Source organism: Bos indicus x Bos taurus, chromosome 7 (genome assembly GCF_003369695.1).
Source record: "Bos indicus x Bos taurus breed Angus x Brahman F1 hybrid chromosome 7, Bos_hybrid_MaternalHap_v2.0, whole genome shotgun sequence".
NCBI lineage: Eukaryota > Metazoa > Chordata > Mammalia > Artiodactyla > Bovidae > Bos > Bos indicus x Bos taurus.
In genome coordinates, this window is record NC_040082.1 from 72,513,937 (window position 1) to 72,656,120 (window position 142,184).

At 47.4% G+C, this 142,184-nt stretch overlaps 4 protein-coding genes and 2 long non-coding RNA genes across 19 annotated transcripts in view; 3 read left to right on the top strand and 3 right to left on the bottom strand.

Moving 5' to 3' along the window:
• The first annotated feature begins 3,460 nt into the window (after positions 1–3,460).
• On the top strand, positions 3,461–15,372 carry GPRIN1 (G protein regulated inducer of neurite outgrowth 1). Of its 2 annotated transcripts, none has more exons than XM_027546909.1 (2): positions 3,461–3,564; positions 11,536–15,372. In XM_027546909.1, exon 2 carries the CDS (start codon positions 11,702–11,704, stop codon positions 14,468–14,470), a length of 2,769 nt encoding a protein of 922 aa, XP_027402710.1. In that variant the 5' UTR covers positions 3,461–3,564; positions 11,536–11,701; the 3' UTR covers positions 14,471–15,372. The 2 variants fall into 2 exon arrangements, with proteins under 2 accessions (XP_027402710.1, XP_027402709.1); XM_027546908.1 differs by lacking the exon at positions 3,461–3,564 and adding an exon at positions 3,745–4,313.
• Positions 15,373–15,404: 32 nt separating this feature from the next.
• On the bottom strand, positions 15,405–60,184 carry CDHR2 (cadherin related family member 2). Its single transcript, XM_027546907.1, has 32 exons — positions 60,109–60,184; positions 45,087–45,153; positions 44,744–44,815; positions 40,448–40,587; positions 40,284–40,337; positions 38,956–39,045; positions 36,700–36,789; positions 36,164–36,289; positions 35,941–36,087; positions 35,783–35,858; positions 35,564–35,682; positions 35,173–35,406; positions 34,156–34,311; positions 33,913–34,074; positions 33,572–33,633; positions 33,061–33,304; positions 30,675–30,914; positions 28,899–28,968; positions 28,163–28,768; positions 26,951–27,022; positions 26,475–26,524; positions 24,767–24,918; positions 24,509–24,617; positions 24,331–24,419; positions 23,800–23,868; positions 23,621–23,698; positions 23,466–23,526; positions 23,251–23,375; positions 19,084–19,197; positions 18,923–19,003; positions 18,672–18,729; positions 15,405–15,673 (listed from the first exon to the last, which is right to left on the bottom strand). The coding sequence occupies exons 2-32, from the start codon at positions 45,139–45,141 to the stop codon at positions 15,539–15,541; spliced, it is 3,936 nt and encodes a 1,311-aa protein (XP_027402708.1). The 5' UTR covers positions 45,142–45,153; positions 60,109–60,184; the 3' UTR covers positions 15,405–15,538.
• A 109-nt stretch (positions 60,185–60,293) lies between these two features.
• Positions 60,294–61,386, top strand: LOC113896613. The gene is made up of 2 exons (XR_003512059.1): positions 60,294–60,402; positions 60,961–61,386. It is a non-coding gene; the product is annotated as an uncharacterized LOC113896613 (long non-coding RNA).
• A 6,508-nt stretch (positions 61,387–67,894) lies between these two features.
• On the top strand, positions 67,895–84,995 carry RNF44 (ring finger protein 44). Of its 11 annotated transcripts, none has more exons than XM_027546912.1 (11): positions 67,895–68,130; positions 79,431–79,582; positions 79,789–79,978; positions 80,372–80,539; positions 80,942–81,118; positions 81,232–81,393; positions 81,476–81,600; positions 81,894–81,981; positions 82,070–82,191; positions 82,337–82,436; positions 82,628–84,995. In XM_027546912.1, the coding sequence occupies exons 2-11, from the start codon at positions 79,476–79,478 to the stop codon at positions 82,688–82,690; spliced, it is 1,302 nt and encodes a 433-aa protein (XP_027402713.1). In that variant the 5' UTR covers positions 67,895–68,130; positions 79,431–79,475; the 3' UTR covers positions 82,691–84,995. The 11 variants fall into 11 exon arrangements, with proteins under 11 accessions (XP_027402713.1, XP_027402717.1, XP_027402723.1 ...); XM_027546916.1 differs by having other exon boundaries at positions 67,896–68,130; positions 79,853–79,978; XM_027546922.1 differs by having other exon boundaries at positions 67,897–68,130; positions 79,850–79,978; positions 80,945–81,118.
• A 1,344-nt stretch (positions 84,996–86,339) lies between these two features.
• On the bottom strand, positions 86,340–90,586 carry LOC113895563. The gene is made up of 2 exons (XR_003511873.1): positions 89,578–90,586; positions 86,340–86,610 (listed from the first exon to the last, which is right to left on the bottom strand). It is a non-coding gene; the product is annotated as an uncharacterized LOC113895563 (long non-coding RNA).
• Positions 90,587–96,706: 6,120 nt separating this feature from the next.
• Positions 96,707–142,184, bottom strand: part of FAF2 (Fas associated factor family member 2) — a 71,429-nt gene continuing 25,951 nt past the window's right edge. For all 3 annotated transcript variants that reach the window (XM_027546923.1, XM_027546924.1, XM_027546925.1), the window contains 10 exons: positions 127,632–127,700; positions 115,877–116,011; positions 114,166–114,242; positions 111,683–111,821; positions 109,973–110,058; positions 109,783–109,874; positions 107,717–107,894; positions 106,587–106,758; positions 105,844–105,987; positions 96,707–99,915 (listed from right to left, as the gene is read on the bottom strand). In XM_027546923.1, coding sequence (XP_027402724.1) covers positions 99,733–99,915; positions 105,844–105,987; positions 106,587–106,758; positions 107,717–107,894; positions 109,783–109,874; positions 109,973–110,058; positions 111,683–111,821; positions 114,166–114,242; positions 115,877–116,011; positions 127,632–127,700 — 1,275 coding nt within the window. In that variant the 3' untranslated portion in view covers positions 96,707–99,732. The remainder of the gene's footprint in view (positions 99,916–105,843; positions 105,988–106,586; positions 106,759–107,716; positions 107,895–109,782; positions 109,875–109,972; positions 110,059–111,682; positions 111,822–114,165; positions 114,243–115,876; positions 116,012–127,631; positions 127,701–142,184) is intronic.

Sequence of the window (142,184 nt, forward strand, 5' to 3'; positions counted from 1 at the left end):
AAGAGTTGTTGGAGAGTGGAAAAGGGCACAGATGGAAAGAGGCCCAGACTGTGCCCATGTAGCAGACATGGCTGGAGCTCTGTCCACATCTCCTCTGGTGATTTTACTATCTCTGTGCCCACCAGGCAGACTATAACAGCCAGGTTATTGTTCAGTCACTAAATTGTGTCTGACTCTTTGCAACCCCATGGACTTCAGCTTGCTAGGCTTCCCTGACCCTCACTATCTCCCAGAGTTTGCTCAAATTCATGTGCACTGAATTGCTGATGCTATCTAACCATCTCATCCTCTGCTGCCCCCTTCTTTTGCCTTCTGATGCTTTCCCAGCATCAGAATCTTTTCCAGTGAGTTGGTTCTTTGCATCAGGTGGCCAAAGTATTGTAGCTTCAGCTTCTGCATCAGTCCTTCCAATGAATATTCAGGGTTGATTTCCTTTAGGATTGACTGGTTTGATCTCCTTGCAGTCCAAGGGACTCTCAAGAGTCTTCCCCAGCACCACAATTCAAAAGCATCAATTCTTTGGCACTCAGCCTTCTTTATGGTCCAACTGTCACATCCATACATAACTACTGGAAAAATCATAGCTTTGACTATATGGACCTTTGTCAGCAAAGTTATGTCTCTGTTTTTTTAATACACTATCTAGGTTTGTCATAGTTTTCCTTCCAAGAAGCAATCTTGTTTTAATTTTGTGGCTGCAGTCAATTTCTGCAGTGATTTTGGAACCCCAAAAAATAAAATCTGCCACTGTTTCCATTGTTTCCCCATCTATTTGCCATGAAGTGATGGGACCAGATACCATGATCGTAGTTTTTTGAATGTTGAGTTTTAAACCAGCTTTCCACTCTCCTCTTTCACCCTCCTCAAGAGGCTCTTTAGTTCCTTTTCACTTTCTGCCATTAGAATGGTATCTGAGATTATTGATATTTCTCCCAGCACTCTTGATTCCAGTGATTCATCCAGCCCAGCCATTCACGTGATGTACTCCTCATATAAGTTAAATAAGCAGGGTGACAATATACAGCCTTGATGTACTCCTTTCCCAATTTGGAACCAGTCCATTGTTCCATGTCTGGTTCTAACATTTGCTTCTTGACCTGCATACAGGTTTCTCAGGAGGCAGGTAAGGTGGCCTGGTATTCCCATCTCTTTAAGAATTTTCCACAGTTTATTGTGATCCACACAGTCAAAGGCTTCAGAATAATCAACAAAGCAGAAGTAGATGTTTTTCTGCATCTTTGTCAAAGAACTGTATCAGGCTGTGTAAACCACTTTGTCTACCTGCACTGTGGGTTAGAAGTGCCTGGGAATTAACACACAGCCCATGGGCTGGCTCTTCCCCAAGGTCTGCCAGATACTGGGATATAAATACACAAGCTCCCTTGCTCATGACCAGGGGAATTCTAGATGTGCATTTACCCCATTTCTCAAGACTTCCTGCAGGATTATCAATCACTCACCATGGTAGCTGACTTGATAACCACCTCTCATTGGATGCCTTCTCTGCCTGGGTCACCTTCCCACTTGCCTGCTGGTGTCCCTGCACTTCCCAAATAAACCACATTTCCTCAAGCTTCATTTCAGGTTCTGTGAGCTGCCCCAGGGTGCTGGATCCCATCCTATCCTTCCACACTGAGCATCTGGACTCAGCCATTATGATCTCCTTTCTTGGCATCTCCCTTTCCCTCTTTACTGCCCCACTCCAATCAGGACTTAAATACCTCCAATGCCCTGGAGAGACTATCAAATCTCCTTTCTTGCTCTAAACCCAAACTTTAGAGAGTCATCTACTTGTCCTCTCCACTTCCTTGGTTCCATTAATTCATCAGTTCCTGCCCCACCTCCCCAGTCTGGCTTCCACCCCCACCACTCCACTGACTGTGCTTTCATCAAATTTCCATTGTCTTTTTTTCAAGTCCAGAGGATATCTCTCAGGCTGTATCTTGTCTTCCTGATGCAGTTGACCCTGACCTCCTTCTAGAATGTTCTCTCCCCTTGGCTTCTGAGACATCACACTCTCCTGGGTTTCTTCTGGGTTTTCTCATACTACTCTCTCATTCTTTGCAGCCTCCTTTCCCTTTAATATTGGTGTTCCTCAGGGTGGGCCTAGGGTACCTTGTCTCACCCTATTTGGTCTATACTCTCCCCTCGTGTCCCAACACACCTCTCATGACTTCCGTCACCAGCTCCCTGCCCTGTCTCCAGCCTTGGCTACTTCAGAGCTCAGTTTTGGACTCAGACGTCTCAGTGTAGCTGTTTCACAAGTCCCTTCTTTCCCCAGAGTTCATCAGATTCTCCATCCATTTGGCTCCCCAAGGTAAGCCCTCAGAGAGGCAGTAGAATCCTCTCACACTCGCATTCACCACATGACCAAGACCTGTTGACTTTACCCTTAAATAGTTATCAAATCTGGCCCCTAGTCTCCATTCCAATGGTTCAGCCATCATTACCTCTCACCTGCTATGGCCTCCTCACTCATGCCCTGATCCTGCTGTCATCCACGCTCGCCCTGCCCCCTCCCCCCGGGGGGTGGGAGTGCTTTTTAGATCACAGCCACGTTCCTGCTACGGCTTGTGTCTTGTGAACCTACCCAAAGCTTGGTGTCTTCACATATCATGGGGCCAACGATGTATACCTTGAAGGGCTGCAGGGAAAATAAAATGAAACCATGAGTGTAGAATAGAGTTTGAAAACTGTGAAGCGAAATGCTTTTGTGGTAAATGAGCAATTTTCAGGGCTAAAGACGCCGGTTCCTTGGTGCTGTCCGTGGTGCTGAAAGTTGGTTGAGCACTCCCCATTTTCTGTTTCCCTGGGATGCTAACTGAAGACGTCAGTCCGATAGGTTTTTGGGGGTTTTTTTGTATTGGTTTTTTTTTTTTTTTTTTTTTTTGTATGTGTGCCATCTAGATTAAAAAAAATTTTTTTTTTATTTTAACGATCACAGTGACTTGTGGCTCACCAGGTAAGTCAGAGGAATAGAAAGTAAAGGTGAAGCCTGAAGTTTCAGGAGTTAGCTTCATTACTAACAAACGAGTGACCTATCATCAGTATCTGTTTTCTTATCTGATAAACGGGATATAATACATTCACATGAACTTGCTTATAAGTGATTGGAAATGGAAATTAGATGAAACCTGAAAACAAGGTAAAGTTACTTGTTACTTTAACTTGAGGGCTTTACCATAAAAACACTGCCCCTAAATAAGCATATTAATGTTAGTTGCTACCACTTTTAGTAGGTGGTTTTACAGTACACGTGAAGAGGGTTTTATCACCTTTTGGCAATTACAGACTTATTTTTCCCCTTCTGGGAAATCAAAGGGGAGGAGACTATTTCTCTGCTAAGAAACGTCGAGGCGGGGTGGACAGCAAGTCCTCCTGTCCTTGGCAATTCAAATTCAGCTAAAAGCCTCTGAACACCTACTTCAGGCTCCTTCATCCTTCCAAGACTACTCACTGTAAGGTGATTCATGTTAGTCCCATCTTACAGATGGAGAAATTGAGACTCTGAAAGGTGAAATGATTTGCTGGAGGGTGGAGGAGAACCCGGCTTGCACAGACTAGGTGAGCAGGCACCCTGGCTAGGGAGGACGATAGCGGGGAAATCGAAGGCTCTCTCCCTCCTCCCGCAACCACGCAGGTCCCTCCACCCCCGGAGCGTGGGTGGCGGCGAGACAAAGGGGACGGGGGCGGGGCGAGGTGGGGGTGTGGGAGAAGGCCGGAAGTGCGGCCAAGGAGGAGGCGGGAAATTCCGCGCAGGGGGAGCTCGGACATGGCGCAGACCTGGGTCTCTATTCAGAGGCCAAGTATCCTTGGACAACTGGCCTCCCCTCTCTGGGCCCCAGTTTTCTCCTCGGTGAAACAAGCAGAGGGCGTTCGCGGGGCTGGATTGAGTGAGATCTGAGTGACAGCGTGCCCCGCCCTCAACAGGCGCGCAGCAAATAGGCAGCCTCTCCGCCCCTCGGTATCCAGTCTGTGAAACGCTAACCGGGTCGAGGAGGGCGGGGAACCCAGGAGCCTAGCGGTCGCAGTGAGGGGCTGCGGGCGAGGGGCGCCCCTCCCTCCTTTGGGCCCCTGCTTCCCTGTCGGCACCGCCCCCTCCCGGGTTCCGAGACCGCCAGTCAGCTAGCGCGCATGCCCGGGGCGGGGCGCGGGGTGGGAGCGCGGAGCTGGCGCGGGGGACGGCTGCGCCGAGTCCGCGGGTCCGCCCGCCAGCCCGGCCGGAGGCAGCCGAGGCAGCTCGGGCAGCGGCGGTGGCGGTGGCGGGAGCCAGAGCGCAGCGCGCCGAGGAGACTGAACGGCGACAGAGCCCGGTAAGCGCCACTCCTGCATCTGCTGCTCGCTCCATACGGGCGGTGTCGACCCCTTTCTGCCGCTCGCAGCAGCCCCAGAGCCGCTGTCCAGGGTCCTCGAACCGCCTGGGTGGCGGGGTTTGGGCACAGCGCGCGGCGTGTGTCTGGCGTGCGCCTGGGTGAAGGTACGCGCGCTACTGGGGCGGCGGGTGTCCATTTCCAGGTTCCTCTCTGGGGCGGGGCGGGGGCGGGTCCGCAGTCCTGGCCGAGCACCCGAGGGGCCCTGCCAGCCATCCCGCCCTGTGTGTAAGACCCCGGCCCCCGCGTCTGGCCTCGCCTCTGACTGCCGCTTTGTTTGGCACCGTGGTGCGGGAGGGGGCGCTTCCCGCCACCGCGGGGAAGGGGTCCGCCCGCGTTGATTCATTTTCCCCATGGAGCGAGCTCGGCGATCGAGTGGCTCTATTGGCACCATCAAGCACACTCGCTGTCGCACGCTCGATGTGGCACACACTCTGGGGGTCCACCACGTATACTGTCACACACTCACCACTCGAGGCCACAGGTTTACACACACTATGGTCCTTGATCATTCCATCAGACTCATACACATGGCCACCTGTGCACCCACCCAGTACATCTTTGCGTACACACCCAGGCATTGCTACGCACTCACATCAGCCATCGCCTATCATAGCACACACTCATCTCAGCAGTAGTCCCCATCACAACGCACTCGCAGCCACCCTGCTCTGGCCTGCTTGCGCCTGTTCACACCTGCACATCATGGTATCCCTCATGTACCCCCAGACCCTGGAGTAGGTGTGTCATACACTCCATCACACACTTTTAGCTTGCTCTCCACCCCTCAACTCCTGCATGTCCACTCTTGCCCTCCTGTGAGTGGATGGACAGCTGCCCTGAAGGGTGTTTCTGGAAGGAAGACTGGATATCACCCTTTGCTAGACTCCTTCTCCCATCCAGCCCCAGGCAGGACGCTTTACTGCTCTGACGGTTGTAGAAGACAAGGGGATGAGAGGGTGAGGTACAGCACACCTAGACTGTCATACACACACACACACACACACACACACCTGCTGAAGTACCACAAGCCTTTGTCAATCTTATCACCATGGGTAGAGGTGATTGCAGGTGCCTGGCAGTCCTGGCTCCAATTTGGGAAGAAATCCTAAAGGGGAAATAACAGGCTGGCCAGCCTCAGTGAGCATTCACAGGGGCTTCTCTGCCTGGGAGCAGGGCACAACAATGCTTGTGCACATACCGGCCAGCTCTCCCATGAATGAGGCTCTGAGGCCAGGTGGCCGTGAATGTGCATACCCACAGGGTCCAAATGGCCACCAGGAGACACAAACACTTAGGGCATTCCGCACATACAGACTGCACATGTGCACACCAAGTTCTTGAGCAAAACGCAGGAGCCAGACTCTGGCTCCCCAGGCTGGCGCAGATATCGACAAGCCATCTACGTGCTCCGCTGCACGCTGGGTGAGCCAGCCCACACAACTGGGGGGCATTTCAACCTTTTACCTCCATCGGGAGGCAGAAGTGTGCAGGATCATCTGCCCAAAGGGTGTGCCCACAAGTGGGTTCTCACACAGAAGACACTCTTGCTTCCTCTCCCAGACACCTCCTTGTGCTGTTGCCTGTTAGATCCAGGGGACTGGGAGGACCCTTGGCATGACCCTGAAGAGCATAAAGGGGTTTTAAGAGCCATGCATCAATGTCCAAGATCTTGGCTGTATGAGTAGGAAGAACCAGGGTTTGGATTCAGACAAAACAGGCTTTGAATCAGAGCCCCACCCTCTCCCAGCTGTGTGCTCTTGGTCAAGTCCTTAATGCCTCTGACCTCAGCATCCTCATCTGTGAAATGGGATGATAATGCCCCCCTCCTGAGACTGTTGTGGAGTCCAGATGCAAAAACAAGCCTGAGTATGGTGGGCCCAGGGCTGAGCACACTGGGAGAGTGATGGAGCTGGGTCCAGTGGAAGATGGGAGGCGAGAATGTGAGACCCCAGGCATGGGTTGCCTTTTGGAGAAGTGACTTGAGAATACCAAGGCTTTCTTGAGAGCTGGGTAAAGCCTAGCAGAACTGCAAGCCTGCTAGGAATGGTATCCTGACAGATCGTAAACCCAGGTCTCAGCCAGTTCTACTAGTATAACTACATCCTCTCCCTATTTGTGGCTTCCCAGGTGATGCTAGTGGTAAAGAACCCATGCAGGAGATGTAAGAGACGCGGGTTCAATTCCTGGGTCAGGAAGATCCCCTGGAGAAGGGCATGGCAACCCACTCCAGCATTCTTGCCTGGAGAATTCCACTGACAGAGGAGCCTGGCAGTCTACAATCCATAGAATTTCAAAGGGTCGGACACAACTGAAGCGACTTAACATGCATGCATCTCCCCGATTTGAAAGATTGGGAAACTGAGGTTCAGAGTGTGGAAAAACTCACCCAAAGTCATGTAACAAGTCAATGACTAGGCTGGGGCTTGACCCCCACATCTTTCTAACTACCTGGCCAGGCTGTTTGTCCCAACTTGGACCTTATTCCACATCAGAGAATTGTGGACTGAGAACTAAGAAGGTAGCCTCTTATGGAACTTTCGGAAGGGGCATGTTGCCAGCTTGGCCATGCCTGCCTCTTCGAACCTCAGTTTCCTTCTCTGGAAAATAAGACCAGAGCATCTGCCCAGAAGGTGTACAGGATTTGCACATAATAAGCTTTGTAAGAATGTCATGTGTGCAGGGCCACCTCCTGCCTTCTTGGCATCTAGGTCAAGAGTCAGAACTCAGGTGGCTACAGACCAGGTGGATAACACCCATGAGGGGCTGCTATAAGAAAAATGATGGTGCAAATCAGTGATCAATGGCAGCAGGCAGTCAACCTCAGTGCCCAGGACACCACTGGGAGGGGTAAAGATGGTGGCTGATTGGATCCATCTAAGGAGGCAGCCACTGCTCACTGATGCTATGAAGGAAGCACATGCAGACTGCCAAATCTTAGTTTTCCAAGAGAAGCTAGAAATCTGATTTTCACATGAACTCTTCTAATTTTTAAATGTTGATCAATAACTTAAAAAAAATTTTTTAAGCACTCCCAAGTTAATCAGGCATGTCCAAGGGCGAGGTTTTGCCAGTTTGTACCTGTGTTGCTGGCCCTCCCTCCCCTTCTCCCTCCTGGGAGCACAGCTGGGCTCTGACAGACTGAGTAGATAAAAACAGGCCTTGCATGTACACAGCCCAGCCCTAAAGTAGCAGGGACGTGCACACCCTTCATCTTCTTTAATTCTCCCTGCAGCCCTAGGGAAGCAGGGGGTAGGTTTGTTAGGGTCCCCAGTGATAAGAAGGCACTTGCCTAAGGTCATAGAGCTGGTAAAAAATCAGGAAGCTGGTAAGTTGGGGAGCTGTCCTGACTTCTGGCCCATGCCTCACCTGGGGGAGGGAGCCTGTTGGAGGGGCCGGTGTGAGAGGACCCCGAGGCTGGGCTACCAGGGGTGAAAAGGTTGGTGAGGACTCAGAGCATACCTCCTGTAGCCCTTGGCAACTCCTTCCAGTTCCAGCCCAAGCTCCCTATTTTGTTGTTGTTGTCTAGTCGCTAAGTCATTTTTGACTCTTTTGGAACCCCGTAGACCATAGCCCACCAGGCTCCTCTGACAATGGGATTTCTCAGGTAAGAATTCCGGAGGGGGTTGCCGTTTCCTTCTCCAGGGGATCTTCCCTGGGATCCAACCCAGGGATCGAACCACTTCTCCTGCATTGGAAGCCGGATTCTTTACCACTGAGCCACCTGGGAAGCCCCAAGCTCCCCATACACCTGCTGTTTTTATGCTGATGAAAACCAGATCTAAAGAATTCCAGCAGACCTCTCCTGTGTTTCAAACCTGTCTCCCAGAAGCCTCCTGGATATCTCCCCTATAAGACCCGCAGACCCCCCACTTAAACTTCCCCAAAACCCAGTCCCCTACCATCCTAAGACTGCTTCTCCTCCCATCCCCCATTTTGGTGAAATCCTCACCCCCTAAGTCCCATAAGCCCAAAGCTTGGGGGACCCAGTGGTGAACAATAGCAGCTGAATCCCCATCCAGGCACCTGAGGGCTAGGTGGGGATCCAGAGGTGTAAAGGGCTATAGGCAGAATGACAAGAGTCTGGTTAGGAGTAGAACAAGAGGCCAGGGGAACCCTGAGGCAAGTGGTAGGCAAAGAAGGTCATTGGAGGAGGTGGCGTTTAAACTGGGAACTGAAGGTTTAATAAAAGCCCAGCAGGAAAGTTGTAGAGGCCAAGATGGGAGAGAATGTGAACCCCTGGTTGAACCCAAAGCAGTTTTGAGTGTGTGTGTGTGTACACATGCTGTGGGGGATGGAGTGCATAATGAAAGATACAGCCCACCAAGTGAGTAAATACTCAGGGGCTCAGAAGCACATTAAAGAGTTGGACTTGACCCTAAAGATAACAAGAAGTCATTAAAAGTTTCTTTTTCCCTGTTTTTTTAAAAAATTTTTTCTGTGTGTTTTTTTTTAAATAATACGTGCATACATAATCAAAATTCAAGTATCGCAAAGCAGCATTAATAAAACAGTTTATTCTACCTCCAGATATCTCTGGTCTCTCTTCCCAAAGGCAATCACTGCTAAAAGTTTCATGGGTTTCCTTCCAGAAATTTTCTCTTTTTAAATAAACCTACAGATGTGTATCTATCCTTTTCCTTGCCTACACTCACAGGAACCCACTAGCCATGCTGTCCCCTGGTTTTTTCCCTTAACTTACCTTGAGCATCTTTCCTCATCACTCCACCCATTCTAACAGCTGTGGGGGGTGGAGGGTTTCCCATATGTTTGTCCCACATTTTACAAACCCACTTCCTGGTTTTCTTCTCATTACCAGCCATGTTCTCATGCACCATTAGTCTGATATTGATAAATGTCCTTCCAAAAAGATTGCAACCAATTTATTTCCCCTAAAAGAGCAAGGAGGGCTTTGAGCCAAGAGTGGCATGGTGGGACCAACGTCACAGAAAGGGCATTCAGTCATTTATTTAACAAACATGTATTGGAAACCACTTGCTTACTATGTGCCAGTCATTGTTCTCAACCCTGAGACTACATCAGTTAACATGGCAAAGTCCCCACACTCCTGGAGCGGACATTCTCATGGGAGAGACACATCATGGGCAATAAACAAGCATATGCAATTTGAGGATGAAGACAGGTACCAGAAAGAAAAACGGAGCAAGGCAAGGGGGAAGGAGAACATCAGCCAGTGTTGGAAAGGAGGCTACTTTATACTGGATGTGTCAGGGAAAGCTTCAGGGAGATGCAGATGTTGGGAGCGAAAGCATTTCAGGCAGAGAGGAGACAGCCAGTGCAAAGGCCCCAAGGTAGTGGGTTCAGGGACCAACAGGGCAGACAGGTCGCTGAAGCAGAGTAATCAGGGGAGAGCAGTAGGAGACAAGACCAAGAGCTGTGACAGAGCCAGAAAATGCAGGAACTTGTGGGCTATGGTGAGGAGTTTCCCTGGTGGCACAAATGGTAAAGAATCTGCTGTAATTTGGGGGATCCAGATTCAATCCCTGGGTTGGGAAGATCCCCTGGAGAAGGGAATGGCTACCCACTCCAGTATTCTTGTGTGGAGAATTCCATGGACGGAAGAGCCTGGCGGGCTACAGTCCATGAGGTTGCAAAGAATTGGACACAGCTGAGTGACTAACATTTTTACATTGCATGAAATGAGGACACTACATGGTTCTGGGCAAAGGAGGTCTGCCTTGAATTTTACTAAGATCCCTCTGGCTGCTGTGTTGAGAATAAACAAATAGAGTGAAGGATAAAGCAAAAATAATTCTGGTCAGAGATGGTGTGGGTTTGGCTCAGGATAGTTGCCAAATTCTGGATTTATTTGAAGGTAGATCCATTATGTTTTGCTCGGATGTTGGGCTGGAGGGTTTGAGAAGTCGAGGGATCTTGGCCTGAGCACTACAGTGTGGCTTTGGAGATGTCGGGAGGAAGAGGTCTTGGGGAATCAGAGCTCTGCTTGCCTTGGCTGCGGAGTGTATGAAAAAACTGAATTGCATGCTGATCCGGTGGCCTGCCAGATCCTCTCCCTGGGTGTACCCCAGGTACCACACACTCAGTTTGTCCAAAATGCAACTCTTCCTTTCCCCAGATGTCCTGCACAGCAACACCCCCACCCTAGCCAGAATCCTGCAGACCACCCCCATGATCACCTCTTACATCCAGTTGGTTCCTGTCAATTTCCCTCGGACCTCTCAAAGCTGCCAACTCTTCATCCCCACCACCTTTGCCGTACCGTCTCTCATCTAGACCATCACAGAGAAAGGGCTGGGTAAATGAATGAAGAGCAGGATGCATGAGAGGTTGAATAAATGATTGGCCAACCCCTCCTCTCCAGCCTCCACACTACCCCTAAGCAATCTTTGAAAACACACATTTCAGACTGTGCCCTTTCCTCAATCGTAAACCATTCCCATTTCCCCAGGGCCTACACAGATATAAACTGGTGATCCACAGACATACTTTGGCCCAAATACCAGATTTTTTAAATCTTGAATTAATTGGGATATTTTACATTAAAATTCTGTATTTCCCACTTCTGACTGATACTACCAGGATGCATTTCTCCAGGACAGTACTTGGCTAATGGAGTATGGTCCCCCCTTTAGACAGGGCACGTGCTCTCCAGTTTGCCTTAGTCCCGACCACTCCCTACTGTTTAGGACCCAGTCTGCTTCCCTCAATTAGATTACTTACCTGGCCCCTATGGCATCAGAATTTGTGACCAGGCATCCTGGTAGTATCAGTCAGAAGTGGGAAATACAGAAGTTTAATGTAAAATATCCCAATTAATTCAAGATTTTAAAAATCTGGTATATGGCCTAAAGAAGAACAGCATAACTTCTAGGTAGCATGTTGCATGGGGTGGGCTGAAAAGGGAGGGTGAAAAGTTAGATTGTGGCCAAGTTGTGAAGGGCCTTGAATGCCCTTTTAGGAAGCCTGGCTTTTATCCAGAGGGCCAATGGGAGCAATGAAGCAGGGAAATGGTATGGTTGGGTTCATTTACTAGCCCAGACCCTATGGACAGGAGGGGATCAGACAAAGGTGGAGAATGTGATAAGAAAGCCTGGCTGTTAGAAACAGTGAGAGGGAAGAGGCCTGGATAGAGGCTCCTCCCACTGGGTCTCCTCTGAGTCTGAGTCTGCTCTTTCTGTTTCAGAACCAGACAGAAGCCTGGGGCCCAAGCATGGTCATGAGGGCAATTGGGCAGTGCTGAAGACCCAGCCTGGCTCCAGCTGCTTCGAAAGGACTCCAGCCCCCCAGGACCCCAGCCCACAGCCTTCTGCTGCCCACAGGATGGGAGCCTGGGGGCTGGGAGCCAGGCCATGAGGGACTGCTGCCCCTCCCAGCAAAAGGCCATCCCTACACACCCAAGGCTCACCCCTGCCCAAAGCCCAAGCATGGACTCTAGACACAGCAGCCCCAGTGGGGCTGGGGAAGGGGCATCCTACTCTGAGGACCCTGGCAGGAGTGTGGCCTACCCCTCCATGACCCACATCCCTTCCCAAGAGGCAGCCACCAAGGAGACGTTAGGGACACAAGGAGCCTTGATCTCAGGAACACCAGAAACCACCTTCTCTGGGAGGCCAGAGCCTGTGTCCTCAATGAAAACTGATCCTTCACCCTCAGAGAACAGAAATCCGATGTTCTTAGAGAATATGGATTCCAAGTCTTCAAAACAGGTAGATTCTGTTTCCATAGGAAAGGAAGATGCTGGGTCCTTGAGGAAGGCAGATCCTATGTTGACAGGAAAGATAGAGCCTGCAATCGTAGGGAAAGGGGATTCTGTGGCTTCTGGAAGGAAGGATCCTGTGACCCCAGGAAAAGAGGATCCTGGATCCTTAGGAAAGGTGGATCCTCAGTGCTCCAACAAGATGGATACAGTGTCCCTAAGGAAGGAGGAGCCTGGATCCTTGGGCAAAGTGGATCCTGTATTCCCAAGAAAGGAGGAGCCCAGGTATTCAGGAAAAGACCTTCGAGTGTCCTCAGAAGAGGTGGGGCCTGCATTTGCAGAAAAGACAGATTTTGTAGCTTTGGGAAAGAGAGATCCCGAGCTCTCAGCAAACGCGGATCCTGTGTCCTTGGAAATGCTGACTCCAGGGTCACCAGACAAAATCATGCCTGGAACAGTGGCTCTGGGGCCATCAGGAAGGGTGGATCCTACTCACTTGGGGATGACAGATCCTGCATCTATGGTAAATGCAGAAATTATGTCCTCCACAAAAGAGGACCCTCAGTTCCTAGGAAAGATGGACCCCGCCTCCTCAGGAAAGCAAGGCTCCACGTCTGTGGGAATGACAAAAACCATGTCCACTGGACAGGTGGAGCCCACGTCTTTGAAAAATATGGACCCCGTGTCTTCAGCCGAAGTGGGTTCTGTTTCTCTGGAAAAAGTGGATCCTGTGTCCTCAGGAAAGCCAGAGCCCTTGTCTCCCGTGCAGGCAGAACTGATGTTAGTGGGAAAGACAGAAACTGCATCCTCAAGAAAGGAGGACCTAGTGTCCTCCAGAAAGGGGGTTCCCATTTCTGTGGGAAATACAAAAACATCACCTCCTGGAAAAGTAAATCCTGAATCATCAGGAAAGATAGACTCTGCGTCCTCTGGTCCCATGGGTCCTCCTTCCTCTGAAAAAGCTGAGGCAGTGACTAGGGGGAAAGCAGACCCATTGTCCTCGGAAAAGACAGGTCCCCTGGCCCCTGGAAAGGTGGGTCCCCCAGCCTTGGGGAAGGCTGATCCCCCCACCTCAGGGAAAATGGACCCTATGATCAAGGGGAAGCCAGAAGCTGTTCTCCCCGGAGACATAGACTCCGAGTCCACAGGAAAGGTGACCCCCACGAGCCTAGGAAAAACAGTCCGGGCATCCTCGGGAAAGGCAGAAGCTGTCCCAGAGGGAAAGGTGGATGCTCTGCCCCTCGAGAAGGGCAATCCTATGAACTCCACGAAGGTGGATCCCAGGGCCTCCGGGAAAGCAGAATCCAAGTCCGAGCGCAAAGCGGAAACCACACCCTCTGGGCAGGAGGGCACCTCCTCAGCAGGGAAAGTAGAGGCTAAATCTCCAAATGAGAAGCCACTGGCCCCAGAGAAGCCGGATCCTGGATCCTCAGAATCAGCAGGCTCTATTGCCTCTGGGAAGGTGGCGCCTGTAGCCCTGGACAAGACTGACTCTGTGCCTCCAAGAAAGGGGGAGCCCCCATCCCTGGGGAAGGGGGACAGCCTGACTCTGGAGAAGGCCTCCTCCAGGCAGGCAGATGGCAAACCCTGTGACTCCGCTCCTCCTCCCGCAGACGGCGGGGGCCTCGTGGAGCCAGCGTCACTGCCGAGCTCCGAAGCCTCCAGCCTCGTCCGGAAGGACCCGGCGGCTGCCAGGGCCGAGAGAAGCCCCGGCCCGGAGGAGGTGGCGTCGCCGCCGCCCGGGCCGCGGACTCGCGACAACTTCACCAAGGTGCCGTCGTGGGAGGCGAGCGCCCCGCCGCCACGCGAGGACGCGGGCACGCAGGCGGGCTCGCAGGCCTGCGTGTCGGTGGCCGTGAGCCCCATGTCTCCGCAGGACGGCGCGGGCGGCCCGGCCTTCAGCTTCCAGGGGGCGCCGCGCGCGCCCAGCCCCGCGCCCGGGCCGCCCTCTCGCCGGGACGCGGGCCTGCAAGTGTCTCTGGGCGCCGCCGAGACGCGCTCCGTGGCCACCGGGCCCATGACGCCGCAGGCCGCCGCGCCGCCCGCCTTCCCCGAAGTGCGGGTGCGGCCGGGCTCCGCGCTGGCGGCCGCCGCGGCGCCCCCCGAGGCGGTCGAGCCGGTGCGCGACGTGAGCTGGGACGAAAAGGGTATGACGTGGGAGGTGTACGGCGCCGCCATGGAGGTGGAGGTGCTGGGCATGGCCATCCAGAAGCATCTGGAGCGACAGATCGAGGAGCACGGTCGCCAGGGGGCGCCCGCGCCGCCACCCCCCGCTGCGCGCCCGGGCCCCGGCCGCGCGGGCTCTGTCCGCACCGCGCCCCCTGAGGGAGCCGCCAAGCGCCCGCCGGGCCTCTTCCGCGCACTGCTGCAGAGTGTGCGGCGCCCGCGATGCTGCTCGCGGGCCGGGCCCACGGCCGAGTGATCGGCTCCGCTTTTGTACGCCCGGGTTTCCAACCTTCTCAGGCTCCCTTCTCGATCCCAGGCCCCTAGAAGGGATCCCCTCAACGCGCGACAGGCCTCCAAGGAGCGGGCAGCATCTAGGGTCTTCTCATCCTGTCTTTCCAGCCCCCTTTCCCCTCCTAAACACACCAATGAATGCCCTCTACCCAGCTCCCTCGTGGTCAGGAGCCCACGAACCCAGCCCCGACACCCCACCGTCCCCTCATAGCCCTCAGCGCCACCCTCTCCCGGCCACACTAGGCGACCTCTGGGGACCTAGCCTTGAGAGCTAGGGCAGGCTCCTGAGATGTCTAGACAGGTGCGCTGTGGTCTCCAGAGGCAGCCAGGTCCCCAGAACGGGAGAAACTGTGTACAAAAGCCCCAAGTATGTGAGGATTGGCATGTGAGATCCCCGATGTGCAAGCCCGGGGTGTATGCGAGTGCGTGTCCACGCGGCGGGCTGGCCCCATGGCCTGGGCATCTCTTGCATGCTGGTAGTTGTCCCCAGTTCCTGTCTCCCCCTCACCTGGCCCTATCCCCACCCTCACTGGACACCACTCCACAACTCCCAGACAGGCCAAAGGCAGCTGCAAGGACTGCCCTGTGGGCGCAGCTGCAAGAGTCACAGAAACGCCAGAGGGTCATGGTCAGAGGCCCACAGCCTGGTGACAGCTGGCCTTGGGTGCTGGGGACACGACGGAGAGCTCACTCTACAACCACCGTAGTCCCTAAAAGACCACCCTCTCCGGTCCCTCATTCCCCAGAGCCGTGAGCCCCACAAGTCCCTTGTGACCACTCAGTACCCCTGTCCCCCAACCCTCCAGCCACGGTTTTTGGCTACAAACTGTCACAATACATTGGTAATAAAATACTCCCCCAACCCTCGTCAGTTGTGATTGGCTACAAGCAGACAGGGGTGGAGCAGCTTATCTTATTATGATCAGGGAAGGGTAGGTGTAATTTGGGGGTAACAAGGCCTCTTTGGAGGTGGATCAGAAGAGTGGGGGCCCGTGTGGAGCTCTGTGGCCAGGGTCTGGTGGCTGCGCCCCCATCACAGATCTGTGGTGTCCAGGCCAAGGTTAGTGAAGGCCAGCTCCTCCTTCTGCTCTGAGCCCACCTTCCTCCCGGACAGCTCATTCTTCCTGGGCTCTGGATGTGGCCCCATGGGACCATGCGGGGGTTCCTTCTGTGGAAAGAGGGAGGGGAGGGGTCAGGCCAGGGCAAAGATGGAGTGATCTCCCCAGTCCTTAGGAGAACGAATGGGCCTTCAAGCTCATAACCAGATGGTTCCTTGGCTGGGGTCTCAGTTTCCTGACTCTGTCCCAGAGGCGGCATGACTACTGGTGGTGCAGATGGGTTCAGGTGATGGGGCAGGCCTCAGGGATCTACTCCAGCCTCTGTCTTGCCCATGAACATGGTGGCATTTTGGTCTTCTGCCAGGTCCTGAATAATGTCAAGCCCTGTATCCTGTGCCAGAACCAGTCCAGCCACAGTCCTTGCCACCTGTACCTCATGGCATGCATGGTGGGTGCTGGGCACAGCCATCCATGACCTGAGGTACTCACAGGACCTCCTGAGGGAGGGATAACGTCCCCCAGTTTACAGATGAGGAAACTGAGGCTTGGAAGGCTCTCTGGCCCAGAAGGGGCAGAACAAGGTTTGGACAGCTGGTCTTCCTGACTCTAAAGCCTGTCCACAACTCCACGCTGCCCCTGATTGAATTTGGCAGGTCCTTCTGCCATCCCAGAGGGATACATCACACCCAGGTCCTGCCTGCCGGCCATCACGGCATACACTAACTCGTCTCCTGCCCTCCCTCTTCCCCCTCACCATGTGACATGTCACACTCACACCTTCACAAGAATCCCTCCTGTGGACCAGCCAGGCCCCCAGGCTCAGTTACTCCACCATGAAGACACTCATGGGAGAAAAGCCCCAACCACCACCACCACCTCCACCCTCCCTAGGGCTCACTAAGGGCTTTTTCCAGACTGGGGTTGTTCTGGTCCCTGGTAAGCAGTGGAACATCTGAGGGGGTCCCAGGAGGAGCTAAACAGTCTGCCATGCTCCCCAGAGCCTTCCACACAGACCCCCACTGGGAACAGTTGGCACATTGCAGCCCAGGAAACATGGCCTGGCCTGGGAGATAGGAGACCTGGGTTCTGGGATGCCCTGACCTTGCGAGCTTTCTAATCTTGGGCAGTTCAACACACCTCCCTGGCCTCGGTTGCTTGAAAAACTCAGACTGGATGAGCCCTCAGGTCTTTCAGACCTTCCATACAAACATTTATGGAAGGCTTAGGTGAGTCGGCACCAAGGGGACTGTGGAAAAAGGCCCCACCTGCATTCCGCACTTGGAGACCTCAAGGCCCACCTTCTGCTGCAGGATCTCGGAGACTGAACCCCATCCCCTGCCTTCGCAGGATTGGCTCTTTCCCGGCCTGAAGACTGAAGACGCCTGCGCTCTGACCCTCCTCCCTCTCCAGACTCCCTGGGAGTTCCCTGGCCCTCCCCAACTCACAGGTCCAGCCCCACTGCTGGGGTCTCTGACGCCTCTCCCCTCCCCACTCCACTCTCCTCCACTAGAGTCAACCTTAGCCTCCATTAGGGGCCACCTGCCCAGTCACCAGCTCCAGCCCACAAAACTGTTCCCCTCCACCTAAATTGGAGTTTTTGCTCCAAACCATCTTGAACCCAGAGATGAGCCATCCATCCAGAGGCCTCCAGCACTGCCTGGCAGCCTGAACCCCCATCCGTCATCTTCATCCTTGGGGGCCCATTTGGAGGCCTTCGAGTGACAGCCAGGTCCTTGGGCAGCATTCTGATATTTTAACACCTGTGAGAGGCTTTGTTTGACCAAATCTTTTCAAGTAAGGGATCCTCAAGGGAAAATAAGTCATGAAGCATGAGGCTTCCCTGGTGGTCCAGTGATTAAGAATCCACCTGCCAATTCAGGGAAATCAGGTTCGATCTCTGCTCCAGGAAAATCCCATATGTCTCGAGGCAGCTAAGCCCCTGGGCCACAACTACTGAGCCGGCGCTCTGGAACCCGCAAACTGCAACTATGGAGTCTGTGTGCTGCGACTACTGAAGCCCACTTGCCCTAGAGCCTGTGCTCTGCAACAAGAGAAGCCACGACAATGAGAAGCCCACGCACCACAACCAGAGAAAGCCCTCACACAGCAGCAAAGACCCAGCACAGCCCGGATTCTTTACCAACTGAGCTATCAGGGAAGCCGCAGCACAGCCAGTAACAAACAAATACATATTTTTTTTAAAGGTAAAAGTCTTGAAGCATGAAGGGTGGCTATGGATCCCCAGGAGGGCAGGGCTAGGCTGAGGGTAGGACCCAAAGTAGGATGGATAAGGTGAATGGTGGGAGGATACCATCCCTACACACACACACACACACACACACACAGCCATAGACTATCAAATGTCAGTGGGCCTTAGAGCTTCTACTCCAGTGGTGGTTTACAAAGTGGGAAGGAGAGGATAGTTGCTCCTGGTTCTGGCGCCCCATCCCCCACCCAGCCCTCTGATCTACTTTCCCAGTTGCGAGGTTCTCACTCACCTGCACATTAGAATCCCGGGAGCTTTCCTTCCCAGGCCCACCCCAGCTGATCAGAATCCCTGGGCTGTGACCTGATATACTCACATCTAAAGAGCTCCCCATGTCAGCAGCCCAGGCTATGCAAATGCTTGATCTAACCGAACCAACTAGCATCTGAACAAACAACAGCACTGTTGTTCACTCGAGCCCACCTTTGCTCTTCAGTTGGATTATGTTCATCTCCGGATCTCCTCTTCCCACCCCACCAGCTTTTATATAAAGGATATAAAGGGAAGGAACGAGATTTCTGAGCACTTGCTTTGTGCCAGATGGTTTTTATACCCACTCTTATTTCATCCTCACAACAGTTTTGAATAGTTGGTGTTCTGATCCCCATTTATAGATTAGAAAACTGAGAACCAGAGGGAAGAAGTCACCTACCCAGGGTCACAGTGAATGAGTAGAGGAATAAGGATTGGGTCCCATTCCAAAGCCATGGGATTTCCCAAGGCTGAGTGCAGAGACACACCCATGTCAGCAGCAGGTCCCTCGAGCTCTGTCCTGAACCCCACCTCTTCAGAGAAGCACCCTAAGTCAGAAACCCCAGGTACCAACTCATCCCCCATCTTGCCTTGATTTCCTGCGCGCTGTTTTCCAGATCCACAGAATTGTCATCCAGGGAGTTGACGCTGTAGGGGAGACAATGGAGCTCAGATGGTTGGCAGGCCCAATCCAACCTGTCTGTGGCCAACAACTTCCACTACCACCAAGACCATCACCACACCATCACCACACCATCACCACACCATCACTGTCACTTCACCCTTCCCCGCACCATGACTATTACCACCAACCAGCCTGGCTGCCAGGGGCACTGCTCACCTGATGTGGTCCAAGTCGCTGGAGGAAGAATGGGACTCAAAGCCCAGGTCCTTGGCGGGGAGGTTCAGCATGGGATTGGCCCTGGAGAGAAAGCCCAGTCCAGTAAACATGGGCTTAACCACCCCATGGGGCCTCTTACCCACCCTTTGGTCCCCACTTACCTCTCAGTGTTGTACATATTAGTCCCAGGGATGGCAGAGCCTGGGGGCATCACCCCCACCGCTGTCTTCCGGGCCTCCTTGGCAGCTTTCATAGCCCGAAGCTTCCGCTGGTAGCTATGGGGAACCCAGAATGGGAGGTCATCACTTTCCCTATTCACTACTGTGTGCCCAGCACAGACCCTGAGAGTGTGATTTCACAGCAACCTGGCTGGTGTAAGGTTAGCTCCATCTTACAGAGCTTAAGAATCACAGAAGGAAAATCATTGCTGAAGACCACACAGCTGATCAGTGGCAAAGCCTAGAACCACACCCAGATATGGCTACTCCCCCATATGCATTAGAAAGGGGGAAAGAAGCAGCATTTATTAAACGCATAGCATGTGCCAGTGCCCCTGTCCCCGAGTCAGGCCACTGCCAACTCACTGTCACCCTCAGGCATTGGCAGCAGCAATCTTAGGAGGGGTATGTTGGCATAAGTCCTTTTGCAGTTTGCTGCCTTAGAGCCTGCCTTAGAGCCTGTAGACTCCAGGACTGGGCCGCCTCAGGCCAAACAACTAACAGGAAGGGAGCACCCCACCCATCAGCAGAAAATTGGATTAAGGATTTACTGAGCATGGCCCTGCCCAACAGAGGAGACCCAATTTTTCCCACAGCCAGTCCCTCCCATCAGGAAGTTTGCACAACAAGCCTCTTACCTTCTTCCATCAGAGGGCAGACAGAAGAAGCAAGAACTACAGTCCCACAGCCTCCAGAATGAAAACTATAATCACAGAAAGCTAACCAAAGTGATCACATGGATCACAGCCTTGTGTAACTCAGTGAAACTATGAGCCATGCTGTGCAGAGCCACCCCAGGCGGACGGGTCACGGTGGAAAGTTCTGACAAAACATGGCTCACTGGAGAAGGGAATGGCAAACCACTCCAGTATTCTCGCCTTGAGAACTCCATGAACAGTATGAAAAGACAAAATATGAATAACACTGGAAGATGAGCCCCACCAGATTGGTAGGTGTCCAGAAAGCTACCTGGGAAGAGCGGAGAAATAGCTCCAGAAAGAATGAAGACGCTGGGCCAAAGCACAACTGGCACTCAGCTGTGGATGTGTCTGGTGGTGGAAGTAAAGTCCAATGCTGTAAAGAACAATATTGCATAGGAACCTGGAATGTTAGGTCCATGACCATGGATGTGGTCAAGAAGGAGATGGCAAGAGTGAACATCTGATTTTAGGAATCAGTGATTTTAGGAATCAGTGAACTAAAATGGATAGGAATGGGCATATTTAAGGGCAAGAATCCCTTAGAAGAAATGTAATAGTCCTCATAGTCAAAAATGCAGTACTTGCATGAAATCTAAAAAAAAAAAAAAGAATGATCTTGGTTTGTTTCCAAAGCAAACTATTCAACATCACAGTAATCCAAGTCTATACCACAACCACTAATGCCACAGAAGCTGAAGTTGATCAGTTCTATAAGGACCTACAAGACCTTCTAGAACTAACTAAAAAGGGTGTCCTTTTCATCATAGGGGACTGGATTGCAAAGGTATGAAGTCAAGAGATACCTGGAGAAACAAGCAAGTTTGGCCTTGGAATACAAAATGAATCAGGGCAAAGGCTAACAGAGTTTTGCCAAGAGAACACACTGGTCATAGCAAACACCCTTTTCCAACAACCCAAGAGTCATCCAAGAGATGACTCTACACGTGGACATCACCAGATGGTCAATACCAGAATCAGATTGATTATGTTTTTTCAGCCAAAGATGGAGAAGCTCTCTACAGTCAGCAAAAACAAGACCTGGAGCTGTGGCTCAGATCATAGGCTCCTTATTGCAAAATTCAGGCTTAAATTGAAGAAAGTAGGGAAAACCATTAGACCATTCAGGCATGACCTAAGTCAAATCACTTACGATGATACAGTGGAGGTGATGAGTAGATTCAAGGGATTAGATCTGGTAGACAGAGTGCCTGAAGAACTATGGATGGAGGTTTGTAACACTGTATAGGAGGCAGTGACCAAAACCATCCCCAAGAAAAAGAAATGCAAGAAGGCAAAGTTGTTGACTGAGGAGGCCTAACAAATAGCTGAGAAAAGAAGAGAAGCTAAAGGCAAAGGAGAAAAGGAAGGATATACCCATCTGAATGCAGAGTTCCAGAGAATAGCAAGGAGAGATGAGAAAGTCTTCCTAAGTGAACAACACAAAGAAATAGAGGAAAAAAGTAGAATGGGAAAGATTAGAGATCTCTTCAAGAAAATCAGAGATAGCAAGGGAACATTTCATGCAAAGATGGGCAAAATAAAGGATAGAAATGTCAAGGGCCTAAAAGAAACAGAAGAGTTTAAGAAGAGGTGGCAAGAATACACAGAACTCTACAAAATGGTCTCAGTGACCTGGATAAGCATGATGATGAGACCACTCACCTAGAGCCAGACATCCTGGAGTGTGATGTCAAGTGGGCCTTAGGAAGCATTACTATGAATAAAGCTAGTGGAGGTGATGGAATTCCAGCTGAGGTATTTCAAATCCTAAAAGATGATGCTGTTCAAGTACCGCACTCAATATGTTAGCAAATTTGGAAAACTCAGCCACAAGTGGCCACAATACTGGAAAAGGTCAGTTTTCATTCCAATCCCAAAGCAAGGCAATGGCAAAGAATGTTCAAACTACCGTACAATTGTGCTCATTTCACGCGCTAGCAAGGTAATGCTCAAAATCCTTCAAACTGGGCTTCAAAAGCATATAAACCAAGAACTTCCAAATGTACAACCTGGTTTTAGAAAAGGCAGAGGAACCAGATACCAAATTGCCAACATCCATTGGATCATAGAGAAAGCAAGGAAATTCCAGAAAAACATCTATTTCTCCCCATTAACTAGGCTAAAGCCTTTGACTATGGATCACAAAAAACTGTAGAAAATTCTTAAAGAGATGGGAATACCAGACCAGCTTACCTGCCTCCTGAGAAACCTATATGCAGGTCAAGAAACAACAGTTAGAACAACGGACTGGTTCAAAATTGGGAAAGGAGTACACAAAGGCTGTATATTGTCACCCTGCTTATTTAAATTATGCAAAGTACATCACGTGAAACGCCAGGCTGGATGACTCACAAGCTGGATTCAAGATTGTTGGGAGAAATATCAACAACTTCAGATATGCCCAATGGCAGAAAGCAAAGAGGAACTAAAGAGCCTCTTGATGAAGGTAAAAAGAGGAGAGTGAAAGAAAGATGGCTTAAAACTCAGTGTTCAAAGAATGAAGATCATGGCATCCAGTCCCATCACTTCATGGCAAATAGATGGGGAAAAAGTGGAAATAGTGACAGACTTTATTTTCTTGGGTTCCCAAATCACTGTGGACAGTGACTACAGCCATGAAATTAAAAGACGCTTGCTCCTTGGAAGAAAAGCTATGACCAATCTAGACAGCATATTAAAAAGCAGAGACATCACTTTGCCGACAAAAGTCTTGTAGTCAAAGCTATGGTTTTTCCAGTAGTCATGTATGGATGTGAGAGTTGGACCATAAAGAAGGCTGAGCACCAAAGAACTGATGCTTTTGAACTGTGATTCTGGGGAAGACTCTTGAGAGTCTTAGAATGCAAGGTCAAATCAGTCGATCCTAAAGAAAATCAACCCTGAATACTCATTGAAAGGACTGATGTTGGAGCTCCAATACTTTGGCCACCTGCTGCAAAGAGCTGACTCATTGGAAAAGACCCTGATGCTGGGAAAAATTGAAGGCAGGAGGAGGAGGCAACAGAGGATGAGATGGTTGGATGGCATCACCGACTCAATGGACATGAGTTTGAACAAACTCTGGGAGATAGTGAAGGACAAGAAAGCCTGGGGTGCCACAGTCCATGGGGTTGCAGACAGCCAGACAAGACTGAGTGACTGAACAACAACAACATATGCCAGATATCTGCTGGTACGAGATGCACATGGATCCCTGAAATGATTTGGGGAATCTAGCATCAAGCCTATTTTGCATATGAGGAAACTGAGGCTTGGGAAGGGGAGATGACCTACCCAAGAGATCCTAAGGAGTCACTGGGGATTTAATACAGATGTTCCTGACACCTAAGCTCCAGGTCTTTCTACCCCTAGATATCTTGGGTGGTAAGAGAGGGGAGGTTTGAGACACAGAGGATGATAGGAGCAGCACCTCTTCTGGGTACACATGATGATTGTGCTAAAGATCACAATGGCCAGCAGCAAAGCCACTCCCAGTCCTATGGTGACGTTGCGGAGTGTGTCCTGTGACTCTGACTCTTGGTTGTCCTGGGAGCCCTGGAGAAGAAGCAGTGTGATGGGAGGAGGCTGTGGGGTCAGTCTCCCGCCTCCCTGCTCTCCTATTACCTCTGTCCCACCAACACTCACCAGTACTACCAGCCCCAGCTGCAGCAGCTGCGTCAGGGAGTCCTGGTCATTCCGGATCATCCTGGCCACAAAGCCCCGCTCAGGCCCGAGGGACATTGGCATCCCCCAGGCTTCTTGCTTACCCTCCTGCCCACCCCAAGGGCAGCCCTACTCACATATTCAGCTGGTCAAGGGTCAAGGCTGACCCATTTGAGAAGACAAAATAGGCATCAAGATAGGAACGTCCTCGGGCCCTGGAATGGGGCAGAGGTGAAGCCCGCAGCCCAGGACCACCTGGCCACACCCCTACTGCTGATCCTGTCTTCCTCGCCCCATCCACCGAGTGGGCACTCACCGAACCTGGGAGTCTATGTCCTGAATGTTCACAATGTAGACAGTAGTCCTGGTTGCCTGAGCAAGAGCCCTGCAAAGAGGGCAGATGTCACAGAGGGTTGGGGTAGGGGCCTTAGCCCAGGCCTGTGGCCAGGGCTCTGCAGTGAAATTAGGGATTGTGTGAAGGTCACCTCCCCTGGACAGCTCCACTGGCTAAGCAAGTAGCACTCTTGTGCAAATTAGACAAGGAAGCCCCTTCCTCTGGGACCGGGTTTATAGCTTAGCAAGCAGAGTGCCCTTGTGCAGTGCACTGCCTTTGCAACTATATGTGGCAGCCCTATTTAGGCCTGTCTCTGCCCAGCCAACGATAGGCTTCTGGGCACATGCAGAAGGGAAGTGCCAGTACAGGTATAGGGTCAAAGACAAGGACCAGATCAAATGTGGGTCACGGACAGGGTTGAGAGATATTCCATTCAGATTTCTATCAGGGACTAGGCTCCCAAGCCCTGTTCTTCCCCACAAGCCACCCGCCCCCCTGGCTCCTGAGACCTACTCCTTAATCTTTTCCGAGTTGGCGCCCACCTCCTCCTTGTTCAGTGAGAACTGCAGCCTCACGCGGTAACTCTGGTCCACGGTAAAGAGCTATGGGAGGGGGACATGGGGAAGATGAGACGCAAGGGACCCTGGAGTGGCAGAGGGCACTGGGAACTGAGACAGAACCTAACACTCACGTTTAGGGTGATTCTGGCTTCCTGGGCAGGACCCTCAGAAGGGCTGTCTTGGGCCTTGACCGTCACTTGGTAGGTGCCTTGGAGAGTGGAATCAAGGCTGGTCACCAGGCTACGGAAGGTAGGAGGGCACCACTCAGTTCTGAAACCCAGGCTGTAGTCCTCTCAGAACCCCCTTGGACCCCTCCTAGGATGGGGAACTCACTGCCCTGAGGCCCCGCTTGGCTCCCCCACCCCTGTCCAGGGGCTGCCCGCAGTTACTCAATGTTGCCAGTGAACACGCTGGCCTCCGAGGAAGTGGAGACCCGGAAGAAGCCCTGAAAAGGGATCACGGCCCCATCCTTAGCAATGAAATCCACTTGAAAGATGGAGAACAGGATGGCTGCGTTGTTCCCTGAGTCGTCATCTCTGGCCTGGGAGCAAGACAGAGTGAACAAATTGTGGGGGCTGGGCCAGGCCAGGCACGCCTCCAGCCCCAGCAGGAATCTGAAGCTAGGGTAGCCTGGGAGCCTGGCCCTGCCATGACCTCTTTTGGCCTTCCCCAGGCCACTGACCAAGTGCTTTAAACAAACAGTGTTTGAATATGTCCCTGCTTCAACTCAACAGGTCACTGCCCAAGTCTCTCCCAGGTAGAAGGTCACCCTGGGAAGGTTCCCCCTCTCACTGCCACACACGCACAAGCCTAGGGACACTCAGTTGTCCTGAGCACCTACTGTGTACCAAGCACCTTCCCCCAGACCCCTCCTTTCAGCACTCGCTAACAGGAGTATGAATTCCCCCAGCGGACCATGAAATGAGGCATTTTTATTCATTCTAGTGCCTTTCGGAGAAGAATACGACCAACACACAGAGCCGTGAGGCCACTGATGTCACTGTTCAGGATGAGGCTAAAGCTGGTGTTGACGTTTCAAAAGGGAGTTGATTTAAAGAAAATTGTTCAAAGCCAGGGCCACACTCCTGACGTTGGAATGAACGTCTTCAGCCAGGGCTGAAGACTGGAAAACTGACCCTTTGAGCCTAGAAAGAACCTAGAGAGGAAGAATTGCATGAGTGCTAAGTGGCTTCAGTCGTGTCCAACTCTGCGACTCCATGGACCGTAGCCCACCAGGCTCCTCTGTCCATGGGATTCTCCAGGCAAGGGTACTGGAGTGGGTTGCCATGCCTGCCTCCAGGGGATCTTCCCAACCCAGGGATCAAACCCACATCTTTATGTCTCCTGCATTGGCAGGCGGGTTCTTTACCACTAGCGCCACCTGGGAAGGCCCAGAAAGAGAGAATTACTATTCCCCTTTTATGGGAGGACACTGGGGTTCTGACAGAGACCTGTCTTCCCCAGGGCACACTCGGCTGTAAGTGGGGAGGGCCAGACCCATCCATCTCCACACCCATGCCCTTTCCATAACTCAAGGAGGGCCACCCACATATAAAACTCCTGAACCCTAAGGAGTCACTGCCAAGAGCTGACAGCTTCTTGTCTGGAAGGGAAAGTGAGTTCTTAAAAGGCACAACAGCTCCCCAGCTCAGTTAAAAGGCCTGGCCAGACCCAGGCCCCAGGGCTGTGGGGGAGGCCTCAGCCCCACCCACTGCGGGGACAGCTACCACCCTCTAATATAAACACATCCACTGCTATAAAAATTGAAAGCATTTTTGCAGCTTGCTCTGGAAATTATTTAATACGAGGAACTTGTTTAATTTACAGTTATTGTGATTTCTCTGTAATAGTCCAGAATTCTGAAGAAAAGCACTGCAAGTGGTTTTTAGGGTCATGAATTGTTTATGAATACCACACTTAACAATTAATGGAGTTTAATGATATCAATTAAGCAGGTGCTTCATTTCCATCCCAGAGAGTTAATACATTTTCTTTCTAGTGTCTAAACACTTGGAGGATGGCTGAAAGACCCACAGGCCTAGGCCCTGTGTCTCCTGGGGCTGATGTGACTGACAACGGCTGGAGCCAGGGACTTACCCGGACGGACGCCACCTGCTGGTTGGGCATGACGAGTTCTGGGATGATCACTGCAAGTGTAGACAGGAAGAGGTCAGTGGCATCAGGGCCAGTGCCCCCTGGGCCAACTGCTGACCATAATAAGCCCAGCTCGGGGCGCATCCCTCCAAACCTGCCCTTAAGCTCTCTACTGCCAGACCCCCATTACAGCTACCCCTGAGCCGCTAGTTAGCAGGTCCTCCACCCCCCATTGTGCAGATGGGGAAACTGAGGCCAGAGAAGGAGGGCCGGGCCCAGGGTCAGATGTGAGTTGGGACAGAGATAGAGTGAAAACTCGGGTCTCTCCTCCTGTTGAATCCCTGAGAGAGAGACAGGGCTGGAGGCCTTCCTCCCTTTCCAGAGGCACACCTGGGGTCTGAGCAGCATCTGTGGGAGTTGCCCAAAGGTAGTTCTGGCAGAGTACAGTGTGGGTGGGGAGGGAGGGGCTTGCAGCTTACCAAAAGTCTTATCCTCAGGCAGAAAATAAGGCGCGTTGTCATTCACATCCTCGATGGTGATGGGGAGGCTTCCTAGAGGGAAAAGATTGGCTGGCTTTGGTCTCTAAGCAAGACTTGACCCACAAAGCCTGGTCCTCAGGCTTGTTCCCAGCAGCCTCCCTCCCATGCATCACCCACGGTCAGACCGCTCCCCTACTAACTCAGTCTCCTCTGGCCTGTGTAGGAGGGAGCATTCTCCCCAGACCTCAGAGAGGATAAGCAACTTGTCCAAAGTCACACAGTGAGACCACTGGGCCAGGACTGAGCCCAGCCCAGGTATGTCCCACCTGGCCACAACATTATTCTGGCCCTGGTTAGCTGTGTAAGCTACATTATTGAACTGCCCGTTCTGTACCTCAGTTTCCTCATCTATAAAATTGGCTAGGGATCACCTACCACATGGATTGTGTGGGAGTAAAATGGTGAAATGCTTGCAAGGTGCCTAGCATAGGCTGGGCTGTAGTAAGGATTCAATATATGCTGGCTGTTGATGTGACTGTTATTGCTACTTGGTGTCAGACATGGGATCTGAGCACACACGTGGCTCTGAAGTCTCTTTACACTGCCTCTCAGCATCACAGCATTAAGTGCTAAAGTCCCTTGGACAACACAGAGATCAAACCAGTCGATCTTAAAGGAAATCAACCCTGAATACTCGTTGGAAGGACTGATGCTGAAGCTGAAGCTCCAGTATTTTGTTCATCTGATGTGAACAGCCAACTCATTAGAAAAGACCCTGATGCTGGGAAAGATTGAAGGCAGGAGGAGAAGAGGGAGTCAGAGGATGAGATGGCTGGATGGCATTACCAACGCAATGGACATGAACTTGGGCAAATTTGGGGGAGATGGTTAGGGAGAGGGAGGCCTGGCATGCTGCAGTCCATGGGGTCGCAAAGAGTCAGACACGACTGGGCAACTGGACAACAACAGCATGCCAAGCACTGCACTCAATGCCTTCCATACATATTCTCATGTACTCTTCATAGGCAACCTACTACCCAACTCCACTTGACCGATGGGGCAACTAAAGTTCTGGGCAGTGTCGTGACTTTCCCAGGGGCACAGCTGGCCGGGGCTGGAGCCAGGATTTGAACCCCGACCTTACAAATTCCAGTCCTTCCCCACAGCCCCTGTGTTGCAGCCTGCTGAGCCCTGCAGGCCAGGCTGCCTCACCATTGTCACTGTAGGCCTGGAAGCGGGGGTCTGTTGTGAGGTCATAGGCCCGCACGACCAGCGTGACCAAGTCACAGGCCTCATAGTCGATGGCCTCGCTCTGGTTGATGATCACCGAGCCGTTGGCCAGCACAGAGAACCAGCCGTGGCACAGGCTGCCCACGTCAACTCCAGCCTTGGTGCAGATGACATTCACGAGCTGTACCTCCACCTGGGACATGGTATCCCTGTCCTGGGCCACCACGTTGACCAGAATGCCGTGCTGCGAGCCATTCTCGGCCACCCGGATGCCCTGGAGCGAGGCTGAGTCCAGGGTGGGTGGCACGTCATTCACGTCCTCCACAGTTACAAGGACTTCTGCTGTAGTCTCACGCCCCTGGGCGTCCGCGTTCTCGGCACTCACGATCAGACTGAAGGAGGCCTGTGTCTCGTAGTCCAGGCTCACATCCAAGGGCAACGAGAGGCGGCCCACTGCCTGCCCAGACCCCAGCACTGAGCCTCGGATCATGAAGTTGTTGGCGCCGCTCCCTGACAGGCTGAAGCTGATACGATTGTTGGCTTCCGTTTGGTCTGCATCCCAGGCCTCCACCATGCCCACCTGCACTCCTGTGGATGAGGGGCAGAGTGCAGAAGGACCCCCGGCCTGGCGGCCACCGGAGGCATCCTCCATCCTCACCCACCTTGGGGGCCTCAGGCCTGCCCTTGACTTACCCAGGGAGCCCCAGGGAGGACTTACCTGGGTCTCTCTCCCTCACTGAGAAGGAATATCTGGACTGGTTTAAGATGGGCAGATTATCATTGATGTCCTGCAGACAGAGGCAGTTCTGAGCCCAGGGAACTCAGGCCCCCAGATTGGGCCTCCCCAGACATAGCCTGAGAAGCTAATATTTCCCCTGACCTGCGGTCCATTCTCTCTGTCCCTCTCCTCAGACAGCGCTGCCCACTTCAGAAATGATGAAACAGACTTGAGGACAGAGCTAGCCCAGACCCCACCCCCTGGGGCTCCCAGGTCCACGGCAGGCCCTCTGAAGTTGGGTGCGCACTGTGTTTCCCTGCCCACCACTCACAGCTGTCTCAGACCCTGCTCTCCAGAGGATGGTTCTGCATCCCCACCTGTGTCCCTGCCTGGCCCAGCTTGACTCCCCATCTCTCGGATTTACTGTTTTGGTCCCAATACCACCATGATCCCACAAATACCCAAGTTTTTCCTGGTCCCCTCCTTCCTCCTGTCCCTCCTACCCTTGGTTGGCCCCACCACACTCGCTCTGAGCTCAGGTGGGGAGGCGCTGGGGGCATATGCCAGGGCTGGACCTGGTCCTGCCCTCGGATGCCCACTGCATTCTGTTCTCGCCTTCCCTTTCCAGTGGCCTCTCTGGTCACCCATGCAGAGTGCTGCTCCTGTGTCACAGCATCAGGCCAACTCCGCCTGCACCTCCTCCCCTGACGCTGGTATACTGAGTGCTCTTGGCTCTCCGGGTCCTTCCCCAGGGCGGCTCATGGACTTTTGCTTTGGGCTTTTTCTAAATAATGGTAGGACGGACATCTTTGAAAACCAGAGCCCTCTCCTTCTTAACCAGGTGGAATTTCTGATGGAGATTTCCCAGAGATGGCATCACTGCCCCATGCCCATGGCCAGCTGCCTTCTCAAGGTCGTCCTCACAGGAGGAGCTACGAGCACAGCTCCAAGTTCAACCCAGCTCCATCTCTTCCTCGTGTGTGACTCTGACCTCTCTGAGCCTCAGTGTCTTTATCTGCAGATTGGGGTCATCATCCCTACTCACAGGGCTCATGGGTGTGAAAGAACCCTGATGGCTCAAGAAAGGCAGTTTTGCTTTTTTTCCTTCTTTATGGCCTATTGCCCCTGACCCCCAAAGACAGCTGGTGAGACCTCACCTGGCTTCTGATATCTTCTGTTTCTGTTTTCCCTGATATCACATTCTGACCCTTGTAGGAAAGTGTCACATCCCAACCCAGTGGGAAACAAGACTGCTGTGTACAGTGGTGCAGGCTGTGCACTGCAAAACCCAAGGGGGTGCCAACTACATCGTGGACATAAGGTGCTTGTGGCCGGACAGCAGCCTTAGAACCAGACTGAATTCAAAGCCCCATTCTGTGACCCAGGCAAGCTACTGAACCTCTGTGCGCCTTAGTTTTTTGATCAATATTATGGAGTTAACCCCCGCTCCCTCACAGAGCCAGGTGTGCACTGAGTGTTTTCTCCAGGCTGGGCATTCTTTGCAACACTTTCCATTTATTAACTCATATTATTTTCATCCCCATTTTACAGATGAGGAAGTTGAGGACACAGGGAGGCTGACTGATTGCCTAAGGTTACACAACCAATGAGCCAGGACTCTAACCCATCAGCTTGGCTCCAGAACTCTTTTACCCACCATATTGCAAGGGCAGAAATGTGATTTGAGCTGGGAGGAGGCAGAACAGGCCGCCTTCTCGGGAGCCTCCCAATACGGGGTTCATCCCAAACCCCGTCCCCAGCTGAGCCGGGCCTTACCTCCACGGTGATGGTGACACTGACTGTGGTCCAGAGGGCAGGTTCGCCAGAGTCAGACACGTTCACGCTCAGCACGATGCGGCCCCCCAGAGCAGGGTCGATGGCCTCTCGGTCCAAGGGCCCCAGGTTTCTGAGAATGCCTTTGTCGGGGTCCACTGAGAAGTTGTGGCTGAAGGGGCTGGGCAGGAGGCTGAAGTGCAGCAGGCTGTTGTTGGTGTCTGGCTGGTCATTGTCGTGAGCCTGGGCAGGTGAGCAGGGTTGGGATGCCCGCCATCAGGTGCTTGCCCACCCATGGGCCTCCCCCTCCTAAAATCAGAGGGCTTCTCCCCAATTCCCAGCTCCTGTCTCCCAGCTAAGAGGACAGGACCAACAAGAGTTTGCAAGACCTTCTGAGGTCTTAAACACTGAGGTCATTCCTTCATCCCACACATGTTTACCTACCACATGCCCAGCCCTGTTCTAGGTACTGAGACTAGAGCTGTGATCAAGACAGTTCCCGTATGGAGCTGATATTCTAGCGAGGTGAGAGGTGTGGGGGCAATATACTAAAGACAGTCAAACGTAAAAATTAACCAACAGAAGTAAATGTAGGGGAATTCCGTGGTGGCCTGGTGGTTACGATTCTGGACTTTGCCTCCCGGAGCCCAGATTCAGTCCCTGGCTGTGGGGGTGGTAGAGGGACTGAGATCCTACAGGCCACGTGGTGCAGCCAAAAAAGTAAGTGTGAAGTCCAACAAGATTCTGATTCATCATGACTACTTCAGTGCTTTATTATTTTTTTTAAGTAGCTGAAATTCTTCACCCAATCTGTGTGTGTGTATTCCTGTCCTGCCAGGCTCCTGAGCACATGCTTGGTGTGCCTTTAGGGTGACTGGGCACAGAGAGCCCAAGAGGCTCTCCCCTGCCATCAGGGCTTTGCGCTCACACACAAATGCCTTCGACACCGTGTCTGCTTGACTCCAGGTCAGGTTGGTCCCTCCGCTGGGCTTCCCCCACCCCTGTGCCACCTTCCATACAGCACAAATGACACCCTTGCGTGATGGTCTGCCACCCTCTCTGGAAGCAGGAATTATAGTGAATTCATCTCGGAGGACCCAGGGCTCAGCAAAGGGCCTGCTGCATGTAAGTGCTCAGCAAATGTGGCTTTGAATCCAGAGCTGGGCTAGTCTGACTTGGACCCAATTCTTTCGTCTCCTCCCTGCATACTGACACCTTCAGCTCTTTTTGTTTTAGATCTGTCGGGTTCTTGTTTATGAAATGAAAAACTCTGGTTGTTCATCCCTCAGCACTCTGAACTCAGGCCGGCTGATTCGCCAAGCACTTCTCAGGGCTGAAACCGGGCACTGTGGTTCGAGCAGCATATCTGAGATGCTCCTGCCCCCAAAGAGCTCTCAGACCAGGGTGAGAAGCATTGAGATGCATGCAGAAAGACCCAGGTTTCAGCACTGCCACTCACTGGCTGTACAGCCACAGGAGAGTCACTTAACCTCTTTAAGCCTGTTTTCTCCTTCCGTGAAATGGGGACCATTAGAGCAGCTACTTCACAAGGTTATCAAGAGATCAGGAAACCACAAGCCCCAGAAACATGGGAGGGCCCCGTGGCCACATGATTGTCATTCTGAAGACTTTGTTTCCTGCTTCTCACAAGACGTCCTTATCGATGATTCGGTGCAGGAGCTTCTCCCCAGCGTTCCTCTGGAGCCAACAGTTGGTTCTTATCTCCTCGTCTCTGAGAACCTGGCCACTGGTCTCATTTCCATTTTTGCTCTGGCCATTATGAAGCTCACAACTGAGTTTTCAGCCCTCTCCTAGCAATTGTATGGCTTCGGGTTTAACCCAGCCTTTGTGCTTACACCACCTGGTAGCTCAGATGGTAAAGAATCTCCCTGTGATGCAGGAGGCCTGGGTTCAATCCCTGGGTCAGGAGATCCCATGGAGAAGGGAATGGCAACCCACTCCAATATTCTTTCCTGGACAATTCTATGGATGGAGGAGCCTGGTGGGCTACAGTCCATGGGGTCACATAGAGTTGGACGTGATTTGTGTTTATTTTCTCTTTTTCTTCATTTCTTTTATTATACTTTTAAATCTAAGCCACCCAAATCCTTTTTGGAGTGAGGCCGGGACCTGCATTTTAAAGAGCAGTGTGGTTTTTGAGGGCTTGCTCTGTGCTAGGCAGTACTTTATATCCTTTATGACCCTGGGAATAAGGTCTATGATTGACCTTATTTTCCAAAGAAGAAATGGAGGCCCAGAGAGACTGAGTGACTTTCTCAGGGCCACACAGCAGAGCCCAGATTCCAGCACAGGGCCAACATGACCACAGAGCCAGGCTTGGTGCCCTGGGCCTGTTCCCTCCGCCCACCAGTTTCAGGCTGGCTCGCACCTGGATGGTCACGGAGACATTTCCCTCCTCCTCCTGGACAAAGATGTTGTAGGAGCCGCTGACCACGGGACTGTTATCATTGACGTCTAGCACGTGGATCTGTAGCGTGGTCGAGGACGACAGGTTCCCGCCGTCCGTGGCCTGCAGCGTGAGGTAGTACACAGCCTGCTTCTCCCGGTCCAGCAGCTCGCTGTTTCTCACCGTCACCTTCCCCGAGTCTGGATCTACTGCAAAGATGTCCGCCCTGCAGCCAGATGGAGCGAAAAAAGATGCAGGATGCCCACTTCAATTTGAATTTCAGATAAACAATGAAAAGTATTTTAGGACGTCCCATGGAATATTTGCAACCTACTTACACAACAACAACAAAAAAAGGAATAATTTATTTATCTGAAATTGAAATGTAACTGGGTACCCTATATTTTATCTGGCTCCTCTAGCCCCACTGTGAGGCAGAGAGGCGGACCTAGGTCCCCCTTACCACCTGCCCCGCTCCCATCAGAGACATTACCCGTTCCCTGGAAGCAGGCTGTAGGTGACGCGGCCCCCCTCTCCTGTGTCGGGATCGGAGGCCTGCGAGGCAGAGAGACAGGAAATGGGACACTGAGCAGAAGCCATGCCCTCGCTGCTGACTGTGTAATTGATGAGGACAGGGCAGCTTGCTTCCTGAGCCAAAGGGAGAAGCCCCTGACTACTCAGACTGACACGCTCATCCTTGCACACTCACATGTACATGCACGCTTGCTGGGATCCGATGACCCCAGATGATGCAGAGACTCTGGCAGGGCCAGCCCCAGGCCTGCCCATCTCCACGCCTCTCCCAGCCCAGTCCAGCCCTGTCCCGTCACTCACGCGGATGCTGTCGGTGACAACATAGCCGACAGGACTGTGCTCAAAGACGCTGAGGTTGTACATGCTGCTGGGGAACGTGGGCCTGTGGTCATTGGTGTCTCGAAGGTGGATGGTCACCGAGGCGACAGAGGCATTCCCGCTGACAGAGTCAGTGGCTGTGACCTAAGGACAGAGGAAGAGCCAGCGGCGTGGGGGTGGGAGCGCCCCATGGCTGGCTCCCCTGGGCCGCCGAGCACCGCTCACCTGCACCAGCATCACAGACTGCCTCTCGTAGTCCACCAGCGATGGCTCCCTCACCAGCACCTGCACATCCACTGAGCCCGCTGCCCGCTGCGGGGAGACGCTGAAGGCTTCGGCATCCGGGCCCCCCAAGGTCAGCAGGAAGGTGCCGTTGCTGCCCTGTAGAGGTGGGCTGTAAGTAGGGACCCCCGTCCTGCAGTGTACCCTCCTGCATCTTTCCCCCAATCCCTAGCCACAGACCCTGGGAGGGTGGACTGGTCACTAGTCCCTGTAGATGTGGGCTCATCAGAAGAAGACTTCCCTGAGGCACTGTGGGCCCCAGCCTGGGCTGCAGAGCCTGGACACACACCACTCACTCCCTTTGAGTCTTCTGTACGAGCCACCCTCCACCACGCACTCCAACACCAAACACCATCAGTGCCCAACATTCTGCTCCATACCCTCTCCACTTAATGCCGACCATAAACTCCACACACCACCCAACCACCACCACCACCCAAAATCATCCTCCACTCAACACTTTGTATCAACTCATTGTCACTACCACTGTACTTATTCAGCATTCAGTACTACCCAAATCATCCACCACTCAATCCCAACCTCTCCCAAGAATGCCCTCCAATTTGACACCCATTTAGAAGCATCTGTGCTCAACACCTCCCACATCCCCCAATATCCAATACCAGCTCCCCTCAACTTCACCATCTACCCATCACTACCCTCTACACACCACCACCGAAAGTGACATTCCACTCAACATTACCCAGCATCCTGCCTTTCCATTCCCCACCACTGAGCTCCACCCTGAACACAAGACCTCCCACCAGCTCAGCATCACTCAGAAGTTCCAAATGTCATTCAAACTCTGATTGTCACCTCCACGCATGGTTGGCACTGCTGTCACCCACTGTGACACTGTGTACCATGGTCGGTGCTCTGCTGGTCACTCGCCACCTCCCCTCCCCAGTGATCCCCCATCATCACTTCCGCCCACCCTGCCTATGATCTGGGTGCACCTGCCTTGTCTGGGTCATAGACCACCATGGTGAGGTCCTCAATGGGGATGCGCGTGGAGGCGTGCTCATCCACGTAGCCAGTGAAGTTGACTTGAGTCTCGTTGGGAGTGAATGCGCAGTCTTGGAGGCTGCAGTTGTAAAACTCAGGTACGTGGTCATTGACGTCTGTCACTCTCAGCGTGACCCATATGCTCGCCTTGGCCTCCTGCCCATGGATGTTGGGGTGCGTCTCGGTAGCCTGAGAGCAGAGTTGAAGCCGGAAGGCAGAGGTCAGAGAACCAGCATTCTGAGAGAGCTGAGATCAAAGGTCAAAGTGGGGGTGCAGAGAGTGGGGGTGCAGAGAGTGGGGGTGCAGAGAGCGGGGGTGCAAAGAGGGCAGTGGCCCCCTCACTCACCGTGACCTGCACTTGCACTTCCTCATCCTCCTCTAGCAGTTGCTCTCTGTCCAGGGGACTGTTGACTGTGATCAGCCCATCTTGCTTGCCAATATCAAACCAGCCAGGCCTTGTGGAATCTGGGAAGAAGCAGCAGGAGCAGCTCCTTCCGGTGGCTCTGACGGAACTCCCCACCCCTTCCCTTGCCCCAGCCCCAGCCTGGGGACATCCCGTTCTCACTGGAGATGCTGTAGATCACAGGGTCATTGATGCCTCTGTCACCATCCATGGCCTCCACCTTCAGCACCGAGGTTCCCTGCAGGGAGGCACGGTCAGTAGCCAGACCCTTTCCCTACCACTCAGCTCCCCCCAGGCCCTCCCCCAGGTGCCCAGCATACCTGGGGTGTATCCTCAGCCACGGAGGCTGAGTAAAACTCCCTAACAAACTGGGGGTCCAGGTCTGGCTTGTCGATTACAGAGATGGACACGAAGACAGATGAGGAGCACTGGATGATGGTGTGATTGTTGTACAGGCCGCCCGAGTCCTGCCGGGAGACAGGTCTCCATGAATCTGGGCCTCGGGTCCCCATGCCCCCAGCTCCCACCAGCGCCCCTACTCACACAGGCCTTCAGCTCCAGCTGATAGAAGGAACTCTTGCTGTTGTAGTCGAGGCTGCCATTGAGGATGATGGAACCATTGGGTAGGACCCTGAAGAGGTACTCACTGCCTTCCGTGGCAGGAATGACCTGAGGCATAGCACAGTCAGGCCAGGCTGCCCCAGGATGGCTCTGCCCCTAGGACCTGCTCTCAGAGGCCTGGGGTCGAATCCTGGCTTTGCTCTTGACCTCACCAGGTCACATAACCTCTCTGATTCTCAGTTTCTGCCTCTGGGAAATGGGCAAGATACTGCCTCAGCACTCCAGGTGAAAGGGTGGGGAGAAGGGTTCAGTCTGCAGCAGATACCCTTCTTAGGCGACTGGACCGAATGGGGCCAGAGGGGGCCAGAGGGGGCCAGAGGATGGTGTGGGGACCAGGGCTGGGCCATGGCAGAGCTCCTGGGCTGGAAGGTCCCTGCAGGTTGTGTGGGAGATGCTGCCCCCTGGTGGCCACGAGGAGCGGCAGCGCCCACACTCCCACGTGGACCATACACTCTCACCTTTTCTATGGAGTATACCACCGCACCGGCCGAGCCTGTGTCTTTGTCCGTGGCCTGCACAGATAACACCAGGGAGCCCACCGGCAAGGTCTGTAACAAAAGAAAGTGAAAGTGAAGTCTCTCAGTCGTGTCCGACTCTTTGTGACCCCGTGGACTGAGGCTCCTCCATCCATGGGATTCTCAAGAATACTGGAGTGGGTTGCCATTTCCTTCTCCAGGGGATCTTCCCGACCCAGAAATTGAACCCAGGCCTCCTGCATTGCAGGCAGATGCTTTAACCTCTGAGCCACCAGGGAAGCCCCTCTAATACAAAAGGTTTCATCAACTCTGAGTTCCAATCCATTTTCTTCATGCCCAAGCACATGCCCCCCTGGAGTTCCAGGGCCCACAGCCCTACCACGGGGATAGTGACAGACCTTCCAGAACCTGAAGCCCAGTGTTCCACAGGTGGCCCCCTTTTCTTCGCCCGGGCTGGGCCTCTTGGGGCATCTGTACATCGGCAGGAAGCAGAGTTCCCACTTCTCCTCTCCCTGATGGAGCCCCCTCACCACATGAACTAGCTTCTGATTTGCTGAGCCCCTCAGGGCCAGTATAAATGATCATTCCAGAACTCAGGTTTTGCCACTCCCCTGCTTAAACTTCCCTGTGGGTTCTCTGTAGCCTCCAGCCCAGGTTGCAGACAGTACTCTTCAGAGCTGAAAGTTTCTTTCAGATGCCTTTGCCCCAGGACCTGGCCACACACTCACTAATTCCACAAGGTGGCCAGAGAGATCTCTGAAAATCCTGAACCAGACCACATCACTCTCAGGTCAGGTCCACCTCTCTGACCTCACCTGTTTCTCACACTCCATCTTCCATCCACAGCAGCTTTCTAGCTATGCCTACAACACTCCAGGCTGATTCACACCTCACAGCAGTTGCTATTCCCTGCCTGGAAAATCCTTTTCCTGGAGCAGCCCAGGGAGGCTCCTTGACATTTAGTTCTGCTCAGGTGTCACCCACCCAGAGAAGACTTTCCTGACTGGCTCAACCTAAAAGCAACCCCTTATGCTCTTCATTGAGCACAACACCTCTGAAATAATCCTATCTGCTTAATGTTTTGTTCATTAGTGTCTGTGATCTTCACTACAATGTGAGCTACTGAGGGTGGCAACCAAGTCTATCATCGCCAGATATCTTCAGCACCAAGGACAGTGCCAGACACATAGTAGGCATTCAGTAGAGCCTGTTGAAGGTCTGTCTGGATCTCACCAGCCTCTTGTCTGGCCTGGGGGGTAGGGCACACCTCTCAGGTCTTTGAATCCACGTAGCAATGAAGACTCAGGAGTATTGTGTTTCCTGCTTGTGGACGACTGGAGAACCTCCTCCCTGCCCATGCAGTTCAAGTCAGGCTGTCATCCTTGCTAAAGGGGAAGGCCTATGATGCAGACTTTGACAACTGGAGCATTCCACACCCCTCAACTGCATGCATGCTAGGTTGCTTCAGTCATGTCTGACTCTTTGTGACCCCATGGACTATAGCCCAACAGGCTCCTCTGTCCACAGGATTTTCCAGGCCAGAATACTAGAGTGGGTTGCCATTTCCTTCTCCAGGCGATCTTCCCGACCCAGAGATCAAACCTGTGTCTCTTACATCTCCTGCATTGCAGGTGGATTCTTTACCACTAGAGCCAGCTGGGAAGCCCAGTGAACAATGGTGGCACATGCACGTGACCCAAAATGGGTCAATGAGAATCAGCCCTGGGGTGTTGGTTGGGACCACTGAGAAAGAGACAATCTGTGTTGCAATTCAAAGCCAGTGGGATGTGAGCCTGGAGCTGCTGGGGCACTTTCATCATCACGAGAGAGAACTTCTCCCCCAAGCCCAGGATGAAGGCAGCAAGAGTCACAGAGGTGCAAGGCGGAGAGAAGTCTCTTCTTGATGGCTGGCTTGAGTGCCTAGATCCAGCCATGTTTGAAGCCAGATAGACCATTCAAATGTCCAGACACATGAGAAAATCAATTTCTTCCTCTCCACCTGGGATGATCATAACTTAAAGAACTCCAATCCAGTGTGATGGATTGAAAAATGTTGCTGTAACCATTGTACATGGGGTTACATGCAACCCCCTGAATTTGGTTCCTGCGGCTGCCCCTTCTAGGAGGCACTCTTCCCAATCCTGGATGACCTGCTGACTGTCTCTGGTCCTTCCCACTCTGAGCAGATTTATAGGATGCCTGCATTCTATACACCCACCCTGGTAAGGCAGATGTTACCTCGCTGACGTTGGCGGAGAAGCTTATGCTCTGGAAAACAGGCGCATTGTCATTTCTGTCCTCTACGATCACCTGCATTTCCCTCTGCACCTGCAAGTCAGAAGCCCAGGTGAGCCAGAAAACGTGGGAGTTTGGGAAAACAAATTCAGAAGTGCCTGGACAGGAATGCAAGTTGGCATAGCGTCTCAGGAGAACAATCAGGCAGTGTCTGGGATGACTCTCTATTTGATACCATTTCAAATGCCGGAAAAGTTGCAAGTACAGAACAAAGAACTCCTGATACTCTTCATGCAGATTTACCCCTTATTTAGTTTCTCTCTCTCTCTTTCCACATGTTTGCTGAACCACTGGAGAGTACTTTAGGTCATTTAAGAAATCTAAAACACAGCAGTCTTATTACAAGAATCTTCCTTTTAGCTTTGTTAGCCACAAAATAAAGCTGTGAACAACCTAAGTGTTGAGGAGACCAGCTAAGCACCATGGTATGTCCCACACTGGGCCATAGACATACAGGAAATGGGAGACTTGTGTGCAGATTCAGAAAGGCTCCAAAGCTGATTGTTGAGTGGACAAGTCAGTGCAAGACCATACAGGCAGTAGGATTCCATTCGGGTTTAAGAAAATACACCGAAAACTACAATCTTTCTTCCATGGATGCATATATGTATGCCAGTGCTTAGCGAGGGATAAGAAACAGTGACGGTGGATACTTTAGTTGGGAGTGGGTTGGGAAGTATTACAGAGAGAAAGTATCTCTCTTATAAAGTATTTATGAATATCCAAGTCATCTTTTAATGCGTAGGTTTTAAGGAACAGGTCATAAAGAGAAAACCCCCAACTTTCACAGACACAGACGTAGCTGTATAAGCGTGGTAATGAGAAACATGAACACTGAGACCAGCCCATTAGTCAAAGGAGTTGAAAATGATGATCTCAGAGGAGAGAAGGTAGGGAGTTATTTGGCATCTGTTTTCTTATTAATACACATATTAATATGAATTAATAATGCAATTCATGATAACAGTAGATATACAAATATACAAACAGTATATCTACAAACAGTAGATATGCAAAATAGATACACCATATATATATATAAACATATGCATATAATTAAAGCAAATTAATAGTAAATACTAAAATCTTGGTAATACTGTATGATGAAAAATGGACAAGTATAATGTTGATAAAAATAAACATTCAACTTGTTTTTTGTTAACTGAGGCTCACTCTGCTTGTCTGAGGTCGGGACACCACTAGCCATGGTCCCTCAGGCCCCTGTCCTCTGATCCTGGGACCCTCACCCTTCCCTCCCGCTGCTGACTCACTTGGTTGTTGTAACTGTCGCTCACGGAGATGGTGATGGTGAACCAGTAGAGCGTCTGCAGTGGGCAGAGAGACAGGCACCAAGGTGAGCCCTGCTTGGGTGTCCGCCAGGGCCCTGCCCACCACCCTACCCCTCACAAGGCCTTCCCAAGCTGTTTTCCTTTACCTCATAGTCCAGAGGGCTGGCCAGCTTCACTTCCCCAGTATTTGAGGTGACATTAAAGAAGTAGGCATTGGAGCCACTAATCCCATATTTCAGCTCGTCATTGTCTTGGTCCTGAGCTACCAACCAGAAAGCCTCGGCACCTGCAGAAGGGACAGGGAATGCCCAGGGTCCACGGCCACCTAGTTCAATGCTGGCCTGTCCAAGCTGCCCACGAGGCCCGCAGGTACATTTAACTTCTTTTAAAATTAGGAGGGCCAAGGCATCAGTGGATGTCTATCAATGGATGAATGGATAAAGAAGATGTGGTATATATATGTATGTGTGTGTGTGAATATTTTGTAAATTTTGTACAAAATGGAATATTTTCAGCCATAAAAAAAAGAATGAAATCTTGCCATTTTCAACAACATGGATGGACCTAGAGGGCATTCAGCTAAAAGAAATAGGTCAGAGAAAGACAAATATTATATGATGATCTCACTCACATGCGGGATCTGAAAACAGAAATCCAAGTTCACTGATTCAGAGAGCAGATTGGTGGTTCCCAGACGTGGGGTGAGGAGACTGAACAATGGGTGAAGAGAGTCAAAAGGTACAAATTTTCAGTCATAAAATAAATAAATCCTGGGGATATAATGTACATGTATAAGCATGGTGACTATAATTAATAATACTGTATTCGAAAGTTGCTGAGAGAGTAGGTCTTAAAAGTTCTCACAGCAAGGGAAAAATATTCTGTAATGATGTGTGATAACAGATATTAGCTAGACTTATTGGGGTAATTATTTTGAAATATATACAAATATATCAGTATGTTGTACACCTGAAGCTAATATCATGTTGTATGTCAATTATATCTTGTTCTTTTTAATTATGGAAGAGGCCCACAAAGGCAAAAATGCTAGAATGGTGACATGATGGCGGGGTCAGCCTGCAGCCTGAGTGTCCCAGGGAACCAGCTTGCTCCCTCTTGCCCACGATGGCCCTTCAGGGACAGTCTGGGCCACACACCTGGAGCCTGCTCTTCTTTGATCAGTCTTGCCTCTTCCAGAAACTCCTTGGAAAGCTCGGTCTCTCCCCACCCAGGCCCCCTCCTCCAGGAAGACCATCGGACTAGAAAAATGTTGCTGTCTACATTGTGTTTACTCTGCCATGAGACACACTGTTAATTTAATGCATGCTGGGATGAGGGTGGGGAGTCATTCTGTGTTAAGCAACTCTCTCAAACATAAGATACATCCTGACTCAGAAATGTCAAGGTGTAAACTGACATGGCTCTTATACTCAAGGAAATATGGGAGGTGAGTGGGTGTGTATAAATTTTTCTCTGTACACGTGTCCATGGTCACAGAAAGATGGATCAGGGAGAAAACGCTTTTCTAAAAGTCTGTCTCAAAAAAGTCAAATGTAACAGATAATAAGAGCTATAGAAATAAAAGACATATATTAGGTCTCTGTCACTAAAGTCGAATTTGATATTTAAAATACAATGTATTTTTTAAAGTCTGGAAAAAAAAAAGAGTCTGCCTGACAAAACTAAACTATTAAACAGTGTTAGTGTCAGGAAAACAGGTCTTATGCAGGATGGAGAGTGACTAGAAGGGGAGAGAGGGGTTGAGGTGTAGGTGTTCCTGGCAGTTGAAGTGAAAGTGGCTCAGTTGTGTCCAACTCTTTGCAACCCCACGGACAGTAGCCCGTCAGGTTCCTCTGTCCATGGGGATTCTCCAGGCAAGAATACTGGGGTAGGTTGCCATGCCCTCCTCCAGGGAATCGTCCCAACACAGGGGTTGAACTCGGTCTCCCGCATTGCAGGCAGATTCTTCACCATCTGAGCCACCAGGGATTTACATGTGGTAATTCAGTGTACCTCCCTGTACATTTACATATACTATACTTCAAAATAAAAGGTCTAAACAACATTTTTTTAAAACCTGACTGAAAATGCTTTCTCATCCCTAGAGAACCATGGAATTCATCTCAGAAAGGAAAAAATTGCCCTTTGGTTTAAGAAAGCCCAGAGAGGGGCCCCGGGGTTACAGAAGAAAAGACCCTTGGACTTCCCTGGTGGTACAGTGGATAAGAATCTGCCTGCCCATAGGGGACACGGGTTTGATCCTTGGTCTGGGAACAGTCCACACTCCAAGGAGCAACTAAGCTTGTAAGCCACAACTATTGAGCCAGCCTGCTGCAACTGCTGCAGCCTGCGTGCCCAGAGCCTGTGCTCCGCACCAAGAGAAGCTCCACAGTGAGAAGCCTGAACTCCACAATGAAGAGTAGCCCCCTCTTGCCACAACTAGAGAAAGCCTGCATGCAGCTACAGAGACCCAGCACAACCAAAATATATACATAAGTTAATTATATATTTAAAGAAGACCCTCATTTGGTCTGGCAGAGATCATACTTGATTTTAAAGGGTTACCGAAGAGAATGGAGATCATGAGGGCATTTGCGACATTTGTTTGGAAGGGTGTGTGTGTGTGTGTGTGTTTATCCATGACTAAACACCTATGAAAGCATATGTAAAATATCATTAACACCTATATACTACTTCTCTGTTGCATTCATAGATATCAAATAGTTTAACCTCAGCCCAGTCCTCCAGGGAGGATTATGCCATCTCGGGATTTAATGAGACTATCACCTCCCTCATCTTGGCCTCTAAATCTTTATTAATATAACCCTTATGCTGTCCTGACAACCACATGCAAATGGATGTAGCCTTTGTGGCTGCTAAGCCCATCACCCACCCTTTCTTCGTGTACCCAGACCTGGGCTTCTGGATCCCAAGGCAGGCTCTGGATTTCAGCCTCCTTGATGCCGTCTCTTGTGTCATCTGGTAGATTTAGATATCTGACACTGCAACAAAGACTAAATTGTCCCCCAGTATTCAAAGAGAAATCCCCTTTTCTCTCAGACTAATAGAACCCCGGATTTTGAGCCGGACACATGGGTAACTAAAGTAACAAAGCCCTCATTTCTCCAGCTGCCTTTCAGCTAGGGCATGAGGCTAAGTTCTGGCCAATGAGATGTGAGCAGAAGTAACATGCATGAAATCTGGAGGCCTGTCCTTAGGAGAAAGAAGTGAGCCTTCCTGGCCCTTTCCTCCCCCAAGTTCTCACTGGAATAGGGTGTGACACTAGCCATCTGGGACCCTGTGGATGAAGTCCATGCCACAGGGGAGGCAGAACCTAGAAATGGAAGGAGGGTCCCTGACACCCAAAGCAGAGAGCAAGAGCCAGCTTGACTGAACAGACCCTCCAACAGCCCTGACTCACTGTTCTTGGAGACTATGTAAGAGAATAGTAAACATTGACCTCGTTTATACTTCTATTATTTGGGGTCTGTTATGTGCAGCTAGGGCTTCCCTGGTGGCTCAGACAGTAAAGAATCTGCCTGCAGTGCAGGGGACCTGGGTTCGATCCCTGCATTGGGAGGGTCCCCTGGAGAAGGGAATGGCTACCCACTTCAGTATTCTTGCCTGGAGAATTCCATGGACAGAGGAGCCTGGGGGCTGCAGTCCGTGGATCACAAAGAGTCATACACGACTGAACGACTAACACTTTCTGCGCAGCTGACCCTATATCCCAGTGAATACAGCCATCCATCCTTTCAGCTTCTTCAACCCCCATCCTGCCTGCTGGGAATTTGGCATCCAGTCCCTGTGGCTTCATCCAAAACAATGCTTTGTGAACGTCATTCACTCCTGTGCACTGCCAAGATCTTTACTACCAACCATGTCTCATTATTTATGACCCTCCTTTTAATTGACTTACTATTTTATGTAAATACATTTATTTTAGAAGCGAACTTTAGATTGTTACTGTACGTGGAAAACCTGTCTCACTCGCCACAGATGGAAGGTAACTCTACAAAGACAACAAAAGCAAAGCAAAGGTGTCGACTTGTGATGAGATGTGTCCGTGAAAGGCGCTGAGCCTCAAGTCTTCTCTCTGTCTGTTTAAGAAAAAGAAAAAAATAGCAAGGGATGGAGAGAGATGAGCAAGTGAGAGAGATAGAAGAAAAATAATGGTACCGAATGGATACTTTCTCCCTGGGAAAATCAGAAAGCCTGAAAGAGATGGGAAACAGGAGGGGTGTTCTCTTGGGTGGGTCTTAATTATTTGATGCTGTGTGAGGGTCTTTGACCAAAAAGCTGAAAAGAAGGAACTTCTGGAACCATCTTTGGGCCATGAGGTGCTGTGGAGCTGCACGGATGGGGAGCAAGCCCACAGGGGACCCCGGGCCCTCTTATGGGTGAGGGTTTGGCACGATATGGGCACAGGAACTTGTACTCACCCACTGGCAGATCTTCAGGCAGGCTCACCGTTGACATGTTGGACGCGAACATTGGGGCCGTGTTGGCTGCCACTGCAGGGACACGGGGTGTGGGAACATCTGGACACCTCTGGAAAGACTGAACCCCATCTACCCCCACAGGAGCCCGTACCAGTCCCAGGCCAGCCTTCAGCCCAGCTCACCAGTCTGGGGCTGGATTCCTCCCCAGGCCTCCCCAGGGTAGCCAAGCATAGAGCTGGGCCGTAGCAGCTAGGTTTTTGCTGATGGAGCAGCATCCCGCCCTTCTAGAGGGTTCTGCTGAGGGCCTCCAGGTTAGTGCTGATGGGAGAGGGGAGGTACCTACCAGACACCACAAGGGCAGGAAACAAGAGGCAGGACAGCCACGGCCACCCCATCATGTCTGGAGGGACCTGCGGGAAGAGACGTCAGGAAAGGGGCACTGGAGCCCAGGCCTCCCTCCTCTGGTGGAGCCTTGTCTGTGGGTCCAGCCCTGGCCCACTCATCATCATCACTCAAGGTTCTCCCCCAGGCCCCTATCAAATGCTGCCCATTTGCCAGATGTGCCCCGGGAGGGGAAGTGGGGGTGTGGCATGAGAGGGAGGGCAGGGTAGCTGAGCCTGGTCTAGAGCTTCAGCCTGAGACTGAGCCTGAACTTGACCCCAGAGTTCAGGGCCCACTGTGTAGCAGGCATGGCCCCAGGTATATTGGATGCATAATCTCCTTATTCCTACAACGACAAAGTGACTGCTAAAGAACCAAGTCTGAGAGAGGAGGGGGCTTGCCTGAGGCCACACAGAGTCAGCGTCAGACCGTGCTCTGAACACAGGTCTTTGGACTCCAGAATCCATTCCCTCAACCACTATGCTGCCCTGCCTATTTGAAGTGTCCAAGCTAATGCTGCTGCTGCTGCTGCTAAGTCGCTTCAGTTGTGTCCGACTCTCCAAGCTAATAGTGTCCTTCAAAATCAGGGGCCTAGAGAGGCACTGTGACTTGTCCAGGACCATCCAGAGACTCTGTGGGTGGGCAGGGTCCTTTGTCCTACTTGCTGACACAATAAATAGCTGCCTTGGCATCCTTTCTCAAAGTGTGCTCCACAGAACCCCAGCCCTGGAAGATGCCGCATAGTAGAAGGGGTCCCGGGTCAAGTCAGTATGGGAAGGACTCTGTGCTCCTCTTGCTGACTGAGAGCTGGGCAGGCACCATTGGAAGACCCTGCCTGGCCCAGTCTTCTTGGTCGCCTTATGTTGATGAAGCTGTCCTTCATCCAGGAAGAGGGGGACTTGGATTCACTATCATCAAGAGACGCCTGAAGTGCCAAGGTTCTTTCATCCCAAAAGATGATGGATACCAAAGCCAAGGGAGAGCAAGATAGTTCCACAGATGTTTCTTGCCCTCTGTCAAGAAAGTGTGCTGCATGCCTGCATCTGTGTAATTATTCCATAAAACAGGACGTTGTACTGTATAGCCTTTTGTGCCTTTTGAATTGTTTGCTAAGTGAATACGTGAACTTTTCCGAAGATAAATTGAAGCTGTAAAGTGCACAAAACTATGGCTGATTCATGCTGATGTTTGGTAGAAATCGATGCAATAGTGTAAAGCAATTATCCTTCAATTAAAAATAAATGAGTGCGTGTGTGCTAAGTCACTTCATTCGTGTCTGACTCTTTGTGACCCCGTGGACTGTGCCCTGCCAGTCTCCTGTCCATGGGGATTCTCCAGGCAAGAATACTGGAGTGGGTTGCCGTGCCCTCCTCCAGGGGATCTTCCCGACCCAGGGGTCAAACCCACATCTCTTGCATCTCCTGCATTGTCAGGAGGGTTCTTTACCATTAGGGCCACCTGGGAAGCCCTAAAAATAAATAAATAAAAATAAAAGTACACCAAAGAACACAGTCATTGTCAGTCACCCTAACTGGGTCCCAGGCAGCTCCCTGTCCTGCCCCAGTGCGGCTGAGGCCAGTGGCCTGCCATTTTCCAGAGGAGCCTGGCTCCAAAGCTCTGGGAGAACCAAGAAGGAAGGACCCCGACCCACAGTGGACTCCATATGACGGGCCGTCCGTGGGGGGCAGAAGGGCTTCCAGAGCTGAACCTTTACCAGAAACCAGAAGGCCTCTCCCTCCCACTGCCCAACCCTCCTTCTGAGTTCCCACCTCAGGGACACCCACTTCCCCATCACCCTTGATGCCCCCTCTTCTGAATGCCGTGCATTCAATCCAATTCCTGCAACTCTTACATTTATTCTCCATCCTACAGCAGGCTTCTTCTCTCCCCGGCTCAGCCCTCCTCAAGGGCTCCTTCCCTTCCTTCTCTTTAATCCAGTCCTCTCAACCAAAATTATCCCTCCTCACTTCCTCTAATCACCTCCCTCACCTGCTCCAAACCTTACAATGGCTCCTTTTGGCAAAGTGTACAAAAGGGCTTCCCCGGGACCATCCACACCCTGAGCACTGCCACCACTGCCCTCCCTGCCCCCCTCACCCCGCCCCCAGCTTCCTCTCTAGCCATGCCCTGCCTCCCTCCCTCACACCTCTCCCTACAGAGCCCACTCTGCTTTCCCTCACTCTGCATATGAAGTGTCCTCTTTCTGGAATGCTCTCCCTCTCCTTACTGCCTGGTCCTCCCTGGTGAGCAGTTCCAAGATTATGTTCCTCCGGACACTCCTGCAATATTCCAGGGAGGGGCTAAATTCCTATGCCAGCTCAGAGACCGCATGAGGTGCTGCTCAGATCCCAGCCTGAACTCTGTGGCTCTCGGGGCCCATTATCTTTTTGCAGATCAGCCTCTCCCTTTCAGACCGGGAGAGATGTGAAGGTAAGGTCCAGGTCTGATTCATCTCTCTGATCACAGGACCGAGCCCAGGGATGAGCCCACAGCAAGCTCAGGGGGCATTTCTGAATTGAATGAATGAGTGTGCCAGTGAATCACTGTAACCCCGGTGGCCTGACGTGGAACACACCTGAGAGAGGGGGCCAGGTGTGAGAGGTAAGCATATAGGCTAGAGAACTTGGGTGCAAATTCAATGTAATCTTGGGCAAGTAACTTAACCTTTCTGGGCCTCAGCTCCCCTGTCTGTAAACTGGGAATAATAGTAGCACCTCCAGTACAGGGTCTGTGGGAGGCTTCCACTGTGCCTGGCTCAAAGTAAGTGAGCCAAAAACGTCAGCAATTTTTTTTTCTTATTATCGTGGAGGAATAAAGGCACACCTCATATTCTGCCCTGGCCAGCCTTGGTCACTTCATAAGCCCCTCTCAGTCAATAGCCCTGAGACAGCCAGAGGGACCCTGGCTCCAATCTGGCTACTCTCTTCTGGGCTTGGCTTGCTGCAACCTGCCATCCAGTTCTAGCCTGAGCCTTCCCCCTTTAACTCAGAGTTATCTTTGCCCCCACTTTGCCCAGACCTGCTGAGGCATTGACAGGGTTGGTAATTTTAAGTATCTGCTAACAGGACTTCCTGAGTGATCCAGTGGTGAAGAATCCACCTGCCAATGCAGGGGACACTGGTTCAATCCCTGGTCTTGGAGGGTCCCACATGTTGCAGAGCAACTAAGTCCATGTGTCAGAACTACTGAGCCTGTGCTTCAGAGCCCAAGTTCTGCAACAAGAGAAGCTATCACGATGAGAAGCCAGTGCACCACAACAAAGCTTAGCCCCTGCTCGCCACAACTAGAGAAAGCCCACGCAGCAACGAAGACCCAATGCAGCCCAAAATTAATTAATTAGTTAATAAAAGAAACAGAGAGAGAATCTACCTTCCAAAGCAGGGCACATGGGTTTGATCTCTGATTGGGGAACTAGGACCACATGCCATGGAGCAACTGGGCCCATGCAGCCTGGAGACCACATGCCACAATAGAGAGCCCATTCACCACAAGGAAAGATCTTACATACCTCAACAAAGATCCCACGTGCTGCGATTGAGACCTGACACAGCCACATGAAAAAAAAAATATGCTGACATTCCGGTGCACCTACTATGTGCTGAGTACCCTGATCTATCCATTCATTCCCCTAACAAATACTTATTGGCTGTCCCAGATCCACTATGTGCCAGATCTTGTTCTCAGCACTGGGTATACAATGGTGAGTGTAACAGTCAAGGCTTCCCTGGTAGATCAGATGGTAAGGAACTTGCCTGCAATGCAGGAGGTCTGGGTTCATTCCCTGGGTTGGGAAGAGCCCCTGGAGAAAGGAATGGCAATCCGCTCCGATATTCTTGCCTGGAGAATTCCATGGACAGAGGAGACTGGCGGGCTACAGTCTATTGGGTTACTAAGAGTCTGACGACTAACACTTTCAATTTCAAACAAGCAAGGAAAATATTGTCTAATTGTTTACTGCATTAAGTGCTATGAAGGAAGAGAATTCGGGCATTGTGAGGGTACAGTAAAGGGACACGACTTCAGGCGGTCTGGCAGATCAATTGGGCTGTAGACTTTTTAACATTCCTCCTAGCAGTAGATGAGAACGGCTCCACTTGAATATGATGCATTCATGGTGTTTTTTTTCCCTGTATTTTATGATTTGACATCTCAGAGGCCTTGCTGATCTGGGAGGGGCTGCCTGCCCATCTCAGGGCTAGGTAACTCCTAGAGGTAACAAATGATTTGCCTGCATATAAACCAACCAATTCAAAGCCTGTACTCCCAACTGCCGCCTTTATCAACTCTCACACACCAAGTCAATATTCCTGGGGCTTTAAATCTCCCCAGCGCCAGGTACTAGATGACTAAGGGTGACTCCTATGAGCTGCCAAAATTAGTCCAACTGTCCAATCTTGAGCCTATTCAGCTGCTTAACCTACAGCTTCCTTCCCACCTTCCTTCTCACGGAAAACACAGTAAGCACTCTGAGCCCTGCTCTCCCCTGGCCCCTCCTGCCTCCTGGCTAACCCTGGGGCTTCCCCATGTGGCCCAGCATGGTCTGGCAGCCCCTTTCCTCTAGGGAACAGTGAGTAATAAAATCTTCCTTCAATGGGTTTAGCTTCTCCAGGTCATCACTCCATCATCTGCATAAATTAAAAATCTCAGGAAATTACCTGGCAGTTCAATGGTTAGGATGCCAAGCTTTCACTGCTGAAGCCCTGGGTTCAATTCCTACCCAGGGAACTAAATTGCCACAAGCCATGCAGCACAGCCAAGAAAGAAAAGTCCCACAAGAATATACAATGGAAAAAAGACAGTCTGTTCAATAACCAGCACTGGGAAAATTGGACAGGTACATGTGAAAGAATGAAATTAGAAAATCCTCACACCATATATAAAAAATAAACTCAAAATGGATTAAAGACCTAAATGCAAGACTGGAAATCATAAACCTCCTTGTAAAAAAACATAGGCAGAACACTCTTTGACATAAATTGTAGCAATATTTTTTGGATCTGTCTCCTAAAGTAAAGGAAACAAAAGTAAAAATAAACAAACAGGACCTAATTAAACTTAAAAGCTTTTGTACAGAAAAGGAAACCATGTGATCTTAGTTCCCCAAAAAGAAAAGAACGTATGAAATAGGAGAAAATAATTGTAAATGATGTGACTGACAATGGCTTAGTATCCAAAATACATAAACAGTTCACACAACTTAATAAAAAAAAAAAAAAACAATTAAAGAATGGGCAGAAGATGAGAATAGACATTTTTCCAAAGAAGACATACAGATGGCCAACAGGCACACAGAAAGATGTTTGGTGTTGAGCATCATCAGATTAATGCAAATTAAAGCCACAATGAGATATCACTTCACAACTGTCAGAACAGCTATCATCAAAAAGAACACAAATAACAAATGTTGATGAGAATGTGGAGAAAAAGAAACCCTTGTACCCTGTTGGTGGGAATGTAAATTGGTACAGCCATTATGGAGTACAGCATGGAAGTTTCTCAAAAAATTAAAAATAGAACTACCATATGATCGAGAAATTCTACTCCTGAGGATATATCTGAAAAAATGAACACTAATACAAAAAGACAAATGCAACCCAATGTTCACAGCAGTATCACTTACAATTGCCAAAACATGGAAGCAACCTAACTGTCCATCAACAAACCACAGATGAATGAATAAAGAAGATGTGGCATATATATGTGTGGAATACTATTCAGCCATAAAAAATAAGGAAAACTTGCCATTTGCAATAACATGGGTGGACTTGGAGGGTATTGTACTAAGTGAAATGTCAGACAGAGAAAGACAAACACTATACGATATAGAATTTAAAAAATAAAACAAACTAGTGAGTACAACAAAAAAGAAACAGATACAGGGACCAAACTAGTGTTTACCAGTGGGGACAGGTAAGGGGAGGGGCAAGAAAAGGGTAGTGGATTAAGTACAAACTACTAGGTAGAAAATAAATAAGCTAAAAGGATATATTGTACAATACAGGGAATATAGCCAATATTTTGTAATAGCTAGAAATGGAATATAGATTTAAAGATTATGAATTACTATGTTGAATATCTGAAACATATAATATCGTACATCAACTATATCTCAATTAAAAAAATAAAACTCCTACATGTTTTATGATTAAGACATCTGGGCAGGTTCACTGACTGATCAATAGAATATTGATTCTATGGTGCCAGTTTCCAGACCCAGGTCTCATGATATTGGGAGTTTCCCCTTCCTGCCTCTTGGAACACTCACTCTTGGGACTCAGCAGCCATGACGTATGGGATCCCAAGCAGCTCTGTGAAAAGGTTCATGTGGAGAGGAACCAAAGCGTCTGGCCTCCAGGCCCTTCAAGCTCCAGCTGACAGGCAAAGCCCACCTACGTAAGCAAACCATGCAAGTGAACCACCCTGAAATGGTCCCTCCTACTCCATGAGCCATCCCTGCTGAGCCCTGTCCAAATGGCAGATTCCTCAGCATAATAAATGACTGTTGTTGCTGTTTGCCAGTGAGCCTTGGTGTGGCTTGTTTTGCAGGAGTGGATAATGGGAACACATGGGGTGGAGTCTTGAGGAGGTAAAGAGTCAGCAGAGATATGAGGGGTGAGAAGAGATGTTGTGTGAGGCATGGTGCAGGGAGGTTCCTGTTAAACATGGACAGTTCAACACCGTCCTTCCTCTTGAAACCCCACTAAAATGATGGTAAAGAGTTTAGAATTGGAATGAATTGATGAGAGATGATCACCTTATCAAGCTAATGATGGTTCACACCAGAGTAAGGATGGGGGTAAGGAGCACCCACAGGCAGTGAAGTGAAAGTCGCTCAGTCATGTCTGACACTTTTCAACGCTATGGCCTGGAGCCCCCCATGCTCCTCTGTCCATGGAATTCTCCAGGCAAGAATACTGGAGTAGGGTGCCATTTCCTTCTCCAGGGGATCTTCCCAGCCCAGGGATTGAACCCAGGTCTCCTGCATTGCAGGTGGAGTCTTTACTGTCTGTGCCACCAGAGAAGCCCAGGAAACAAGCTCAAAACCACAGCAAGCCTGTAGGATGGAAGCTTAGGACCCTCAGAAGCAGAGGTGTGAAGTGGCCTGGAGGCAGGAGACTCGCTGCACAAGAAGCAATTAGATTCCAAACATTACTTCCTCATCCCCACCCTAGAGCACAAGGAGGCTGCTTCCTGGGGAGCTTGAATCAGACAGATCTGGATTCAGGGACCCTTGGCCTGGTGGAGATAGGGGCACCATAGCAAGACAGGGCGTTAAGTGAAAGAGCACACTCTAAATGGTGACTCCCTCAGCTCCTTTCCCCCAATCAGTCCCAAGAGCACTGACCAATATGACCTCTCTCCCTACAACCAGAAATAAAAAATTAGAGAGAGCTGACCCACCTAAGAGAAAACCCCTACAGATTCTGAAACGTGGGGCCTCTGTTGGATCCTTCCACATCCAGGAAGCAAGTCCCACAGGTCCCCAGTCAACTTTGTGGAGTCTCCTTCTTAGTTAGAGCCAGGGTGCTGTACTAAAACTGCCATCTTTTCAGGAATTTTGCAAACTGATTGGGATTATGTCGCAGCTTGAAATCAGCAGGGATGGAAGTATTTACACCATGGAAACAAGCAAGCACATCAAATCATGGAAACCTGCTAAAAAAACCCAGACACTGAAAAATCCAAACCAAATCAAACAAAAATGTGGAAATAAAGTCCTGAAATGTGAGGTCAAGTGGGCCTTAGGAAGCATCACTATGAACAAAGTTAGTGGAGGTGATGGAATTCCAGTTGAGCTATTTCAAATCCTGAAAGATGATGCTGTGAAAGTGTTGCACTCAATATGCCAGCAAATCTGGAAAACTCAGCAGTGGCCACAGGCCTGGAAAAGGTCAGTTTTCATTCCAATCCCAAAGAAAGGCAAGGCCAAAGAATGTTCAAGCTACTGCACAGTTGTACTCATCTCACACACTATCAAAGTAATGCTCAAAATTCTCCAAGCTAGGCTTCAACAGTACGTGAACTAAAAACTTTCAGAGGTACAAGTTGGATTTAGAAAAGGCAGAGGAACCAGAGATCAAATTGCCAATATCTGTTGAATCATCAAAAAGCAAGAGAGTTCCAGAAAAACATCTATTTCTGCTTTATTGACTACGCCAAAGCCTTTGACTGTGGGGATCACAACAAACTGTGGAAAATTCTTAAAGAGGTGGGAATACCAGACCACCTTATCTGCCTCCTGAGAAATCTGTATGCAGTTCAAGAAGCAACAGTTAGAACCAGACATGGAACAACGGACTGGTTCTAAATTGGGAAAGGAGTAAGTACATCAGGGCTATATGTTGTCACCCTGCTTATTTAACTTATATGCAGAGTATATCATGAGAAATGCTGGGCTGGGTGAAGCACAAGCTGAAATTAAGATTGCCAGGAGAAATATCAATAATCTCAGATATTCAGATGACACCACCCATATGGCAGAAAGTGAAGAAGAACTAAACAGCCTCTTGATGAAAGTCAAAGAGGAGAGTGAAAAAGTTGGCTTAAAAACTCAACATTCAAACAAGATCATGACATCCAGTCCCATCACTTCATGGCAAATAGATGGGGAAACAATGGAAACAGTGACAGACTTTATTTTCTTGGGCTCCTAAATCACTGCAGATGGTGACTGCAGCCATGAAATTAAAAGACACTTGTTCCTTGTAAGAAAATCTATGACCAACCTAGACAGAATATTAAAAAGCAGAGACATTACTTTCCCAACAAAAGTCCATCTAGTCAAAGCTATGGGTTTTTCAGTAGTCATGTATGGATGTGAAAGTTGGATTATAAAGAAAACTGAGCACCGAAGAATTGATGCTTTTGAACTGTGGTGTTGGAGAAGACTCTTGAGAATCCCTTGGACTGCAAGGAAATCAAACCAGTCAATCCTAAAGGACATCAATCCTGAATATTCACTGGCATGAAGGACTGATGCTGAAGTTGAAGCTCTATACTTTGACCACCTGATGTGAAGAACTGACTCATTAGAAAAGACCCTGATGCTGGGAAAGGTTGAAGGCAGGAGGAGAAGGGGACGACAGAGGATGAGATGGTTATGTGGCATCACCAACTTGACAGACATGAGTTTGAGTAAGCTCCGGGAGTTGGTGATGAACAGGGAAGCCTGGCGTGCTGCAGTCCATGGGATGGCAAAGAGTCGGACACGACTGAGCGACTGAACTGAAAGCAACTCAGAGGCTGGTTTTTGTTCTAAACATTGTAGTATTATTTGAAATGTTTACAATAAATATTCATGTTACTTGGATAGGGAGATCACTGTTACAGGGTTCTTCCAGGTTGTATGAATAATACAAGAGATGGCCCCGGAGCAGATGAGAATGAGGTATGTCCCAGGAATTGAAAGAGGGACTGTGAGGGTGGAGCACAGGGACAGAGTGGAGAGGGTGGGAGATGGGGTTGGAGAAGGAGACAGGGGCCAGATCATGCTGGGCCCTGTAAGACATGTTTTGTTTTAAGATAAACAGAAGCTTGTTCCAGGGGAGCAGGGGAGTGACAGGACTCATTTGCTTCTCTTAAAGATCTTTTGGCTTCTGTGGGCCAGTGGACTGAAATGGTGTCCCAGGGCTGGAGAGGAAGGGTGAGAGTAGAGATATATTTTGGAGACTGGATGTTAGGAAGTCACATAATTTAATTTACTTTAGCGGACAGAGAAACTGGGGCTCAGACTGATACGCTGAGGATCTCACAGCTAAGAGTGAGTGGGATTCAAACAGAGCTCTCCAAACTCAAGGCCCCCGTCTCTTCTGTGCACAGAGGGAAGGGTGCAGCCCTCCCCTTCCCCCCAGATCCCAGCACAAGAGGAAAACCCCTGTTCAGCTATGGACTCAAAATCTTTAAAACATTTGCCTTCTTATATCCAGTAATCTAACTAATCTAAAATAGAGAAACTTTTTGCAGAAAAGTTGTTCCTCACAAGCGATGATTTCTAACCTTGGAAAGTGGAAGTAACCTACACATGAAACACAAGCAAATGCTAAGAAAAACATGGTCAAGCCCTTGGCAGAATGTTTGGCAGCCTTTAGACATCACGGTGATGAACAGCAAACGTTGCCACGAAAGGAACGCCTACGATGTGCCAGACCCTGGGCTGGGTGCTGTTTAATTCTCACAAGAACATTTCAGGGTAGAAACCATTATACCCACATTACAGATGGGGAAAGTAAAGCTCAGAGGAGTGAAGAGCCTTGGTTGTGCTCACAGAACTGAGAAGCTACACAGCTGTGCTGAGCAGTTCCCTGAGCTTCCCTGAGCTTGCTTCTTCATCTGTAGAACGGGAATGATACCTCCAATAAGTGGTAATTTGGGTGGGGGCAGGTAAATGGCAGTAGAACACGCCAGCTCAGTGCCTGGCATACAGTAGGTGTTTGGCAAATGCAAATCCTTTCTTTTGCATCTCGTGGGCCCATCTTCACCTTCTGACTGCTACTCCCCATGCGGTCACCACAGAAACTGCTCCCATCTCCCTCCGTGCCCCCAACCCTGGCCATGCCCTGAGATCGAGTGTAAACGTCAAAAACAGGGCAGGGCTGTTCTTGTGGATGATGCCAAGGACTATATTTCTGGGTCATTATCTGCAATGGAACTCTGGCCAGTGCCCCTGGGGAAGCAGCTGTGAAAACCCCTGGCTTGCCAAGGTCCCCAAATATGATAGCTGGGGACAACCCACGTGCAGGACAGCAGGGTTACACTCAGCCAGGTTGGGAAATGCAGATGGACCTGGTTTCTTGGGAGGAGTTAATAAGCCCTCAGTCCTCAGAATCTTGAGTGCTGAGCCACAGTCATCAGCGAAACAAAGATTATTCCATGTGAGGTGCTGGCATGATGGAGGTGGGACTCAGGTCCGGGCGGCGCTAGTGGTAAAGAAGCCGCCTGCCTGTGAGGGTGGACATAACAGCCGTCCCATCCCTGGGTCGGGAAGATCCCCTGCAGGAGGGCATGGCAATACCCCAGTATTCTTGCCTGGAGGATCCCAAGGACAGAGGAGCCTCGCGGGCTACAGTACATAGGGTCGCACAGAGTCGGACACGACTGAAGCAACTTAGCAGCAGCAGCAGCGCATGCACGCACATGGTGAGGAACAGGTGGCCTGGGGGCCAGCTGGGGACAGGGATGGCAGAGGGGACAGAAGTGGTGATGGTGGTAGGGATGAGGTGGGGATGGATTCAACAGTGACCCTTGTGGTGATGCGGGGGTTGGGGGGATGCGGTTGGAGCTGGTGGCGGTGATGGTGGTGGGCTGACAGAGGAGATGAAGACAGATTAGGGTTTTGGTGATGCTGACAGGTTCCCAGCATCCATTGTATGAGCAAAATTCAGGGCACTTAACCCTGCCTGGATGAAGCTAGTCCCCGCACCCCCTTGGGGGTGTGATCTTGAACTTAACCCCCTCACCTCTTTTTCTCTCTCCATTGCCCTCCTTTAGAGGTGAACTCAGAGCCACAAAACCATTTGCCAGTAAGTGTGCACCTCACCCAAGTTGAAGTGCAATTAGAAGAGACTCCTGCCCTGGGCTCCAGTCCCGAGGGGAAGGGAACTGGCCGGGATGGCCAGCTAGAACTTTGCACCCATTACCACTGAGTTCTTAGCACACCACGGTCCTAGACAGGAAGGGACGTGACTCAGTAACAGGATCAGAACCCAGAGCAGGACCTGCGTGCTGTCCTCTGCTAGGCTTCTGGTTTTCTCTTTCCCTTCGGCCATGCCCTCTGCACAGGCCTGTGCAAAGCCCCGGGGTCCAGGCAGAGGCAGAACAGCCTTAATTAGGGGCTTCATTCTGCAGGGTCCCTGAGACTCCACCCCCACGTCCCCTTCTCACATCCAGCTCTACTCATCTTTCATCAAAATTTCTTCTGACACCCCCTCCCATTCTCACGGGCCCTCAAGAAGCCTGTGACCCACCCTCAGAGCAGTGTGACCTGTTACATTTGGGTAAGGCACAAAGTCTTTCCCCTGAGTTGAGCCTGCCTCGTTCCTGGGGAGGGAAGAGAGGGCTGTCAAGCCCTTTAGGCCTGAGTCCCAGGGAGGCTCGGGCTCCTGCTCAACACGCCACTCCACCCCTCTGCCTCCGCGGTCCAGTGCTCCTTCTCCCTGCCATGCCAGGGCCCTGGGTTTCACGGAGTCTTGCCTCCTCCTCGTCACGGGAGACACACGCTCATGATAGACACACGCTCGTCTGATCATCATGAGGCCAAAGTTCTAACAATCTGGATTCGGTCACCTGAGAAAAATGCACAAAGCCTGTGTGAGCTCGGAAGGCACAGGCTGAACCTGCCCCAACAGGGAGCCTTCCAGCGTCACTGGCTCAGCCACTCCCATGCTCAAGCCTCTGCCATGGCTCCCGCTGGCTGCGGAACCCACTTCCTGTCTCTCCCCCAGGCGCCAGGCGAGCAAGCAGGGCCTCACAGCCGCTGGCTCCATTCACCCTTGCTCTCCAGGCATCCGATCCTCAGGCCACACCTGTTTTCCCTCTTCCAGATATTTGCATATACCCTTCCCTCCGCCCAGAACACCTTCCCCAGTCTTCTGCCTATGTGCAGATTCTGTCTATCCTCCAAGGCCAGGTTAGGTGTGGAGCCAAGAACAGGCGTTGGCGGCCCCTGCACTGGCCCCTAAGCTTCTGGTAGTCAGCAGGAGTAAGAGACAGAGCAGGCAAAGATGAACAGGAAGTGAGTGGAGCAAAACAGATAACCAACGAGGACCTGCTGTACAGCACAGGGAACTATGCCCATATATTCTGTGAAAGCTATAAGGGAAAAGAATATGAAAAAGATTACATATATGTGTGTATGCATGCATGCTCAGTCATGTCTGACTCTGCAACCCAATGGACTATGGCCTGCCAGGCTCCTCTGTCCAGGGGCTTCTTCAGGCAAGAATACTGGAATGGGTTGCCATTTCCTTCTCCAGGGGATCATCCAGATCCAGGGATTGAACCCGTGTCTCCTGCAGCTCCTGTATTGGCAGGCAGGTTCTTTACCACCCAGCCACCAGGGAAGCCCCATATAAAGATATGTGTATATATATCTGAATCACTTTGCTGTATACCTGAAACTAATACAACATTGCAAATACTATACTTCAATAAAAAAAAAGAAGTGAATGGAGTCGCCCAAGGGCCTGACTGGGGAGGGGACCCAACAGAGTCCTGGCCAGTCCCTTCCCCAGGCCTCAACTATGCTTGGCAGCCCCAGGCAGAAGCCTGAGAGTGAAGGAGGGCTCAGCCTTCTTCAGGGCCCAGTCCCTGTACAGCTGAGCCCAGGGCTCTGCTTTGCTCCTCTCTGCCTCTCAGTTTGCCTTCTGAAACATAGGACTAGGTACATTCTAGAAATTACAGCTTCACTTCCCCCAACCCCTCTCCCCGACATCCCTCTACTCCTCCCCTTTCCCTACCCTCAAAAGGTGCTTGAGAAGGGTTCACAGAGGATGCAGAATTAGAGTGACTCTGGCCTCCACCCTCTGAAACGTGCAGACCCTTGGGAGTCGTGTTGGGTTGGAAGAGGCGTAGCCACCCCCGCGGCAAACAGCTCTCAACAGCCCACAGCTCCAAGACATTTTAGAATTTGGAGGTACTGGGAATGGGGACCCCAAGACAGCCTGGAGGTCTCCCTCCAGGAGGGCCAGATAGGGAGGTGGCCCTCCTCGCCCACAGGCCCGTCCCTGTGGGCTGGCCCCACCACCAGCCATACCACCACCTCCAACTGACCGCAGACTCCCACTTTCGCTTTCTCGCCTTCTTGTTTATTTCTCATGGATATTTCCCATCTGTAAGCAATCAACATTCCAGGGTCCAGGTGAGGAAACCATAGTCCAGAGAAGCTCAGAGAGGGATGCCCCAGAGGTTAGGCCCAGACTGGTTCCCAAACCAGGATTCCCTGTCAAGCCTTGGTCTGGAGTCCACTTGATGCCATCAGGGCCCTCCTGCCCCAGCTCCAGGCTGCTTCCCTGGCAAACACACATGGAATCAGATGGCCCTGAGTTTTGATCGCCGCAGTTCACGGGCCCCAGACCTGCCCTCATCCTCCTGCCTCAGTCTCCTTCCTGAGAAACAGGATTTGGAGAAGAACCAGAGTCCACATAGGGGTATGGCCTGTCTCCATCATTTGGATTTCAGCGTTTTCCAGGCCCCTGCTTTCTGTCTAGTGCCCCAACCCAGCAGTTCCTGAAGAGGCCCAGGCCCGGCCCAGCTCTCAGCTGTCTCTACCTGGTTCCCCAGGTCAAAGCAATGTATCAGGGCCTCGGCATGTGCCAGAGCTTGGGGGGAGGGTGCCTGTAGTGAGTAACGGCTGGACACTTCCTAGTCCAGCTGAGGTGGCACCGAGCTTCGTTACCGATCACAGGCCAAATTCCTTGGGGCTCTCCAGGGTCTTTCCTGCACTATAACCATCCCCATTCTACAGATGAGGAAACTGAAGCCCAGAAGAGTCACGGAGCCCACTCAAAGTCAGGAGGGAACTGGAATCTGAACCCAGGCCGTTGGAGTTGGAGCCCAGTCCTTCTTCCCTGAGCGCTAGTGCTGCCTGGCTCAGCCACCGTGTCTTCAACCCCTCAAGCTTCCCATGAAAGGGGCCTGAGGCAGCTGAACTCACTTCTCTAGGGGACCTGCCTCCCTTCTGTCCTGAGAAGAAACCTGTTGGATCCAAATCGCCTAAGGCCTTGGAAGGAAAGGGGGCCATCAGGGTCTTGGGAATAGGTGTTACTAGCTCTACACTGCAGAAGACACCGAGGCCCTGTGGCCAGGCTGGGACTCACTCCAGGTACACCCACCTGGGCCCCAGTGCTCACTTCCTCCACCCAGCGCCCCCACCCAGCTGAGGCGGAGACCCCCACAAAGCTCACCGCGGCCCCAGCAACCCCACTCGGTCCATAACCCTGGCCGGGAGACCCCGCACCCCTGCTGCAGAGAAGCTGTGCCATCCCTACCTGCGCCCCCAGGAGGGGCCCCGGAGGCAGCGGATGTGTGCTGGGGCCAGGTGGGCACCGTCTGGGGCCTGCCGTGGCACAGTCAGCAGACTTTGGCACCATCTCCACCTCCCCTGAGAAATCATTAACCCTGAGAGAGACCACACCTCTGGGGATGGGAAAGACTACTCAGGAGGACCGGGCCACAGCTGAAGAGGGGTTACTAGGGCACGACTGAGGCGAGGACCCCCTGCTCCCAGGCCCAGAGGCCTAAGACCCGAGAGCCAGCGCCCAGCAGAGCCGAGCCCACAGGAGGTAGGAACCGGGCCCCGGCCCTGGGGCACCTGTGTGTGGAGGCGGGTGACATCTGGGCCCTCCATATCCTCCCTGCTACAAGATCCCTCAGTGGCAGAGGACCTGTGAGGGAGGTGAGAAGGGAAATAGGTTCTGGGAGGGAAGTAGTAAAACAGTGTGATAATCCAACATGAGGTCTTCAGAGAGCAGTGAAGGCAACCGTGATGGATGCCCTCCTTTGAGGCCCCCACCCTCCCCCAGGGTTCATCCACCCCCACCCCCACCCCACCCCACCCGAGCTGATTTTAAATCACTTCCCCTCCCTGAGCCACAGCCAAGCTGCCTGTTTCTGGCCCATGGGGGGCTGTGTCCTCCTACCCTAGGGGCAGGCAAGGGCGGCCAGGGAGACCCTCAGGCCAGGAAGGGCATTCAGTGAGGCCAGGAACAACCAAAAGAGACCATGAGATGCAAATATGCTCTCAGTTCCAGGAAAGTCCTGGGGGGAGGAGGTCGTGCCTCTTGAGAGGAGCTAGAATCAAATTCATTGAGCACCCACAGTATGCTTTATCTCCAACTCAGTGGACATGGGGACAGGGGAGCCTGGCGTGCTGCAGAAAAGGATCATGGGGCTCAGAAAGGAGAAGTGACCAGAAGCCAGGAACTGGCTCTAACGACAGCATCAAGGCCTTCGATGAGGGAAGAGTTCTCCCGGCCTGCCTCACCCCTCCCCATGTCTCCTCGCCCAGCAGGGCATCCTCCACACTTCCTATCCACCCCCTGTTCTGGCTGCCCAGCAGCTCTTCCGGCTTCCCTGGTGACAAGACCCAGTTTTCCTCTGTGGAACCTCCTCACCTAACCCCTCCTTACCCCCAGGGAGGGCGTATGATAAGGCCAGGCACAGCACCTACCTGGCCAGAGCTTCTGGTTTGGGTTTGGGCATGTGACCAAAATTGGGTCAGATAGAACTGATGAGACTCAAATAAAAGACTTTTGTTGAAACTGTTACGAACAAGAACCTCATTCCTCCCCGATGGGATGTCCAAGTCTGAGAAAGTGACTTCCAACAGCTGTCTGTCTTACTACCACGAGGGAAAAGGCTACTGAGAAATAACCCAAGACTGAGTTAAAACAGAACTAAAAAATGGAGACAGATGAATTCCTCATGACTTATGCGAGCCCCTAGATATACCCACACCTGAAGCCATCAAAAGACTCTTCAGTTACAGAATCAATACATTGCTTTTTCTGCTATGTCTGGTTGAATTAATCTTTCCTGATTATAGTGCCCTTGAGGCAGGAAGTTCCTCATCCCTACACCACCCTACCCAGATGCTAAGGAAGGGGCACAGACAGAGTTAAGGTAAGAGAGAGAAGAGTTTGAACCTGGTTTGGCCAACTCCCTGTTAAGCCTCCTGGAGTTCCCACTTCTCCCCGTAGCATGCTATTGGACATCTGCATTCATAATTTGGAGAGAATAGTATTACTTACTTCATAGGATTCTTGTGAGGATAAAACCAGATCACTGAACTACTGTTCCTGGCATGGGGCCTGGAACACAGCATGGACCCCGCCCACCAGTTGTCTGAGCTCCCAGGGCATTGAATCCGTAGCTTGCCCAGCAACATGCCACTATCCCGTCATCATCCTGGGTGGCCTTCTCCTCGTGGGCAGGACTCACACTTGACTTACACTCAATAGATATATGTATCAGGCAGTTATGATATGACAGACACTTTAACAGAATGTTTGTTTCCCAAATCCCCAATTTTAAAACAAATTATCAAAATACATATGCTGTGTGCACACCCATGTTCATAGCAGCACTAGTCACAATAACTAAAACACGGAAACAATCCAAGTGTCCATGGACAGATGGGTTTGTTGTTGTTGTTGCTCAGTCGTGTCCGATCCTTTGTGACTCCATAGACTGCAGCACACCAGGCTTCCCTGTCCTTCACCATCTCCTGGAGGTTGTTCAAACCCAGGTCCATTGAGTCAATGACGCCATCCAACCATCTCATCCTCTGTTGTTCCCTTTTCCTCCCGCCTTCAATCTTTCCCTGTATCAGGGTCTCTTCCAATGGGTCATCTCTTTGCATCAGGTGGCCAAAGTATAGGATGAGTAAGCAAAATGTGGTCTATACATACAATGGACTATTAGCCTTAAAAAGGGAGAGAATTTCAACACATTGTGATATAAATGGACCTTGTTATGCTAAGTGAAACGAGCCAGTCACAAAAAGACACAAATTGATTCTACTTATTGGAGCTATTTAGAATAGTCAAAATCGCAGACAGAAAGGAGAATGCTACTTACCAGGGGCCAGAGAGGGAGGAATGGGAAGTAATTGTTCAGTGGGTATAGAGTTTCAGTTTTGTAAGGTGGAATGAGTTCTGGAGATGAATAGCAGTGACATACAACAATATGAGTGTCCTTAATACAACTGTATATTTGAAAATGGTTAAGACAGTAAATTAATATTATTTATTTTACCATAATTTTTTAAAATTGGAAAAATATGTGCTACAATAAACTTAAAAAGTGAAGAAACCTGGATGAAGGAAAAAACAATTAAAAAAACGAGAAGTTAGCCCCTATAGAGTCCATAAAACATTTAAATATTTGCCTTGACATTCCAGATAATTGTCAGAGGTGGGCCATGAATTGGGTTCTGAGCCTCCAAGCAGGCAAGGCAAAGAGGGAAACACCATCTGGGATCCATTAAGCCCAACATCCATCCAACACACATACATAGTATATATGTATGTGAGAGAGAGAAAGCTCACTAGGATCTGGGAGTTGTGGTGCAATTCCAAATACCTAATAGGTTTTACCTCTTGTGTGTCTCCAAGAAAAGGATGCTACAGGATGTTGGATGGCACTTGACATGACTATTAAAATGTAGTTGCTAAGAAACCAGGTTCAGGATCAGGGGCTGAGTTCAATTGTAATGAGGCAAATTACAGAATCTCCCGAATCCTCAGTTTCCTCATCTGTAAATTATGGGTAATATATGAAACCTACCTCAGAAGGTGGTGGTAAGGATGAAAATGAAGTCATGCGCTTAGAGTGACAATGACCAACACAGAGAGAAGGCTCACAGAATGTTAGTTTTGTAATGGTATGGTGCGATCACTAGGGGCCTAGTTGGTAGGAGGAGAGATGGGCACCTCTGCCCAAGGCTCCAGGCCCATCCCGGACCAAGGGAGCTAGCCTGGTCTCTCTGCCTAGGACCAGGTAGGAAAAACCCCAGCCCCGGCCCCTGCCCTCGCTCCCTGCTCTGACCCCGGGGGCCAACAGCTCTGAGTCACTGCTCTGGCCCTTACAGGGTGTGTCCTGGCCTTCCCAGACCTTTGGCCAGTGTGTGGATGAGCCAGGTGTGGCCAGATGGTGCCTTTTCCATCTCAAGTGCACCTGTCTGCCGGCCATCAGGTGATCTGAGAAGCTCACTGGGCTCTGGGTTGTAATTGACCCAGGTCTGTGTCAGTTTCGGGGAGTGAGTGGCAAGTGGCCAGGCACAAAATAGGCCTAAGAGGTCAGAATATGAACTCAGATGACCTAGGTCCTAATCGTCTCCCCACAGCTTACCAGCTGGGGGCCTTGGGCAAGAGAGTTCATCTCCCAAACTCCAATGTCCTCATCTGTAAAATGGGCACAACTGCAGAAGCCAAGCCTTAGGTTTGTTATAAAAAATAAGCAGGAAATGCGCTAAAGCACTGGGGCTTCCCAGGTGGTACTAGTGGTAAAGAAACTGTGTAAGCTGTGCAGGAGACACAAGAGACATGGGTTTGATCCCTGGGTTGGGAAGATCGCCTGGAGGAGGGCATGGCAACCCACTCCAGTATTCTTGACTGGAGAATCCCATGGACTGAGGATCCTGGCCGACTACAGTCCATGGGGTCACAAAGAGTCAGAAGCAACTCAGCACACACACATGCACTGAAGCACTAGCACAGGGCAAGTGACAGAGAGGAGGTAGCAATTTGGACCCACACCAGGGTTTCTTCATAGCCACTGTCTCAGGTGCATGGTTTTTAAAAGCTTTTTTTCCTTTAAATTATTATTTATTTTTGGCTGCCCTGGGTCTTGGCTGTGGTGCACAAGCTTTCTTTTGTTTGGGCAAGCAGAGGCTACTGTTGGTTGTGGTGCACAGGCTCTAGGGCACAGAGGCTCAGTAGTTGCGGTGCACGGCCTCAGTTGCTCTACAGCATGTGGAATCTTCCCAGACCAGGGATCAAACCCGTGTCCCCTGCATTGCCAGGTGGAGTCTTAACCACTGGACCACCAGGGAAGTCTCTCTAAAAGTTTTGATGAGAAAAATTTCTCGTTGCTTGTCTTTTCTGGCAGTCTACTCTGTGCACTCACTCTGTGCTCAGAAATTGATCAAGTTGAAATCAAGCCCTGACTTGTCCTGTGGTGTCTGGCAAGTCATTCCTCTCTGAGCTACAACTTCATCTGAAACATGAAGTGCCCCGCTCACACCTCAACAGTGTATGGCTTCAGAGGTGACCTGGAGAGCCTGGGCTGGGTGTGTCTCTTTGCTGTGCATGTGTCCAACCCCCTTCTCAACCTTCCAGCTTCACACACTTTTGCAGAATACAAGTTTCCTTCATCACTCTGTCTTACAGCTGAGGAACCAGCCCAAGGTATTAATATATAAACAGCCCCTTGGTGTCAGACTCACGACCTCCCATCCTAGAAATAACTTGAGGACCCATGAGACCAACTCCTCACCCCTCCAAACCTCTGAGCCCCTTCCCAGAGCACATATTCTCTCCAAAGGACCCCTTCCACAGGGCTGCTCTGCCACAGTTTGCACAGCTCTAGTGATGGGGAGCTCACCTCTTCCCCTGACCTCCACTCCATGGCCCCATCTGTATTTGTTTTTATGGAGTTGAGGGTTGCCTGACCACTTCCACTGGGCTTGAGTTCAGGGAGTAACAGGCCCCACTTCCCCTCTCTGCTCTGCAACAACTTCCCTAGAGCCTTCCCTCAGGTTCTTCTCAACACTCTTCACCACCACCATCCTGGGAAGGTGTCACAGCCAGGAAGACCTGTGCTCCCATTCCAGCTCTTCTCAGCCTCAGTTTCCACATCAGGAAAATAGGGGGAAGTAAAATAACACGTGGCTGTCTCTGAGATGGAACAGGCCTCTGAGCCCCCAGGAATGCAACCTGGTGTCACATGGCCCTCCTGGGGTCCCCTGCCTCTTCTGTGTCCCTTCAATGGACAGGAACTGATTGGTCACCTTGTCCAGGCACTGTGCTTGGTGGGGGACACTGGCCGGGGGGAACAAGCATCCCTGCCCCACAGAGGGAAACTCTGTGTGACAGCAGAGTGGGTCAGGCTACAAGGAAGGAAAGGGAAGCCCAGGGAGAGGGAACAGTGTGTTCAAAGCCCCACTAAGGAAAGAACCTGGCTCCTGGGAGAACTGAAAGATCAAGATCCCTGGAACTCAGGGATCATTTCTTCAAAGGATTGGGTGTCAAAAACCATTGCACATTCATACAATAAGTTGCTAGCCATCAAGTTAGAGAAGAAAGTAAAACAAAATAAATGAACAACAACAAAAACCTGCCTGTGTTCATTGCAGTATTATTCACAATAGCCAATACTTGAAAACAACCTAGGTGTCCAGGATGGATGAAAGAATAAGCTGTGGTATATACATATATACATAGACACACAATGGAATATTCCTCAGCCATAAAAAATAGAGAAATCTTGCCATCTGCAACTACATGGACAGACCTGAGGGGCACCATGCTAAGTGACACATGCTAAACAGGGACACATGCTAAGTGAAATAAGTCAGTTAGAGAAAGGCAAGTAGTGCATGATCTCATTGATACGTAGAACTTTTTTTAAAGTCAAATACATAGAAACAGATTGTAGAATGGTGGTTGCCAGGAGCTGGGGGGTGGGGGAAACCAGGAAGTGTTGGTCAAAAGATACAAATTTTCAGTTACATAAGATGAGTAAGTTCTGGGGATCTAATGTACAGCAAGGTGACTATAGTCAATAATACTGTATCTACCTTGAAAGTTACTATTGAGAGTAGCACAAAACAACCACAAAACAAAAAAATGGTAACTATATAGGTGAAGGACCTGTTAACTAACATTATTTAGGGAAACGTTCTGCAGTATATACATGTATTGAATACTGTACACCTTAAACTTACAAAACGTTATATGTCAACATTAATCAGATCTCAATAAAGCTGGGGGCAAAAAAAGAATAGACTATTGATATCACCACAGGTTGGATCTCAAAAAACATGATGAAATGAATGAAAGAAGACAGCATTTACACAGAGAGTTATTCCATTGATACAAAGTTCTAAACACAAGAACAAATCTATAGTGTCAGGAACCAGATTCATAGTTATGATTGCAGGAAACTGACTTGGAGAGGGTAAAAGGGAACTTGCCAGAGTGATGAAAATGTTCTAGATCTTGATCAGATTTTAGTTATACAGAGGTATACATTTATGAAGAATGTACAAGTAAGATTTATTTTACTGTATAGCTACAAAGTATATCCTAAATTAGGCTTTAATGTAGTTCGTATTTAAAAAGAAAAAAACAAAACATATGTTTGCTAAAGGATGAACCAGAGTGAGGTAGAAAGCAGGTTCTGGATGCCAGGCCTGGACAGAAATCCTGAGCCCTGTCACTTCCTAGCAAAAATCCCTCAGCTCGCTATACTTTTGAATTTATAAAACAGGGACACTAATAATATTCCCACACTAGATAGAACTCAACAAAAGTAAGCTTTAAAAAATAAGGTGGCCTCGAGGCTGCGGGCCCTCCCTCGGCAGAGTGTGCCAAGTCCTGGGCTGGGGAAAGAGGGCAGCCTGTGAGAGTAAGGTCTGCAGGGACTACAGCTCCCAGCACGACCCTGATGGAGCGGGGCACGATGGGAGTTGTAGTCCTAGCCGGCTAATTACCCCCTAGGATGCAGTCTGCGGGGATGCCCTCTGCATCCCAGGCCTGAGCAGGTATTCTCACTTTGGTCTAGGCTGGCTGTAGCAATGGACAGAAGCATTCTCTTGTCACTAGTCTCCCTACATCCCGAAGAAGGTTATCATCATTCCCATTTCACAGAAGAGGAAACTGAAGCTCAGAGAATGACCCACAGAGAGGAACCAAGATCTGCTGACCTCAGAGTCTTTGCTCTTTGTATGTAGATCCTTGACACCTTCTCGCCCGCTCTCTCTCTCTTTCTCTAGCGCGCGCGCGCGCACACACACACACACACACACAAATTCCGAAGCTGAGTGAGGGGAACAAACTCTCCGCAAAGCAAAGGGTCTTTCAACGGCCACAGGCTCGTATTATCTTTCCTATTTAGTCACTCATCCAAGGTCACACAGGTAGCAAAGGGGTCGCCTAGGGTGCCAGACCCTGTAAGCCTCGCCCTTGCGCGCCCTTTGCGGCCGGACACTGAGTGGGCGTGGCCGAGACACGCTCCGCCTCCTTCCACCCTCCGCTCCCGCGCGCTTGGTGCAGTCCAGGTAGTTCCATACGTGCGCGGGAGTGAGGGTGAAGCTACGTTGCTGCTGTAGACCCCGCGCGCGCGCGCGCGCGCCCGGGTGAAGAGGTCTGTGGATCGTTCCACTGCGTGGAGCCAAAGGGGGAACCGCGGCAGGCGGCGCTCGGGCCGCAGCGGGACCAGGACCCCGGGCTGCAGCGGGAGCAACGCGCCGGCCGCCCGGTGGGGTTAGAGCCCCGCCGCGGCCCCAGGTAACGCACGGCCTGGACCCTGCTCCGTGCGCCCCAGGCGCAGGGCCAACGAGGATGAAGCGATAGGGGGCGGCAATGGGCTGGCAGTGTAGCGCAGGGACCTCCAGCGAGGCCAGAGTCCGCTGGGCTGCGTCCGCTGGGCGGGAGCTTGCCGTCCTGGGACTCTGGGCCAGAGCCGCTCCTCCCGCTGTCTAGTGTTCCAGTACGGGGAGCCCCTGGGAACTACAAGTCCCAGAGTGCCCTGCGCTCCACGCATGCTCCAATCGCAACCCCTGGCGAGTCCCGGCTAGAGCTGGAGCCCAGGAGTCCGGGACAGAGCTGCAGTGCTTTGGCCTCCTTAGGGCTGTCCCAAACACTTTACCAGCGCTCCTTGTCCCAGCTGCTGGGGATCCAGGGCGACCCGAACCTTGCCCTGGGGCTGCCTCGGGTCGGAAGAACAGACCACTGTACGCCAGCGGCGTGGGTACTGCTTTGAGGGTAAAGGAAGGCGCGGGGGCAACCAGAGGGTCTGTGTCTTGCCCAAGGTCACACATTCTGTTGCCTGAGGGCTATGAAGCCCGAATCGAGATGGGTCCGGGGTGAGAAAGACGATGTGGGTGTAGGAAGCTGGCCTTGTTGGAGGGAAAATGGGGAATTCAGCTGGGCTCATCTCCCGTGAGCTGCCAGGCTTCCACATTCTTGCAGCCCCCGATTTTCATCTCTGGATGCTGTGGTGACCCATACTCGCTCCTTCCTTTGCAGACCCTATGGGTTCCACGGTGACAGCTATAGCAGGGAGGGAGTCAGAAAGGGGATCCCCTCCCATTGCCCTACCCACAAAGCTCACACCTTCAAGCGCACGGTATCTTCCAGTACTGTGGAAGATGAGCACACAGTGGAAGCCACTGTTGACTCACAGTCACCCCTATTTTCACTGGACAAACTGTGAGCCTCGTAGAGGTGGCAGCTTTCTCATATCTAGGTGGTTGGCTTCTGAGGCATTGCACTTAACCATCAGTGTCTGCCTGCCCTCTCAGTAGCCTGTAGGAGATGAACAGCAGTGCTGCACACACTAAGTGCTCAGGAAATGTCATTTGTCACTACTGTTGTCATCATCCTGGTTTTACAGAAGTGAGAATGAGGAAGAGAGAGGCCACATCACTGACCAAGACTCAGAGCTGGGGCCAGAGTGCTGCAGCCTTGAACCCAGACCTGGGAACACCTTTGTAGACAGGCCACCCTCCCCCATATGCTTAAATGGCCTCTGCTTTTAAGGGCAACCAAAGTTTGGGGCTCAGGTGTGTTCAAGCCTGCCCTAAGCAGCAAGGACTTGGCAGAGTGGGACCTATCAACCCCTACCCTAGAGTGTGAGGCTCAAGTCTGATGCTCTGGAGTAGCTGGGAGGTCTGTGTCCTGAGCTGGCTTTATCAGGCTGTGCTGTGTGCTCCTGGACCGTCCCTCAATCTCTGTGTTCTGCCAGCTTCACTTGGGAAGGCTGCTGGGCCCTGCATCTGGAGGAGGGCTTGAGGGGTCTTAGAAAAAAGGAGTGGGGTTCTTTCTGACACCTGATGGGGGGAAGGAGGCAGCCAGCTATCCAGGCTTTTAGGTAGGCAGGTGGAATAGGGGAGGCCCCAGCAGAATCCATCTCCTACAGAGTCCTGGGGTGGAAGCTGGAATGTAGGTAGTATCCAGTACTTTGCATTCAAGGGACCAGGCTTCAAATCCCTCTCTGCCATTCTTCTAGTCTGTGATCTGGAGAGGCTTTTTCCCCAAGGACATCTGTGCTTTTGATTATTGGACACTTGGAGACCCTGTGTTGGCATTTGCATTGCGTGAACCAAACTTAATGTTAGCTTAAAATGTGACCCCATGTTTGCCCCTTGATGGCTATGTGATGGTGGGTGAGTCATGTCCTCTTTTGCCCAAACTTCCTCATCTGTAAAGTGGAGCACACACTGATACCTAGCTCTTAGGTCACCGGGATGACCAGTGAGATGATCAGGGTAGGATTTACCCAGATCATATGCAGGAGACTCCAGAACCCTGATTTCTCCACAGAACTTCATGGGAGGTGCTTGGCCAAGAGTGAGCCACCCCCATCGGTCATTTCTGGAGCTCCTTGGGCCACACTTCTGGGAACTGGGTCAAGGGGAGTCATTTCCTGAGCCATTTTCTTCATCTGTAAGATGAAAGTAACAGAACCTGCCTTCAGAAGGGCGGGGGCAGGGTGGGGTGATGAGGGTGAGGCACACAGTAGGTATATAGGCCACGGTCTCACACTGGGGTTCCAAAGCAGAAGACTCATCAATGAGAGGAAAGTCCAGATTCCTATCTTCCCTGGGAAATTGGGTAAAATTGAGCTTCCTTCCCGCTTGCTCCAGAGTAGATTTTGCATGTGCCCAGGAAAGTTTTTCAGGTTAGGGTTAGGGTGGACGTGTTATTGGCCAGAACTCCAGTTTCTCCACAGAACTTCATGGGAGGTGCTTGGCCAAGAGTGAGCCACCCCCCATCGGTCATTTCTGGAGCTCCTTGGGCCACACTTCTGGGAACTGGGTCAAGGGGAGTGGGAGACGTGTTATTGGCCTCTGGTCCTGCAGCGGGAAACTTGAGGGCTGTGGGGATTTGCTGAGGGTGTCTCAGGGACATAAACCGGATGGTCACATGTGAGATAAAGCAGGACGAAGATTTCCTGGCCCTGAAGCATCAGGGGCAAAGAAGAGCAACCCTGAGCTCCTTCCTTGGACATCCACCGTCCAGTGTGAGCCAGGCCCTGCTGGGGGTAGAAGGAGCAGCCCCATGAGATGCCTTCTGCTGCCCTGATGCGGTGTGATAATAGGCATGCTGCGTATTGTAGAAACCGGGAGACAGGTCAGGAGAGGCTCCGAGCAGGCAGCCTTTGAGCTGAGCCCCTAAGGTTGAGCAGAGTTTGGCCAGAGGTGAGTAGGGGATGTTGAGGACACTTTAGGCAGAGAGAATGGGACAATCAGAGTGCTGGTTTCTTCAAAGGAGTAAGTGGATTATGGAGTAGTAACTGGAGTCACTTCCTGTGTGGGGTGGTGTCCGACTCTTGCAACCCCATGGACTGGAGCCTGCCAGGCTCCTCTGTCCCTGGGATTCTCCAGGCAAGAATACTGCAGTGGGTTGCCATTTTCTTCTCCAGGGCATCTTCCTGACCCAGGGATCAAACCCAGGTCTCCTGCATTGCAGGCAGATTCTTTACCAACTGAGCTATGAGGAAATCCCAGAGTGTTAGTCACTCAGTTGTGTCCAACTGTTTTCAACCCCATGGACTGTAGTCTGTCTCTGTCCATGGAATTCTACAGACAAGAGTAGTGGAGTGGGTAGCCATTCCCTTCTCCAGGGGATCTTCCCAATCCAGGGACTGAACCTGGTTCTCCATGGCAATCCACTCCAGTATTCTTGCCTGGAAAATCCCATGGACAGAGGAACCTGGTTAGTCTACAGTCCATGGAGTCGCAAAGAGTCGGACACGACTGAGTGACTTCACTCACTCACTCCTGCATTGCAGGCAGATTCTTACCATCTGAGCCTGGTAAGGATTCCCACACTGTGGCCTCATGCAAGTCGCTTCCCTTCCTTGAGCCTCAGATCCTCACCTGTGAAAAGCGATTACCCCTGTGGTGTCTCAGTGAAGGCTGAATGTCAGTGCACTTAAAAATGCTGAATCCTCTCAGGCAAGGAGGAGATTACTGAGTGAGACATGAAGTGATCATGACAGGGCTGTGTGCAAATCAAATGGCGTGAAGTGAAGGGCAGGGTGCATATAGGCCTGAATTCAAAGATAGGGAAGTTCAGCACAAGCTAGAGACTTCACAGCTTCCTGTAAGAGGTGAGATGGGAGCCAAGCTTCAAGCGGCAGAGCAGAGGAATGGATTGGTAGAAAGGAAGAGAGCGGCAGGGAAGGCCAGAGGGAGCACAGTCAGGTAGCTGTGGGAGAGAGGATGGGGAGAAGTGAGCCTGAAAAGTTTGGTGCAGGAAGCTCGTCTTGTTAAGCACAGCCCTCAAAGCTAGGCATTAGGGAGCCATTGCAGGTTCTACCCCTACACAGGCAAGCAGGGGTTGGTCTGTGTACGCACTTCGAGTGTAGGACAGATTTTCTGATTGCTTTTACGGAGTGAGAAAAATAAGAGGTTGGAAGGGATTTAGGGGGAGGGAGAGTGGCAGTAAAGGAGATGGTTAGAGAAAGGCATCCCCATTTATTCTCATGCACGCATAGTTTAATTGTGATGGAGAGAGTTTGGCATTCCAGGTAACATCTGTAGCATGCCTCCTGAATTTGATCTCTGGTCCCTACAGGTCTGCAAATAGCCCCTGGATACCATTTTCAGTTTTTGTGTTATTGGCTGCACATCCACAGTATGGTGTCAGATTGTTGCTGCTCTAAACATTACTTGGATAGGCATGTCTGTTCCCCAAACTTCCTTCAGGGTTGTTTCTATTGGATGCCTCTAAAGGAACACAAGTTTTAATGACTGGAAATCCTTAAGACATACTGTTTTGCAGTAATTTTCTCTAGAATTTTCAGTAGGTTATACGGTATAGGGTTGTTTTTTAACAGCAAATATACAAAAGCATATCGAATTAAAAATTTGTCCTCCTGGCCCAGTGCTCTCCTTCAGTTCTCCATGAGGGCAGTTATTCAGTCTGCTGTATATCCTTCCAAAAATATTCTATTCTGATACCGAATATATCCTATTTTAAAAAACATTGATACTGTTACCCTCAGTTCAGTATCTTTCAGTTTTGAAATTTGGGATTATGAAATATACCAAAGAAGCAGAGAAAATCACACACAGGCACACGCCCAACAGCCCCACTACACAGGCTTAGCAGATGTTTTAACATTCGTGCTGGTATCTCGTGTAGGGCTGATTCGGAGGTAGCCCTGTGTCAGTGCAGCTCCATCTAGAGGAGTCTAGTTATGGATTATTTATATTAGGCCTGTTCTCAGCTCTTGAATATTTTAAATATTATTCTCTTTTTTTTCCCCCATCGATATGGAGGTAATACCCCATTTTGTATAATGTCCCCAGGCAGACATGGAGGCAAAAGGGAAAGAAGCTAGGCTTTGTCTTGGATTCAAGCTTCACCTCAGCAGTGTGACCTGGTGTTAATGACGCCCCTCTTGATGTTCTTTACCTTTGTAAAATGGGTAGGTTGTAGTAATCCGTCTCATAGGAATATTGTAGAAAACTAGACTTCATTGGGTTTAGTTAAACTATCCACCTAGGCAAGGAGCTCTCCTACGCCTCGCCTAGAGCAATTAGAGCGCAGGTGGCCTGGAGAATTCCATGGACCGAGGAGACTAATAGGCTACAGTCCAGCGGCTTGCAAAGAATCGGCCAGGACCGAGGGATTAACACTTCCTTTTCACGCCTCCTACTCTAGCTTCAAATTGTTCCCCGCCCCTTTCCCTGGCCACGCTAGGGGCGGGGCGGTTAAATGTTTGTGACGTCAGCGCGCGCCGGGCCAATCCCCCTTCCCAGTAAGCGTTATTAGCTTATTTGCATGAATTGCCCTTTATTGGTTCGTTGAGCAAGCCAGGCCCGCCCAACTATTTAAAGTCACCGCGCAGTATAAACAAGGAGATGCGGAGCGGCTGGGCCATGATGTCATCGCGGCGCAGTAGCTCTCGGGGCTGACGTCATCTCCGGATAGGTTGCCGGCCCAGGGCTGTTAGAGCCTTCCTAACCACTCAGGCTGGCTTAAGGGACGCTCTTGCCCCGTCGAAGGTCTGGTTCATTGCACTTCAGTGTCCCAGGCGCCGCCCGCGCCCGAGGAGGGAACCATGACACAGTAAGTCCGGGCTGCGGCTCTCCCGGCAGGACCCGTTTCTCGGGCAGGGAAACTGAACCTCAGAAGCATGATTGATTCGCGAGTTTGCATAGCAAGTTAGAGTTGCAGCCAATTTGTCTTACCCACGTAGAGGGTCTTCCATCTTTAGGTCAGGCCATGTGGCCCCGCCCCTTGCTTGTGATGGCTGCGGTCACTTTAAGTGAGGAGGTGGGGACGAGGAGGAGGTTTAAAAAAAAAAAAAAAAATCTGCCCTCAAGATGGCGACCCATAATCACGTGCCGAGCCCCGGCGGGTGATTGGCTCTTGGCACCCCCGAGGGGAGGAGCTCTTGACAAGGGGCGGGGCCCTTGCGGGCAGCTGCCGGCTACTGTTTGCCGGAACCTCCCGGCGCGCCCCCGCGAGTCCCCCTCCCGCCCGGCGCGCGACCCCGCCGCTTCGAATGTTGTGAATCAAATGTGGGGTTTGTTACATTCCGCTGCCGCCGCGGACAGTTCTTAAAGGGCCAGCCGCAGGCAGCTGCGCAAACCCGGCCGCGTCCTGCACTGCCTCCTGCTTCCCAAGGGCCTGAGCTGGCCACGCGTGGGCCTCGCGAGGCAGACGGTCGGCGGACGGACAACAAAGAGAGAGGGCCCCGGAAGGATCTGGACAGCCCCCGGACTAGGGGGTGGGGAAGGGAGCACATTGTTCCGCAGGGCGGGGGCTCTTAAAGGGTCCAGGCAGCATACTCCCACCCCCACCTCCGCCCCCTGCCCAGCTTGGCCGTTCTAGATCGGGAACAAAGGAGTCACGGTGTGGCCGAAGGTGAGTCGGGGTCTGAGCCCCCAACTCCCGATTTCTGCATCCCTAGAACTCCTGCCCTCCTTCCCCTGGGACTGGGTATTGTGATCTAGCTGGCTCTGCAGGAGTTAATCACGGGCAGTCCGGAGTGGGGACGGCGAGGCCTCTAGAATCCGGGACCCCTCCCCACCCCCAGCGCCCACCGAGGCCAGGCCGAGTCTCCTTCAGAGGCTAAGCGCTGCGGTTGGAGAGGAAGGAGCCGCCCCCTCCCCCTGCCGCCGCCACTTCCTTTGTTGTTGCTTTTGTCTCACGCCGAGCACATGGTCCGGGATCCTCGGCTCTTAAAGTCACAGCGCTCTGGCCCCGACGCCGCAATCTGGCCTCTCGTCCCCGATGTTCCTCTGAGCACAGCACAAAGGAGTGAGAAGGGGGTGAGGGAGGCCCTGCTCTGGGCGAGTATCCGTACCATGCCCCCTCCCCCACGCCTGTCCCCTTTCCCGGGGAGGGTTGGTTGAGGAAGCTCCCCGAACCCCTCTACCTCCGCCTAGCCTACATGAGGAGGGGCTTGCCCTTTAGGGACACTGGTTTCCTTCCCCTATAATGTGACCACCTGGTTTCTTGCGTCTTGCTTATTGTGGTTTTATTTGGGAGCTCTGGGAAGGAGAGATTTCCACCCCCATTTTACAGTTGTGGCAACTGAGTCTCAGAAGGGAAGATTTCCTTGACCAAGGTCACCTAGGGAGTCTGGGCTGGCGCACGGCTCTTACTTAACTCAGACCCTGGTGGTCCTGCCCTCAGCTGCCACCAGACACCACAGTTGGGTAGCTTTGCTTGTCTTCCAGGCAGTGCTGGGCCCAGCATGCCTCTTTTGGGGGGCTGGTGGGAGGGAGTAGGGAGGGGTGCTTCTCAGCCTACCTCAGTCTGCTCCTGTCCTCAGGGCCTCACTTGGCTTATCATCTGCAAAACAGCCCCTATTCCTGAGCCGCCAGGCCCAAATTATATGTTAGGGTCTCCCTCTACCAGGATGAGGATAGCTGCTTGGGGCACTGAAAGTGCCTGGGGGAGGAGATGGATGCAAGATGCATTCCCTGCTTCTGGGCAAGATTGGATTTAGGGATGGGACCCTCAGGGCTCTTTTTCAGAGACCTTATTAAGAGCCCAGCCCAAAGGACGAGTGGTAAAAGGCAGAGCTAACTAGGTGGTGGTTTTGCTGTTTGACCTTGAGCAAGTTGCTGGCTCCAACTTTGGGCCTCACTTCTTTCCACAATAGGGCTTGTCAGGATGCCTGAAAGAGAAAGCTCTTCTGATCTCCTTTAGGGCCCGCAGTAGAGATTTGGCATTAGGTAATTCTTGAGGGTACTGATGGTAATGCAAGTCAGGGTTGAAGAAGCCTGGGCCTAGGTGACCAGCCAGGACTAAGTCTGACCCACTTTGGCTTTATAGTCTGGAGTAAGTTACTTCCTTCCTTGGGTCCCAGTTTGCTCAACTGTCAAGTGGGTGAGTTCCCCCTGGGCCATCCCTGTTCCCAGTTAAGAACCAGGGCCCCCTCCTTGCTAGCTGGGGTATTCCCTGAGGGAAGGGAGCCTGTCTGACTTTCTGATAGTGTAAAGCTCAGCTGATACCTGAGCTTTACAAATCACTGCAGTGGAGTTTGGGGAGTCCTTACCAGTCCCCTGGGAGGTGATTATTGGCCTGATCCCATTTTACAGATGAATAAACTGTGGCTCAGAGAGAGGAAGCAAAGTGCCCAGTCCTCAACCAATACTGGCCCGAGATCAGGGCTGCTGCTGCTGCTAAGTCACTTCAGTCGTGTCCGACTCTGTGCGACCCCAGAGACAGCAGCCCACCAGGCTCCCCCATCCCTGGGATTCTCCAGGCAAGAACACTGGAGTGGGTTGCCATTTCCTTCTCCAATGTGTGAAAGTGAAAAGTGAAAGTGAAGTCGCCCAGTCGTGTCCGACTCTTCGCGACCCCATGGACTGCAGCCCACCAGGCCCCTCCGTCCATGGGATTTTCCAGGCGAGAGCACTGGAGTGGGTGCCGTTGTTAATAAAATGCAAGGGTTGACACTGTCACCTTTGGCACCATTGGCTACAGCTAGAGGGTTGGATTTCCCAGCTCCTTGCCACTTCCCTTTCCTGTGCTGTGGGAGTTTTTGAAGAGGCTGGCCAGAGCAGAATCCCATGGGCCTGGGCCTCTGTGGTTCTTCACCCCTGAGCCTTCACATTGCCCAGCCTTCAACAAAACAGCATAGCATAAGAGGAGCAGTTGAGGCCACTGCTATGTCCCTGGGCACTCAACTCTAGCTGACTGGCCTTGGATCTCATTTCTCTCAGTGAGATCTCCTCCACAGTGTCCCTACTTCTGAGGGTTTCTATGAGGACTTAACTGGGATGGCACATGGAAAGCATTGTAGTTCTTGTTAATAACTCCCCATCAGCAGGACTGAGGTATCTCAGGATCTCCGAGGTCAGTTAGAACAGAGGTTCTTAAGCACTGCCTGTGCTATAGAAACTGCTGGGGAATTTGGTGGAATTCTAGGCACTCTTGTTCCCCAACCTTCTTAAGATTCTGATCCAAAATGTCTAGGGTGGGTCAGGAGTTTGTGTTTCAGTTATTTGGGGGTTTCCTCTGAGTCCCTCTTGGTCTGTGTTTGCTTGGCTGGATCATAAGCAGGAATCGAGGCTGTGTGTGTGTGTGTACACATGCGTGTTAGGATGTGCACTTGGCCTACAAGGGGGTTATAACCCCAGTCACCTGTGGTGGGCAGACGGGGAATGGGTCTGGGATGGCCTGGAGAGAAAGCTCATGCTCAGAGTGAGGGAGTCAAGCAGGAATGAGGGACCAGATTTTCTGCTTCACCACACACACACACAGTCACACTCACTCACTCTGAAAGGCCAGATTTTTATGTAATCTCCCAATTTTTAATCATTGGCACTAACTTCACTGCTGCCAGACTGATTATATAGACCTGTGTTATCAGCTCTCCTGGGTGCATTTACCACATCAGGCCTGCCCTGTGCTGGATCAATCTACTGGGCCTTGTCCACCCCTCTGCCAAGTGCTGGCTGGGAAGAGCGTGAATTCCAGCTCTTCCGTGGCCTTGGGCCCTGTGCTGTCTTAGCAGGTAGAGAAGAGTCCCCCCTTTCAGGCTCATTGTGAAAGTTAGGGCCCACGCACATAAAGCCCAGTGCAGAGGAGAGGAACAAGGAGTCGAGGGGACAGTACACACACTCCTCTATGAGCACAGAGGCAGCACTTGAGGCTGTGTGTGGAGGAAGCATAGGAGTTGCGTTCTGTGGAGGCGGGGTCCCTGCAGTAGGAACAGCCAAGGGCTGGTCCTGCTAGACGTGCCCTTTAGCTTTGCAGGGCCTGACAGATTCCAGAACTTTCCCTGCCAGGGCCTCATTCCAACCTCTGGAGTTAATGCCCCTCCCGCCCCCGCCCCCGCCCCCCGCAACTTGCCCCACCTGGACCCCAGCTCCTGCACCGCCTCGTTCCCACTCAGCTTCCTCCCTTAGGTTTAGGTTTTTGCTTCCTCTTTTTTCTCAGCAAGCCCTACCTCCCGCTTGCGGGCTGTGTTAGGTCAGGTTTGTACAACCCCCTCCAACCCCCTCCAACACCTTCCTCCTGCCCCAGAGGCATGCAGCCAGGCCCACCAGTCCATCAGAGGTTGACTTCCTTTATCGCTTCATTGCGTCTTGCCAAAATTCTTGGCCTGGACCCTTTCTTGTTGGCAGCAGGGTACAGCCAGAGGCTTGTAGTCAGCCCACCTCCCCGCTTTGACACTTCCTGTGGCACCTTGAGCAAGTCCTTTCCTGTCTCTGAGCCTCAGTTTTCTGTTCTGCAAAATGGAGCTGACACCTACTCTTAAGAGTAGGTGAAGTCTCACTTGGGTGGGCACTGTGGTAACAGATTATGGAAAGAAACTATACAGTCTACTCTCTTTATCCACGCGTTCACATCCATAGATGTAACCAACATTGGATAGAAAATACTGGGGGGGGGGCAATCCATGAAGTTGCAAAAAGCGAAACTTGAATTTGCCCTTTAGGTAGCATTTACATCATATTTACCCAGCATTTACATTGTATTAGGTGTCATAAGTAATCTAGAAATGGTAGGAAGTCTAGGGGAGGATGTGTATAGGTTATATGTGAATATTACAGCATTTCACATAAGGGATTTAAGCATTCTCAGATTTTGGTATCATGGGAGTCCTAGAACCAGTACCCCATGGATACTGAGGGATGACTCCTGACTTGTCTCAGACTGAGAACCCCCAAGGGCAGGAACCAAGTCAGAACCTCTCACATGTTAGTAGTGGAAGGAGTGTAGTCCTTCTTGAGCCAAGCAGGTGGAAGGGAGGAAGCTGGAGTCCCCTCAGGAACCCCACTATCTGTAGGACATATTTGTAGACCCTTGCACCACGACAGGGTTCCCTGGAGACCCACCCGGAGGGAGCCTTACACCAGAGCCACCTGGCCTGGAAGCATGTTAGCCAGCCCTCTGGACTCCCTGCAGGCCAAGGCTCTCTCTGGTCTGTCGGCCCTGAACCCCAGTGCCAGAGCAGGGTGCTGCCAGGAGAGCACAGGGGCATGGTGGGCGGCATCAGTGGGCTTCCGGAACCAGGGTGCAGAAGTTTGATGCTCCTTCCCTGACCGCTTATGGAGCAAGGGACTGAACTTTCTGTGCCTTAGTCCCTTTGTCGGTTTGCCTCCTAGGGTCGTGTACCCTGGCGCAGCCCCTCCAGCCCTCTGCCACCCCTGATGCAACCATGGGCTCTGGCAGTGACTAGGTGGGCACCCTCTGCCCCTGGGGGTCAGCGGCGATTCCCTGCAGGACCCAGCAGCAGCCCGGGCCAGCTCTGGGGAAGGTAGGACGGAACTTCCCAGTCCCATGGATCCTGGAGCCACTGGCATGGGGGCTGTCAGCCTGGGCTGGCACAGGGGCCGGGGGCGGTGGGCCCAGGGCCCTGAGCTGTCTTCCTTACCCAGTGGGTAGTGGACCTTTGGCTTCTTCCATGCTCTGTGAATGAGCAGCCCCCGTCAGTGCTACTGGGGCCTCCTCTCTGTGGTGCAGCCCCAGCCACGAGGGCCCCCTGGCCAGCCTGCCGGCCCAGGATGAGCGCTTCCCCTCCCAGCAGCTGCCGCCCCGACCAGCACACCTCCCCGTAGAGGAGCGCCGAGCCTCGGCTCCTGCCGGCGGGAGCCCCCGAATGCTGCACCCAGTCTCCCAGCAGAGCCCGTTCATGGTTGATCTCCACGAGCAGGTAGGCAGAACTCCCCACCCCTGCACTCTGCCTTGCCGCCGTGGCCTCTGGCAAGTCGGTCCAAGGAGCAGAGGAGCAATACCCTGACTTCACCTTGCTGAACTCATTGCGCCGTTCAGGGAGGCATCTTTAGCCCTGGTGTACAGGTTGGTGCATTGAAGCCCAGAGAAGGGAAGGACCTTCCCTGGGGCCACACGGTGGATGAGTTGATAGAGCTAGAGAGCCCCTCCTGGGTTCCCAGAGGACTCTCAGGGGCTTGGGGCAGGAGGTAGCAGCCAGGTCTACAGTGGGTAGGCCCCAGCTAGAGAAGGGAAGAGAGCTGGCCCGGCGGGACTTTCTCACCTCAGGGGCCGCCGAGTGGCCTCCCCACAGTTCTGGGTCTCTCTTCTGCAGGTGCACCAGGGACCTGTCCCTCTGTCCTACACAGTCACCACGGTGACCACCCAAGGCTTCCCCTTGCCTGCAGGCCAGCACATCCCTGGCTGCAGCGCTCAGCAGCTCCCAGCATGCTCCGTGATGTTCAGCGGGCAGCACTACCCGCTCTGCTGCCTCCCGCCCCCGGTGAGTGAGCGCCCACCCAGGCTTCCTGGTCTGTCTCTAGCTGAAGGCCTCAGGCTTGGGCCTGTAGCAAAACTGAGCTGCACTTAACAGCCCTTACCCAGGCTGTCAGAGTCCTCTGGGCTCCAGGCCACAGCCTTGTCCAGAAGAGTGTACGTGTATTCATGTCCAGTGGAAGGGCATTGCAGAGCTCAGGGATGGCCCTGCATTGCAGGGCCTGCTGTATGGTTTGGAGTCATCACTGTGGGCCTTCAGAGCAAGATGTCCTGCCTGGGAGGCCTAGGCCAGGGCTAGATGGTCCAGAGGGCTTCTCACTGGGTGGAATGGGCCCTGGCCCTGATCCCACAAACCTAAGACCGGACCCAGAGCCCAGAAGTGTTCTCCAGCCTCTGCCCCCTTTCTCAGCAGCTGATCCAGGCGTGTACCATGCAGCAGCTCCCTGTGCCCTATCAGGCCTACCCTCATCTCATCTCCAGTGACCACTACATCCTACACCCCCCGCCGCCAGCCCCACACCCCCAGCCCGCTCACATGGCGCCTCTTGGGCAGTTTATGTCCCTGCAGACACAGCACCCACGCATGGTGAGTCCCAGCGACGGGTCTGGTGCTACAGGGGATGGTGGGCGGGGTGGGGGCCAGGGGACTCCCCTCGTCACTGACTGCCAAACCCCACCTCCCCCGCCATCCCCCCGCAGCCCCTGCAGCGCCTCGACAATGATGTGGATCTCCGGGGGGATCAGCACCCCCTGGGGAGCTTCACCTACTCCACCTCGGCCCCAGGCCCGACCCTGTCGGCGTCCGTGCCCATGCACTACCTGCCCCACGACACCCTGCACCACGAGCTGTCCTTCGGTGTGGTGAGTGCCACCCCTGCTCTGGCTCGAGGGTGACCGGGGAGACAGGCCCGTGGCTGACCTGCCCCTGGCCCCCCTCTCGCAGCCATATTCCCACGTGATGCCTCGGAGACTGAGCACCCAGAGATACCGCCTGCAACAGCCGCTGCCCCCGCCGCCCCCGCCGCCTCCCCCACCACCGTATTACCCCAGCTTCCTGCCCTACTTCCTGTAAGTACCTGCACAGCTGCTCCAGAGCTGTGGGGCTGTGTTCTCCTGGGGCCTTTAGTGGTTAGACCCAAACAGGGTCCCACAGAGGTCCCAGGGCTGCTCGAGCCCCCCCACTCCCACCCCCCAGCATCCCCACTAGACCAGACCTGCACACTCACGCTCCCCAGTAGGGTCCCTAGTGTGAACAGTGCAGAGTTCTGGGCTTAGTTTTATGGTGGGAATCAGGGGAGCCCCGCAATGCTCTCTGTGCCTACTGTCCTTGACCCTGGGCCCACGTGCTTGTCTCCCACTAGCTCGATGCTGCCGATGTCACCAACAGCAATGGGGCCCACCATCAGCCTGGATCTTGATGTGGATGATGTGGAGATGGAGAACTATGAGGTCCCATGGAGCCCGGTCCTGGGAAGTGGGGGCCTGGGGGACCTCCAGCCCTGGCCGCCGCTGACTCTCCCCTCCTGCCCGCGTCCAGGCTCTCCTGAATCTGGCCGAGCGGCTGGGAGACGCCAAACCCCGTGGCCTCACCAAAGCGGACATCGAGCAGCTTCCATCGTACCGCTTTCACCCGGACAGTCACCAGTCGGAGCAGACGCTGTGAGTGCCCGGGCCTCCTCTTTAGCCCCCTCCCCCAGCCTCTCTGAGCACAGATAGGTTTCTAATCTCCTGGGTGGGGCTTTGCGCCCTGCCATGAGTCTGCCCTGCCGTCAGTGTTGGGGTGACGCGCTGTGCCTCCTCCCAGGTGTGTTGTCTGCTTCAGTGATTTCGAGGCGCGGCAGCTGCTCCGGGTCCTCCCCTGCAACCACGAGTTCCACACCAAGTGTGTCGACAAGTGGTTGAAGGTAAGGTTCCCATGCTGCTCCCAGGTGTGGGGGGGGAGGAGGGGGACTGGAGGGCTTCCCTCTGCATCCTCTTCGGCATCCAGGAGTTCTGGCTCCACACAGGGAGCCAGGTCCCCACGGCAGCAGAAGAGCCTCAGATGGGATGGGGGTTGGGCGAGAGCGGAGTCTTGACATGTGGCTGCTTCCCCCAGGCCAACCGGACGTGTCCCATTTGCCGGGCCGACGCTTCCGAGGTGCCCAGGGAGGCTGAGTGAGGCCCCACAGCCACCCCGGAGAACCCTGCCCAAAGCTCTGGAAACTCGGGGGGCCCAGGGAGGGCGTGGTCCCGGCCTGCCCTGCCGTTCCTGCCTGCCTCTCCAGAGCTGGTGTCAGGGTCAGCCCGAGAGAAGCCCCTGCAATAAGCCCCTGCATTTGCCAAGCTCCAAAGACTCCTTCCCCGTCTGCCCACCCGTCTGCCCACCAAGGAGCAGCCTGAGCGCCCGTAACTCAGTCTCTCCTGTTTGCCCTTGGGTCTGTCTCCTTTTCCTGCCAGCACTGGGAGCCAGGGTCCATTCCCCTAGTGTGGCCGGTGGAGATCGTTGGCCCCAAGATGGGCAAAGGGGGAGCTGTCCAGGGTCGCCTAGTCTCTTGCACTGAAGTGGCATGCCCTCTGTGCAGGTGGCACTGACAGGCGTGGACAGATGGTGGCAGGAAGCCCAAGTGGGTCCTTCCGCCTTGACCCCAGGCAGACTCAGGCAGCCAGGCCGCTGTGAGGGTGGGGCTGGCTCCCTAGAGGGCCCTCAGCCCAGGCACAACATTCCGGCCCCAAGCCCAGGCTGGGGAGCATCAGAGCCTGCCTCCCAAGCAGGTGGGAGGCAGGCTCTGAGCTGGGGCAGATGGGCCCTCTGAGGGCCTGGGCCAGGCCAGGGAGAGTGACCTCCTGTTTTGCTGGTGGCTGCCCTCCCTGGCAGTGACGGTGCCCAGACCCTTGCCCAATCTCCCCTTTCTGTCGTTTTGCATGAACGTGAGGAGCAGCAGTTTTTGTTGATCATTTGGCCCCAAATCGTGTGTAGGATCTGAGGGTGTGGATTTTTAAACAGTCCCTTTTCTTTTGGTTTAATGGGGGTATAGGGACCAACCAGGACCGAGTGCCCCAGGGGCAGGGAATGGTCCGTGCTATACCGCCTGGTCCGCATGCATGTGCACGGCTGGGGCTGGGGTGGCTGGCGGTCGTGGGTGGGGTTGCGGGGTCTGTGCTCAGCTGATAACTGCCATGCACTGTACTGCACACGTCCCCAGAGCCTCCCGGGACCGGACGCTTTTCAGGGCATTTCTCCCTCTAGCCAGGACCTGTCTCCCACCTGCCTGGGTGTGTCTCCTCCAAGGAAGTCCCGGGAGGACTGGGTCCAGGGAGGGTGTGGACCCACCTCCAGGGGCCCCCCTCCCAGCTTGAGCCCTGCCCTCCAAGGTCTGGAGGAGCCCCCATAGGGTCTGGCTGAGTTCCCCACCCTCGCCCTCGTGGTCCCATTCCTTCTCTTCTCACCCCCAGCTGGGGTTGCTGCCCTGAACGAACCGCGTGTGGGGCCGGCACATCCTAGCAGGCAGCCCCTGGCGCCTGCTGCCTCAGGGATGCTCCAACCACCCTCGTTCTCCAGCAGCGGCCCTGGCTTCCCGCCACCCCCCAGCCTGCCATGGGGCCCCATCAGCCTGGCCCCACCCCGTGGAGAACCCAAAGTCTTACTGTATATAACTCCAGGTGACATTTCTATATTTATAGCAGTGTTGAAAACCCCCACGTTTTACACAGAGAACCACCCTCTCCAACCCCCCTCCCTTCCCCACCCCCAAAAAAGGTTTTCAGAACCCTTTCCAGTTCCTGGGGCAGGCGGAAACAGGCTCACGGATTGTGTCGGCTGCAGCAGTGATTCCAGCGAGCAGCTATTGGGGGGGAAACAACATTAAAAAAAAATCACTTAAAAAAAAAAGATTTATAAGACAATTATTTAGGATGTTTGTGATTTGCCGACCTTGCTATAGATGCCATGTTACCAATGATTTCCTGTGGTGGGGGCTTGTCATTGTTTACTGTTTTATTTACCAACTTCTGGCCTAGGCATGACAGTGGGCTCCATCCCCCAGCCCTGGCTGGGCCCAGCACCTGTGTTCTGTGTTAGAAAGGTCTTATATATATATATATAATTACATATATATATATAAACATGTAATTTGGGGGGGCCCTGTTCCTTGCACATTTTACAGTTACCTCATTTTTCCCATGTATGTATTTGAGAAAATGCTAATATATAGAGAAAAAAAAAAATGGTTCTTAAAGCTTAAATGTGTGGTTTTTTCCATTCCATTGGATTCACATTGGTTTGTAGCATTTAACATAACTAGTATGTTGTATTATATATGTGTATACCGATTGAAATTTTTAACAGATTTGTACTTTTTTTAAAATGAAAGTTGCTAGTTCTGCTTGACCAAGTAGTGCAATCATTATTTTTTTTAATATTGTTGCTGATTTCAGAGGGATATTCACTAATAAATGTATGATGTATATCAAGTATTGCCCAAGCTGCTCTTGGCTGCCTGTGTCCTTACTGTTTTAATGGGAAGTAGGGCAGGGGGGCATCAGTCTGAGAGTGGGTAGGGGCCCGAGATAAGAGGGGCAGAAAAGATTGTTGTTTGCTTTGGAACCTTAAGGGAAAAAAAATGATCTCTTGATGGAGAGGGGTCTCCGGGTCCAGTTCAGTGATAACTTACTCTGAGCCAATCTGCTTCACAGGCCAACTAGGTAGGATTCTGTTGGCAACTGACAAGATTCCATCTCACCAGTTTGAGGAAGAGGGCACTTACTAGTCTTGTCATTTACATTCTGGAGGTAGGTTTTGCTTCAGCCTGACTAGATCCGACTCGGTGTTGTTGTAAGGAACCAAGGTCTCACTTTATGTTACAACTGTTCTGCATGGTGCTTCCTGGTAGCTCTAGCTTAGTTTAGTTCAGTCGCTTAGTCGCGTCTGACTCTTGGCGACCCCACAGATTGCAGCACGCTAGACATCCCTGTCCATCACCAACTCCCGGGGCTTGCTCAAACTCAAGTCCTTCGAGTCGGTGATGTCATCCAACCATCTCATCCTCTGTCGTCCCCTTCTCCTCCTGCCTTCAATCTTTCCCAGCATCAATCTTTTCCAAGGAGTCAGTTCTTCACATCAGGTGGCCAAAGTATTGGAGTTTCAGCTTCAGCATTAGTCCTTCCAGTGAATATTGAGGACTGATTTTCTTTAGGATTGACTCAAAAGTTTTCTCCAGACTCTCAAAAGAGTTTGCTCTAGTTCAGTGTCTCCTAATTTAGCATCATCTCCATGCAAAAACTTTTTTTTTTTCCTAATTCTCTCTAATTAGAATTATTAGTAATTCTAATAATTTCTGATCTGGAGTCTTGTTCAACCAGCAGGTTGTACACCCACTCCTGAACCCTTTGCTACCATTAGGGAGTTAGAACAGCATGACTGGCCCAGCTGCGTTACATATATCCCCACCCATGGGTCCCACTGAACCTACAAAAATTAAGCTGCTCATCCTCGAGCTCAGTGGGGATGAAGGGCCTGAGAGCCACCAAAGGGACCAGACTGGTGAGGTGGAACGTTCCTCCTCTCCATGATGGTGTGTGGTATTGCAGGGCTGCCTGGTGACTTGTTAGTATTGTCAGAGCAGCATGGTTGGGAGCAGGAGCGTCCAGCTGGGGACAGGAGACCTGCTGTGTCTGTGCCGTCACCATCTGTGACCTTGGTCAGGGCACTTGTCTTTCAGGCTTTGACTAGTTTGCAGATGAGGGGACAGACTCAGTTGAGTGGTTCCCTAAGTGTTTCAGAGAAAGTCATATGAAACATAATAGGGTTTGTATAAAAAATTGCCATAAAATAAGTTCGGGAAATTCCATGTTGAGAATCAGCTTTTATCACAGGGCTACTCTGAGCCTTGGCTATGTATGCTGTTGTAAATCTATAGCAGTGCATATACACTCTGGGCAGCATTTCTTGTGTTGGGCTTCTTTAGCCACATGCAGGTCCAGGTTGCATTCTTGAGCACACTGGGGCATGGTGAACTAGACCAGTGTAGAAGCTGAGTTCCCAGTCTGAGCGAACTGTCAGATGGGGAAGTCTCCAAGCTCCATTTCAGTATTTCAAAAAGCCTGTAGGAGAGAAAAAAACACAGATAATAACAATTGATGCAAAAAAAAATTTTTTTTGGACAAAATTCAACATTCATTCTAAATAATAAAATTTTACAAGGTCATCTATACAAAATCTATAGCTAACATCACCCTTTATGATGTGAAAGACTATTTGCTTACCAATCCTGAGATCAGGACAGGCAAGGATATCTGCTTTCATCACTTCTATTCAACATCATACTGGAAGTCTGAGCCAGCACAACAAGGCAAGAAAAAGGAAATAGGAATGCAGAAATGGAAGTAATAAAACTAACACTATTTGCAGGTGATATGATGATGATCTATGTATGTAGAAAATTCCAAAGAATCTACAAATACGTAGAACTAAATGAGTTAGTCAGGTTTGGCAGGCTATAACATAAGTAAACAAAAATTAATTGTATTTCCATAGACTAGCAGTGAACATGTGGAACTCAAGAATAAAAATCTGATTATTTACAATCATTTGAGAGAAAAATGAAATGTATAAATCCAACAAAACATAAGGCTTGTATCTTGAAAACTACAAAACACTGATGAAACAAGGCAAAGACCTATATAAACAAAGAAACCTGTCGTATTCTTGGATTGGAAGATTCAGCATAGTAAATTTTTACTTCTTCCCAAATTGATCTCTAGGTTTAATGCAATTCCCATTAAAGTCCAGCAAAGCTTTTCTTTTTTTTTTTTTTTTGACATACTGACATGCTTATTTTAAATTTTACATGAAAAAGTCAAGAAACCAGAGTAGCTAAGGCAATTTTTAAAAAGAATACAATGAGAAGAACCACTCTTCCTGATTATAAGACTTCCCTGTAGAGACACATTAATCAAGACATTTTATCAGGAGAGGGATAGCCAAATAGATCCATAGGACAGAATAAAAGAATCCAGAAATAGACGTGCACGCATACAACCGATTTTTGAACATTCAATGAATAATTTTTTTCAACAAATACTCCTGGAGTAATTTGATATCCATAAGCCAAAATCACTGTAGATGGTACCAACGTCAATTTTCTGGTTTTATACAAGATGTTATTGTTGAGGGAAAGTAAATGTATGTAAGACCTTTTTGTAATGTTTTTGCAACTTCTATAAATGTATATTTATTTCACAGTTAAAGGGAAATTAGATAAAGATTTGACATTATGAATCAGAGTGAAATTATATTATCCTTGGGCTGCAATTCTGTCACTTGAAGTGGTCATTCTGGTTACCTCCTATTAAAAGCTCTGCCTGCCACCAACTACAACAATGCCTGGCCCATGGTGGCCATTTTGGGGAATGAATTAATTGGCAGTTATTTCACCAACACTTGGTATAATTGGCAGCATCTTTTCAACGGTGACACACTACAAAGTGTCCTTGGAAGGAGGAGGGTGGATCTCCCCAGGACTGGATGTTTTCTCACCATTTTCGGGCTCAAGTGTCCTTTGAGCTCAGCCTGTATGCTGACATGTAGAACCTTCAGGGCTCTTCTCTGGGCACAGAGGGTGTAACAGTCTAGACACTCTTTATAAAGGCAGTTCAGTTGCCCCTGAGTCCTCAAGGCCTGGTAGGGTTCTTGAGTTGTCATTTCAGCAAAACTGGCAGAGTACTTCTGCCTCAAGCCAAACACTGTTCTAGGCCTTGGGAAGACTCCAGTGAATGAAACTAAGTTCCTGTTACCAGGAAACGGGCATTCCAGGAGAAACAAACAATATAAAAAAAACCCTGAAAACCACCATTTCAAATATAACAAGGGCCATGAAAGAGAATGGGCACCTCTATACAGGGCTTTCAGAAGAGGCAACCAATATTGACATTAATGAGATCTAAGTGTTGGGAAGGAGCTGCTGCTGCTGCTGCTGCTAAGTCGCTTCAGTCATGTCCGACTCTGTGCGACCCCATAGACGGCAGCCCACCAGGCTTCCCTGTCCCTGGGATTATCCAGGCAAGAACACTGGACTGGGTTGCCATTTCCTTCTCCAATGCATGAAAGTGAAAAGTGAAAGTGAAGTCCCTCAGTTGTGTCCGACTCTAGCGACCCCATGGACTGCAGCCCACCAGGCTCCTCTGTCCATGGGATTCTCCAGGCAAAAGTACTGGAGTGGGGTGCCATTGCTAGTCAGGAGAAAAGCATTCTGGAGGGAAGGAACAGAATGTACAAAGGCCCAGAGGCAAGAATGAATTTGGGCAGAGTGAAGTTGGAGAGGAGCCAGCTCCCACAGTGTTCGTTTGTTCTTCCACACCCTGAGTTGAGGTTTTTATTATCTTTGGATTTTATTTAGAGGAACTGAAGCTCAGAGAGGACCAGGGCTAGGCCCGGGGAGAAAATGGGAGAATCAAGATGGCCTTGTAGTCTCTACTTGTAAATTCTCCGAAGTCAGAGAAAACACTTCTGAAAAGCCCAAATGGTGGCCTCTTTGGTCTCTTCTTCCCCTTCTTCCAGGCTCCAGGCAAGCCCTCTCCCACTGCCACCAGAAACTTCCTGGATGAACCGGGAGTAGAAGATTTTTGTCCCTAGGAGGGGTCCTTTGGGGGCTGGCAGCCACAGGAGTTTTGTTTCTTTCCCAACGTGCCCTGTTTTCACCCCCTTGCTGTGTGTGCTGTTCTCTCTGCTTGGAGGACCACTCACATCCAATGAGCACCCACCACACTCGTTTTTCTCTCACGATCCTTCTATGTTCTTGACTGTAAAACTGTTTATACCTTCCTCACTGGGGCAACTGGGGGCTGACTGAGGCTTGGATAGAGGAGCTGCCATGCGCCCCCTGCCCCCTTGGCCCCTGAATCACACTAAGATGCCTCAGGGGCTTTAAATTCTCTCCTGCTGGTACTGCTGGTACGCATGCTCCCTTCCCAAAGCCCAGCTTGAATGTCCCCTCCTCAGACCCCACACCTCAAGCCAGAGCAGGCCACACTCCACTCTGGTTTCCACTGCACACCATGCGAATGTCTCACCTGTTAGAAGTCCTGCTGGTTGCCCGTGACTTTGCTTCACCAGACCAAGGACCGTCATATTCGCCATGTTCCCGGACCTAACGGAAGGGCAAGGACACAGGAGGCATTGGTGAGGGTTTCTGAGAGGATAACTGAATAAGTGAATAAATGAGTGAGCTGCTGTTAGGAAAAAGACATGGGAGGTTAACCCCAGTCCCAGGGCCCAGATGATTTTCTACAGGCCCTGCCCTCTCCTTTTGTGGTCCCAGCAACAGTGAAATTAACCCTTCTTTCTCACATTAGTTTTTGTATGGTGATGTCCACTCCCTGGCCTCCACTGACGAGCTGGGACACACCATCATCCTCCACCGTTATTCCGAGCACAGATGAAGTTTCTGAGAGAGAAGTGCAGGCTGGAAAAGCCATCTGAACGGCAGAGGCTCACGGCCGGCTGGTCAGACTCATGGCCGCAGCAGGTCGCCGGAGAGGCTGGTGCCAGGGCCCAGATCAGCCAGAAACTAGCCACATCTCTTGAGGATAAAAGGATTTCTTTGCAGTAAATATATAAACATTTTAGGTGATTCTAACCAAAGTATAAACAGGAAAGAAAAAACAAACCTGAAGCAGATACGCCAAAATATCAGTGTTAATTATTTTGAGTGGTAGGAATGTGAACGATGGTTATTTTCTTTACACTTTTCTGCACTATTTTAAAAGAAATGGCTCTGCCTCTGCTGTATGGGGCGCAACTAAAAACAAAAACCCCAATCTGATTGCATTATGCTCCAGAGGCGGGAGGCCTGACATCTGAATGTGCCTTCTACGTGCGACAACCCCCATCCCACAATTGCGCTCCACCCATTCTGAGACCTGGACCCCACCCTTTCTGAGGTCTGGCTTTCCATTCTGGGACCTACCTTGTAGTCTTTCAACACACCAGTTTTTTCCTTAAATTAGCTACAGTGGGTTTGTTGTTGTTGTTTGCTAACTACAGACCTCTTTAAAGGGCTTCTCTGGTGGCTCAGATGGTAAAGAATCTGCCTGCGATGTGCGAGACCTGGGTTTGATCCCTGGGTTGGGAAGACCCCCTGGAGGAGGGCATGGAAACCCACTCCATTATTCTTGCCTGAAGAATCCCACAGACAGAAGAACCTGGCAGGCTACACCGGTCCATAAGGTTGCAAAGAGTCAGACACAACTGAAGTGACTAAGCTACTTTTCAACTACAGGTCTCTTTAGACACCAGAAAGTAAGAACTACATGAGCAAACCCAGGTGTGTGCAGTCCTGTGTGTCTAAAAAGGCATACTAGGCCAAATATGACTTTCATCTACTCTCCTGCTAGGACCTGGGTGATAATGAAGCCAGAGTTAAACAAGAGTCCTATGATTCTGGAAGACTAGAATCATGTAGTCTAGGTACTTGCCTTCTTGGCAATCAGAGGAGTTCAAAAAATTGACAGCATGTTGTTGAAAACTTTTCTATCCAATGTGAGTTGTCTTGGTCTGACTTTAGGCAGGCAAATGCCTGGTGTGAAAGAGTCAAGAGATCTGTGTGTGTTACTTAAGTGTGATTGTATGGAGGAACAGAGAAAAATGAAATTACGATGTTCCACCAGGGCCCCAGAGTTGAGGCCCCGACTTCCAGGCTGGGGAGCTGAAAGCCTCTGGATGTTCCCACATGACCTCTGTTTTCAGAAACCAATTGGCAGGAGTGAGGGAGGCAGACTAGTACATTTTCATACTACTCCCGCAGTGTGTTCTGGGCTTAATCTCTCCTGGGCCCTCAGTTTGCTGAGACAGGCTTCAAAGTCTACCTACACTCTGTCTTGCTCTCTAAAACAGACATTTCAAATCTCTCAGTCTAATTAGATCTCTGGCCCCATCACTTTCATCACTACCCCCAACCTGACAGAGTGAACAGACATCATAACATGGGGACACCTGTAACTTGTCTTCAAATCTACATTCTAGAAGTCAGAATGCACTGACTTTTGTTCCCATCCTTCCTCTTAAGGCCAATGCCTCCCACCACTCCAGTGGCATCTTTCTCTATTGTCCCTCCTCTGTGCATTTTCAACCTCTTTCTCTAAAATCTCTGCTTTTAGTATTTAAACATAACAAAGTCTCTCCTACTTTAAATAACCCTTCCGCAGTCCTGGTTCCTATTTCCCCCCATACTGTCACTGACAAATTCTGTTAGAGCTGCCTACATTTGATCTTCCCACTTCGCCTCTTACGTATTACTTCTGTCTCTGACACTATCTTCCCCCATTGAAATAGCACCTTTGTTCCTAAATTCAGTTTTTGGAAACCAGTAGCTCAGCTGGTAAAGAATCCGCCTGCAACGCAGGAGATCCTGTTTTTGATTCTTGGGTTGGGAAGATCCCCTGGAGAAGGGAAAGAAAGGCTACCCACTCCAGTATTCATGGGCTTCCCTGGTGGCTCAACTGGTAAAGAATCCGCCTGCAATGTGAGAGACCTGGGTTCAATCCCTGGGTTGGGAAGATCCCCTGGAGGAAGGCATGGCAACCCACTCCAGTATTCTTGACTGGAGAATTCCCATGGACAGAGGAGCCTGTCAGGCTACAGCCCATGGGGTCGCAGAGTTGGACATGACGGAGTGACTAAGCATACATAAGCACATTCTCAATTTCTCACTCTCCTTGATCCTCCACATTTAATCAACCTCCTAGTCTTGGCCACTATTTCTCCTAAATAGTGCTCAGTCCATCATTAGCCTCTCTCCATCCCTTCATTTCAGTTCAGTCGCTCAGTCATGTCTGATTCTTTGCAACCCCATGGGTGCAGCACGCCAGGCCTCCCTGTCCATCACCAACTCCTGGAGCTTGCTCAAACTCATGTCCATCGAGTCAGTGATGCCATCCAACCATCTCATCCTCTGTTGTCCCCTTGTTCTCCTGCCTTCAATCTTTCCCAGCATCAGGGTCTTTTCCAATGAGTCACTTCTTCACATGAGGTGGCCAAAGTATTGGAGTTTCAGCTTCAGCATCAGTCCTTCCAAAGAATATTCAGGACTGATTTCCTGTAGGATTAACTGGTTTATCTCCTTGCAGTCCAAGGGACTCTCAAGAGTCTTCTCCAACACCACAGTTCAAAAGCATCAATTCTTCGGTTCTCACCATCCCTAGGCTGCTCCTGATACACAACTCCATCCTGTCACTTCTTATCTTGCCCTCTCCCATCCAGTCTCCCCACAGTGAGAAAATCAACTTTCTAAAACCCGAATCCAGCGTGCCTCCCTTGTTTAAAGCTCTCAGTGGCTTTCAGGATAAAGTGTGAATTCTTTAACCTCTTCACATATTCTGACACCCAACCTGTGAGAATGGAAAGAAGGCAACAATTACTCTGTGTCAAATATCAACTGGGCGATTTCTACATTCCAAAAGGTCTTGTAAGAGGCCAATCAAAGTGGTAATTAAGAGGTCATGGGGGGACTTCCCTGGTGGTCCAGTGGCTCTCAGTGCAGGGGGCCTACGTTTGACTCCTGGTCAGGGACCTAGATCCCACAGGCCACAACTAAGACCTGGCACAGCCAAATTAAATAAAAAAAAGAGGTCATGGGTGACCATAAGAGATGGTAAGTGGAGATGAAAGTATAATTAACAGGAGGTTAAGGAAGAAGTGGGGGCTGGTTGTGCAAACTATCTTGGAAGGGAAGGAGACAGGGAGGTGATTTATGGGTAAAGCAAGGTTAAGATTTTGTAAGGGAGGAGATGCCAAATAGTTTGTGGTAGATGATAAAGCAATCCAAGCAACTGAAAAGGGAATAGTTTTTGGTAAACATCTGGTGATCATAACACAAATGGTGTCTGATAAGAGTATAAAATAACTTTTCTGGACTAAAATTTAGAGATAACACAAACATTTTAAAAAGTAAAAATTTCCATTCCTTTTTGACTCAGTAATTTCACTACTAGAAATTTTTTTCTTGAGAAAATAAACATGGACATGCATATTTAGCTATAGGGATGTTCATCAATTTATTATCTAGAAAAGCAAACAAAAAGTTTAATAATCTAAATGTCGTAAGAGGCTTTTGATCAATATGTGGTACATCTATTCAGGGAAATGCTGCATAGCCATTAAAAAAGATATAGAAGAATGTGTGAAATAAGAGATAATTCAATATTTATAATATTACCCCACTTCTGTATTAAAAATGCTTTTATATGCAAAGTCTGGGAAGATACACATCACAATATTAACAATGGACATCTCTGGACAGTGTGGTTATTTTTTTTTGCTTTGAACTTCCTTCAATTCCCATCATGAAAACAACTTATAAAATTATACAATCATACATGCATGCATGCTCAGTCGAGTCCGACTCTTGTGACTCCAAGGACTACAGCTCGCCAGGCTCCTCTGTCCATGGGGTTTTCCCAGAAGGAATACTGGAGTGGATTGCCATTTCCTCTTCCAGGGCATCTTCCCAACCTGGGGATCAAACCCGTGTCTCCTGCATCTCCTGTATTGTCAGGTGGGTTCTTTACCACTGAACCACCTGGGAAGCCCATACACACATACATAAAGTGAATCCATTTATACAAAGTTTAAGAACAGGCAAAACTATGGTGAAAAGTCAGAATAGTTACCTCTGAGAGGCCATTGACTGGGAAGACACACAAGGGAACTTTCTGGGGGCGAGGAGGTATTCTGCACCTTGGTTTTGGTGTACACTTAGGTAAAACTGTATCAAGCTGTGGATTTATGAGCTGGACATTTTACTGTGTTAATTATATCTCTTTTGAGAGAAAATACACCCACAAGACAGAAGAGAAACAGGAAGCAGGTGACAAAACACAGAACATTTTGAGGTGAAAAAGGAAGATGAGGAAGTTCTGTGCAAGACCTCATTTTTCTCAGGAAGTAAGATGTTGCAGTAGGCTTAAGAGTAGGATGCACGTGGGCTTGGATTTGAGAAAGGGGACACAGTGATGCAGTGCCAGTGGGGGTACAAATGTGTGAATTTCCCTGAGCTGGATCAAAGGAGCGGGCACCAACCCCTAGGGCTCCTCAACTCACCGTGATACATGCTAGGATTCTGCAGCTGAAGGAGAAAGAGAAGGGAAATCAAACAGTTGAGTTTACTTTGGGAACTGTGACAGTCAGTACTGGCTTGTAGTGGAGAGAGATGTGAAGCCAACTGTGATGATTCCAGTAGACGCTGAAGTGAGAAGGGACAGAAAGGCTTTGAGGGCAGAGTAGGGACAGTGGAGTTGGAACAGTAACGGCTATGGTGAGGAGGGTTGGTTCTTAAGTCCTGAGGGTGAGGCAGTTCTGAGTGAAGGCCATACTCAAAGCCTAGGACTGCTGGCATAGAAGGGAGAAAGCGACCACTCAACTTTGTGTCCATGTACCCAGTGCCAAGCACTTCACAGATACCAGTTCCTTTAAATGGCATCTGGAGGGACTGTACTGGTAGTACAGTGGTTAGGACTCGGTGTTTTCACTGCCAGGGGCTGGGATGGTTCGGGAACTAAGATCCCGAAAAATGGCACCTGGACTTTGCAAGGATCCTGCTGTGAGGTTTATGTATGAGGAAACTTGCCAGCAGGAAGCAGTTTCAAATCCAGATTTGACTCCAAAGCTGCTTCCCGCAATACTATGCTGCCACAGAAGTTGAATACTATGCTCCACACAAGTGGAGCTGGAATTTTAGGGAATCCACATATGCAGGTGTCCAGTCACCCACGTTGCTGGTGGAAAAAGTATCAGTTGCCGACATCTGGAGAATGGCCAGTAGCAACCAGAACAGGATCTAGTCCAAGCACATGGCACGTGCTTTGGGAGCTTGCCTTGGAGGACAGCGCATCAAAGTGGCAGAAGAGGCAAGAGGAAGGAACTCTGGGGGCTTGTGGCTCTGTCAGGGTAAAAGCACACATGGAGTCCCAACAGCAGTGGTGGAGGTGTGTCAAGAAAAAGTGTCAGGCACTGTTTGCCCATAAGCAAACTCTCAACCACTCCCTTATTTCTCTCCTTCCTTGATCTGCATGGGGATGAATTGCTAGCAGTGGGCCAGCTACAAACTGGAAAACAGTTAACAGGAGCTTTTACCCAACACTTACTGTGTGCCAGGCACTCTGCAGCAGCAATTTATTGAATCTTCGGGGAAATGCTACATCTGGACCTATCTTACAGATGACACTGAAGCCCAGGAAGTTGTTAGTTGGCCAAAATCACAGCCACAGCCAGGATTTGTGACCAGATGTACCTGGCATCAGAGTTTGCATCTTCCTTGACTACTAATAGATGAAACAAATCTTATATGTCAGCAATCAAGCAAATCTTGTGAACAATCAACTGTAAAGTTTTCATTTTTAGGGGATTCTGACCTAAGGTGAATAAACTATTACTGCAGACTAGACTGAGAAGACATTCTAGTTTGCACTCAAGATGTGGGTTAAAAAATACATACATGTATCTTTGGGTAAGCAACAGGGCACTCTGCAAGTGACAAAAACTTACAGAAATGAGTTCTTTGCCCAGGACAGATAGTAGGAAAAAGGCGAAGAACTGAGGCTTAAATTTCCTCAGAAATAAAAATAAGAGCAAAAATAGACTAGGAGGGTAGTTCTCAAAGTCAAGAATCTGTTAGATCCAAAGTGACTCTTCTCTAGCCACTCATTTGCAAGAACATAGGTCTGTACAGGCAGGAGAAATGACATTCCTTAAGAAACTGATTGTTATTAATGCCAGAAAATATACCTTCAAAATACACTTCCTCAGAGAAAGGGGAACAAACGACACCTGTGTCAGGCGCTTCATATATATATATATATAGCTTTTCCCCCCCTCCATTTATTTGACTTCATCTGCAAGCCCATCCTGAGGCAGATGGTATTAACTTCATTTACATTTGGGTAAAACTAAAGCTCATGGGACCTGAGACACTGAGGTTAACAAGACTGACAAATGACAGACCACAATCTGAACGCAGATCCGCCAGCTTTCTATTCACTGCCTGACCTGCCATTTTCACAGGAACACATCATGGGTCTATTTTAACTCCCTGCTTCTTTTTGACTCTTACTTCTTGGCAAAATTCCCTTCCCTGATGTTTTCCAACCTTGCCTTCAGACAGAACCACATCTCCCCCAGACAGAAAGACCCACAACTTGGTATGAATATTTTGTTATAAAACATTTAATGTTAACCTACAATACAATGTAAACTTTTATGAAAAAAATTTAAAGTACACTAGATTTCCTCAGTAAATTATCACGTAACTTATTCAGGTGCAGTACACGTTGGGGCACTGCATCCTTTGTGGATGGATTTCTTGTTGCTGCGTCTCTCGCAAGTCCTTAAAAAAACAAACAAACAAACAGAACCAGTTCTAAAGTGGAGCTCCTTCTTCAAGCACCAGATTAATACTCCCCTGACTTTGCGTTCTGGGGGTTATCATTGCATTCTGGGGGTTATCACTCCTTCCCATAGTCATTTTCCGTAACTTTTTCCTTGGCCTTGGCACCATTTGCAATTTTCATAATGACTGTTCAGTTGAAGATTCTAGGTTCTTTTTAGCTTGTTTATAGTTTGTTTTTCTTTTTTAAAGAAGTATTCTCCATTGGCCATTTTTTGTCCAAACATTATAGTGAAAGCAAGGAGAAAGAAGTACTTGCTGCAGGAAATTCTGCAGGCGTGGAAGAAAAAACTGAGGCTGCAGAAATTCAACTGACTCCAACTGGGTATCTTTGCTTGGTCACTTCCTATGGAAATTCAGCCGAATCTACAACTTCAGGCTTGGAAGTGCAGAACAAAACTGGAAACAAGTGTTTCTGTTTAGCTGATGACCTGGCATTTGAAAACAGATGAAATAATCAGGCAATTTGGAAACAAGAGCAAATGCTTGTGGATCACCAGCTTCTCTGTTTTCTCGCTTGAAGGTCCCATCAAGTTCCCAGAGGGCCTTGGGAATAACATACAGATTGTACTGGCATTGACAAAATGTGCATCTTTCATGGAGGAAAGGAGCGGGATGAGTGGCAGGTCTAGATCAGCAAGAAGACAGGAACTGCTCTGAGTAAAGCAGTGCTAAAAAAAAAAAAAAAAGACAAAAACAAAACAAAGCAAATTGACAGGCCACCCTGAGAGTTGTACTGACACAAACGGACTTTAATGCTCTGGCACTGGACCTCCTTCACTGGACCGGTTAGCAAAAGGCAAGAGGCATAAAGTGCACACTGTAGAAGAAGATGCAGATTGAATTATTAGGCAAAAAAAGTACAACTTCCCAGAGGTGTGGGAAAGATACTTGGTACATCCAGCCTGGCAAAGGTCCTGCCAGGGAAATGCAAATTCTAGGCAGGCAGGTTGGTTGAGTTAACTGAAAAAATTCCTCTTTGCGTGCTTGTCAGCAGGAAGCAAACTTCTCACATAAGGTGGACTGGAGAACATGGTTTATCCTGGTATTCACTTCAGATAACATTTTATGGCAACAGCCAGCAATTTCCCAATTGTCTGGTCATGGGATGGCAGGAAACCAAGTGGAAGGATGACAGAAGCCAGGAGCGGGATTACATTTTCCTGGAGATGGCGCTGTAGACACTTGTGCCAAGGCCACTGCGAACTTCTCAAGGCCCACAGGTGACACCTGCTGGGCTCCCCACCGGCCCTGGGTGTTTACGCCAACCACTGGGGCAGCAGAAAACAGCAGCCACGTCAGGCAACCTACAAGGGCGGCCCTCAGGTTTTAGCTAAGCAGGAGAAAGCCTCTGGAGACTGCAAATCCAGCAAGTTGTGCTTGACCTTGGTATGAGCCCCTGGCCTCACCACACGCTAGCGAACTGTGGTAACTTCAGTAGGCTGCAATGTTGAGTCTACACCAGTGTACCACAGAACACTTTGGAATACTTGTCAGCTCATGCTAAGACACAGTCTGACCCACGTACCCACTACCATAAACTCAACCACAGACAGACATCCAGAGGCTAAAAACCCCTACTACTTCAACAGCAATAGAGAGGATAAAAACTCGTCTCCACAGCAGGTGGCTGCATCAAAACCTGAAATGTGCCTTCCAACAGTTTACAGAGGCTGAGTTCTGTCTTGGCTTGCTTCAGGCCTATGGTTCTTTCTTTTAAACCACCACTACCACACATTCCTAAGGAGACAGGCAGGGTCCTCTCACATGGTTCTGTTGATTGCATCACAGGCCCTGTTAGTCCTTTGGAAAGGCACCAAGCTTGGCAATTCAGGAAGGCTCAGGGCTGGGCAGAAAGGGCATGCACATGTCAGGAATGAAGTGCCATCCTTTGGTTCAGACCCCATAATGACCACCTAACCCAGATTCCAAGGAAAAGCTGCAGTTTTATGTATAGGTAAATCTACATGGAGTTCATACCGGTGTATTGGTACATACACAACCTTTGCAGGGCTACAAACCCGGACTTCCTCCCATTGCCCCAAGTGGGGTGCACAGGTGGCAAGAAAGGACAGCAAGAGTTGGACCAAAAAGAATAACCTCTCTGGGAACATGAGAGGGACAATGGCAGAAATAAGCACAAACCAGCCCAGGGCACCTTTATTACACTCTTGTGGGCTGAAGAGCCCAGGGCAAAAATTCATGGGTTTAAAAACTGGCTCTTTATCAAATAATGTTAAGGAAAACAAATATGTCAGCCTTATTCCTTTGGTCATTACAAAGCAACAGAAAAAAATTTAAAATTATTCATAAATCGTAGGAAGCTGAAGGAACATCTCTCTGCCCTGTGCCTTCTCTTCCCTCTTCTCTAGAGGTGGGAGAAGCGAGTCCTCAGGAGACGCTGCAGTAGCTGTTTGATGAAGGTTTTCACTTTTATTTTCCATAAAAGCAAGAATGCATGAGCTCTAGTGGGAATGTGCCCTTCCCCAGTTGGGACACTGGCTGGGTTGGAGGTGAAGAGTCTCCTTTCACTGGAAGGTGTGTGGTGCAGAGGGAGTAGGGAAGGGTGGGCTTGCCGGCGGGAACGTTCATTGCTAACCTTGCGTGCACACACAGGTGGTGACTCTTGCAGGCAGCATGGTTTCTGATCCTTCCTTAGGATGCAGCAGTCTTTAAAAAAAATATTGTATTATAATAATAATAATATCAATCTCTCTTATTTTTTTGTTTTTGTTTTTTTTCCATTTCTTTTGGGGATTGGGGTGGGAGAGAAGAGGAAGAAAAAGTGTCATTCGTCTGTTAGGTCCTGAACAAAGAGAACTTCTGTGTGGCTGAGTCCGGCCTCCTGCAGCGTTGGGGGGTTGGGCCACTCCTCTGAAGGGAGGCAGGGCAGCACCCTTCGGGGAAAATTGGCTTCGATCTGAAACTTTTCAGGGCTTTCTTTCAAGGAGAATAAGAAGTCGTGGATTACCTGCAGAGGTCACAGAGAAAAAGGGCAGTGAGAAAACACACACACACAAATACACACACAAAAACTATGAAATCAAATACACCCCAGCTCTCTCCAGGATGACCTGGAGATACAAAATTACTGCATTACACTGAAATTTCATTTCAAAATCCATCCATTTCACAGAGCAATGCAGGGAAGCTCTTTTAAGAGATTTGTTACCCAGTCCTGCTATGAATTCATACATTTCTTTCTTTGAAAACTGGTCTGATATAAACAACAAACCTTGCTGTTGTTGAGTTGGTAAGTCCTAGTCTTTGAGACCCCATGGACTGTCACCCACCAGGCTCCTCTGTGCATGGTATTTCCCAGTCAAGAATACTGGAGTGGGTTGCCATTTCCTTTCTCCAGGGGTCTTTCTGACCCAGGGGTTGAACCCACATCTCTTCAATTGACAGGTGGATTCTTTATCACTGAGCCACCAGGGAAGCCCTAAACATTTTTTACTTAGGAATAGTCAAGAGTTACAGAAAAGTCAGAAGCATAGGTATAGTATTTTTTCTTTGAATCCAACTGAAAGTGAGCTACCAACTGAATGTCCCATCATCCCAGAATACTTGTGTATATTTTACAAAAAGGGCAATTACCTTCATAATACAAAACCTGCAAAATCAGGAAACTTAACTGACACTATAAAAATGTACATTAAATTTTCATTCAGGCTCCATTCAAGTACTGGCAGTTGCCTTTTAGAGCAAAAGCATCCAGTTTAGAATTGTGTGTTGCATTTAGTAGCTGTCACATCTCCTAAGTCTGTTCCTTTAGCCTGGAACAAATTTTCAGGATTTCCTTAACTTTCATAACCCTGACACTACTAAAGGTTTCCGGTCAGTTATTTTGCCTCTTAATTTGTTTATCTGAAGTTTATTCATGATTAATTCCAGTTATGCATCTTTAGCAGGAGTGTTATAGAAATGATGTGATCTACTCAATGCATACTATTCAGGTGGAGTATAATTTCAATTTGCTCTATTACCTATGATGTCCACTGTGATCACTTGATTAAGGTGGGACCTGCCAGGCCTCTTCACTCTTAGTCTTTTCTCCATTGTAACTAAGGAATATTTCTTGGGGAAGTACTCTGAAACTCCAGGAACATTCTGCTCCTCAAATTTTCTTCAATTTATTAACATAGAGCCATGCTTCCCTATTTTATTCAATAGGTTCTAATGCTCAAACTGTCTCTGATGGAGTCTGAGAAGCCCAATGAAGCTGGCTTCTGTGTATTTCTGACCTGTCTCCGATGTTCTCTGAATAATTTCTTGCTTTGTGGCACAAGGTGTTACAGGCGAATCTTGTATTTTCCATCAAAGCCCTTAACTTTCATAAGCCATTTCTCCAAGGAGCCCTGATTATTCTTTTTAAAAAATTTTTAAATTTTTGGTTGCACTGGTCTTCATTGCTACATGCAGGCTTTCTTTTGTTGTGGCTAATGGAGGCTACTCTCTCACTGCAGTGGCTTCTCTTGTTGTGGAGCACAGGCTCTAGGCCCATGGGCTTCGGTAGCTGCAGCACTCAGGCTCAGTAGTTACGGCACAACACACAGGCTTAGTTGCTCTGCAGCATGTGGGATCTTCCTGGACCAGGGACTGAACCCACGTCCCCTGCATTGGCAGGTGGACTCTTTACCTCTAGACCACCAGGGACATTCCCTGGTTCTTCCTAATGGACAATGGCATTTAAAAACCATGACCTAGGGAATTTCTAGGTGGACCAGTGGTTAGGATTCCATGTTTCCATTGCAAGGAGCACGGGTTCAATCCCTGCTTAGGGAACTAAGACCTTACATGCTGCATGATGTAGCCAAAGAAAGAAAAAAATAAGAAAATAAATAAAAACCATGATCCAGGTACTAAAAGTATGTTCACTGCTACTGGGGTGCTGATGTTCCTAGGCACACTCTGTGGAGAAAGCTAGGCAATGTGTACATACATATACACATCTGTATCTTTATTTCCCTCTATATATGCTGAATGCTCAGAGTTGATTCCTCTTTCCAAATGTACACCCTCCTTACCTGGTTCTGGCTTTAATATCTACTCCATTCCCAGGCCACCTGGGCTCTGACTTCTTTGCACTGGGTGTCCCCACAAGTGGATACCTCCTTAACTTGATCGAGATCAGGACCAGCACCCTCCATGTGGACCTCTCCTCTGAGAAAGCCCTCTTACTCTAGTCTGGCTCTGACAAGATACAGGTAAGTTCTTATTTTCCCCTCTCTCTTAACTCCACCCATTAAGAATACACACCCTGGCTGATCTATGGTCCTATTCATCTCATATGCCATTTCTTTTTAAAAGATATTTATTTGGCTGTGCTGGGTTTTAGTTGTGGCACGTGGAATCCTTAGCTGTGGAACGTGAACTCTTAGTTGAGGCATGCAAACTTTCAGTTGCAGCATCTACTTCCCGGACCAGGGATGGAACCGAGGCCCCCTGTGTTGGGAGCATGAAGTCTTAACCACTGGACCACCAGGTAAGTCCCTTTTGTTTTTTAAACAAGTATTTATTTGGTGGTGTCAAGTCTTAGGTGTGGCATGCAGGATCTTCACTGTAGCACATAGGAACTTTTCATTGCAGTGCGTGTGAGCTCAGCAGTTGTGGTGCGCGGGCTTAGTTGCTCCTTGGCATGTGGGATCTTCTGAGACCAGGGATTGAACATATGTCCCATGCACTGGAAGACCAGGGAAGTCCCACATATTCCATTTCTAACAAGACTCTAAGGGATGTGCTATGAAGGACACTGCGTTCAGGTCCCTCACAAAGATCAGGAACACACTAGTCAAGTTACACTTACTTTTTGGAGGAAATCTATTTCTATTTCCTTTTTATTCCACCTCTCATATAAGTATATTCCCTTTTGGTGAAGCAGTCCTTCCTGCGTTTGTCTTAACTTAAACTTACCTCTTTAGAATTTTTAAGGGGCTATAGCTACAAATCCATTTAAAGAGTAAGTTCATTTTTCTCTTATCTAATCCATTCATGATTTTACAAATTTCTCATATTTTGGTCAACCTTAATAATTTTCAGTTCCCTTCTGTCTTTGCAATTTCCATTAACATTCATTCTCCTTTTCTTTTCTTGAGATGCATCAGTTAGACTTGCACCAAGTATTCTTGGTATGAACCCAGTAAGGGTTTTACAAAAGGGCAAAACATCTTGCTCCTTTTTCAATCACTGCTTGATAATACTCAACACTAATACAACACTGGCATTCTTTATCACTGGCAATGCCCTAAAACCATCAAGAAACACATAAAATCACTCTAGAGGTGCCTTTTGGTTCGTAATGGATAGAAAAATGAGTTCTGGGCTGAGTTTAATTTGGATTCTCTCATATGCATTTATTTAGGAGAAAGTCAGGTGCCACTTTTCTGCCCACTCACAGAAGCTGGAGATTTTTGTACATTTTATCCTTTTTTTAATCCTAGCATTTAATCACTGTCAAGAGTTGAGTATCATGTGCAAACAGTGCATTTCATGTAACATTCACTCATCCAGAGTATGTATAGAGGGTAGAATTCACAGGAAGATCACAGTCTGTGAGGGCACTAAAAAACTGTAACTCATTCTTCAGCTACTTGCTATTAACACTACGAATGTTAAATGAAAAGCCAACAGGGCCACTATACCTCCTGTCACACTTCTTTCCTATCTTTGAGCCCTGTCCTCATTTCTCCATCTTAGTTTTTATTTTTTAAAATAACTTTTAGTGTGAACCTTTTTAAAGGCTTACAAGGATTAAATATTTATTAACAAAACAAATTGGTTGGTTACCCTTTAACTAAAAGTCTATTCTATTCCACAATTCTAATAGACTTTCCTCTAAAACTCTGAGGAGAGCAAATTTTGGTTAGGCTTTTCATATATGTAATGAGAGTTTGGGGAGTAAAAGCTCCAGAAGAGCTTGGGCATACTACAGGGAAACTGTTAGTCAAGATGGTTGCAAGCTAAAACCTACACACAAAACAGCAGTTAGGAGACACATCAAGGCAAGGGAATGAACATATAGTAACCATCTACAACATGGTAGGTCCTGTTTGAGGCTCATTCATGTTATTCCCAAATAAAATACCCAAAGTTAGGGATGAAGAGTACCTTCCTCCATATAAATCAGTATATAAATGAGAGAGAAATAAAATGGAGAAGCTATTTATTTCACCAGGATGCCTCACAACGTTTTACTGTGAATTAGCTCTTTGAATCATCTTAACATTCTTAGTAGTCAGCAAGCTCTGTGAATTTCAGAACCAAACTTTACTCACCTGCATAACTCACAGGGTACCCAGCACAGGGCCTAAAATACCTTCAGTTTAATGTTATCAGAGGGCAAGTCATATTTCCATTGTACATTTGCGATATATCTGAGGCCCTCTAAGAGATTCTGTAACTTGCTCAATGTTCTCCAATTAAACAGAAATAAGTAATCAATGTGCCACCCAGCCTCACCTACCCACAGAGCAGCCACATTTCTATTATGCGGTTTGTTGTTGTTTAGTCACTAAGTCATGTCTGACTCTTTTTCAACCCCATGGACTTTAGCCCGTCAGGCTCCTCTGTCCATGAGATTCCCCAAGAAGAATACTGAGGTGTTTTGCCATTTCCTGCTCCAAGAGATCTTTCTGACCTAGACATTGAACCCAAGTCTCCTGCATTGGTAGGTGGATTCTTTACCACTGAGCCTCCATGGGAAGTCCAATTACGCAGTTTACTCCTGATTATTTCAAGGGATCAGGGAAATGGCAGAATATAGTATGGTTGTAAATTTGGAAAGGCAACATGCCAACACAATATAAACATAAAGGCAACATACCAACACTAAATATAATATAATTCCTTCTGATAAAAAACATAAAATATAGCATTTGAATGTTTACTATGAACCAGGCACAATGTTAAGTACTTTACATACGAACTTAATTCTAATTATCCTACTACAGAGTGACCATTATACTCATTTTACAGATGAAGAAACTGAGGCGTAGAGATTAAGTAAACTCACCAAGGAGAGACATCTATTAACAACAGAACAATGAGAATTTGCTCCTCATTCTGTAAGACTCTGTCTGTGCTTTTAACTACATCCCTGCTGTCACTTTAGTCGTGTCCAACTCTGTGTGACCCCATAGACGGCAGCCCACCAGGCTCCTCCGTCCCTGGGATTCTCCAGGCAAGAACATTGGAGTGGGTTGCCATTTCCTTCTCCAATGCATGAAAGTGAAAAGTGAAAGGGAAGTCACTCAGTCGTGTCCGACTCTTCGCAACCCCATGGACTACAGCATACCAGGCTCCTCTGTCCATGGGATTTGCCAGGCAAGAGTACTGGAGTGGGGTGCCATTGCCTTCTCCAACTACATCCCTATGGAATGACAAATACTATTTACCTATGGACACCAGCTATACAATGTAGCCCTACTACATGGGGCTTATGGGTTAACCTGAGAAGAAACAAACAGTGACAACTGCATGAAAACTGCACATGCACTTATATCCACTTGTGTAATTCCAGTCATTCTAGGGCCATGGGGATAGAGCCTTTTCTACACAGCAAGGGGTGCTGATGGGATTCTGAAGCCAATGAAAGCCGAGCAGCAAAGGAGAGTCTCCCACCTCCAACATCCGAGTCTTCTGTGGAACTTCTTGGTAAGGTATCTTTTCTTCTTGGCAGAGCTCAAACATGACATAATGAATCTTAATAACTGCTCTGTGTTGGCAGCTAGACCTGAAGGAACCTACAATAATTCAGTACCCTCTTCACTCTCTGTTCTACCCCCTTCCTCCTCTGTTCATTAGAGCAGCAGATAAACCAACAACATTCTTGAGAGTCCTTAAAAGCTTTCAGATCTATAGCCCAGACATTAACACTTCACACAGTTGAGGCAGTCCTTACTGTTAGAGACTGTGAAAAGTGGAATCGTCTCTCTACTCGAGAATCATTGGGTAATTTGAAAATGATTTTGACACTTTCAGGGTCATCAGGGGAAGGCTCTGGGGGCAGGCACTCCAACTTCCTTTCCTTCTCCTCTTGTAAATTCTGTAGAGACACAAAGCAAAGGTGAGACTATGGTTCCAATTAGGGAACAAGGAAACAAGAAATACAATCATATCATGTAGGTTTACTGGGCAGTATCAGGAAAAAAACTTCTTGGCAAGAGTCAGAAACACCTTACTTCAAATTATATTTATCTGATTGCACACCACTGCATCACATATATTATTTATTGACTATGTTAAGGTATGCAACTGTTAGAAAAAAGGGAAGGACTAAAAGACACTGGCTATAATCAAGCAGCAATATGCAATGATGAAACAAGACCACGAATTAAATGTCAGATGACCTAACACTGGTACTTGAATGTTTAAACACTATTGCTGTGAATTAGCATATTGAACTGTTTACTATCTGTTTATGCTTCCTTTTCATGGAACAGAGCTGTTTTACATAACCTTTATACTTACTCTTATATTTGTTTTAATAAACTTAAAAAAAAAATACTTTTTGTGAAAAATGTAGTAAACACTAAAACGGCATGGAGAATTTAAATCATTCACAATCCTATCAACTAGTGTTTTCCTTTCACACTTAAGAAGAGAGTGAGTCTGGGAGTCACCAGAAGCAGACAGGCTCCTCACCCGCCGCCGCCTCTCCTCTGCCAGCTTCTGCTGCTGCACCTCCTCCTCCTTCCGCCTCTTCCGTTCGCGCTCCTCTCGCTTCTTTCTCTCTTTCTCCTGGTCAGCTCTGAGAGAGGCCAGGTAGGCCTCATCCTGCTGCTGTCTCAGCACCTGGGTCTGGTTTCGTTCTTCCCTGTGGACAGATCAAAAGCACAAAAGGAAAAGATAAATCTCACAAAGCCCTGTGTTTCCTTATACTGAAAATTTTTTAGGGGGTTAAAAAGGTTGACAATCTGGGCAGAAGACTATTTCACACTATCATGAGAGAGTACAAAGAAAGCATGCAGAATCTAAATGCACTGTCTCTTGTCTTAATTTGGCAGAAAAAGAAATGGCGAGTTTTTCCACCTCTTTTCAATTTTTCATGTAAAACTACCCTTTCCCCCCAATCCTAACAGAAGTAACTCAGTATTATTACCATCAAATGTTCATCAATATCATATTTTATAGGTAAATACCTTCTTGGGTAACTGCATTTTTATATATGTTGCTTTTATAAAACCAAAAAACCACACACATATTTTAGCAGATTTGAAAAATACAGAAATTCAGAATTCTATTAATCAAAAAGGAAACACTGACATTTTAGGATATTTCTTTTTCTCTCTGAAAAATTGGGTATGTATGTAGAGTGTTGTGTGTCTGTGTCTGTAAAATTAAAAGAAAATATCCCAGAATGTTAAAGTGGTGGTAGGATTATGAATTATTTAAAATTTTTTCTTTGTGCTTTTCTGTGTTTCCTGAATTTTCTACATTAATTTCTGTATATTATATGATGGCAGGGCGTGGGGAGTTATAACCATTCCTCAGTTTTTATATTTAAGTTCTTTATATCATGCTCAGCTATTTTAAATGACATGATCTGTGATCTTGAGCACAGTCTTATCTTTATTTTGAATGACATCTCCAAGAACAAATGATCTGATGGAGTTATTTAGGTCAAAGTATCAATATATGAATATTTTAACATTAAATGGAGAAGGCTTTTGAAGTTGCCTAACACAGAGAAGAAGTCAGGATTTGTGAAGCCCCAGGTAAGGCACCCACGTCTGCAGCTGGTCTCTCAGTTCCAGAGAGGAACTCCCCTGTACCTCTCTAGGCGTTCAGACACCAGGTAAGTCTGATTTGCATCCATGATAAATGTCAGCTGGTTAATGAGGTCATCAGGCTGAATGAGGCCTTCTAGACGTCCTACCACAGTCATCCTCCGATCCTTCAACATAATCATGGCCAGGAATGGATAGGTGTTTTCTCTTAAAGCCTGAGAGACTGACAGAAAGAAGATCCAAAAAATCAAGGGCAGGACTTAGGGATGAAACAGATTAATTCTTAGAGTTCACACAACAAGCAAGAGATAACTGCTTTAGTCTCAATTGGGAAACAATGGAGGTGTCATTTATTCCCTGCCTACCTTTTTTCCTCTTCTAGTTTCTCAATCTTTTTGTTGTTGTTGTTGTTATATATTCGTGTTCCTATGTCCAATTAGTCTGATTAGAGTAGGACAGGCTTTTCTGGTGGGGTGTGGTTGTCATGATGATGCTAGAGCAGGCTGCAGAGTTCAAGGACGATGTCTATTTGACAGAGCAAAAAGGATATACAAGGACTCTGCTGCTGCTGCTGAGTCTCTTCAGTCGTGTCCAACTCTGTGCGACCCCACAGACGGCAGCTCACCAGGCTCCCCCGTCCCTGGGATTCTCCAGGCAAGAACACTGGACTGGGTTGCCATTTCCTTCTCCAATGCATGAAAGTGAAAAGTCAAAGTGAAGTCGCTCAGTCGTGTCCTAGTCTTAGCAACCTCATGGACTGCAGCCTACCAGACTCCTCTGTCCATGGGATTTTCCAGGCAAGAGTATTGGAGTGGGGTGCCACTGCCTTCTCCACAAGGACTCTGGCTACTGCTTATTATAATAATCTTACTTTGTGCTGGTTGGGGTCAAGCCTAAAGAGGCCAAGGCTGCAACTCTCCAGTTTTCTGTTACTGGTGATGATCTAAACCATCATCTTCCTTATCTTTTGTTCCTTTTATCCAATTCCTTCCTTATCCCCTTTTCCTATGTCCCATACATGCTACCCAATAAAAAAAGGGCTAGCTTTTCTATTCTGAACAAGCTTAGAAAGTTGGTCCTCCAAATAACCAAGATTTTACCATAACAGTTTTACCTTATGATTTGAAAAGAAGAGATTTTAAGCTTCTATAAAAAATACCCTTAGTCTCCTTCTATCACTGGTCATCTCCAAAGCCATATTAGAATGTCAAATATGCAAGGACTTATCAGCTGTTTAAAAACCAATTAGGAACAACAATTCGGATTCCAGGATGCAGACAAACCACCTACTGCATCTTTGGTTCTCAGGATTTAGCACAGAACCTGTATGCCAATATATACTCAAAAGTTGCTGAACAGAAGTAGCTGCAAAGTAAACTATGTTTTCCTTCACTAGATGCCCTTATATCTTATGGTGGTTTAGTTGCTAAGTTGTGTCCAACTCTTGTGACCTCGTGAACTGTAGCCTGCCAAGCTCCTCTGTCCATGGGATTCTCCAGGCAAGAATACTGGAGTGGGTTGCCATTTCCTTATCCAGGGGATCTTCCCGACTCGAGGATCAAATCTGGGTCTCCTGCACTTCAGGCATATTCTTTACGATTGAGCTACCAGGGAAGCTGGTACATCTTACACTGACTTCTAAAGATATTTACCTCCAGTTAAGAGTTTGTTACAGTCAGTAAAGATCTGAGCTTTCTGAATCCCTATGGGCACTCAACATACTAGAACAACTATCTCACTGTGTAAGAAGCTCTGGTAAAATTGCTAATGACAAGAATAGACTCTGGTAAAAAGCCCACTAAGATTAAAGACAAGTTGCTGGCCAGGACTGGGTATTTTAAAAAACAAAACAGGTTCTGGCAATGGTTAACTGTAATAAGTGGGCTAGAGTCTGACAGACCTGAGCGTGCTCCAAAACTTGCTAACTGTATGATTGTGGGCCAGCAGCTTCAACACCTAAACTATACAGTGGAGGTAATACAACCCCATCTCTTATGACTGCTGAGAGGTTTGGTTGGCCAAAGAATAGTCATGCGATAAATGGCGTGTCCATCCAGATTATTTGAAAGATATTCTAACAATTTCAATGAGGGAAAAAAAAAACAACTTACCTCTGTATCCCTCAGGTTTGTTTGTGGAGCATGCCCAGAAGAGCATCCTAGTGTTTATTAGTGAAATAACTTCAGGTGCACAGAGTGTGTTGCTGGGGAGAGGGATGAAAATGACGTAAGAGGAACTTGCTTACCACAACTATCAGCAGATAAGATCAGAAAAGAGGGAGAAAAAAAACAATCCACTTACCGACAGAATTCATCCGAGTCCTGGTGATCGTCTCCATGAAGATAAACCAAAAGAAAGCGAAGCTCCCGTTTGGCATCATTAAGTGCCTGTGAGAAACAGAAGATCACTAATTATGATGATGACTGTGCCTCAAGCTTTTAATTAGGATAAGGGTCCTAATGGATACAGCTATGTATTTAGGAACAAAAGAAGAAATAAGGAAAGAAGGGAAGCAAGAAAACCAGAAAACTCCTGGGCTTTTCTATCTTCACACCCCCGGCATTCCTCTCCCAATAGAAAGTCCATATGCTAATACGCTCCAATGAAAAAGTTTTTAGTGTTGTTAGGATTTAAATTGTATTAGGCAAGTGAGAATAAAGAATAAGCAGGCTGACAGAAAAAAGCCCCATGTAATCACAGAAAAGTCAGCTGTTCCCAGTCTAAAGAATGATAAAAACAGGAGAATCTGACCTGAAAAAGGAGACGAGAATTTTGCCACTTGATAGCTACAGCATAATAAATACTGTGAAGATAAGCCAGATCCCTGGCCACATGCCAAACAGGGATGAGAAAATGAGAGACCTAAGGGCATTTTAAAGAGCATGAGTTTTAAAAGATCTTCAAAAACAAGGCAAGTATCCCACATTCCTGTGTGTGCTTTTCCATTTGTAGACTCCTAGACACATTACAATTCAGTTAAGGTTTCCTGAATGACCAATAGTGGTCTACCCTCAGGATCACAGCGAAGAGGGTATATGAGAGGACCCATCTCATTCACGACTGTATCTCTAGCATTGAGCACAACGTGTGGCATATAGTAGGTGCTTAAGGCTTACTGAATGGGGTGGGAGCAGCCAGTGAGAAAAAACAGATGTGGGAGAATCAGACAGGAAGCCAGAGTCAGCATTTTTCTCCTTTTCCAGATAGATTCAGGAATCCTGGAGGCTGCAGAACAGAACCGTCCTTAGGCACATGCCCACCGTGTGCTTCTACCTTGTTTTCTGGTGAAGTGGGGTGTGCCCAATACCCAAAGAACTCCTACTTATCTTCGCCCCTGAGAGATAACAACAGTCAAAGGTGTGTGTTGCTTGGGTTAAATGAGATGTGCTGCCTTGAGTCTATGGTCTATGCCCTTATTCAGTTCTGTGAGGGATCCAAGAAGACTTAGGCTTTGCCTACAAGGAGCTTATGGTCTGTATAGGAGATAAGACATGAACACAAACAACTATAAAATAAGGAAGACTGTGAAATTGCTATAACATTTAAAAAAAAACACTATGAAAATACAAAAGACTATTTTAGTCTATAAGTAGGCAGGGTAGAGTGCAGCAATCAGGAAAGGTACAAGAGGGGCAAGACACGAGCTGGTAAAGGATGGGCAAGATTCCAGTTAACAAAAATGTGAGGAAGGCATTCCAGATAGAGGAAACAGTAAAGTAAAAGCAAAGGCACAGAGGTGGGACGTTACAAAGTGTGTTAAGGGGATTGTTTAGCTGGAACCTAAGGTACAGGAAAACAAGTTATGCAGGAAAGACCTCAAAATGAGGTTGGGATTAGATCAAAGAGGGCCCAGCTAAAGGGCTTGTGTGTGTGTGTGTGTGTGTGTATGTATAAGCCATAAAAAGTCATTTAAAGTTTTTGAATAAAAGAATGACATGATCAGTGCTGGCCTATGCTTTGAGGATAGAACCATATCAATAAATTGGCATCTATATGGTTTGTGGCACTGACCTGGCTGTATGTTCCCAGGTAGAAGACAGGGTGTGCCCTCCCATATTTCTCTTCAAAAGAGTGCATAAATGAAACAATGTCCCCAACGGGATCAGTGACCCGGTTGCGAGGGTCAGGCCGTATAAAACGAAGAGCAAACCTGGGGAGGAAGGAATAAATATCACATGAATCGGCTTACTGTAGTGCATACGGAATAGGCCAGTTTGTAAAGATTCCTATACAGAGCCACAGGCATGGCAGCAAGGGGAGGTGAAACACCTCTGAGTGGACCATCAAACCTGAGAAGACAGTCTGGCTCAAAAGCCACAAAGCAGCACGTTGTGCCACAGCCTGTTTAAGAAGAATGCAAACTACTAGGATTATAAATTTCAACACTGGCGTAAACAAATATTAAATGCTTTTTGCAGAAAAATTTAGGACTAAAAGAACTGGGAAAGGAAGACCCAATATCCACAAAGGTCATGAGTCAGGCTGTGCCCTCAGACTCTTGTAATGGCACTGTCTAAAACAGCCAAGAGCCACCTACGGCTATCAAAATTACCAAGAAAATTAATTCAATACAATAAAAAAATTTAGTTCATCACTCACAACAGCCATATTTCAAGTGCTCAATAGCCACATGTGGCTAATGGCTTCCACACTAGACAGCGAAGATACACAACATTTCCATCATCACAGAAAGTTCTATTAGACAGTGCTGTTCTAGAACAGAGCTGTCTCTTTCTGATTGTTCTACTTGCCTCTCCCTTTCCTTTCTGTTCTCTTGGAATTTTGAATTATGAATCCACATCCCCAAACTATTCAGATTATGGACAAGAACTTCAAATCCAAACTTGCACTCATGATTTACTTGCTTGTCAATGGGGCAAGTAAATTTTGCTCAGTGATTTATGGTTGACAGCATCCACAGAGAAGTTATAAAATTGATCTAGACAACACTTGGCCAGAGTTGAAAACTTGGCAGTTACTTAAGTTTAAAGATGGTACATCTGTTTCTGAAGAGGCCATCTTATCACATTTGTATAGTACCATTTATTTATCCTTTGGGTTTCCATAAAAGGCAAAGGAGCAGGGGCTTGATAAGTCAAGGTGCTACATAACGTTAAACAAGTTGCTTGGATGATACAGTTGCATTAAAATTAGTAACACATGCCATGCATATTTTTCCCCAAGGAAGTGAACAATATTCATATACTTGAAGAAATTTCAGCATAGAAAAGCTAACTACACTATGATACTCTCCTTACCAAATACTAAGTCAGTTCTTCATCCCCTTAACAAATTCCCCATATATACACAATGTCACTTGGAATTTCTCCTGAATAATCAAATCTAACTCATTGACACAAACATTCCAGAGCAAATTAAAAATAAAAGAAAGAAGCTGTGTATGTGGAGGAGTGATTAGAAATCCTTAAGATTAATGTTTTGATAATTTTCTCTGAAATCAAGTATTTTAGGATTATCTTATTACTCTAAGTTTTCAAATTTTATGAATGAATGGATAAAGGTTTTAATTATTTTTTGTTGTTGTTCTTTCTCATCACAATATAGTCCAATGGCCAACACAATTTAGGACAATTAGCTTAAAAAAAACAAAACAACAGAGATATCAACTCCATCTTCATTATGATTTTAAAGATTTTTACATGCACCTCTGAAGCTGGTCGGTCCATACCTTCAGGCTCTGTTGCCTAGAGTAAGGCAAAGATTAGCCTGTATTCAGAGTCAGGTACAGGTTGCGCTGTACGCATACAAGGCTACATTTGTTGGCCTGGATGCCCATAAACATTCTAGTTCTCCATAAAGATTAGGTGTGGATTCATCTATTACTGAGTTCCAGATCAGACACTCAAGTCTGATGTGCACCTTGGGTCCCCTGACATTTTCCAATCTTTCTGCAGCTTCTTGTGCTGAGCTCTCCAAACGGTGAAAGAAGGAAGTGAGAAGAAAAGTGACGGTGTGAAGCAAGGGTGTACACACGTGTGGAAGGGTTATAGTGCCAGCAACCTATGGATTACCAAGACAGAGGGAAATGTACAGAAGGGGTGTCTAGAATAGTGAAACTGTTATAGGAGGAATCTGGGGAAAAATGGGTCATTTCAGAGCAAGTCAATCTGTTGGAATTATGAGTTGTAAGATGGTTTAGGGTGAAAGTTAATAAGGAGTATGAAGCTAGTAAAGGTAACAAAGGTTGGAACAGAAAGGGTGTGAAGACTAACTGAGGAATGTAGGCGGAAAACATGGTGGGATAGGGAGGATACAATAAATATAGGAAGACTCATTTGTGAAAATAACATCTGTTGTTACGTTCGAAAAACTGAAAATATTTTCATGCTATATGCAATACTTTAGGAAAGGTATTCAATAATGATGATAAACTGGCAAGTTGAAATTGATCAGAGCATAAACCTTAGTCTGATCTGTTTCTGCTCCAAAGTCTACCCTGTTGCTACTAAACACATGGATACAAAGGTACGTACCTAAATATATCAAGTATTGTGTAATAGGTAAACCGGAATGGAAGCATTATCAAGTAATAACCCCATCCAAGCAGCCCCTGAAATTCCAAAAACAAAGTTAGATATCATTCTCCCAATCCCTAATACCTTAACTGCTAGATAAGATTTTCATTCTTTTTTGTCCTTTATGTGATTTCTCCTTCTGTCACATATGGTTCTCTTTTCCTGGACCACTTCATCTTTCTTAAAAAACCAACTACTTAGGACCTCATTTCATCTAATAATATCATAATTTTTGTATTAAATCTGCTTGAACACTTTTTGTGCAGCTACCTATATTAGTTGTCAAATTCAATTCCAAGTTTTCCTCCCCAAATCATAAATATTCATTCTTTCATTTTTAGAGTTAACACATTAAAATGTAGTATATAGAAATAACAAGAAAGATAACCAATATTACTACCTTGGACCTCTGTATGTAAGTGATGAATAATTATACTAATCACAATTACAAATCTCCAAATAGCTGCTAATTTCAATAGTAGTGTTAATTATTTTAACAATATTGATTATTGCTGCTCTTATTATTAACTAATGAATACATAGGGCTCTATAGCTTACAAAGCATTTATTATATGTTATATTATGTTAATGTGATATCCTCTTTGTGTCCATGGCCAGGGAACTCTAGAGCTCTGGAACTCCATTAGTCGACATTAGGGTCTCAAACACAGTCAAGCCCAAAACAAACTGCAGTAACACTGGGCACATATAGAAGGACTCTTTTTTTTTTTTTTTTCCCCTCTCACTGCACTGCACAGCTTGTGAGATCTTAGTTCCCTGACCAGGGATTGAACCTGGATCCTCAGCAGTCAAGTGCAGAATCCTAAGCACTGGACTGCCAGAAATTCTTTTGAACTACTCCTTGAATCATATAATCCTCTAAGATTCTGTGCTCTTCTACTGTTAAATACTTTAAAACAGCTACTTAGAAACTCTGTTTTTTAAATCTTACCAAGTACTCTGCAAAAGGAATGATGGAATACATTTTAAACTCAAGTGTAAGAAGTGAGTGTTAACTCTTAAGAATAAGAAAGAGAAACTCTAAAAGTTCTCTGGAGTTCACTGTGAGCATACACACCTGACTTCCCTAATCTGACTGCGAATAATCTGAAAAGGGAAGAATGCCTCTTTATTCATCTCTAGATTCCCAACAGCAAAATATCAAGTACCTGAAACACTCTTAAATGCCAACTGAATATAACTGAATCACCTCCTTGCTACTACTAGCCCTGAGATTAATTTCAAAAATATGGCCAAGGCTCCCACAGAACTTCCAAGTATTTTCCTAGAAGTACCTTAAAATTAAGCAAAATGAAACAGCAAAGAATTCAGTAAACATTAATTTAAAAGTGCAGGATCTACTAAACACAAACATTTTTAGACACGTAAATACATGTAGATAAAGTGTCATAAACACAAAACAAGGCACAGAAAACTCTTCAAGTAACTGGCATAGAAACAGGGAAAAAAAGGATAGTTACTTTCTTTGGTTCAGTAAGGAATCAAGAAAAAAATGATACACCCAATAAATCTACCAAGGAGCTAGGTCAAGCTAACAGGTTTATATTCTCAATATTCCTTTTGCTCCTATCATACAGAGATCAACATAACCAAGTAAAAGAACTTTTAAAATAAAAAAGGGAGGGATTCCAGCTATGAAATAACTTGCCCTTGGTTGTGGTCTTGAGACAACATAGCTGTAGATCCTGTGGTCAGCTGTATTAACTTGCAAGGGTCGAGATGGTGGTGGGTTGAAAACACTTGGTACACCCTCTTGCTCGTTCAATCTGTCCTGTACAGCAGCCTGAGAAGAAAAAAACAGTAGCTTCAATGATGCTCATATCAACCTAGAAGAGACAACTATTACTGGTGTGTCAAAATAGGTCACCAGGGAGTACACACTCATGAACCTTTTTAACTTGCTAAGGTGGGAGGCAATGTGTGGTGATGGCTCCAGAATTCATACACAGAAGAGTCCCAAGGAACTTGTCTGGAAGCTCACTGCTTTTATCCAGGTGGTATATGCTATTTAGGGTGGCTGGGATACAAGGTGTTTCACTGTACAAGCATAAGGAAAACCACCCACAGAGAACACAACTGTAGACGGTGCCCCCAGAACTGTGCAATGGAGCCATCTTGATGGGCTGGTATTGAGGGAAAGCGTGGCTTTGGAGCAGAGAAAGTTAGGTCTGAATCCTAGCTCCAGCAATGAGAGAAGTTGCTTGGCTTATGTGCCTCAGTTTTCTCACATGCAAAATAAATAAACAATACTTTTCAGGGTTAATCTGAAAAGTTAATGAGATGACCATACACAATTCTAATATAATTCCTGGCACAAAGCTGATATTCAGTAAAAAAAAAAAAAAAAAAAAAAAAAGTTTCATTCCTTTCCTAACTCTGCCCCTGAAACTGGCTATTTGTCCCAGTGTAGTTAAAAAATTTGGCTTTACCCAAAGGGAAATCTGATCTCTACCTTCAGCTTCTGCAGGTAATCTATGTCACACCTGGTAAGAATATCTTTGCTATGGGATTTTATGGTGGGGCTGAGCACCCTAGAAAGACCAACCATGTAATTTAGGCTGGGGACTTTGAGTAATGCAGTATCAGTCAACCTAGAGACTGAGTTCAATTACATAGGCAACCAGTCAAATCAATCATGCCTATGTAATAAAGCCTCAGTGAAAAACTGTGGACATTGAAGCTGTGGTGAGCCTTCCTGGTGGGTTAACACTTGGTGCCTATTGTTAAACATCTGGGCCAGGAGGGTAACAAGTATTTGGAACTCAAGACTTTGCACAAACAGCTTCTTTCTTTAGCTGATTTACATCTGTATCCTTTCCCTATAATAAACTGCAACCATGAGTTGTAATAGCTTTCAGTAAGCTCTTTTAGTGAATTATTACACCTGCATGTGGTTTTAGGAACACCTTGAACTTGCAGTTGCTAACAGAAGTAAGGATGGTCTTTTAGAGGACTGTATACTCTCTAACCTTCATAGCTGGCTTTAAACTTTGCCTCTAGGTTTTACATTTTCAAGTGTTGAGACACAATTCAATGGGAAAGAACAGTCTTTCAACAAATAAGGCTGAGACAACTGATACCATATGCAATATAATGAAGCTGACCTACTAAAATCACCCTATATACAAAAACTAACTCAAGACCTAAATGTAAGAGCTGAAACGATTAAACCCTTAGAAGAAAACATAGCTGGAAAAAAAAATCTTTGTGATTTTGGATTAGGCAATGGTTTCTCAGATAAGATATTAAAAGGACAGGCAACAAAAGAAAAAAACAGATAAACTGGACTTCATCACAACTTAAAAACTTTCATGCACCAAAGGACACTATCATAGAGTAAAAAGACAACCCCACAGAATGGGAGAAAACATTTACAAATCATGTATATGATAAGGGTCTAGTATCTACAGTATATAAAGAACTCTTACAACTTATCACTTAAAAGACAAACAACTCAATTTAAAAATGGGCAAAGTACTTGAATAGGTATTTCCCCAAAGGAGATAAACAAATGACCAAAAAGCATATAAAAAAATATACCTCATTAATCATCAGAAATATGCACATGAAAATCACGAGATACTACTTAACATCCATTAGAATGACCATAATAAGAGACAGATTTTTACAAATTGTAGGTGATGGTATGGACTTCCTAGATGACTCAGTGGTAAAGACTCTGCCTGCCAATACAGGAGACATAGCTTGGATCCTTGGGTTCGGAAGATCCCCTGGAGGAGGAAACAGCAACCCACTGCAGTATTCTTGCCAAGAAAATCCCATGGACAGAGGAGCCTAGCGGGCTACAGTCCACGGGGTCACCAAAGAGGACACAACTAAGTGACTGAGCACCCGTGCACGTGAGGATGTAGAAAAACTGGAACCATCAGGCACTATTTTTGGGGGTATAAAATAGTGTAACCTCTCTGGAAGCAGTCTGGCAGTTCTTTGAAAGGTACTCTGAGACCCCACAGACTGTAGCCCAGCAGGCTCCTCTGTTCATGGGATTTTCCAGGCAAGAATACTGGAGTTGGGTGGCCATTTCCTCCTCCAGGGGATCTTCCTGACCCAGGGATTAAACCTGAGTCTGCTCTGTCTCCTGCATTGGCAGGCAGATTTTTTAAATCACTGAGCTACCTGGAAAGTCCTAGAGTTATCACATGATTCAGCAATTCTACTCCTAGATATATACCCAAGAGAAATGAAAACATATGTCCCACACAAAAACTTGTACACTAATATCCACTGTAACATTAATAATAAAAACTGAAAGTGGAAACAATCCAAATATCTATGAACTGATGAATGGATAAAGATATTGTGGCATATTCATACAAAGAATATTATTTGACAATAAAAAACCTGATACATATTGTGACATGGATAACCAAGTGAAATAAGTCAGATACCAAAGGACAAACATTGTTTGAGTCCACTTATATGACGTATCTAGAACAGTCTAATTTTATAGTGGCAGAAAGTAGAGTTGTGGTTACCAGAGGCTTGGCGGAGACAGATGGGAAGTAACTGATTTAGTGGGTAGAGAGTTTGTTTGGGAAGATGAAAAAGTTTTAAAGATGGATAGTGGTAATTGTTGTACAACAATGTAAATGTCCTGAAATTAATGTCACTAAATTATACTGCCCCTTAAAAATTACATACCTGGCTGAAGCCAGATGTTCGTCACATACTTCAACTAAAACTATATATCACAAAAGACTAAAACCAGAAGTGAATATGAAAATTCAGCTGTTTTTTACTAAGCCAGACAAAAATATCTGCAAACATTTATGTTAACATACAATGAGTTTATTATTTTAAAAATGAATACTAAACTAAGAAAAAAAATATGACACTGAAAGATGAACTCCCCAGGTCGGTAGGCGCTCAATATGCTACTGGAGAAAAGCAAAGAAATACCTCCAGAAGGAATGCAAAGGCTGACCCAAAGTGGAAACAACGCCAGTTGTGGATGCGTCTGGAGATGAAAGTACAGTCTGATGCTATAAAGAACAATACTGTATATGAACCTGGAATGTTAGGTCTGTGAATCAAGGTAAATTTGAGGTGGCCAAACAGGAGATGGCAAGAGTGAACATGGATATTTTAGGAATCAGTGAACTAAAATGGAGTGGAATGGGCAAATTTAATTCAGATGACCATTGTATCTACAACTGTGGACAAAAATCACTTAGAAGAAATGGAGTAGTCCTCATACGTCAACAGGAGTCCGAAATGCAGTACTTGGGTGCAGTCTCAAAAATGACAGAATGATCTCTGTTTCCAAGGCAAACCATTCAGTATCACAGTAATCCAAGACAATGCCACAACCACTAATGCAGAAGAAGCTGAACGGTTCTATGGAGACCTATAAGACCTTCTAGAACTAACACCAAAAAAGGATGTCCTTTTTATCATAGGGGACTGGAATGCAAAAGCAGGAAGTCAAGAGATACCTGGAGTAACAGGTATATTTGGCCTTAGGGTACAAAATGAAGCAGGGAAAAGGCTAACAGAGTTGGGCCAAAACTTTCTGGTCATAGCAAACAGCCTCTTTCAACAACACAAGAGATGACTCTACACATGGACATCACCAGATGGACATCACCAGATTGATTATATTCTTTGAAGCCCAAGATGGTGAAGCTCATTCCAGTCAGCAAAAAAAAAACAAAAAACAAAAAACAGGAGCTGACTGTGGCTCAGATTGTTAACTGTTAATTTATTGCCAAATTCAGACTTAAATTGTAGAAAGTAGGGAAAACCAGCAGGCCATTCCGATATGACCTAAATCAAATCCCTTATGATTATATGGTGGAAGTGACAGATGGATTCAAGGTATTAGATCTGATAGAGTGCCCCTGAAGAACTATGGATAGAGGTTTGTAACACTGTACAGGAGGCAGTGATCAAAACATTCCCAAGAAAAAGAAATGCAAAAAGGAAAATTGGTTATCTGAGGACACCTTACAAATTATGTGAGAAAGAAGAGAAGTGAAAGGCAAAGGTGAAAATCTGAATGCAGAGTTCCAAAGAATAGCAAGGAGAAATAAGAAAGCCTTTCTAAGTGATCAATACATAGAAGAAAACATAAGAGTGGGAAAGACTAGAGAAGTCTTCAAAAAGCTAGAGATATCAAGGGAACATTTCATGCAATCACAAGCACAATAAAGGACAGAAATGGCAAGGACCTAACCGAAGCAGAAGATATTAAGAAGAGCTGGCAAGAATACATGGAAGAACTATACAAAAAAGATCTTCACGACCCAGACAACCACGGTGGTATGATCATTCACCTAGAGCCAGACATTCTGGAGTGTGAAGTCAAGTGGGCCTTATGAAGCATCACTAAGCACAAAGCTAGTGGAGGTGATGGAATTCCAGCTGAGCTATTTCAAATTCTAAAAGATGCTGTTAAGGTGCTACACTTAATATGCCAGCAAATTTAGAAAACTCAGCAGTGGCCACAGGACTGGAAAAGTCAGTTTTCATTTCAATCCCAAAGAAAGGCAATGCCAAAGAATGTTCAAACTACCACACAACTGCACTCATCTCACACTAGCAAAGTAGTGCTCAAAATTTTCCAAGCCAGGCTTCGACAGTATGTGGACCAAGAATTTCCAGATGCTCAAGATGGAGTTAGAAAAGGCCGAGGAACCAGAGATCAAATTGCCAACATCCTCTGGATCATAGAAAAAGCAATAGTTTCAGAAAAACATCTACTTCTGCTTCACTGACTACACTAAAGCCTTGGACTGTGAATCACAACAAACTGTGGAAAATTTTTAAAGAGATGGGAATACCAGACCAGCTTATCTGCCTCCTGAAAAATCTGTATGCAGGTCAAGAAACAACACTTAGAAGCAGACATGGAACAATGGACTGGTTGGAAATTGGGAAAGGGGTATGTCAACGCTGTATATTGTCACCCTGCTTATTTAACTTACATGCAGAATACACCAAGTGAAATGCCAGGCTGGATGAAGCTCAAGCTGAAATTAAGATTGCCAGCAGAAATACCAATAACCTCAGATATGCAGATGACACCACCCTTACGGCAGAAAGCAAAGAGGACCAAAGAGCCTCTTGATGAAGGTGAAAGAGGAGAGGGGAAAAAGTTGGCTTAAAACTCAACATTCAAAAAATGAGGATCATGGCATCTGTTCCCATCACTTCATGGCAAATAGATGGGGAAACAATGGAAACAGAGACAGACTTTACTTTGAGGGGCTCCAAAATCACTCAGATGGTGACTGCAGCCATGAAATTAAAAGACACTTGCTCCTTGGAAGAAAAGCTATGACCAACCTAGACAACTTATTAAAAAGCAGAGACATTCTTTGCTGACAACTATCTGTATAGTCAAAGCTATGGTTTTTTCAGTAGTCATGCATGGATGTGATAGTTTGACCATAAAGAAGGCTGAGTGCCAAAGAACTGATGCTTTTGAACTGTGGTTTTGGAGAAGACTCTTGCGAGTCCCTTGGACTGCAAGGAGATTAAACTAGTCAATCCTAAAGGAAGTGAACTCTGAATATTCATTGGAAGGACTAATGCTGAAGCTCCAAAACTTTGGCCACCTGATGCAAAGAGAAGACTCTTAGAAAAGACCCCAATGCTGGGAAAGACTGAAGGCAGGAGAAGGAACGACAGAGGATAAGAGGATTGGATGGCATCACCAACTCGATGGACATCAGTTTGAGCAAGCTCCAGGAGATCGTCAAGGACAGAGAAGTCTGGCATGCTGCAGTCCATAGGGTCGAAAAGAGTCAGACACAACTGAGTGACTGAACAGAGCAACAACATGGTAATAAACAAACAGATACAGCCTATATAAATAAAAGCTCTTTGGAGAACAACATATATATTCTGGGGCTTCCCTGATGGCTCAAACAGTAAAGAATCTGCCTGCAATACAGGAGACCCAGGTTTGATCCCTGGGTCAGGAAGATCCCTTGGAGAATGGAATGGCTACCCACTCCAGTATTCTTGCCTGGAGAATTCCACAGACAGAGGAGCCAGGCTGGCTCATCTACGGGGTCACAAAGAGACACAACTGAGCAACAAACACTTTCACTTTTCACTTTTAACACACAAATATTTCTAGAGAGGAACAAAAATATCTGGGAAAAAAGCAAAAGAAATCGTTAATACTACTATGTTGGGAATGTAGGACCGTGAGACAGTGGTAGGGAAGTGATCAGACCCAGATTTTTTCATACTTAATCTTAGGCTTTGTTTTAACTTTTTAAGCTAAATTTTTTTTCTTCTATTAATTGATCTTTAAAAATTGAAGTATAATTGATCAATTTCTGCTGTACAACAGTGATTCAGTTATACACATCTATATTATTGTTCTTCAGTACTCAGTCATGACCAACTCTTTGCAACCCCAAGGACGGCAGCACACCAGCTTCCCTGTCCTTCACAATCTCCTGGAGTTTGCTCAAACTCATGTCCATTGAGTTGATCATGCCATCTAGCCATCTCATGCTCTGTCATCCCCTTCTCCTCCTGCCCTCAATCTTTCCCAGCATCAGAGTCTTGGTTGACTGGTTTGATCTCCTTGTAGTCCCAGGGACAAGAGTCTTCTCCAACACCACAGTTCAAAAGCATCAATTCTTTGGCGCTCAGCTTTCTTTATAGTCCAACTCTCACATTCATACATGACTACTGGAAAAACCATAGCTTTGACTGGATGGACCTTTGTTGGCAAATTGCTCTACTTTTAATATGTTATCTATGTTGGTCATAGTTTTTCTTCCAAGGAGCAAGTGTCTTTTAATCTCATGGCTGCAATCACCATCTGCAGTGATTTTGGAGCCCCCCAAAATAAAGTCTCTCATTGTTTCTGCTGTTTCTCCATCTTTTTTGCCATAAAGTGATGGGAATAGATGCCATGATCCTTGTTTTCTGAATGTTGAGTTTTAAGCCACTTTTTCACTCTCCTCTTTCACTTTCATCAAGAGACTCTCTTTTAGTTCTTCTTCACTTTCTGCCATAAGGGTGGTGTCATCTGCATATCTGAGGCTATTGATTTTTCTCCCCACAATCTTGATTCCAGCTTGTGCTTCTTCCAGCCTAGCGTTTCTCATGATGTACTCTGCATAAAAGTTAAATAAGCAGGGTGGTAATATACAGCCTTGATGTACTCCTTTTCCTATTTGGAATTGGTCCGTTGTTGCATGTCCAGTTCTAACTGTTGCTTCCTGACCTGCATATAGGTTTCTCAAGAGGCAGGTCAGGTGGTCTGGTATTCCCATCTCTTCAAGAATTTTCCACTGTTTGTTGTGATCCACATAGTGAAATGCTTTGATGTAGTCAATAAAGCAGAAGTAGATGTTTTTCTGCAACTCTCTTGCTTTTTCCATGATCCATCGGATGTTGACAATTTGATCTCTCGTTCCTCTGCCTTTTCTAAATCCAGCTTGAACATCTGGAAGTTCATGGTTCACGTACTATTGAAGCCTGGCTTAGAGAATTTTGAACATTACTTTGCTAGCGTGTGAGATGAGCGCAATTGTGTGGTAGTTTGAATATTCTTTGGCTCTGGAATGAAAACTAACCTTTTCCAGTCCTGTAGCCACTGCTGAGTTTTCCAAATTTGCTGGCATATTAAGTGCAGCACCTTAACAGCATCATCTTTTAGGATTTGAAACAGCTTAGTTGGAATTCCATCACCTCCAGTAGCTTTGTTCACAGTGATGCTTCCTAAGGCCCACTGACTTCTCATTCCAGGATGTCTGGCTCTAGGTGAGTGATCACACCATTGTGGTTATCTGGGTCATAAAGATCTTTTTTGTATAGTTCTGTGTATTCTTGCCAACTCTTCTTAATATCTTCTGCTTCTGTTAGGTCCATACCATTTCTGTTCTTTACTGTGCCCATCTTTGCATGCAATGTTCCCATGGTAGCTCTGATTTTCTTGAAGAGATCTCTTAAGTCCTTCCCATTCTGTCATTTTCCTCTGTTTCTTTGCATTGATCACTGAGAAGGCTTTCTTATCCTTCCTTGCTATTCTTTGGAACCCTGCATTCAAATGAGTATATCTTTCTTTTTCTCTTTTGCCTTTAGGTTCTCTTCTTTTCTCAACTATTTATAAGGCCTCCTCAGACAACCATTTTGCCTTTTTGCATTTCTTTTTCTTAGGGATGGTATTGATCACTGCCTCCTGTACAATGTCACGAACATCCGTCCATAGTTCTTCAGGCACTCTATCAGATCTAATCCCTTGAATCTATTTGTTATTTCCACTGTGTAATCAGAAGGGATTTGTTTTAGGTCATACCTGAATGGTCTAGTGGTTCTTCTTACTTTCTTCAATTTAAGTCTGAATTTGGCAATAAGGAGTTCATGATCCGAGCCACAGTCAGCTCCCATCTTGTTTTTGCTGACTGTATAGAGCTTCTCCATTTTTGACTGCAAAGAATATAATGAATCTGATTTTGGTATTGACCATCTGGTGATGTCCATGTGTAGAGTCTTCTCTTGGGTTGTTTTAAGAGTGTGTTTGCTATGACCAGCATTCTCTTGGCAAAACTCTGCTTGCCTTTGCCATTTCATTTTTTCATTTTATACTCCAAGGCCAAATTTGCCTGTTACTCCAGGTATCTCTTGACTTCCTACTTTTGCATTCCAGTCTCCTATAATGAAAAGAACATCTTTTTTTTGGTGTTAGTTCTAGAAGGTCTTTTAGGTCTTCATAGAACTGTTCAACTTCAGCTTCTTCAGCATTAGTGATTGGGGCACAGACTTGGATTACTGTGATACTGAATGGTTTGCCTTGGAAACGAACAGAGATCATTCTGTTGGTTTATTTCACTTAGTATGATATAATCTCTGGCTCTATCCATGTTGCTGCAAATGGCATTATTTCTTTTTTTCTTTTTTTATCGCTGAGCAGCATCCCACTGTATAGATACACACATCACATGTTCTTTTTGTGTTCCTCTGTTGGTGGACATTAGGCCGGTTCCATGCCTCCTCTGTTGTGAATGGTGCTATACGCCTGGCGGGGGCGCTGTGTCTTTCTGACTCACAGTTCCGCTGGACGACACCCGGGCGGTGGACCTGCTGTGCCGTGTGGCGATTCTGAGTTCAGGGTCCTGAGGAGCCGTCACACTGTTTTCTGCAGTGACTGCACCAACTACTTTCCCACCAACAATGCAGGAGGATTTGTCTTCCCCACACCCTCTCCAGTATCTGTTATTTGTAGAATTTTGAATGATGGCCATTCTGACTTGAATGTGATGGCACCTTACTGTAGCCCTGATTTGCATTTCTGTAATAGTTAAGTGATACTGAGCATCTTTTTGTGTAACTTAGAACGAAAGTTACTTTTATGTATTATTTTTAGGAGTTACTGAAAGTGAAAAAATATAAATATGGCATAATTCCATTTATGTAACAAGAAAATTATATACAAATCTATACAGCTATATAAACAAACAAAAAAGTGTTTCTCAATAACTCCTGGACCAAAGAAGAAAATAAAACATTTAAAATAATAGTTTCAGAAGAAAATTCACAGGCTTAAATGTAAGAGTACAAATAAATTAACAAAGCTTCAAAAATCATAATGGTTAAAAAAAAAAAGGAGAACACAAACCTACAAAAGTATGGTAAAATACATTAACATCAGATTTTGTTTTATAAACAGTAAAAAGAACTGATAAATACAAGAGCTTTTTATAAACAAGTAAAATAAGTCTCCAGCAAATCTCATTTTTAAAAAAGGAAAGTAAGCATAATAAAAACCATGAGAAGAGGTAATAATAGAACAAACATAGAAGAGAGAAAATGACATAGTGCTTGAGACAGCCTATGCTAATCTCTAAACCTATCCTGAAAATCTCTAAGAAAAAAGGATCCTCAAGAAAGCTTATCAAGAAAAAAGTAGGCAACAAATAGATTATGACCAATGGGAGGAAAATGAAGAAGTTAATACAGAAAAGGCAGAAGCAAGTTTTAAATTGCTTCCTTTTCAATCTATGCTAACTAGGCTTCTCAACCCATTTTATCAAGTCAGTCATTTTAAAAAGCCAGCATATGCTTGACATAAAAGTCTAACAAGGAGACAATACCAAAGTATCATACAGAGCAGCATCATGCTTTCTGCCTAAAATGTATTCCCCTTAAAATTCCACATTCATCATTCCTTTTCATCATTCAGGTGTCAGCTCAAATATAACCTCCCTAGAAAGGCCTTACTTGACCACCCTATTAAAATGACTTTCCTTATCCTCTTTATTCTATTTTCTTTACTCATCTTATTCACAGCATTTATTACAAACTGAAGCTCCATGAGAATAGGGACTTAAGTCTTGTTTGCTCTAGTGCCAGAGCCTAGAATTGCTCCAAAATAGCGCTGAATAACTAAATACCACTTGTAATCCAGTACTCTATTCAAATAATATACCATAATTAAATAGTTAAGTTCAACAGACATCAAAAGTACACTTGATTAAACTCAACATCCACTAATAAAGCAAGAAAAGAAGAACAGTCAACAGATATCTGAGAGCCTATGATATACTAGGATCAATTTTAGATGCTGGAATACAATAGTCAAAAAAACCAAAACCACTCTGCTCTCATGGAGCTTATTACATTCTAGTAGCTCTATCTCAAAATAATAACTAGCATTACACTTGATAATAAAACATTGGAGGCATTATAGTGAGGACAAGGTGTTTACTGCTACTGCTGCTGCTAAGTCGAGTCAGTCGTGTCCGACTCTGTGCGACCCCATAGACGGCAGCCCACCAGGTGTTTGCTGTTACCATTATTAATTGAGACTATTCTGAAGTACTAGCCAATTCATCATCAAGTAACACAAAAGATCCATATACTGAAAAAAAAAATAACGAGCTGCAGGTAACATAACCAAATAGAAAATTCATAAGAATAAATTTTAAAATATTTAATAAAAAGGTTCACATTATGGTATCTGGCTGTAAATCAAATATAGAAAAACCAGTATTTTCCCCAAAGAGTCATTAAGAAAATATAAAGAGGGAGGGACACTATACTGAGGGATTTGGTCACAATCTTTTCTGTGATTTTATAAACTCTGATTATAATCTTCACCTTTCACACAAATTTAAAGACTGCTGCTGCTGCTGCTGCTGCTGCTAAGTCACTTCAGTCGTGTCCCACTCTGTGCGACCCCATAGACGGCAGCCCACCAGGCTCCTCCGTCCCTGGGATTCTCCAGGCAAGAACACTGGAGTAGGTAATTTAAAGACTAAAGAGCTGTAAATTAAAAAAACAAAAACAAAAAACAAACTATTGAGAGAAGATTTTTGCTGTGAAAAGGAAAAAAAGAAACGTACACATCTTTGAGATCTGTTATCAGAGCAGGGAATAAGAAATAAGTACACTCATAATGAATCCTATAATACCTCTATGTTCCAGTTATGCTGTTCCAAGGTATGGCGACATTGATCCATAGATTCTATGCCAGTCAGATCCTGAAAGATAAAAACAAAAAGTTACTTTGCAAAAACCAACAGTACATGGTGGATATTTTTACCCTCAATAGAATACTTACAAATACTGCAGGGGAAATACTCTACCAAGTGCTGAAGGCAAACAGATACACAAGTATGGTAAAACATCACTATTCAGAATTCATTCAAATGGTTATCATATATGTTAAAACAAACAAAAAATTTCTTGTCTTAACTTCAAGGCTTTTAATTAAAAAGACTACTTGACTATATTCTCTCAAATTCAAGTTTAAAAAATGAAAGACTTCTTCAACTTCTACATTCAGCAAAACAGTCTTATTTAATGTTAAACATCTATTCTGTTTATAATACATACTCATATAACGCAGGTTTTCTGCAAAACATGCCTTTCATTAACTTACATATTTTAGCTATTAGCATAAGACTTAGCTTATAATACAAACTGTGTAAAACTTTTTATTAAAAAGAATCTGTAATTCAGATGTTTCCCTCCTGTAAGTACTCTCCCTACTCCCTTCTCCTTACACGACTTTTAGGTTTCACTTTGTCTATGATCAAATAAATCTGCTCTGACTCTTCTCTCATCCCCCTCTAAATGTAGAAAATTTCCTAAAGATGTGTCTTTGGCTTTTGCCTCTTCCTGGCAATCTCATTTAATCCTCAGCCTTCAATGATCCTTTCTACTCAAATGACTCCTAAATGTATTTCTTCTCTTCTGAAGTTTGGCAGCACATTTCCAATAGCCTATTCAACATTTCCATCTAGATGTGGCACAAGTACCTCAAATATATCATTTAAAACTACTGTATGTGTTAATGACACCACCATCTTCCAAACTATACAGGCAAAGATGACATCTGGAACCTCAGTCGCATCTCTGAGTACTCTATACTTTGAACTACACACTTCATCGGTAACCAAGTTCTGATGGTTTTCTGTATCTATAACCATATTTCCATTCCCACAGCTAGCATCTTCAATCAAGCTTTTATGATACCTCAAGTGAATGGTCACAATAATTTCTCTTCCTAACTCTTCCCCACCTCCCCTGGTCTCCCTACTCCTGTGTGTGTGTGTGCTACTTCTCTGCTCAAAACTTTTCAGCTAACTGGATAACAAATTCCAAAATTCTTAGCTTGGCATTCAAGTGTTCCTACAATGTAGCGCCAACGTAGATTTCGGCATTATTTTCTATTTTCCTTTAGGTATTCAAAACTCAACAAATCTAACAGCTTCTGTGTATACCAAATGACCAGAACTTCCACAAAGCTAAATCCTAGCCTTCCTTCAAGGTCTAAGAGAGAAGCCAAACCTACCCAACTATCCTTTTCATGCAACATATGTCTACTGTTATTGTCTATTCTGTGTTATTACTATGTCCAGGGATACAGGGATAAATACACAGTCTCTATCCTCAACAAATCCCTCTTAATAACCAGCAAGCAACCGGAAAAAAGAGATTGATCTCAACCTGACAAGAATGTGGTAACATGCACTGGTGAGTCAGGAGGCTGAGATTCTTGCTTTGGTTCTGTAACCTATGATTCAAAGACCAGACATAACTGAATTCCAGATTCCTTTATGTACAACGAGGGATTTAATTTGGACTGAATATCCTTTCCAGAGCTTAAAAGAACAAAACAAAAATTAAAGTTTGCATTCTTTAGGTATGCACTTGTTTATTTTTTTAAACTACACAGAAATTTAAAAAAATTTAAATTACACAGTACAGAAACTTTGTTAATATATTTTTATGCTTAAAATACTGCAAAATTTTCAATACTGAAATTAGAAAGCTCTGTTAAGAACTCTAGAGATCTATTAAGAACTGATGGCTATGACAGCTCTGACCATCTTTAATTTTGGTTCCTGACCATTCTGGGCCTCTTACTACTTTGGCTATTCCCTTCTGGCTTGTACTATGTTGGTGCAACAGTAACCGCAGTTTTTCTTTGTTGACCTTTGCTGTTTGATATCGGAATACATTCTTAAATAAATGTGGTGATGTTATACATCATTTTAATGTGCACTTCATACTTTTTTTTGCTAATGACTTATTACTTGCTGTTTATTTTATATTTATTTTAAACTAGGGATACGATGTTAAACAAAAAGCAAATTCAAGTGATTTTTAAATTTGAGCTCACTGGGTCATAAAGCAGGCAGACAACTTGCAACATTCACAATGCATTTGGCCCAGGAACTGCTAATGAACATAAAATGCAGTGGTGGTTCAAGAAATTTTGCAAAGGAGACAAGCGCCTTGAAGATGAACATAGTGGCTGGCCATCATAAGTTAACAATGACCAACTGAAAGCAATCATAGAAGCTGATTCTCTTACAACTACACAAAAAGTTGCCAAAGAACTCAAAGTCAACCATGCTGTGATCATTTGGCATTTGAAGAAAGTTGTAAAAGTGAAAAAGCTCGTTAAGTGGGTGCCTTATGAGCTGACGGCAAATCAAAAAAAATCAATTTGAAGTGTTGTCTCCTCTTGTTTTATGAAACAGTGAACAATTTCTCTATTGGATTGTGACATGGGACAAAAAGTGCATTTTATACAGCCAGTAACGACCAGCTCAGTTGTTGGACTGAGAAGAAGCTCCAGAGCACTTCTCAAAGCCAAACTTGCACCAAAAAAGGTTATGGTCACTGTCTGGTGGTCTGCTGCTGGTGTGATCCACTACAGCTTTCTGAATCCTGGCAAAACCATTCCATATGAAGCACGCGCAAATCAAAGAGATGCACAGAAAACTGCAACACCTGCAGCTGGCACTGGTCAACATAAAGGGCCTAATTCTTCTCCATGATAACGCACGATGCAGGTCACACAACCAACACTTCAAAAGTTGAACGAACGGGGCTATGGAATTGTGCCTCATCCACCACATTCACCTGATCTCTTGCCAACCAACTACCACTTCTTCAAGCATCTCGACACCTTTTTGCAGGGCAAACGCTTCCACAACTGGCAGGATGCAGAAAATGCTTTCCAAGAGTTCGTAGAATCCCAAAGCATGGATTTTTATGCTACAGGAATAAACAAACTTATTTCTTGTTGGCAAAAAAGCGTTGATTGTAATGGTTCCTATTCTGATTAATGAAGATGTGTTTGAACTTACAGTTAGAACTGGACATGGAACAACAGACTGGTTCCAAATAGGAAAAGGAGTATGTCAAGGCTGTATATTGTCACCCTGCTTATTTAACTTATATGCAGAGTACATCATGAAAAACGCCAGGCTGGATGAAGCACAAGCTGGAATCAAGATTGCTGGGAGAAATATCAATAACCTCAGATATGCAGATGACACCACCCTTACGGCAGAAAGTGAAGAGGAACTAAAAAGCCTCTTGATGAAAGTGAAAGAGGAGAGTGAAAAGTTGGCTTAAAGCTCAACATTCAGAAAACGAGGATCATAGCATCCGGTCCCATCACTTCATGGGAAATAGATGGGGAAACAGTGTCGACTTTATTTTTTGGGGCTCCAAAATCACTGCAGATGATGACTGCAGCCATGAAATTAAAAGACACTTACTCCTTGGAAGGAAAGTTATGACTAACCTAGACAGCATATTGAAAAGCAGAGACATTACTTTGCCAACAAAGGTTCATCTAGTCAAGGCTATGGTTTTTCCTGTGGTCATGTATGGATGTGAGAGTTGGACTGTGAAGAAAACTGAGTGCCAGAGAATTGATGCTTTTGAACTGTGGTGTTGGAGAAGACTCTTGAGAGTCCCTTGGACTGCAAGGAGATCCAACCAGTCCATTCTGAAGGAGATCAGCCCTGGGATTTCTTTGGAAGGAATGATGCTAAAGCTGAAACTCCAGTACTTTGGCCACCTCATGCAAAGAGTTGACTCATTGGAAAAGACTCTGATGCTGGGAGGGATTGGGGGCAGGAGGAGAAGGGGACAACAGAGGATGAGATGGCTGGATGGCATCACTGACTCGATGGACGTGAGTCTGAGTGAACTCCGGGAGTTGGTGATGGACAGGGAGGCCTGGCATGCTTTGATTCGTGGGGTCACAAAGAGTTGGACACGACTGAGCGACTGAACTGAACTGATAATGATTTAAATTTCACAGTCCGGGGACTTCCCTGGTGGTCCAATGCAGGAGGCCTGGGTTCAATCCCTGGTCAAGGAATTAGATCCCACATGTCACAACTAAAGATCAAAGATCCTGAAAGCCACAACTAAGACCTGGTGCAGCCAGATAAAAAAATTTTTTAAATTCACAGTTTGAAACTACAACTACTTTTGTACCAAGCTAGTAATAGAATCTCCTTTAACTTTTGATTACTTTGCTGTCCACTGCAGAGAACTGGTATGTCAGGGTTCCACTTCTCTATATATTCTCTTTAAGAACTGGACTTTACTTTTACCTTCTTCTCAGGGTATGAATGACCACTGGGTCTTTACCAAAAATATTTTCTACCTCGCTTATTCACCTATCATTTTCTATCATCTATTATGGCTGTTTACGTAAACTCATTCTACTGCCTTATTACAGGATGCAGGCTCCTTAAGAAAAAGGAATGTGATTCATCTCTATATAATGCTCCCCAGTACCTTGTACACAAGAGATGCAGTTTAGATCTCTCGGTCAGAAAGATCCTCTGGAGAAGGAAATGGCAACCCACTCCAGTATTTTTGCCTGGAAAATTCCATGGACAGATGAGCCTGGTGGGCTACAGTCCATGGTGTCTCAAAGTCAGACACACTGAGCAAGCGCATGTGCACTCACGCACACGCGCACACATGCCCACCCCTGGCACATAGTAAGGGCTTAAAAGGTTACAGAAAAAGGCTGTCCAAGTTAAAAAGACCTTTTAGGATAAGCTTCAATAATCATCGCTATTAAGTGAAACCCTCTAGACATTTTCACTGTACATTAATACCCTGAGTTTTTTTTGAAAATTTAAACTCCAAATATTCTAACTAGAGGCTAAGCTAGTAGTTAAAAATACCTATTTGCAGAATATTCCCTTATGAATTAAAGTTCATAATCATTTTAATTGTCACATAATATGTCAATTGGCAAAAACAATTGACATACAGATGCTGTAACTGCTTCTGATTTTTTGCTATTAAAATACCATTCTCATGAACACTTCTGTTTATAAAGTTTCTCTGTATTGAGGATTTCCCCCCGAGGATCCAGCTAAAAATTACAGGCCAAGGAATGTACATATTTTTATGTTCTTGACACATACTGCTAAAACGCACTAAAATGCACTTTAAAAGGACCATTCCAATTTATATTGATTAGGGTTGGTTTCAATGTGAGTCAAAAGCTAAGTATGTCTCAAGCCAATAATCATTTCATGCCAATTAAGTTTTGCAATGCCAGCTTTCTTCAAAAAGAAAGACTATAACAGGTATAGCTTGAGACACTACATAAGCTTTGCTACCAATTTTCTCCTCACCTCCAACACATTTAGCTCTAAGCACATACAGAAGAGAAGTAAAACAGAGAAGCTGAGGGAACATTATATTTAATAACTTCAGTTATTGGTTTCAAGCTCCTCCCAAACTAATTTCTTTAGAACCCAACAGGCTGTAATTGTTTAAATTTTATTTATTTATTTATTATTTTCGGCCCTGCTGGGTCTCCGATGCTCTGTGGGTTTCTCTTCAGTTGCCACCAGCCAAGGATACTCCCTAGTTGCAGTTCGTGGGCTTCTCATCACAGTGGCTTCTTTTATTGTGAAGCCCGGTCCCCAGGCACACAGGCTTCGGCAGGTACAGCATGTGGGCTCAGTAGCTGCGGCTCCCAGGTTCTCAAGTGCAGGCTCAATAGCTGTGGCACACTGGCTTAGTTGCTCAGAATCATGTGTCATCTTCCTGGACCAGAGATCAAACCCATTGTCTCCTGCATTGGCAGGCAGATTCTTTACCACTGAGCCACCAGGGAGGCTCCTGTAATTCTCTTAAAAGGAACTGGCACAAAGCATAAGAATCTGTCTGCCAATGCAGGGGACACGGGTTCGATCCCTCGTCCGGGAAGATCTTTCACATTGAAGAACAACTCAGCAGGTGCGCCACAACTATTAAGCCTGTGCTCTAGAGCCCACAAGCCACAACTACTGAAGCCTGCGCACCCGAGAGCCTCTGCTCTGCAATAAAAGAAGCCACCGCAATGAGAAGCTGGCACACCACAAGAGGAATAGCCCTGTTTGCCATAACTAGAGAAAGCCTGAGCAAAGCAATGAAGACCCAGTGCAGTCAAATAAGTAAATAATTTTTAAAAACTTTCGAGAAGAGAACCCACTTCTCTCTATATCCCCTAGATCCAATGCAGCACCTTAGCATACAGTAGAAAATATTTAAATGAACACTCTGTTCTCATGTCAATGATCAACTTTTACTTCATCACTCGGTAGTTTTTAAGTACTGTTCATTATTACTTTGTGTAAGGAATTATATATTTTCCTCAACAATCCTATGGGTATCATCATACCCAGTATCAGTTGAAAATATCAAGACTCTTTAAAAAAGAATTATGTGGAAGACCCTCCACACTAATTCAGGTACACAGTTAAGTGCTCACTGAAGGTCAACTAAATCTGTAATCTCATCTAACTGGCTTGCTCTTTAGAATTTTGCTTTTACACTAAGATCTACTGACATCTGAGGTGACATGAGATGGCATTGGAAAAATAGCTTCAATATGTAGAAAATTTTAACTTCGGCACCCTCTAATCTTTCAGGACCAGTGTCTACCACAAATCCCCTACTCGGGCCGGTTTACCCAAGTCTGTCTTACTGAGAATCATCCCTGGTTCCACGATGGTCTCTCCCTTCCTTCTCCCCCCAGAGCTAATTCCTCTTGCAGGAACTGCCCATGGCAAGGATGTAGCACAAATGCTACACTTAGTTTCATTAATTTATACAAGTGTAACAGAAGGTGGCTCAGTGGTTAAAAAAAAAAAAAAAATCAACCTGCAGTGCAGGAGACCAGGGTTGGATATCTGGTTCAAGAAGATCCCCTGGAGAAGGAAATGGCAACCCAGTCCAGTATTCTTGCCTGAAAAACCCAATGGACAGAGGAGCCTGGTATACCAGCTATAGTCCATGGGGTTGCAAAGAGTTGGAGAGGACTTAGCAACTCAACAGTAACAACAGCCTGACAGCATTAGTACCCTGAACTCCAATCAATCTCTAAACAGCGAAATGCATAAGGGAGATTAGAGGGAAGTGTGTGAACTATTTGATATCCTTCTACTCCAGCCTTGGTCTAATTTCCTCCTTTCCCAAGTCGGTTGATAACAGGATGTCAACATTACTTGGCAACCTACTTCTGAAATATTCTGATCCTTGATCTCTTGCTTAAGCGTAACTCAAGGAAGGTATCACAACCAGATATATATCATTCAACTACTTGGAAAGGGACTGTGCAACTAGACTTAATTACTCTAATGTAATCACTAGAGTGCTTTCCTAAGAAGTGTTTCTTTCCACATCTCATCTGTTTATATATATATATATATAACAAACACTGTAGGAGGTTGGGGCAAAATCTCAGTTGAAATCTAAGCACTCTCTAAATTTCACTGGGCTCGGCTCTAGCTTGTTGAGGATACATTTTTTTTTTAATATTTATTTTAATTGGAGGATAATTACAATATTTTAATGGTTTTTGCTATACATCAACTCAAACTGGCCACAGGCATACACGTGTCCCTTCCCTTCTGAATCCCCCTCACTCCCCACCCGACCCCGGTTGTCCAGGGCTCTTGCTTTGGGTTCCCTGCATCATACATCAAACTCCAACTGCCTATCTATTTTACATATGGTAATGTATGTTTCAATGCTATACTCTCAAATCACTCCACCCTCTCCTTCTCCCACTGAGTCTAAAAGCCTGTTCTTTATGTCTGTCTCCTTTGCTGCTCTGCACATAGGATAGTTGGTACCATCTTTCTAGATTCCATATGTATGTGTTAATATATGGTATTTGTCTTTTTCTGACTACTTCACTCTGTGTAATAGGCTCTGCTGCTGCTACTGCTGCTAAGTCGCTTCAGTCATGTCCGACTCTGTGCGACCCCAGAGACGGCAGCCCACCAGGCTCCCCCGTCCCTGGGATTCTCCAGGCAAGAACAGTGGAGTGGGTTGCCATTTCCTTCTCCAATGCATGAAAGTGAAGTCGCTCAGTCATGTCCGACTGGCAGCGACCCCATGCACTGCAGCCTACCAGGCTCCTCCGTCCATGGGATTTTCCAGGCAAGAGTACTGGAGTGGGGTGCCATTGCCTTCTCCGGTAATAGGCTCTAGGTTCATCCACCTCATTGAAACGGACTCAAATGCATTCCCTTTTTTTAATAGCTGAGTAATATTCCACTGTGTATATGTACCACAATTTCCTTATCCATTCATCTGCCAACGAACATCTAGGTTGCTTCCATGTTCTAGGTATTGTAAATAGTGCTGCAATGAACACCGAGGTACATGCGTCTTTCTCAATTCTGGTTTCCTCAGGGTATATGCCCAGTAGTGCAATGCCAAAGAATGCTCAAACTACCGCACAACTGCACTCATCTCACATGCTAGTAAAGTAATGCTCAAAATTCTCCAAGCCAGGCTTCAGCAATGCATGAACTGTGAACTTCCAGATGTTCAAGCTGGTTTTAGAAAAGGCAGAGGAACCAGAGATCAAAGTGCCAACATTCGCTGGATCATGGAAAAAGGAATAGAGTTCTAGAAAAACATCTATTTCTGCTTTATTAACTATGCCAAAGCCTTTGACTGTGTGGATCACAATAAATTGTGGAAAATTCTGAAAGAGATGGGAATACCAGACCACCTGACCTGCCTCCTGAGAAACCTATATGCAGGTCAGGAAGCAACAGTTAGAACTGGACATGGAACAACAGACTGGTTCCAAATAGGAAAAGGAGTACGTCAAGGCTGTATATTGTCACCCTGCTTATTTAACTTCTATGCAGAGTACATAATGAGAAACGCTGGGCTGGAGGAAGCACAAGCTGGAATCAAGATTGCTGGGAGAAATACCAATAACCTCAGATATGCAGATGACACCACCCTTATGGCAGAAAGTGAAGAGGAACTCAAAAGCCTCTTGATGAAAGTGAAAGTGGAGAGTCAAAAAGTTGGCTTAAAGCTCAACATTCAGAAAACGAAGATCATGGCATCTGGTCCCATCACTTCATGGGAAATAGATGGGGAAACAGTGGAAACAATGTCAGACTTTATTTTTGGGGGCTCCAAAATCACTGCAGATGATGATTACAGCCTTGAAATTAAATGATGCTTACTCCTTGGAAGAAAATCTATGACCAGCCTAGATAGCATATTAAAAAGCAGAGACATTACTTTGCCAACCAAGGTCCGTCTAGTCATGGCTATGGTTTTTCCAGTGGTCATGTATGGATGTGAGAGTTGGACTGTGAAAAAAGCTGAGCGCCCAAGAATTATGCTTTTGAACTGTGGTGTTGGAGAAGACTCTTGAGAGTCCCTTGGACTGCAAGGAGATCCAACCAGTCCATTCTGAAGGAGATCAGTCCTGGGTGTTCATTGGAAGGACTGATGCTAAAGCTGAAACTCCAGTTCTTTGGCCACCTCATGCGAAGAGCTGACTCATTGGAAAAGACTCTGATGCTGGGAGGGATTGGGGACAGGAGAAGGGGACGACAGAGGATGAGATGGCTAGACGGCATCACTGACTCGATGCACATGAGTTTGAGTAAACTCCGGGAGTTGGTGATGGACAAGGGAGGCCTGGCGTGCTGCAAATCATGGGGTCACCAAGAGTCGGACACGACTGAGCAACTGAACTGAACTGATGGTAGTTTTATTCCTAGTGAGGATGCATATTTTAACATTTGTTTTCAGTTATTCCCAGAGAGAAACTTAGCAAAAAGCAGAGATCTCTGTTCTCTCCTTCCTCCAACACAGAGAGCTTTGCTTTATACAATAAGCAATATGCCCTCTTTGGTAGCAGCAGGAGAAATGGAAAGTGAAGTCCTTTCAGGAAGTGAAAGGCCAGGCTTTCAACCTAGGCTCTAATGTGTAACTAAAGCTTTTATACTCAATCTTTATTATTTACATTTAATTACTGATTTACCAAATTAAATACCTGCAGATTCCACTTACTAAGCACTTATTCCTATGTAATAAGCACTGTAAGTAATAAAGTCCTCATTTTCACCACTGAGAAACCCAAGTATTCAAGAGGGCATGTACTTTGTGTAAGAATATCCTTATTTAAGAATAATAAGTGGTACAGCCAAGATTGAAACCTTGAGTAACAATCTCTGAAGTCCAGGTTGTCTCCTATGTTATTATTTAATTAATTCATTATTAATTATTTAATTAATTCATGTTAGAAAACAAGAAGTTTTCAATAAATTCTCAATTTGGAAATTTTCAACAAAATGTTTGTTTAACTGAGAATAAAACATCTGGAATTTTTTTCTGTTTTCACATTAAAGCAATGATAAAGTGAACACAATATTTCAACCCCCTCGTTTTGCATAAAAGGAAACTAAGGCTTAGCAAAGTGAACAAGCTTTCCCAAGTCACAGAGCAAGAGAATAGCAGAACTATCCCATCTTATTCCCAGTCTCTTCTTTCTTCATTGTATCTGCTGCTAAGTCGCTTCAGTCGTGTCCGACTCTGTGTGACCCCATAGATGGCAGCCCACCAGGCTCCCCCGTCCCTGGGATTCTCCAGGCAAGAACACCGGAGTGGGTTGCCATTTCCTCCTCCAATGCATGAAAGTGAAAAGTGAAAGTGAAGTCGCTCAGTCGTGTCCAACTCTTAGCAACCCCATGGACTGCAGCCTTCCAGGCTCCTCCGCCCATGGGATGTTCCAGGCAAGAGTACTGGCGTGGGTTGCCATTGTCTTCTCTGTCAGTGTATCTACAGGCAGCTAAGTAACAGCTCATAAATGTACATAAAATTATTTTCCTATATGCCTAGAGTCAACAAATAATCAGTATAGATATGTTCTTTGAATATAGTTTGGTGTCAAGTAAAACTGGAAAACGCTGCTTATCAAATCTCCTTCCTGGAAATTCCCAATACATTTTTTTTTAAAAGGCTTTGAAAACTCTTGCCTTCAGTTAAAAGGAAAAAAAAAACCCTTTAACCTCACATAAAGGAGGTTTTTTGTTTTTTTTTTTTTAAAGAACTCAAACTAATATCCATTTGAAGAATTTTCCTACAGAACTGTTTGTGAACCACAGGTATAGACCATCAAGAGATGTCAAACTAATGTTCCATGTGAATCAAAAGCTAACCATACCCACACAGTAGCTTCTTAAACAAACCCACAATATTTATCCAAGCAATTAAGAGTAGGTGGAATAAGGGATGGAACTTTGTCGCAAATTTAGAAGACACTCGAGTCTTCAACAATCCTTCTCTACCATTCACTAGCTTGGTGCCCTTTAACATCTTTCTGAGTTTCAGTTTCTTTACTGGTAAAATGTAAATAAAAATACTCATTAACTCACTAGGTTGTAAAAAGTTAAGTGTACAATGCTCAATTTAGCTATTATTTTTAAGAAACATGAAGGAAACATTAAAAGTGAGAATGTTATAATGAACCTTAGTTTATGAGGACAAGAAAGACATTTGTACATCAATTAAGATGACCATGTGGATTTTTCCCCTTCATTTTTTAATGTGAAGTATTAAGTGGATTGTTTCATATATTGAACCACTCATGCATTCCAGAGATATATCCCATTGGTCATGGTGTATACTCCCTTTAATATGCTGTTGAATTCAGTTTAGTAGTATTTGCTTGAGGATTTTTGCATTAATGTTCATAAGGGATACTGGTCTGCAGTCTTCTAGTAGTATTTGAGAATCAGGCTAATGCTGGCTTCAAAGAATGACTTAGAATGTGTTCCCTCCTTTTCAGTTCTTCAAATGTTTGGTACAATTCACCAGTGAAGCTACTGGTCCAAGGTTTTTTTTGGGAGAGTTTTAACTATGGATTCAATCTCCTTACTAGTTACAGGTCTATTCAGATTTTCTATTTCTTTGTGACTTAGCCTTGGTAGGTTTTGTATTTCTTGGAATTTGTCTATCTCATCTAGGTTATCTAATTTGTTGGCATTCAATTGTTCACAGTACTCACTTCAGAACTTTTTTTTTTAACAGAATTGGTAACGTCCCCATTTTTATTTCTTTTGGCCGTGGGACATGCCAGACCCTAGTTTCCCAACCAGGGACTGAACGCATGACCCCTTCAGTGGAAGAACAGAGCCCTAACCTCTGAACCACTGGGGAAGTTCCCCCATTTTCCTTTCTGGTTTTAGTAATTTGAATCTTGTTTTTTCCTCATTCCACCTAGCTAAAAAGTTTGTCAATTTTGTTGATTTCAAAAGACCAATTTTTGATTTCACTGATTTTCAGTCTTATTTTTCTATTCTCTCTACTGTTTACCTAGGCTCTCTCCTTTACATTTCCTTCCTTCCACTAGCTCTGAGTTTAGTCTGTTCTTTCTCTTCTAGTTTCTTAAATTATAAAGTTAGGTTGTTGATTTGAAATCTTCTGGTATTGTACTGTACTGTACTACATTGTATTTTGAATTTTGGCAGCATGCAGGATCTTAGTTCCCTGATCAGGGATCAAACCTGTGCCCCATGCACTGGAGCATGGAATCTTAACCACTGAAATGCCAGAAAGACCTTTTATTATTACTTTTTAAAATTGAAGATCTTTTGTGTTTTTTAACATTCATGTTTAAAAGCTACAAATGCCCCCTACCACTCCCCAAGCATCGTGTGCTGCATCCTGTAAGTTTTGGCACACTGTATTTTCATTCTCATTCATTTCTACATATTTTCTAATTTCCCTTGTGATTATTTCTTTCATCCATTGGTTAAGTGCGCTATTTACATAAATTCATGAAATTTTCAATTTTATTTCTGTTCATCCATTGGTTAAGTGTGCTATTTACGTAAATTCATGAAATTTTCAGTTTTATTTCTGTTATCAATTTCTAGAAACTACTTTGTATGATAGCTATCTACTAAAATCAATTGAGACATGTATTCTTGTATCCTTTATTATATCTTTTTTAATAAATCAATCAACAAAAGTGAATCCCTGAGGTCTGTGAACCATTCTAGCAAATTATCAAACCCCAAATGGGGGTCATGTGAAACACAATTTATACCTGGTCAGTAAAAAGTTCAGGTGGCACTGGAAGTGAGGGCAGTCTTGTGGGGCTGAGCGCTTAACTTGTGGGATCTGATGCTAACTTCAGGTAGACAGAATCCAAATAGAACTAAATTGAATGTGGGAGAACTGCTTGATGTGTGGAAAACCCCACACATCTGTTTCGAGTAAAAGAGAAACACAGAGGAGTTGCTTTTCCTTCTCATTTACCTAACACCATGTGCTTAGTCATGTCTTACTCTTTGTGACCCCATGGGCTGTAACCCACCAGGCTCCTCTGTCCATGGAGACTCTCCAGGCAAGAATACTGGAGCGGGTTGCCATGCCCTCCTCCAGGGGATCTTCCCCTGGGATCGAATCCAGGTATCCCGCACTACAGGCGGATTCTCTGCCATCTGAGCCACCAGGGAAGCCCACCTAACACCATATATAAAAATTAACTCAAAATGGATCCAAGACCCAAAAGTAAAACCTAAAGCTATAAAACACTTAGGAAAAAACATAAGCTAAAAACTTCCTGACACTGGATTTGGGAATGATTTTTCTTTCGTTTCTTTAAATTGGCTGCATGGCATGAAGGATCTTAGTTTCCCTGTGGACCCTGATTTGGAAGTTCAGAGCCTTAACCACTGGACCACCAGGGAAGTCCTAGGAATGATTTCTTCAAAGTGACACCAAAGGCAAAGGCAATAAAAGAAAAGAGACAAACTGGACTTTGTGACAATATTTAAAATTAGTACAACAAAAGACACTATCCAGAGTAAAAAGACAACCCCAGAATGGGAGAATATATTTTTAAATTATGTATTTGATAAGGAATTAACATTCAGAATATAGAGAACTCTTAAAACAACAACAAAAACACAACTTGATTAGGCAAAGGACTTGACCAGACATTTTGGCAAAGAAGATACACAAATAACCAACAAACACATGAAACGATGTTCAACATCACCAATCATTAGGGAAATGCAAATCAAAACTATAAGGTACCACTTAACACCTGTTAATATGGCTACTATTGAAAAAACAGGAAATGAAAAGTGCTGGCCAGGATGTGGTGAAACTAGAACCCTGTGCACCACTGGTGGGAATGTAAAATGTTACAGCAACTGTGTAAAACAATGTGCAGCTCATCAATAAATCAAAAACAGAACTACTACATGACACAGCAATTCCACTCCCACGTGTATACCTAAAATAAACGCAGGCTTGAAGAGATACCTGTACACCCATGTTCACAGCAGCACCGTCCACAGAAGCTAAGATGGGAAATAACCCAGTGTCCATTAGCAGATAAGGCAAATAAGCACAATGTA

Bases quoted from the DNA above. Each gene is read 5' to 3' on its own strand.
- GPRIN1 (XM_027546909.1), top strand. From the start codon at position 11,702: ATGAGGGACTGCTGCCCCTCCCAGCAAAAGGCCATCCCTACACACCCA.
- CDHR2 (XM_027546907.1), bottom strand. From the start codon at position 45,141: ATGATGGGGTGGCCGTGGCTGTCCTGCCTCTTGTTTCCTGCCCTTGTG. The intron at 28,769-28,898 runs GTAAGTCCTCCC...CCTCATCCACAG, and splicing joins AGTGAGGGAGAGAGACCCAG to GAGTGCAGGTGGGCATGGTG. The intron at 24,420-24,508 runs GTGAGTGTTAGG...CCCCTCCCATAG, and splicing joins AAGCCAGAATCACCCTAAAC to CTCTTTACCGTGGACCAGAG.
- RNF44 (XM_027546912.1), top strand. From the start codon at position 79,476: ATGCAACCATGGGCTCTGGCAGTGACTAGGTGGGCACCCTCTGCCCCT. The intron at 79,979-80,371 runs GTAGGCAGAACT...TCTCTTCTGCAG, and splicing joins TGGTTGATCTCCACGAGCAG to GTGCACCAGGGACCTGTCCC. The intron at 82,192-82,336 runs GTGAGTGCCCGG...GCCTCCTCCCAG, and splicing joins CACCAGTCGGAGCAGACGCT to GTGTGTTGTCTGCTTCAGTG.